This window comes from Saccostrea echinata, unplaced genomic scaffold (genome assembly GCF_033153115.1).
Source record: "Saccostrea echinata isolate AGI-Se365-2 ecotype Australia unplaced genomic scaffold, CSIRO_AGI_Sech_v1 ptg000047l, whole genome shotgun sequence".
Classification (NCBI taxonomy): domain Eukaryota; kingdom Metazoa; phylum Mollusca; class Bivalvia; order Ostreida; family Ostreidae; genus Saccostrea; species Saccostrea echinata.
The window spans coordinates 9,803-153,981 of NW_026889796.1; the positions used below are offsets into that span (position 1 = coordinate 9,803).

A 144,179-nucleotide genomic window follows, 5' to 3' on the forward strand; every position below is an offset into this window, starting at 1 on the left:
TTTGAATGACCTTGACCTTTGACCTTGACCTTTGACCTTGACTTAAAGGTCACAATAAGGATGAAGGATGTGGAAGTAGTTACAATTCGTAGTTTAAAAGAGGCATAAAATAAATAATTAACCTCCCCCCCCCCCCTTCTTAAAAAAAAAAATCACATCAACAACAACGTAGAATATTTCAGTCAAATTCAAACCAGACCTCGGATCGACACCATATTTGGTACAATTGTAGTATAGACCTCAGAGAAACTTTCTGGAGAGTTTTACGGTGAGTCTTATAAGTTTATAGAAGTCATGAAGTTTCACGGCAAAAACTACAAGTTCTGTTGTGTTTGAAATTTAAGTGCAGGTGAACGAAGAAATGATCGAAACCTTTTATCGGCTATTTCTTCAGATGTCGTTAGTAGCATTTAATTCTCCTGATATGATACGACATTTTAATACCAAGCATTCTCTCTTTCTTTTACATTTGGAATTTATTTGATTTTTATTTAGAATTAATCAGTTTCCAGAAATAGCGATTTTCGGTATATTAAAAACCATTCTCGCTTTCATTGTCGTGTTTCCCTTCTAAAAATGCATGTTGGGAATTTAATTTGGGCTACACATATTTAATTAAACCCAAAGAAATGCTTATTTCAATGTTTCATATTTATTTCAGGATATTCAGTCAGAAATGTTAAAATCCGAACCCGATCTTTTAAGCTTACAACGAAGCTATTTACAAAAAATTCAACATGCGCACAATATCGATGAATCGGGCTACAGTCCATTAATACATTTTCCTTAGGGAACAGTGTTAACGTTTTCTCACGCAGCCCGTCCCTTGTTATTTTATATACTGCTTGCAAATTCAGGAACTATTTCCTTTTACGGAACTTCTTTCTTCCCCTACCGATTCTAAAAATACGCCTGCAATTATTCTATATCCTAAACATTTTAACATACTATTGTTATTGGAGTGCGTGGCCTAATGGTTAGCGCACCTGCCTTTCAAACCAAGGGTTTTGAGTTCGATCCCAGCTGGAGGAGTTTTTTTTTTTTTTTTTTTTTTTTTGGCATTTATTGCATTTTTCTTCATTTTTTTCAGCCCAAATGACACGGAAACACTTAAAAAGGTGGAAAGACCTCTAATTGTTCTCTGAACAATTAGTTTACTAGTGTTTTATTAGGTCTTTCCACCTTTCTGTGGAAAGACCTATTGAAATTGTTCTGTTTATTAGGTCTTTCCACCTTTCTGTGGAAAGACCTATTGAAATTGTTCTGTTTATTATTATTATTATTATTTTTCCGCCGAATGATTTTTTGTTTCATAAGTTATCGAAAAGATTTATAGTCCATAAGAATGTACTTCGTAAAAGATTTTTGCAGTTGACCCTGCGTATATGAACTTTGACCCCTCAAGGAGTTATAACCCCTTTCGCAATAAAAGCTTGTTATCGCTACTCCTTCGAAACCTTAAACCGTAGAGATACGAAACCTTCACTAATGTCTTCGACTAATTTAGTAGACTCTTCAATCTTTTCAGTGCGAAAGGTTGCATGAACCCCTTTAATTAGTTATTGCCCCTGAAAGTTTTTGATGGTTACGAATAATTTTTTTTTTTTTAAACGATTAATTGTAGAGACATGGGACCAATGAGATTGGATATCTCAACCTTTGACCTTGAAATTTATATAGAGGTCAAAGGTCAAGGTCATTCAAAATATGAGAAAATTAGCTTTTTTAATATCTCTTTTGTCTTTCAACATATACTGAATATCTTTGCATCTATCATATGTCCTTCTAAAACTATTTCAAAGATTTCATTCTTGTCCCCCGAGCTTGACCCATTCAGAAGTTGTCACCCTTTTTGCAACAAAACCTTGTTATCGCTACTCCTCCGAAACCGTAAACCATAGAGATTCCAAACCTTCATCAGTGTCTTCGACTCATTTAGTACTCTCTTCATTCTATCATTGCAAAAGCATTCTTTGGACCCTTGTATGAGTTACTGCCCCTGAAAGTTTACGCTACTTACATTTAATGAACTTATTATTAAAACGGTGTATCCTAGACACATGGGACCAACTGCTTCGGCATATTTGACCTTTGACCTTGAAATATAGGTCAAGGTCAAAGGTCAAGGTCATTTAAAAACATAAGAAATCCCTTATATATGTGTAAAATATAGCAATTCACCAAATGACCTTGAACTTTGACCTTGACCTTTGACCTTGACATTGGGTCAATTAGAAAAGTTAGGACATGCATCCAGCTCCAGTATCAGGAAAAAATACAGAAAGTAAAGATTTCTTTTTTTCTTTTTCTTTTTTTTTCAAAATGACCTTGACCCTTGACCTTTGACCTTGACTCAAAGGTCACAATAAGGCTTAAGGATGTGGAAGTAGTTACAATTCGTAGTTTAAAAGAGGCATAAAATAAATAATTCACCTCAACCCCCCCCCCCTTCTTAAAAAAAAAAAAAATCACATCAACAACAATGTAGAATATTACTCTAGAATTCAAACCAGACCTCGGATCGACACCAAATTTGGTACAAATGTAGTATAGACCTCAGAGAAACTTTCTGTAGAGTTTTACGGTGAGTCTTATAAGTTTATAGAAGTCATGAAGTTTCACGGCAAAAACTACAAGTTCTGTTCTGTTTGAAATTTAAGTGCAGGTGAACGAAGAAGTGATCTAAACCTTTTATCGGCTATTTCTTCAGATGTCGTTAGTAGCATTCGATTCTCCTGATATGATACGACATTTTAACACCAAGCATTCTCTCTTTCTCTTACATTTGGAATTTATTTGATTTTTATTTAGAATTAATCAGTTTCCAGAAATAGCGATTTTCGGTATATTAAAAACAATTCTCGCTTTCATTGTCGTGTTTCCCTTCTAAAAATGCATGTTGGGAGTTTAATTTGTGATACACATATTTAATTTAACCCAAAGAAATGCTTATTTCAATGTTTCATATTTATTTTAGGATATTCAGTCAGAAATGTTAAAATCCGAACCCGATCTTTTAAGCTTACAAGAAAGCTATTTACAAAAAATTCAACATGCGCACAATATCGATGAATCGGGCTACAGTCCATTAATACATTTTCCTTAGGGAACAGTATTAACGTTTTCTCACGCAGCCCGTCCCTTATTATTTAATATACTGCTTGCAAATTCAGGAACTATTTCCTTTTACGGAACTTCTTTCTTCCCCTACCGATTCTAAAAATACGCCTGCAATTATTCTATATCCTAAACATTTTAACATACTATTGTTATTGGAGTGCGTGGCCTAATGGTTAGCGCACCTGCCTTTCAAACCAAGGGTTTTGAGTTCGATCCCAGCTGGAGGAGTTTTTTTTTTTTTTTTTTTTTTTTTTGGCATTTATTGCATTTTTCTTCATTTTTTTCAGCCCAAATGACACGGAAACACTTAAAAAGGTGGAAAGACCTCTAATTGTTCTCTGAACAATTAGTTTACTAGTGTTTTATTAGGTCTTTCCACCTTTCTGTGGAAAGACCTATTGAAATTGTTCTGTTTATTAGGTCTTTCCACCTTTCTGTGGAAAGACCTATTGAAATTGTTCTGTTTATTATTATTATTATTATTTTTCCGCCGAATGATTTTTTGTTTCATAAGTTATCGAAAAGATTTATAGTCCATAAGAATGTACTTCGTAAAAGATTTTTGCAGTTGACCCTGCGTATATGAACTTTGACCCCTCAAGGAGTTATAACCCCTTTCGCAATAAAAGCTTGTTATCGCTACTCCTTCGAAACCTTAAACCGTAGAGATACGAAACCTTCACTAATGTCTTCGACTAATTTAGTAGACTCTTCAATCTTTTCAGTGCGAAAGGTTGCATGAACCCCTTTAATTAGTTATTGCCCCTGAAAGTTTTTGATGGTTACGAATAATTTTTTTTTTTTTAAACGATTAATTGTAGAGACATGGGACCAATGAGATTGGATATCTCAACCTTTGACCTTGAAATTTATATAGAGGTCAAAGGTCAAGGTCATTCAAAATATGAGAAAATTAGCTTTTTTAATATCTCTTTTGTCTTTCAACATATACTGAATATCTTTGCATCTATCATATGTCCTTCTAAAACTATTTCAAAGATTTCATTCTTGTCCCCCGAGCTTGACCCATTCAGAAGTTGTCACCCTTTTTGCAACAAAACCTTGTTATCGCTACTCCTCCGAAACCGTAAACCATAGAGATTCCAAACCTTCATCAGTGTCTTCGACTCATTTAGTACTCTCTTCATTCTATCATTGCAAAAGCATTCTTTGGACCCTTGTATGAGTTACTGCCCCTGAAAGTTTACGCTACTTACATTTAATGAACTTATTATTAAAACGGTGTATCCTAGACACATGGGACCAACTGCTTCGGCATATTTGACCTTTGACCTTGAAATATAGGTCAAGGTCAAAGGTCAAGGTCATTTAAAAACATAAGAAATCCCTTATATATGTGTAAAATATAGCAATTCACCAAATGACCTTGAACTTTGACCTTGACCTTTGACCTTGACATTGGGTCAATTAGAAAAGTTAGGACATGCATCCAGCTCCAGTATCAGGAAAAAATACAGAAAGTAAAGATTTCTTTTTTTCTTTTTCTTTTTTTTTCAAAATGACCTTGACCCTTGACCTTTGACCTTGACTCAAAGGTCACAATAAGGCTTAAGGATGTGGAAGTAGTTACAATTCGTAGTTTAAAAGAGGCATAAAATAAATAATTCACCTCAACCCCCCCCCCCCTTCTTAAAAAAAAAAAAAATCACATCAACAACAATGTAGAATATTACTCTAGAATTCAAACCAGACCTCGGATCGACACCAAATTTGGTACAAATGTAGTATAGACCTCAGAGAAACTTTCTGTAGAGTTTTACGGTGAGTCTTATAAGTTTATAGAAGTCATGAAGTTTCACGGCAAAAACTACAAGTTCTGTTCTGTTTGAAATTTAAGTGCAGGTGAACGAAGAAGTGATCTAAACCTTTTATCGGCTATTTCTTCAGATGTCGTTAGTAGCATTCGATTCTCCTGATATGATACGACATTTTAACACCAAGCATTCTCTCTTTCTCTTACATTTGGAATTTATTTGATTTTTATTTAGAATTAATCAGTTTCCAGAAATAGCGATTTTCGGTATATTAAAAACAATTCTCGCTTTCATTGTCGTGTTTCCCTTCTAAAAATGCATGTTGGGAGTTTAATTTGTGATACACATATTTAATTTAACCCAAAGAAATGCTTATTTCAATGTTTCATATTTATTTTAGGATATTCAGTCAGAAATGTTAAAATCCGAACCCGATCTTTTAAGCTTACAAGAAAGCTATTTACAAAAAATTCAACATGCGCACAATATCGATGAATCGGGCTACAGTCCATTAATACATTTTCCTTAGGGAACAGTATTAACGTTTTCTCACGCAGCCCGTCCCTTATTATTTAATATACTGCTTGCAAATTCAGGAACTATTTCCTTTTACGGAACTTCTTTCTTCCCCTACCGATTCTAAAAATACGCCTGCAATTATTCTATATCCTAAACATTTTAACATACTATTGTTATTGGAGTGCGTGGCCTAATGGTTAGCGCACCTGCCTTTCAAACCAAGGGTTTTGAGTTCGATCCCAGCTGGAGGAGTTTTTTTTTTTTTTTTTTTTTTTTTGGCATTTATTGCATTTTTCTTCATTTTTTTCAGCCCAAATGACACGGAAACACTTAAAAAGGTGGAAAGACCTCTAATTGTTCTCTGAACAATTAGTTTACTAGTGTTTTATTAGGTCTTTCCACCTTTCTGTGGAAAGACCTATTGAAATTGTTCTGTTTATTAGGTCTTTCCACCTTTCTGTGGAAAGACCTATTGAAATTGTTCTGTTTATTATTATTATTATTATTTTTCCGCCGAATGATTTTTTGTTTCATAAGTTATCGAAAAGATTTATAGTCCATAAGAATGTACTTCGTAAAAGATTTTTGCAGTTGACCCTGCGTATATGAACTTTGACCCCTCAAGGAGTTATAACCCCTTTCGCAATAAAAGCTTGTTATCGCTACTCCTTCGAAACCTTAAACCGTAGAGATACGAAACCTTCACTAATGTCTTCGACTAATTTAGTAGACTCTTCAATCTTTTCAGTGCGAAAGGTTGCATGAACCCCTTTAATTAGTTATTGCCCCTGAAAGTTTTTGATGGTTACGAATAATTTTTTTTTTTTTAAACGATTAATTGTAGAGACATGGGACCAATGAGATTGGATATCTCAACCTTTGACCTTGAAATTTATATAGAGGTCAAAGGTCAAGGTCATTCAAAATATGAGAAAATTAGCTTTTTTAATATCTCTTTTGTCTTTCAACATATACTGAATATCTTTGCATCTATCATATGTCCTTCTAAAACTATTTCAAAGATTTCATTCTTGTCCCCCGAGCTTGACCCATTCAGAAGTTGTCACCCTTTTTGCAACAAAACCTTGTTATCGCTACTCCTCCGAAACCGTAAACCATAGAGATTCCAAACCTTCATCAGTGTCTTCGACTCATTTAGTACTCTCTTCATTCTATCATTGCAAAAGCATTCTTTGGACCCTTGTATGAGTTACTGCCCCTGAAAGTTTACGCTACTTACATTTAATGAACTTATTATTAAAACGGTGTATCCTAGACACATGGGACCAACTGCTTCGGCATATTTGACCTTTGACCTTGAAATATAGGTCAAGGTCAAAGGTCAAGGTCATTTAAAAACATAAGAAATCCCTTATATATGTGTAAAATATAGCAATTCACCAAATGACCTTGAGCTTTGACCTTGACCTTTGACCTTGACATTGGGTCAAATAGAAAAGTTAGGACATGCATCCAGCTCCAGTATCAGGTAAAAATACAGAAAGTAAAGATTTCTTTCTTTTTTTTTTTCTTTTTTTTTTTTGAATGACCTTGACCCTTGACCTTTGACCTTGACTCAAAGGTCACAATAAGGCTTAAGGATGTGGAAGTAGTTACAATTCTTAGTGTAAAAGAGGCATAAAATAAATAATTCACCCCCCCTTCTTTAAAAAAAAAAAAAATCACATCAACAACAATGTAGAATATTACTCTAGAATTCAAACCAGACCTCGGATCGACACCAAATTTGGTACAAATGTAGTATAAACCTCAGAGAAACTTTCTGGAGAGTTTTACGGTGAGTCATATAAGTTTATAGAAGTCTTGAAGTTTCACGGCAAAAACTACAAGTTCTGTTGTGTTTGAAATTTAAGTGCAGGTGAACGAAGAAATGATCTAAACCTTTTATCGGCTATTTCTTCAGATGTCGTTAGTAGCATTTAATTCTCCTGATATGATACGACATTTTAATACCAAGCATTCTCTCTTTCTGTTACATTTGGAATTTATTTGATTTTTATTTAGAATTAATCAGTTTCCAGAAATAGCGATTTTCGGTATATTAAAAACAATTCTCGCTTTCATTGTCGTGTTTCCCTTCTAAAAATGCATGTTGGGAATTAAATTTGGGCTACACATATTTAATTAAACCCAAAGAAATGCTTATTTAAATGTTTCATAGTTATTTCAGGATATTCAGTCAGAAATGTTTAAATCCGAACCCGATCTTTTAAGCTTACAACGAAGCTATTTACAAAAAAATCAGCATGCTCACAACATCGATGAATCAGGCTACAGTCCATTAATACATTTTCATTAGGGAACAGTATTAACGTTTTCTCACGCAGCCCGTCCCTTATTATTTTATATACTGCTTGCAAATTCAGGAACTATTTCCTTTTACGGAACTTCTTTCTTCCCCTACCGATTCTAAAAATACGCTTGCATTTCTTCTATAGTCTTAAACAATTAACTTACGTATGTTATCGGAATGCGTGGCCGAATGGTTAGCGCACCTGCCTTTCAATCCAAGGGTTTTGAGTTCGATCCCAGCTGGAGGAGCATTTTTTTTTTTTTTTTTTTTTTTTTTTTTTTTTCCATTTTTTGCATTTTTCTCCTTTTTTTCAGCCCAAATGACATGGAAACACTTAAAAAGGTGGAAAGGCCTCTAATTGTTCTCTGAACAATTAGTCTCCTAGTTAGGTCTTTCCACCTTTCTGTGGAAAGACCTCTTGAAATGCTTATGTTTATTATTATTATTTTTTTTCTTCCCGGACTTTTGAAACCACAAGACTTATCGAAAAACTTTATAGTTCATGATACTGGACATTAAAAGTTATTTCAAAAAACGACCCCCCGTGTTTGACCCATGACCTCTTACGAAGTTATTGCCCCTTTCGCAAGAATAGCCTGTTATCGCTACTCCTTCGAAACCATAAACCGTAGAGGTACAGAACCTTCACCAATGTTTTCGACTACTTGAGAGGACTTTTCAATCTTTTCATTGCGAAACGATTTGTCGAGCCCTTTGATAAATTACTGCCCCTGAGAGTTTTTGATGTTTACGAATAATGACAAAATTCTCTAAACGATAAGTCGTAAAGATTTGGGACCAACTGCATTAGATTTTGTGACCTCTGACCTTGAATTTTTTGTAAAGGTCAAAGGTCAAGGTCATTCAAAATATGAGAAAATTAGCTTTTTTAATATCTCTTTTGTCTTTCAACATATACTGAATATCTTTGCATCTGTAATATGTCCTTCTAAAACTATTTCAAAGATTTCATTCTTGTCCCCCGAGCTTGACCCATTCAAAAGTTGTCACCCCTTGTGCAACAAAACCTTGTTATCGCTACTCCTCCGAAACCGTAAACCGTAGAGATTCCAAACCTTCATCAGTGTCTTCGACTCATTTAGTACTCTCTTCATTCTATCATTGCGAAAGCATTCTTTGGTCCCTTGTATGAGTTACTGCCCCTGAAAGTTTACGCTGCTTACATTTAATGAACTTTTTTTTAAAACGGTGTATCCTAGAGACATGGGATCAACTGCATGGGCATGTTCGACCTTTGACCTTGAAATATTGGTCAAGGTCAAAGGTCAAGGTCATTTAAAAACATAAGAAATCCTTTATATATGTGTAAAATATAGCAATTCACCAAATGACCTTGACCTTTGACCTTGACCTTTGACCTTGACCTTTGACATTGGGTCAAATAGAAAAGCTAGGACATGCATCCAGCTCCAGTATCTGGTAAAAAGACAGAAAGTAAAGATTTCTTGGGTTTTTTTTTTTTTTTTTGAATGACCTTGACCTTTGACCTTGACCTTTGACCTTGACTTAAAGGTCACAATAAGGATGAAGGATGTGGAAGTAGTTACAATTCGTAGTTTAAAAGAGGCATAAAATAAATAATTAACCTCCCCCCCCCCCCTTCTTAAAAAAAAAAATCACATCAACAACAACGTAGAATATTTCAGTCAAATTCAAACCAGACCTCGGATCGACACCATATTTGGTACAATTGTAGTATAGACCTCAGAGAAACTTTCTGGAGAGTTTTACGGTGAGTCTTATAAGTTTATAGAAGTCATGAAGTTTCACGGCAAAAACTACAAGTTCTGTTGTGTTTGAAATTTAAGTGCAGGTGAACGAAGAAATGATCGAAACCTTTTATCGGCTATTTCTTCAGATGTCGTTAGTAGCATTTAATTCTCCTGATATGATACGACATTTTAATACCAAGCATTCTCTCTTTCTTTTACATTTGGAATTTATTTGATTTTTATTTAGAATTAATCAGTTTCCAGAAATAGCGATTTTCGGTATATTAAAAACCATTCTCGCTTTCATTGTCGTGTTTCCCTTCTAAAAATGCATGTTGGGAATTTAATTTGGGCTACACATATTTAATTAAACCCAAAGAAATGCTTATTTCAATGTTTCATATTTATTTCAGGATATTCAGTCAGAAATGTTAAAATCCGAACCCGATCTTTTAAGCTTACAACGAAGCTATTTACAAAAAATTCAGCATGCTCACGATATCGATGAATCGGGCTTACAGTCCATTAATACATTTTCATTAGGGAACAGTGTTAACGTTTTCTCACGCAGCCCGTCCCTTGTTATTTTATATACTGCTTGCAAGTTCAGGAACTATTTCCTTTTACGGAACTTCTTTCTTCCCCTACCGATTCTAAAAATACGCTTGCATTTCCTTTATAGTCTTAAACAATTAACATACCAATCTTATCGGAATGCGTAGCGCAGTGGTTAGCGCACCTGCCTTTCAAACCAAGGGTGCCAGGTTCGATCCTTGCTGGAGGAGCAATTTTTTTTTTTTTTCATTTTTTTCATTTTTCTTCTTTTTTTCAACCCAAATGACACGGAAACACTTAAAAAGGTGGAAAGGCCTCTAATTGTTCTCTGAACAATTAGTCTCCTAGTTATTATTATTATTATTATTATTATTCTTTTTCTTCCCGGACTTTTGAAACCGCAGGACTTATCAAAAAACTTTATAGTTCATGATACTGGATATTAAAAGTTATTCCGAAAAACGACCCAACGTGTTTGACCTATGACCTCTTACAAAGTTATTGCCCCTTTCGCAAGAATAGCTTGTTATCGCTACTCCTTCGAAACCGTAAATCGTAGAGATACAGAACCTTCACCAATGTCTTTGACTAATTGAGAGGACTTTTCAATCTATTCATTGCGAAATGATTTGTCGACCCCTTCAATGAGTTATTGCCCCTGAAAGTTTATGAAGTTTACAAATAATGAAAAATTTTCAAAACGATAAGTCGTAGAGACATGGAACCAACTGCATTAGATTCTTTGACCTCAGATCTTGAAATTTTTTTCAAGGTCAAAGGTCAAGGTCATTCAAAATTTGAGAAATTAAGCTCTTTTTATATCTCTTTTGTCTTTCATTATATACTAAATCTCTTTGCATCTTTAATATGTCCTCTTAAAACTATTTCAAAGATTTCATACTTATCCCCTAAGATTTACCCTTTTAAAAGTTATTGCCCCTTTCACTGAAAACCTTGTTATCGCTACTCCTCCGAAACCGTAAACCGCAGAGACACGAAACCTTCACTAATGTTCTTAGGGCCTTTAGACACAACTTCAGTCTATTCAGTGCGAAAGGATCCGATGACCCCTTATATGAGTTATCGCCCTTTAACATCTTTGCTCTTACTATTAAACCTTATAACTTTAAAACCAAAAGTCGTAAAAGCATGGGGTCAAGTGCAATGTGACCCTTGACTTATGAACTTAAATAATTGTTCAAGGTCAAAGGTCAAGGTCATTCAATTTTTTTTAATTTCATTTTTTCCATATCTCAAGCCATTTCTGGTTTCTTTTGTATAAAAATAAACAGTAGAGAGTAAAATATAAAGAATATATGAAATTTAAATAAGGTGGAAAGACCTCTAATTGTTCGAGAACAATTAGTCTACTAGTTATTATTATTTTTTTTCTTCCCGGACTTTTGAAACCACAAGACTTATCGAAAAACTTTATAGTTCATGATACTGGACATTAAAAGTTATTTCAAAAAACGACCCCCCGTGTTTGACCCATGACCTCTTACGAAGTTATTGCCCCTTTCGCAAGAATAGCCTGTTATCGCTACTCCTTCGAAACCATAAACCGTAGAGGTACAGAACCTTCACCAATGTTTTCGACTACTCGAGAGGACTTTTCAATCTTTTCATTGCGAAACGATTTGTCGAGCCCTTTAATAAATTACTGCCCCTGAGAGTTTTTGATGTTTACGAATAATGACAAAATTCTCTAAACAATAAGTCGTAAAGACATGGGACCAACTGCATTAGATTTTGTGACCTCTGACCTTGAAATTTTTGTGAAGGTCAAAGGTCAAGGTCATTCAAAATATGAGAAAATTAGCTTTTTTTTTTATATCTCTTTTGTCTTTCAACACATACTGAATATCTTTGCATCTATAATATGTCCTTCTAAAACTATTTCAAAGAATTCATTCTAGTCCCCCGAGCTTGACCCATTCAAAAGTTGTCACCCCTTTTGCAACAAAACCTTGTTATCGCTACTCCTCCGAAACCGTAAACCGTAGAGATTCCAAACCTTCATCAGTGTCTTCGACTCATTTAGTACTCTCTTCATTCTATCATTGCAAAAGCATTCTTTGGACCCTTGTATGAGTTACTGCCCCTGAAAGTTTACGCTACTTACATTTAATGAACTTATTTTTAAAACGGTGTATCCTAGAGACATGGTACCAACTGCTTCGGCATATTTGACCTTTGACCTTGAAATATAGGTCAAGGTCAAAGGTCAAGGTCATTTAAAAACATAAGAAATCCCTTATATATGTGTAAAATATAGCAATTCACCAAATGACCTTGAGCTTTGACCTTGACCTTTGACCTTGACATTGGGTCAAATAGAAAAGTTAGGACATGCATCCAGCTCCAGTATCAGGTAAAAATACAGAAAGTAAAGATTTCTTTCTTTTTTTTTTTCTTTTTTTTTTTTGAATGACCTTGACCCTTGACCTTTGACCTTGACTCAAAGGTCACAATAAGGCTTAAGGATGTGGAAGTAGTTACAATTCTTAGTGTAAAAGAGGCATAAAATAAATAATTCACCCCCCCCTTCTTTAAAAAAAAAAAAAATCACATCAACAACAATGTAGAATATTACTCTAGAATTCAAACCAGACCTCGGATCGACACCAAATTTGGTACAAATGTAGTATAAACCTCAGAGAAACTTTCTGGAGAGTTTTACGGTGAGTCATATAAGTTTATAGAAGTCTTGAAGTTTCACGGCAAAAACTACAAGTTCTGTTGTGTTTGAAATTTAAGTGCAGGTGAACGAAGAAATGATCTAAACCTTTTATCGGCTATTTCTTCAGATGTCGTTAGTAGCATTTAATTCTCCTGATATGATACGACATTTTAATACCAAGCATTCTCTCTTTCTGTTACATTTGGAATTTATTTGATTTTTATTTAGAATTAATCAGTTTCCAGAAATAGCGATTTTCGGTATATTAAAAACAATTCTCGCTTTCATTGTCGTGTTTCCCTTCTAAAAATGCATGTTGGGAATTAAATTTGGGCTACACATATTTAATTAAACCCAAAGAAATGCTTATTTAAATGTTTCATAGTTATTTCAGGATATTCAGTCAGAAATGTTTAAATCCGAACCCGATCTTTTAAGCTTACAACGAAGCTATTTACAAAAAAATCAGCATGCTCACAACATCGATGAATCAGGCTACAGTCCATTAATACATTTTCATTAGGGAACAGTATTAACGTTTTCTCACGCAGCCCGTCCCTTATTATTTTATATACTGCTTGCAAATTCAGGAACTATTTCCTTTTACGGAACTTCTTTCTTCCCCTACCGATTCTAAAAATACGCTTGCATTTCTTCTATAGTCTTAAACAATTAACTTACGTATGTTATCGGAATGCGTGGCCGAATGGTTAGCGCACCTGCCTTTCAATCCAAGGGTTTTGAGTTCGATCCCAGCTGGAGGAGCATTTTTTTTTTTTTTTTTTTTCCATTTTTTGCATTTTTCTCCTTTTTTTCAGCCCAAATGACATGGAAACACTTAAAAAGGTGGAAAGGCCTCTAATTGTTCTCTGAACAATTAGTCTCCTAGTTAGGTCTTTCCACCTTTCTGTGGAAAGACCTCTTGAAATGCTTATGTTTATTATTATTATTTTTTTTCTTCCCGGACTTTTGAAACCACAAGACTTATCGAAAAACTTTATAGTTCATGATACTGGACATTAAAAGTTATTTCAAAAAACGACCCCCCGTGTTTGACCCATGACCTCTTACGAAGTTATTGCCCCTTTCGCAAGAATAGCCTGTTATCGCTACTCCTTCGAAACCATAAACCGTAGAGGTACAGAACCTTCACCAATGTTTTCGACTACTTGAGAGGACTTTTCAATCTTTTCATTGCGAAACGATTTGTCGAGCCCTTTGATAAATTACTGCCCCTGAGAGTTTTTGATGTTTACGAATAATGACAAAATTCTCTAAACGATAAGTCGTAAAGATTTGGGACCAACTGCATTAGATTTTGTGACCTCTGACCTTGAATTTTTTGTAAAGGTCAAAGGTCAAGGTCATTCAAAATATGAGAAAATTAGCTTTTTTAATATCTCTTTTGTCTTTCAACATATACTGAATATCTTTGCATCTGTAATATGTCCTTCTAAAACTATTTCAAAGATTTCATTCTTGTCCCCCGAGCTTGACCCATTCAAAAGTTGTCACCCCTTGTGCAACAAAACCTTGTTATCGCTACTCCTCCGAAACCGTAAACCGTAGAGATTCCAAACCTTCATCAGTGTCTTCGACTCATTTAGTACTCTCTTCATTCTATCATTGCGAAAGCATTCTTTGGTCCCTTGTATGAGTTACTGCCCCTGAAAGTTTACGCTGCTTACATTTAATGAACTTTTTTTTAAAACGGTGTATCCTAGAGACATGGGATCAACTGCATGGGCATGTTCGACCTTTGACCTTGAAATATTGGTCAAGGTCAAAGGTCAAGGTCATTTAAAAACATAAGAAATCCTTTATATATGTGTAAAATATAGCAATTCACCAAATGACCTTGACCTTTGACCTTGACCTTTGACCTTGACCTTTGACATTGGGTCAAATAGAAAAGCTAGGACATGCATCCAGCTCCAGTATCTGGTAAAAAGACAGAAAGTAAAGATTTCTTTCTTTTTTTTTTTCTTTTTTTTTTTTGAATGACCTTGACCCTTGACCTTTGACCTTGACTCAAAGGTCACAATAAGGCTTAAGGATGTGGAAGTAGTTACAATTCTTAGTGTAAAAGAGGCATAAAATAAATAATTCACCCCCCCCTTCTTTAAAAAAAAAAAAAATCACATCAACAACAATGTAGAATATTACTCTAGAATTCAAACCAGACCTCGGATCGACACCAAATTTGGTACAAATGTAGTATAAACCTCAGAGAAACTTTCTGGAGAGTTTTACGGTGAGTCATATAAGTTTATAGAAGTCTTGAAGTTTCACGGCAAAAACTACAAGTTCTGTTGTGTTTGAAATTTAAGTGCAGGTGAACGAAGAAATGATCTAAACCTTTTATCGGCTATTTCTTCAGATGTCGTTAGTAGCATTTAATTCTCCTGATATGATACGACATTTTAATACCAAGCATTCTCTCTTTCTGTTACATTTGGAATTTATTTGATTTTTATTTAGAATTAATCAGTTTCCAGAAATAGCGATTTTCGGTATATTAAAAACTATTCTCGCTTTCATTGTCGTCTTTCCCTTCTAAAACTGAATGTTGGGAATTTAATTTGGGCTACACATATTTAATTAAACCCAAAGAAATGCTTATTTAAATGTTTCATATTTATTTCAGGATATTCAGTCAGAAATGTTAAAATCCGAACCCGATCTTTTAAGCTTACAACGAAGCTATTTACAAAAAATTCAGCATGCTCACAATATCGATGAATCGGGCTACAGTCCATTAATACATTTTCATTAGGGAACAGTGTTAACGTTTTCTCACGCAGCCCGTCCCTTACTATTCCATATACTGCTTGCAAATTCAGGAACTATTTCCTTTTACGGAACTTCTTTCTTCCCCTACCGATTCTAAAAATACGCTTGCATTTCTTCTATAGTCTTAAACAATTAACTTACGTATGTTATCGGAATGCGTGGCCGAATGGTTAGCGCACCTGCCTTTCAATCCAAGGGTTTTGAGTTCGATCCCAGCTGGAGGAGCATTTTTTTTTTTTTTTTTTTTCCATTTTTTGCATTTTTCTCCTTTTTTTCAGCCCAAATGACATGGAAACACTTAAAAAGGTGGAAAGGCCTCTAATTGTTCTCTGAACAATTAGTCTCCTAGTTAGGTCTTTCCACCTTTCTGTGGAAAGACCTCTTGAAATGCTTATGTTTATTATTATTATTTTTTTTCTTCCCGGACTTTTGAAACCACAAGACTTATCGAAAAACTTTATAGTTCATGATACTGGACATTAAAAGTTATTTCAAAAAACGACCCCCCGTGTTTGACCCATGACCTCTTACGAAGTTATTGCCCCTTTCGCAAGAATAGCCTGTTATCGCTACTCCTTCGAAACCATAAACCGTAGAGGTACAGAACCTTCACCAATGTTTTCGACTACTTGAGAGGACTTTTCAATCTTTTCATTGCGAAACGATTTGTCGAGCCCTTTGATAAATTACTGCCCCTGAGAGTTTTTGATGTTTACGAATAATGACAAAATTCTCTAAACGATAAGTCGTAAAGATTTGGGACCAACTGCATTAGATTTTGTGACCTCTGACCTTGAATTTTTTGTAAAGGTCAAAGGTCAAGGTCATTCAAAATATGAGAAAATTAGCTTTTTTAATATCTCTTTTGTCTTTCAACATATACTGAATATCTTTGCATCTGTAATATGTCCTTCTAAAACTATTTCAAAGATTTCATTCTTGTCCCCCGAGCTTGACCCATTCAAAAGTTGTCACCCCTTGTGCAACAAAACCTTGTTATCGCTACTCCTCCGAAACCGTAAACCGTAGAGATTCCAAACCTTCATCAGTGTCTTCGACTCATTTAGTACTCTCTTCATTCTATCATTGCGAAAGCATTCTTTGGTCCCTTGTATGAGTTACTGCCCCTGAAAGTTTACGCTGCTTACATTTAATGAACTTTTTTTTAAAACGGTGTATCCTAGAGACATGGGATCAACTGCATGGGCATGTTCGACCTTTGACCTTGAAATATTGGTCAAGGTCAAAGGTCAAGGTCATTTAAAAACATAAGAAATCCTTTATATATGTGTAAAATATAGCAATTCACCAAATGACCTTGACCTTTGACCTTGACCTTTGACCTTGACCTTTGACATTGGGTCAAATAGAAAAGCTAGGACATGCATCCAGCTCCAGTATCTGGTAAAAAGACAGAAAGTAAAGATTTCTTTCTTTTTTTTTTTCTTTTTTTTTTTTGAATGACCTTGACCCTTGACCTTTGACCTTGACTCAAAGGTCACAATAAGGCTTAAGGATGTGGAAGTAGTTACAATTCTTAGTGTAAAAGAGGCATAAAATAAATAATTCACCCCCCCCTTCTTTAAAAAAAAAAAAAATCACATCAACAACAATGTAGAATATTACTCTAGAATTCAAACCAGACCTCGGATCGACACCAAATTTGGTACAAATGTAGTATAAACCTCAGAGAAACTTTCTGGAGAGTTTTACGGTGAGTCATATAAGTTTATAGAAGTCTTGAAGTTTCACGGCAAAAACTACAAGTTCTGTTGTGTTTGAAATTTAAGTGCAGGTGAACGAAGAAATGATCTAAACCTTTTATCGGCTATTTCTTCAGATGTCGTTAGTAGCATTTAATTCTCCTGATATGATACGACATTTTAATACCAAGCATTCTCTCTTTCTGTTACATTTGGAATTTATTTGATTTTTATTTAGAATTAATCAGTTTCCAGAAATAGCGATTTTCGGTATATTAAAAACTATTCTCGCTTTCATTGTCGTCTTTCCCTTCTAAAACTGAATGTTGGGAATTTAATTTGGGCTACACATATTTAATTAAACCCAAAGAAATGCTTATTTAAATGTTTCATATTTATTTCAGGATATTCAGTCAGAAATGTTAAAATCCGAACCCGATCTTTTAAGCTTACAACGAAGCTATTTACAAAAAATTCAGCATGCTCACAATATCGATGAATCGGGCTACAGTCCATTAATACATTTTCATTAGGGAACAGTGTTAACGTTTTCTCACGCAGCCCGTCCCTTACTATTCCATATACTGCTTGCAAATTCAGGAACTATTTCCTTTTACGGAACTTCTTTCTTCCCCTACCGATTCTAAAAATACGCTTGCATTTCTTCTATAGTCTTAAACAATTAACTTACGTATGTTATCGGAATGCGTGGCCGAATGGTTAGCGCACCTGCCTTTCAATCCAAGGGTTTTGAGTTCGATCCCAGCTGGAGGAGCATTTTTTTTTTTTTTTTTTTTCCATTTTTTGCATTTTTCTCCTTTTTTTCAGCCCAAATGACATGGAAACACTTAAAAAGGTGGAAAGGCCTCTAATTGTTCTCTGAACAATTAGTCTCCTAGTTAGGTCTTTCCACCTTTCTGTGGAAAGACCTCTTGAAATGCTTATGTTTATTATTATTATTTTTTTTCTTCCCGGACTTTTGAAACCACAAGACTTATCGAAAAACTTTATAGTTCATGATACTGGACATTAAAAGTTATTTCAAAAAACGACCCCCCGTGTTTGACCCATGACCTCTTACGAAGTTATTGCCCCTTTCGCAAGAATAGCCTGTTATCGCTACTCCTTCGAAACCATAAACCGTAGAGGTACAGAACCTTCACCAATGTTTTCGACTACTTGAGAGGACTTTTCAATCTTTTCATTGCGAAACGATTTGTCGAGCCCTTTGATAAATTACTGCCCCTGAGAGTTTTTGATGTTTACGAATAATGACAAAATTCTCTAAACGATAAGTCGTAAAGATTTGGGACCAACTGCATTAGATTTTGTGACCTCTGACCTTGAATTTTTTGTAAAGGTCAAAGGTCAAGGTCATTCAAAATATGAGAAAATTAGCTTTTTTAATATCTCTTTTGTCTTTCAACATATACTGAATATCTTTGCATCTGTAATATGTCCTTCTAAAACTATTTCAAAGATTTCATTCTTGTCCCCCGAGCTTGACCCATTCAAAAGTTGTCACCCCTTGTGCAACAAAACCTTGTTATCGCTACTCCTCCGAAACCGTAAACCGTAGAGATTCCAAACCTTCATCAGTGTCTTCGACTCATTTAGTACTCTCTTCATTCTATCATTGCGAAAGCATTCTTTGGTCCCTTGTATGAGTTACTGCCCCTGAAAGTTTACGCTGCTTACATTTAATGAACTTTTTTTTAAAACGGTGTATCCTAGAGACATGGGATCAACTGCATGGGCATGTTCGACCTTTGACCTTGAAATATTGGTCAAGGTCAAAGGTCAAGGTCATTTAAAAACATAAGAAATCCTTTATATATGTGTAAAATATAGCAATTCACCAAATGACCTTGACCTTTGACCTTGACCTTTGACCTTGACCTTTGACATTGGGTCAAATAGAAAAGCTAGGACATGCATCCAGCTCCAGTATCTGGTAAAAAGACAGAAAGTAAAGATTTCTTTCTTTTTTTTTTTCTTTTTTTTTTTTGAATGACCTTGACCCTTGACCTTTGACCTTGACTCAAAGGTCACAATAAGGCTTAAGGATGTGGAAGTAGTTACAATTCTTAGTGTAAAAGAGGCATAAAATAAATAATTCACCCCCCCCTTCTTTAAAAAAAAAAAAAATCACATCAACAACAATGTAGAATATTACTCTAGAATTCAAACCAGACCTCGGATCGACACCAAATTTGGTACAAATGTAGTATAAACCTCAGAGAAACTTTCTGGAGAGTTTTACGGTGAGTCATATAAGTTTATAGAAGTCTTGAAGTTTCACGGCAAAAACTACAAGTTCTGTTGTGTTTGAAATTTAAGTGCAGGTGAACGAAGAAATGATCTAAACCTTTTATCGGCTATTTCTTCAGATGTCGTTAGTAGCATTTAATTCTCCTGATATGATACGACATTTTAATACCAAGCATTCTCTCTTTCTGTTACATTTGGAATTTATTTGATTTTTATTTAGAATTAATCAGTTTCCAGAAATAGCGATTTTCGGTATATTAAAAACTATTCTCGCTTTCATTGTCGTCTTTCCCTTCTAAAACTGAATGTTGGGAATTTAATTTGGGCTACACATATTTAATTAAACCCAAAGAAATGCTTATTTAAATGTTTCATATTTATTTCAGGATATTCAGTCAGAAATGTTAAAATCCGAACCCGATCTTTTAAGCTTACAACGAAGCTATTTACAAAAAATTCAGCATGCTCACAATATCGATGAATCGGGCTACAGTCCATTAATACATTTTCATTAGGGAACAGTGTTAACGTTTTCTCACGCAGCCCGTCCCTTACTATTCCATATACTGCTTGCAAATTCAGGAACTATTTCCTTTTACGGAACTTCTTTCTTCCCCTACCGATTCCAAAAATACGCTTGCATTTCTTCTATAGTCTTAAACAATTAACTTACGTATGTTATCGGAAAGCGTGGCCGAATGGTTAGCGCACCTGCCTTTCAACCCAAGGGTTTTGAGTTCGAGCCCAGCTGGAGGAGCATTTTTTTTTTTTTTTTTTTTTTTTTTTTTTTTTCTGTTGCATTTATTGCATTTTTCTTCATTTTTTTTCAGCCCAAATGACACGGAAACACTTAAAAAGGTGGAAAGACCTCTAATTGTTCTCTGAACAATTAGTTTACTAGTTATTATTCTTCTTCTTCTTTTTCTTCCCGGACTTTTGAAACCGCAAGACTTATCGAAATACTTTATAGTTCATGATACTGGATATCAAAAGTTATTCCGAAAAACGACCCCCCGTGTTTGACCTATGACCTCTTACGAAGTTATTGCCCCTTTCGCAAGAATAGCTTGTTATCGCTACTCCTTTGAAACCATAAACCATAGAGGTACGGAACCTTCACCAATGTCTTCGACTAATTGAGGGGACTCTTCAATCTTTTCATTGCGAAAGTATTCGTCAACCCCTTTTATGAGTTATTGCCCCTGAAAGTTGATGAAACTTAGGAATAATTAAAAATTTTCAAAACGATAAGTCGTAGAGACATGGGACCAACTGCATAAGATTCATTGACCTTTGACCTTAAAATATATGCAAAGGTCAAAGGTCAAGGTCATTCAAAATATGAGAAATTAAGCTCTTTTTATAGCTCTTTTGTCTTTCAACATATCCTAAATATCTTTGCATCATTAATATGTCCTCTTAAAACTATTTCAAAGATTTCATACTTGTCCCCTAAGATTTACCCCTTTAAAAGTTATTGCCCCTTTTACTGAAAACCTTGTTATCGCTACTCCTCCGTAACCGTAAACCGTAGAGGCACAAAACCTTCACTAATGTCTTCAGGGTCTTTAGACACAACTTCAATCTATTCAGTGCGAAAGTATCCGATGACCCCTTATATGAGTTATTGCCCTTTAACGTCTTTGTGCTTATTATTAAACCTCATAACTTTAAAACTAAACATCGTAGAAGCATGGGGTCAAGTGCAATGTGACCCCTGACCTTTGACCTGGAATATTTGTTCAAGGTCAAAGGTCAAGGTCATTTCAATTTTTTTTTAAATTTTCATTTTTTCTATCTTCAAGCCATTTATGGATTCTTTTTGTATAAAAATTAAATTTAGAGAGTAAAATATGAAAAATATATGAAATTCAAAGAAGGTGGAAAGACCTCTAATTGTTCGAGAACAATTAGTCTACTAGTTATTATTATTATTATTATTATTTTTCCGCTACGGCCTTTTGAACCGAAAGACTTATCGAAAAACTTTATAGTTCATGATACTCGACATCAAAAGTTATTTCGAAAAACTACCCAACGAGTATGACCTATGACCCCTTTCGGAGTTCTTGCCCCTTGTACGAAAAACCTTGTTATCGCTACTCCTTCGAAACCGTAAACCGTAGAGGTACGAAACCTTTACCAATGTCTTGGACTACTTGAGAGGACTCTTCAATCTTTTCATTGCGAAAGTATTCGTCGACCCCTTTTATGAGTTATTGCCCCTGAAAGTCTTTGATGTTTACGAATAATTAAAAATTTTCAAAACGATAAGTCGTAGAGACATGGGACCAACTGTATATGATTCATTGACCTTTGACCTTAAAATATAAGCAAAGGTCAAAGGTCAAGGTCATTCCAAAAATGAGAAATTAAGCTCTTTTTACAGCTCTTTTGTCTTTCAACATATACAGTATATCTTTGCATCTTTTATATGTACTTTTAAAACTATTTCAAAGATTTCAATCTTGTCCCCTAAGCTTAACCCTTTTAAAAGTTATTGCCCCTTGTGCGAAAAACCTTGTTATCGCTACTCCTCCGAAACCATAAACCGCAGAGACACGAAACCTTCACTAATGTACTCAGGGACTTTAGACACAACTTCAGTCTATTCAGTGCAAAAGTATCCGGTGACCCCTTATATGAGTTATCGCCCTTTAACGTCTTTGCGCTTATTAGTAAACCTTATAACTTTAAAGCTAAAAGTGGTAGAAGCATGGGGTTAATTGTAATGTGACCCTTGGCCTTTGACCTTGAATATTTGTTCAAGGTCAAAGGTCAAGGTCATTTCAAAATTTTTAATTTTTCATTTTTTCCATCTCTCAAGCCATTTCTGGTTTCTTTTGTATAAAAATAAAGAGTAGAGAGTTAAATATGAAGAATATATGAAATTTAAAGGTGGAAAGACCTCTAATTGTTCGAGAACAATTAGTCTACTAGTCTATCTATTAATTTTTGTTTTAGACCTAATTCTTTTCATTTCATTTTTCCTTTCTTTTTGTAGTTTACAGCACGCTGATGGAATAGATGTAACGGTACCAGGCTAATAAATTTTCTTCTTTGGTTTACTGATCATGTTTGACGTAAATATGGGGGAGGGGGATCTTGACAATAAATTAAGTCGTCTTTTACAGCACCGTGCTAGTACTTGTTCCTGTATACTTTTATCACAAATAAAATATGTTTTTCAAGTGAAGCAATATTTTCTACACCTCAAAGCCAGGATTAAAAATTTTAAACTAAAAATGATGAATGAATCTCCAGAGCGGCCATTTACGTGAAACGTTAAGATCGAAATTTTACAGATCAAATTGTCCACAATACTGAAACCGGATGTAGAACTATTTTGGTAAATAAAATATCGTCATGTAAATATTATACCTCCCATATCGGATATGATATCAGATATTGTGACAAAGACAACTACGTCTAAACATTTTTCTGTTTCAAAGGATTTTTTCTAATCCGTTTTTCTTTGCTCTTTGGATTCTATATAAAGGATGACTGTGTAAATGGTGATCTATACTGTATAACAGTGCCAACATTTTGTAAATTTATTGTGTTGTTTTCAAGTTCCAAAAATTGTGTAGCAGTACTGTAGGAGAATGGATCTCTTAAATCTGATTAAAAAGAAATCATCTCCTCTTAAAAAATTAGAACTAGCTGTCCTGGAGAACAATGTCAAGGAGCTAAAAGAAGTCTTAGAAAGTGGGGTGGACCCAAACACTGAGATACAGTCACAGGGAGGAAACTGCGCCCTGCATATGGCGGCTCACAATGGATACTTTCTCTGTGTGGAGACTTTGTTGAAATACAATGCAGATCCCGAGAAGACTAATCATTTCAACCTAACACCACTTTACATTGCTCTCAGAAGAAATCAGGCCAGATGTGCAGAAATTCTCTTGCGAGTCAACAAATTGATGATGAGCATTGACCCAGTATGGATGCAGATGAACAATGCAGTAAATGTGTGGAACGGCTCTAATGATACAATGATTTCTGTGTTAATAAAGGCCACTCCAGATTTAGAAAGATGTAGAAACAACCTGAAAAGTAATTTATTTTTCTTGTGTAAAAGCAAAAATATGTATGGAAGTCTACGCACCATGGCTATAAGTGGTTACCGGTTCAGCCAGGATGAGAAACAATATTTCTTGAACTCACCTGTTGAAAGTGATAAAAATTTTCATGCCTGGTTGAACAACTTTAACAAACAACCACAGAGACTTATGCATTATTGTCGATTAAAGATTCGCCGTAGTTTTCTTGGAAATTGTAATGTGTATTATGGAGTTGAGAAATTACCTGTGCCAAAACTTCTGAAAGACTACATTGTCATCAAGGATATTAATGAAATTGATCTTTAAAAAATGAATTGAAATTTACTTTTACCTGTACAATCAACTAGTCAGATCTTTGATCATGTCCTAAATGAGAACTCATTATGGAGCACAAAGCAAATCTCAGATATATCAATTTTGTATTCATACAAGTTATTCTAATAATTTATGCAAGGAACATGCAGGCAAAATTGGATTCTGTACACTTTACACTCTAGATTAGTCTAGAAGGTTTACTTTTGCCCAACAAAAATACATGTAGCATTAACATGATTAATACACACACAATTTCAGTACCGGGTATATTAATTCATTTGAAAAATACACGAAGAATTGTAGTACCTACGTAAATTGTCTGTAGTGTACATTTTTAACAATACAGAAAATATGATTTTCAGTAAGTGCTGCCTTGGTGGATATTAAATATATATATATAATTATATGTGTATTAAATGTCTCTGCTTTTTCATATCAAAATCTAAACCTAAGGTTTTGTCTTTCATATTTGAGTCAAGAACATTATCATTTTATAAACAATAAATTAACCTTTATTATTTAGATACATTATGAACTTTTGAAGTTATAACCAATAAACTTATACATGTTATATTTTTAGTTATATACATGTACATGTATGTAGTTGTTAACATTTGGTGTAATTTATCACTGGAGCTGGATGAATAAGTTACATATCATTTTGTCAATAAAGAAAATTAAAAACAAATCTGAGCTTGTTCTTCAATATCTTGTTGGATGGATGCATATCTAAGGAATGTGAAACTTGGCCAACTTGGGCTATAGTGGGACAGCAATAGGGTAGCTAAGATTTATGTTACTTGGAGATACACTTGTATTCTAGTATATGTATGTAAACTTCTGCAAGAAGCTTAAACAAGACTGCAATTTGTAAATCTGTCATCAAACCCAATTTACTGAAGTCCTAGACTTGATCGTAACTTGATGGTTACAACATGGGCTGAATACGTCTACAGTCTCTACACAGAAGAGAAAGGGGACTAAAGTGAGCACTGTACACGCTACACTGTCTGCCATCCTCTCATTTTTTTTAACTGTTGCACATGCTTATAGTGCTACAAAATATAACTGCAAGATTTGTATATACATGTAGCAGGTTTTTCTTGGCAGGTGTAAAATTTGGTTTTGCTTGCTCAAAGATATGCCAATAATTTTCATTATTTTAGTGGAGTATATTTTAGCGGAGACATGGTTTTATGACTTTGCCAAAAAACATTAAAAAAAATGAATATTTTAGTGCACTCCTACTAAAATGCTAAAATAAGCCAAAATTAACACCCCTCTAAAATATCCCGCTAAATTAATAAAATGATAATAGGTCTTCAACTGCTCTAAAATAGAAAAATAAAATTTAAGCATCAATATAATTTTATTGAAAGAATAAAAAACATGAACATCACATATGAGGTAAACTGAGGTCCAACTACATCGCAGATTTTGTTTCCCATCTTTGTTTATGCTCAAACCTGAAAATAAAAAAAGAATTGTACATCGGTGAACAAAGATTACAGAGCTCACCTCAGCAAATGTTATCTTTAAATAAGGCAAAGTCCCACAATAATCAAATTATCTAGTAGCGTGCAAAGCCATTTTTTATCATATTTATCTAAAGGCATCCTCACATTAGTGTATATTAAAGTTTGTTCAAATCATGACCCCTGAGGGTAGGGCAGGTCCACAACAGGGGATCAAACGGCTTTGCTGTTCGTGAGAAGATTTTTTAAGATTTTTCCTACATATTCCTATGTAAAAATTTTCCCCTGCCCCCTGTTGTTGAATCTACAATATGTAATGAAGCTTTGAACACAAGTTTCATCTTTTCTGGCCCAGTGGTTCCTGAGAGAATTCAAAAATGAGAAAAGTTTACAGACAACACACGACAGACAGATGCCGGACACTCTTCGATCAGGAAAGCTCACTTGAACCTTCGGCTCAGGTGAGCAAAAAATGAAGAAATTTTGTCATAATGATAAACATTCTGTCAAATACAATCGTTTTTCTTTTTATATTAAATAAAAAAATTTAATCCCCCCCACCAAAAAAAAAAAATTAATAATGTGATACTTTAAACTGCAGAATATGATATTCTTTGCATGTTTGCATTTACTAGACAGTGTGTTGTTTTATATTGCTGAAACACTTCATTCTTATTTACATGCAATTTTTCTTTGCATTTTAAGCTACTGACATACCCCCATGGTAATTTCTTTTTCTTTTTTTCTTTGTTTGACTCTTTCTTCTCCTGTGTAAAGAAACATACATTACATTATATTTAATGGAAAGTAAAGTAAAACCCTGCTAAACAATCTTCCTATAAAATCAGATGAGGTACATTTTAAATTTGATTAAAATCTGAAATGACAGTTTATACCTCTAATTGCTGACTAAATTTTTTTGCATCAATAGCATCTGCAATCTTTTTTCCAAACTGCAATAAAAGAAAAGTTGAAGACATTTCCATTTTACTACACATATAGCAGGCCTTTCAAAATCTGCTGGAACATGGTACTTTTACTCGGCTGAAATCATGACTAAACCGGCCAAAATATTTGATGGGAGAAAAATTCAATAACATATTCAATTGAAATTGCTTTCACAAGGCATCTCCTATTTTTGTAAAAGATTACCAAATGTTTCTAATCTTTTTGAAAGCCCTGCATATAAAATTAAATGTACAAAATTAAATAAACATGCAATTCTTTTTTTTTCTTTTCACAGAAAAGATGAGAGGAATGAATTGTACATCTTGGCTTGCTAAGATAATCACCTATGCCTTTTTTGAGACATGTAAGTGTAAATTGAAACCTCAAGAAAGTTTTGAAGTTCAGGTGGTTCAATACCTCTCTGGTTGACATATAATCACTAAGTTCCTCAGCTGTTTTAAAGTCGCCTTCTTTAATGGATTCATCAATTTTTTGTTCTAATGAACACTTAGGTCCATATTTTCCAGGATCTGTGCTTTTAAGATGGTCATTAACATTCAGAAATCCTTTAATGCTCTTCCATTCACTGTTCTGCGGTTCATCTTTTTGTTCTCTGTTATAATTAAGATTACAAAATAAACTGTATGGTTTTCAAATATATAAAATATGAAAAAAAATCATTGCATGTCCCTACATAGTTATAGGTATATACTCTTAGAGAATCACTAAAATGTTAACTCGATCCACTTATGAAGACCATTTAGCATGATTGTTTCAACTGACTTCCCCTGCAAGAGGTACATGTACATGTAAATTCATTCCTGCTAGCGCTTCTTCAATTAAATCTTACTAAGTTTGCTTCCCTTTATAAGTGAACTTTATATGTTTGAAACTCTTTTTTTTTTATGTAATTAATGTCAGCAATGCTACACATGCAGATCCATGAATCTGTGGAAGTATAAGGGGAAGGGAGATTGGGGGGGGGGGGGGGGGGGCGGGGTCTTTCCATCACACAATCATTTAGGCAGTTTCACAACTCATACCCACCCTAACAACACCGGGCGCATGCCTGTGTTCATATAAGGGGTGCAAAAATCCTGTATTATATAGCAAATATATAATAAATACCATTCCTGTATAAAAAGGAAAAATAAATGGGATGGAAATATAATGTTAAATATATATCAAAATAGAAGCTAGGGTAAGACTACTAAAAAATAGATGAGTTTTGTCTTTTCATTACTGATCGTTACACTAGCTGGCATGAACTTATTAGCTAATTTTATATTATTTCAGCTGAATTTATGAAGCTTGGTATGGATATTATTGAACATGCTGAAGAGAAAGTAGATAGTGACATTGAACAATGTTCAGTTGTAGTTCAAACTGTTTCACAACACACTTCAGAGATTGAAGGTGACATACTGTATTTTGGTTTACGTACTTTAAGGTAACATGTTGCTATCTATATTCATCCATCACTGTCCCTCATATTTTGATCGTGTACATTTGATCATTTTAAACTTCTTCTGTGAAATGACTGAATTAAAATTTCAATCAGGCCAAAAAAAAAAAAATAATAGTCTTGTTTCCTGCTACCCGACCTACCCTATTTTTTTGCACCTGACCCTAAAGTTTTTTTTTAGTTTTGGAAAAAAAATCAGGAATTTCGTGTTCCAAAACTGAAAAAATGTATATTCAAGTGGTATTTCATGAAATTCTATGTTTTAAATATAGACTTTCTTAAACTACCACTTGAGTTGTGCATCGAAAGACATGAAATTTAATTTTAAAAGATAATATTGACCTGATATGTTTAATTTGGTTTTGTTTTAGTTTATATCCAAAAAATACTGTTGGGAAAAAATAAAATAAAATAAAAAAATAAAATAATTTTCCTACCTACCTACCCTATTTTTTTCAGGCTGGTAGCAGGAAACAAGACTATTATTTTTTTTGGCCTCAATATAGTATCTATGCATGGGCAAAATGGAAGGGGAACAAAAATAGTGAATTGCATGGTCTCTTCCTGTCTTGAGATATTTGCAACTCATATTGAAAATGCATTACACTATTTAAATCTACTTGAAGTTCTAATTTGAAAATTATAAGTGGAACTCAAATTTGGAACACAAATTGGACCTTCAATTTCAAATCAAGCAAATTTCATGAAGTGAGCAATACTGTCTTAAAGGAGCATTAAGTAAGAACACAGCATGAAAATGTGGGAGCCCTATAGGATACACATTGTATGTCTGTCTGTCTGTCCATCAATACTTTTGTTGTGATGCAATAAATCTGTTTTAACATTAACTATACTTTCAAATTTTGTACAGAAGTACCTTACTTTTTGAGAAAAACACATGTTTGGCTGAATGTTTATTCACTGAAACACTTTGCATCATATTTCAAATTTTACACAAAAAGAGTTGACCATAAAAGGAAGATATCTATGCATTCATTTTGTGATCCATTTGTCCATCTAATTTAGACATGTTTTTCATACAATTATACATAACACCAGCAGTTAATGGAGTCAATATATTACTAATGATTATTTAATTTATTTTCAGAAAATCCTGCTATTGTTCATGAAGAAGAAAGTCCTTTGCATGGTGTGTCAGGTAGATATCAAAGTGTATATGTACTACTCAAATTACAGTATAAAGTAACTGTGAATTTGTTAAGATATTTAAAGCAAATTTGCAATACACATAACTTTCCCTGAGGTACAAGTTTTCAGATGAATCAAATTTTAGATATAAATATGAAAAATTATGTCATTTCAATGCTCCAAAATCTGAGATCTTAAACAAGAAGCCTATGGGTCACATCGCTCACCTGAGCACTGTGGCTAGGAAACAAAAAATCAGTTCAGTATTGAAAAGCTTAAATGCATAAGTGATCCCAACCTACCCCAAGAGGGGGGATGATTTGAACAAACTGGAATGTACACTATCTAAGGATGATTACATATTTCTTTGATAACTGTTGCTTTTTTTCCTATAAGTTTGAACTTTCATTGTGGTCCCACCCTACCCCTGGGGGTCATGATTTGAACAATCTGAATCTACACTACCTGAGGATGCTTCCATATAAAAATGACCAATCATGGCTTTGTTGTTCTTCTTGAGAAGAAGATATTTGAAGATTTTTCCTATATATTCCTATGTAAAACTTTGATCGTCCATTGTGGCCCCACCCTTCCCCTGGGGGTTAAACCTGAATCCCTTTCACCCAAGGATACTTTGCGGTAAGTTTGGTTGAAATTGGCCCAGTGGTTCTGGAGAAGAAGATGAAATTGTGAAAAGTTAATGATGATAATGACAGGCAACAGACAAATTTCGATCAAAAAAGCTCACTTGAGCCTTCGGCCCAGGTGAACTAAAAATCTCTATAAACTATGTTATTATATAACTAATAAATAGTGTGATTATAGTCAGAATTATGTGGCCTCCAATATTTACAATGTCTATTATTAAAACATTTTTTTTCAGAACAATCCAGTCAAAATTCAGAGTTTTCTCTGAGTCAGTCATCCCAAGGAACTGTAAGTGACGAATGGAGACCACCCACATACAATCAAGAGAAACTAAACAGGAGTATGGAGATACTGTCGGATGGTAAATTTACACCCCTACGTTTCACCCTGAATGCATCATTAGATGACATACAGCAGCCTACAAAAGACTACTTGACACAGAAAGCTAATGAAGTTGTTCGGTATGCATTTCAGTGCATTGCACCTTGTCAAGAAAATGCTTTAATGCATTTGTTATATCAGAAATATTACAAGTCAGAGGAGAAAAGGATAGAAACTGATGCATTAACAGAAGCCTTAATAAAAGCATATAATCAGGCTGATGGACACCAGAGTCAAGTACAGATACTATCATTATTTGTGAACAACTTCTCGAAAACTGAACTTTGTAAATTAGTGCCTGGTTTAACAAAGTACAAAATAGATTGTGCCAGAAAATATGCATCAACAAATGGTCCTGGTCAAATTATTAATCAGCCAAAAATTAAAAGGGTCAGACTTTCCAAATGTCGAATTCAGCATTTTGTTGAGTTTTTGTGCAGTCCTTCAATTTGTCAAGTGGTCGGATATGGTTCAAAGACACTTCATTTATCATCTGGATTACAAATCAAAATTCCAAAAATGATTAGAATGATGATTGCCTCAAGAATTATCCATGCATATGAAATGTTCTGTGAAGACAATGAGATAATGGCACCTTCAAGGGCAACATTGTTCAAGATTATAAAGGTGTGCTCTGCATCGCAGAAAAAATCTTTGAAAGGACTGGACAGTTATACTGCAGATGGAATGGAAGCAGTGGAGTTGCTACAGAAAATACTGCATAAACTACAAGAAAATGGCCTTTCAAGAGACATAACAAAGAACTTGATAGAAAAGTTATCAGACATGAATCAACATCTTAAATTTGATCTGAAGATGCATGTCACACAATCCAGTACTTGTATTGACCATTGTTCAACATATGCCCTATCAGATGAGAAAAACTCAGATTTCAAGGAAATTTGTGATCATCATCATACTGAGATCTGCATAAAATGTAGTAGTATTGCAACAGTTATTGATGAAATTTCAAGTTGTATATCAGCAGCAAATTTATCGAGTGACTTGCAGAGAGAATTGGAGCATGATTTTGGAACAGTCAAGAAAGAATATACAAGAATGGAAAGCCCATATAACACAAGCTGTAAACCAGGATAGCAGTAAATGCAAGATCATAGAAAACTTGAAGAGTAACCAAGCACTGTTGATTGTGGATTGGGCCATGAAATTCTTGCCGCAAAGTTTCCGTGAATCACAGCAAAACTCAGGTTTGGAAAACAGGGCATAAGCTGGCATGTTACATGTGCAATATTCCTTAAACATCCCAGTGGTAATGCAGACAATCAGGAAAACAAATTCAGCCTGGTATCATTTGTACATGTACTACAAGGAGGAAATCAAGGATGGTTCTCAGTTGCATGTATTCTCAAAGACAGCTTAGAAAAACTGAAATGTCTCAACCCCCATCTCTCAGAGGTGTATTTAAAATCTGACAATGCAGGATGTTACCACAGCATGCCATTGATGTCTTACATTTGGAGGAATTATGACTTTCTACAGCTCAAAATAAGAGAATACAATTTCAGTGAGGTCCAAAGTGGCAAAGACCTGTGCGATTCAAGAACTGGAACATGCAGAATGCACATTTTGAAGTATGCTAATGAAGGTAACAATGTGGAAAGTGCAAATCAACTGAAAACAGCATTGGAAAGTCACGGAGGAGTTAAAAATACATTCATTACATTGATTGATATCAGCACAGACAATCAGCCTGTTTTGTCAGGAACTATCAGAAACATCAAAATCAGTCAGATGAAAAATTTTGTGTTTGAGGAAGAAGGCATCAGAGTGTTTAGAGCCTATGGTATTGGTCAAGGACACTTGATTCCAAGGAGCACACTGGAGAAAATATCTCAGAATCTTGCCTTTGACGAGACCAAAATGAAGGTAAAATTATGATCACTTCAGACTGTGCATCATAATTCCTTTAGACCTTTGAACTTGTGTATTATGGTCTATACAGTATAATTATATATTCAATAATTTTTTTTAAGGTCATAGAAGATTCCACGATTATACCAGTATGTACACAAACAGGACTGTTGAAGCTTCCATTTGCATCTCAACGTTCTGATGAAGAGGACAATGACAATGGAGATCTTACCTGCACTGAACCTGGCTGTATAAGATCATTCAGAAAACCATCAACATTAGAAAAACATTTGGCTGTAGGAAATCATTCTTACCATAAGGTCAATAGTTGTACAGATATAGCCATGGAATTGTGGGCAGAAAAATGTAATGAATCTTTATGTTACAACCAGTCTCACTCCGTGCAGGCTTCCAGTGTAAGTTCTGAGAGTCAAACATCACAGCTGAAAACAGGATGGGCTTTAAAGTCGGACAGAAAATTTGTAAGATTCTCAATGGCTGTAAAACAGTTTGTGAAAATGTTTTTGATGAGGGTGAAATAACTGGTAAAAAAGCAAACCCTGTGTCTGTCTCTTTACAAATTCGTAATGAACGAGATGAAAATGGCAGTCATGTATTCAGTCCAAATGATTGGATTACAGCCCAACAAGTCCGCAGTCTTTTTGCAGAGTTCCAAATAAAACTGCTAAAAGAAAGCTCCGACAGAGAGGAAAGACCAAAATTAGAACTTACAGTCAAATCTGAGGAGGATGAAGATTTGAATGATGTCCTAAAAGATCTGGATGCCATGGAAGCATATGACATGGTGAATTCTGTAACAGATATGTGTCAGTTGTGATTTAAATCTTTATAGTAACTCTGTCACAGTCCATTCCTATTTGTTGCAGTGAGCTTCATAATCTGTGATTACCTATGTTTATTGATACATGTTGCTTAAAACCTAAGACTGTACTTCATTTGCTTTACAGTATATATGTTATTCTAGACTTGGAAGACATTTTTATTTGCACAAATATTTTATGTATCTGTCATGCATGCCCCTTGATTAAGATCAAGGCATAAATTTGTGTAATATTATTTTACTGAAGACAATTATGTACAAGAAGCCTTTAAAGTAATTTCAGATAAAGTTTGAAAGTGTATCATGATTTAGAACTAGCCATGCTGATGAATTCGATAAGACTTAAAATTAACTTATATGTACATTGTAGCATAAGTAGATCATAATTTATTTTTTTTTCTATAAAGGTATTGAAAGTATTTTTTTTTTCAAAATGTTCAGTAATTGTACAAAACTTTTAGTGGAAATATTAAAAAAAAGGGAGACAACTCTTAATATTTTTAAGACAAAGATTTAATTAAAAACTTCAGACTTATACATCATTTACTTTACAGTATATGTTATTCTACACTTAGACATTATTATTTGCTCAAATATCTTATGCAGCTTTAAAAAGTATAAGACATGCTTACCTCTTGATTAATATCAGGGCATAAATTTGTGTAATATTGTTTTAATGAAGACACGTTTGTACAAGAAGCCTTTAAAGTAATTTCAGATAAAGTTTGAAAGAGTCTTAACTTTTTATGCATGATTTAGAACTAGCCATGCTGATGAATTCGATAAGACTTAAAATTAACTAATATATATACATGTACATTGTAGCACAATGTAGCACATAATTTTTTTATCCAGATATGGAAAGCCTTTTTTTTTTTTCAAAATGTTCAGTAATTGTACAAAAATTTAGTGGAATTATTTATTTATTTAGCAGTTGCATGATATATATTCTATGAAAGTATGAAACAAAGGGAGATTACTCTGTTAAAAATTTGTTATTTTTCTGAAAAAATGCTACAATTTCAAAAATTCACTGTGTCAACAATAATCAAAACCCGATTATCCTCTTGTATGAAATGATTATTAAGTTCACAATCTTTACCTTAAACCATAACATTTTAAATTTTAAGTGTCCAAACCCAATTTTAAAATATCTTGAATATCAGCCTTTTTGGAGTATTTTTCGATGACTTCTATATCAAGAGTTATTTCCCTTGTTTTAAAATAAAATACTGATTTTTAAGAAAGAAAAAATATGTTCAAAATTAAATAAATAATACATATTTTCTTTCATTCTAATTTTTGTTGTCTCAATTTTTTAGTAAACACAAGAATATGGTAGTTGAAAATAGCAGTTTTTCAAAAAAATGCAAACACAGCATTATGATGAAATTGGTGCATTATGGGATACCCCCTTGGTGGGCCCCAATGATGAAAATTTTGAGAAAACTTTTCTCTTGTGATGATACGCTATTTTGCAGGAGTCTTTTGTGTAAATTTCATTCAAGTGAGTTACACCTCATGTATGACCCCCTGCCTGGCTTTCTCATAGAACCACTGATAAAACACCTGGAACTTATTGTATTATACATGTATATACCGATTTCATACTTTTCGCATGCAGGGTGCTTTCTCTTTCTTGAGGAACATGGATCATCCTTCACAGCTGGTCCAAACTTCACATCATGTTGACGTAGAATATCTTTGTCTCCCTCATCTGTTATCTCTGTTTGAACTAGTGACAGTAATAAAACCAGCAATAAACAAAAATTTAAACTTACTTACTAAGAACATTTAAATTGTACAGAGCAATCTTAAAGGAAAAGCATTATCAATACAAATAATAATAAGGTCTAATCAATTTGTGTAATTAAAATATTAAATGGATTTCTCATTTGTAATTATGTAAAGCAAACACTTTTCTGCATTAAATTCTTCTGTAGATGTTTTATTCTTTTCTCTGCTGATCTCTTGGTAACTTCATCAGTCTTTTTCTCCAAAGTCTTAAATTTCTGAAAGTACATGTACATGTAACCATCATTCTGTTAAAATTAAAAAAAAAATAGTAATGCTTATTCTTATATTTTAAATCTTTTCAGATGTATTTCAAATGTAATTGTAAAGAAACACCATAAAAGAAATGATACACATTGAGATATTTGAAGGTTTGGGGGTTTAAACTTACATTCCAAAGATCCGATCTGACATTCTTTGGCTTATTTGCTGCATTTGCGGCAGGTTCAGTTTCCTCGTTTTTTGATCCCTTATTCTCTTCGGCATTTATCTCATTTAAGCTTTTTGTTTCTTTGTTCAAACCAGAGGTTATAGGTGGGACACGACTATACATTCTCACTATATTCAATGTTTGTTTACAAATTCTACTTTCAGTTTTACAGGAAGTCTAGGTAGTTTATGTGCTTTGCAACTCTTTTCTCTCTGTATCCATAAAAATATTATTTAGATCTTTACTTAATAAAGCTTAATCCAAAAAGTTTTAATTCAAAGGTTGTCAAATAATTGTTTTAAAATTTAGATAGAGAAAAATGTTTGTTTTTATATATAATAGAAATATCCGGAAATTTATTTGTCGTATTTTAGCATTTGTAAAATTGTCATAATCATTTTAGTGTTTTAGCAACACGTGAAAACACTCTCAACTTCAAATGTGTGTGTGTTTGTTTTAGATAAAATAAAGAAGAAATTATGGTAATTTTTTTCGATCGGTCAGGTGTACTGGGTAAAACAAAGCACACATCTCTGGATGCCTAGATAAGTAAAATGATACCCGGTTGACAAGGTTTATGTAGCCAAGTGCAAGCTGTCTGCCATTCAACTTGCTCAGTTGCTGCAATATTAGCGGAGGACTTTTCAGCTTTCAGTTGAGATCATGGAGCACATATCAGCTATTCGGTGCGATTTCATGACAGGTCCAGTGACCGCTTTGCACATTATTACAGACAACTTTGTTTTGGCAGGTATATATTGTAGGCTTATTCCCTACTCACATCTTCAGGTCCAGCACAATCTCTTGATTAAACTATATAGCTTGAAATAGCTATATAGCTTTAATAAGCTATTCAAAAAAGGAGACGCAATTTGATAAGTAATTTTTACATGCGTTATTTTCAGAAGAGTTCAAGGTTGAATATTATCACTGCACCAAGGTGTGATTTTCTGTGCATGCTGAGAAAATAACACATTTTAGAAAAAAAGTGATAAAATAGCTTCATCAAGCTATTCTGAATAGCTTGATGAAGCTATATAGCTAAATCAAGCTATATAGCTAAATCAGAAGATTGTGCCGGACTTGATCTTTATGAATCATTATATTCTGGTAATTCAAACATTTTAATATTAAAAAGTACTGAAAAATTCAATCTGCATGTTGTTTGGAAATTTTTAGCTTAATTTTTGGGAAAAAAGTCAATTTTCAACTCATACACGGTCCTTTTACCAGACCTGGATGCAGTGATAATTAAGCATTGACAGTGCATTTAAAACTAAAGCTTGTCCTCATAAAATCAGGATACATTATACTCGACGAGACCTTGCTAAGGAAAATTGATTATATGAAGTGTTCTGGTGATACTGGTCCTCTTCACTTGCCCAAAGGCACATGCCTTACCTGGAAATTGACCTGCCCTACTACAAAAAAAATCTGCCCCAAACTTCAGGTAATGGTACTAGTCAGCCCCTGTGTGAAAATGGGAAATACATATACTTGATATGCATGCTCATCATCACCCGATTAGATACCCTCTAGCTATCCATCAAGACCTAAGTCCGTTGAATTTAGAAAGGGTTCAAGGAAATATTCAGAAAGACAGAGCTAGAGTGTAAAAGAAGGAGAAAGGGATTTAAGATTTATACTGTTATTTTATTTTTAATAGGAATAGGAAGCTATCTTCACACCTTCGATATTTCTCTACAGAGAAGTATATCCTGTGACTTGGTGTTGCCATGTCGTTGTATTCATGGAATCAGAGGTAAATAGATTGTACTTACTGGTTGAGAATTCTGAAATGAATGCATTCCACTTGTCTCATTAGAATTTAGGATAGATATGTGGTATTTGATTTACCTATAGTTGTACATGTACTAGATAACTAGCTGCAGAACTGTAGCTCTCTGCTTGAGAAATAAATAAATAGAACAAATAGAAAGATCTTTTTAATTTTAGTTAGTCTAAACTTATAAAAAAAAATATGCCATATATGACTTTACGTATTAAAAGAATAAGTAGTTGGGACTTCCAATTCACTTTGACGTATCCATGGTATTCAAGATATCAGTGTTCGAGATACTGAAATTCAATTTTACTTGTAAATTTACTACCTACATGTTTGTTTTTAAATACATGTACAGTTGTAAATAGACATAGAAGGGCCAGGGCACATTTTATACTTATCATTAAATATAGGATACAATTTGATAAAATGCTGAAAGTTTCATTCATAAAAATTATTCATTTTAATTGAAATTACCATTTTCTAATCTCCATACATAATTCATACTTATAGTAATTAAAAGTTGATTTCTAAACTAAAAATGCTGATCACTTAGACCCCAGGTATTCTGACATTTGAAAATCACTTGATCTGTATTACGTAGATGTTAATTTGGGTTTTACATAGTCAGGATATAATTTTGCCATGCCTTTGAATGAGAATTCATTGGTGTCATAAAGGCTGTTTAGTTTTTTTTTTTTTTTTTTTTTTTTTTGGGGGGGGGGGGGGGGGGGTAGGGGGTAAGGGGGGAGGGAATGGTATGCATTTAGTACATTTGAATTATAATTTAATTTTAATGATTGCTACTTAGCAGGTGTTATTTGTTGAAAAATAAAACTGACCCATGGAAGTGAGGTGTATGCAAATCTATTGAAGATATATCTTCCAGGTAGATATACATGTAACTGGAATGATTTCAAACATGTTAATTAATATATATTGTTTCTACCTTTTCTAGCATTCAAAGGTAAGACAGAGTTGCCTACCCTGGCTGTGTTTGGTGAAAAGAGCATTACCATGATAGACCTTCATCTACCAGCAAAGAAAACACAGAGCAGTGCAGTTGATGATGAAACTGCTAACAATGCTTTCAGTGTGACATCAAAAGCAGGCCTGACAGAATTTGAAGACTGGATTTGGGATGCATTGTCTTTAGACAAAGTTAGTCAACTAAAATTTCGAAATAATCCCATGTATATAACATTTCTGTGTGATTACTGTATGATGAACTTTTGCAACATTTCTATGCTTATATTTTATAAATATGGTTCAAGTGATCATGGACCCCTAGGGACAGAAGACACTGCTTTGTATTGCACTCCTGATTTTTTCATAACCTTGGGATTTTTTTTTTTTAATTTTGAACCTCTTGGTGACAAATTAGGTCTTCATTTTTAGCATGTTTGGTAAAATCATTGAAGATTAATTTTGTGAAATTATGAATTAAAATATTTACCCAGTATCTAGCAGACAGGAAATCTGTGACCTATGATTATTATACCCACAAGGTCAACAACCAGAGCCATGTTGTCTTCCTCTGATTTTTTTCATCAATCCATTTTTCTGTTTAGATTTTTAAACTTGATTAACATAATGAATATTATTAAATGATTTAGATAATAACTTTCAAAATGAAGGGATATGGAGACTTACTCAGTGTTAATGTTTGCTCAAGTAATAGGTCAAATATTCATGCAAGGTCAAGGTCATAAACCTATGTCAAAGGTAAGGGGATGTTTTCATCCTACACCACAGTTTTCACCCTATTTCATGATTATGACTTGTTCTTTATCATGTTTATTAAATAGGAGAACAGTGATAATTTGGCCTTGGCATTAGGACATAACACTGTAATCCGGTGGGACTGGAAACAGAGACTGATAGTGGAGAAGGTCACCTGTGTAGAAAACTGTATATTGTATCCTTATCCATTGCATGTAAACACAGTGCGTGTTCTCTACCTCTTTAGTTTCCATGGATTTTTATTAAATGGTATATAAAATTGTAAATTATTTATAAAAGTTACAGTAAAATTGCTAATAAAGAAGTCATGAGAACATGAAATTTTAGTTACTTGAAACAAAGATTCTCTGTATCTATATAAAAGGGTTAAGATGTGAAAAATAGGGAAAATATGTAACTTTTTTTATCACCATGATTTCTTTATATCCTAATTCTTATGAGTTTAATACTATACATGCATTTACACAATGTGCCTTATCTTATGTATTAAGATATTGTGCTAAGTTCATCAATTCAAATTGGGAGCACCTTATTTTGGCTGCTGGAACTGTTTTCAATGAAATACTGTTGTGGGCCCCAAAAGGTCAGAAGTCAGAGTCTGGACATGTGACAGTCTTAAAAAGTTTAAAAGGACACAAGGTTTGTTCTTAAAATATGCATAAAAGACTTGTATAGCACTTTATGTTTCAGTTTATTAATTTTGGTGTAAAATCTTTAATTTTTTTTCCTTCAGGGTGTTATTTTCTCTGTGGAGTATATCCACCAGAAACAGATGATGTGCTCTGCTTCAGATGATCGCAGCATTCGACTCTGGCAATTCAAATTTGAGAACTCTTCTGCTCCTGGTGAGGTTGAGACTCCCCTGGAATTATGGGAAAACAGCAGTTGTTCTTGTGTAGGGGTGTTGTATGGTCACTCAGCCAGAGTGTGGGATGTCAGACTACTGTCCTCAACTCTGGTCAGTGTTGGAGAGGTAGGGACATTTTTATTTCTCGGAAATTTTTTATCACATTAAGTAATCAAGTTGTTTGTTGATTTTTTTCCATAAATTTGTTTTGTTTTATTGAATATGCAAAACATTCAGATTTGGAAATATAATAAAAATGTTTGCCTTTTCAAGACAAGTGTCAGACTTAAAGTCATATACATTGTATCAGTATAAGACAAGTAACTGGAAATCATATAATCTGAAATAGCATTTTTTCAATACTACTACAGTATAATTAATTATAGGACTCAACTTGCTGTGTTTGGAATTACAAAGGAGATATTCTTCAGAAGTTTAAAGGTCATAAGGTAATGTTCTGTGTATATTGTATTACATATTGTTTTAGAATAGCTTTTCAGTGTTAATACCTTTGATAAATGTGTGTTTTTTGCTGAAAATATTTAGATTAATTGCAGGGTAAAAGTATATGGAGTTTAACTGTGGATGACAAGGAAAGATTTGTGGTATGACTCTGTCTATGATTTAAGTTGTTCATTCTCTCTATCAATCTCAGCTCAAGGAATTCATAAGCTTTTTATTGATATATATATCTATCAGTAGAACAGAGTATGCATTTCATTATGAAGGCATAATTATTTAAAAAAGACATTTAAAAACTTTATAATAAATTTGCTATTCTTGAGAATTTACAGTTAGAGTTTCATTTGATCATTCTTTTGTGTAGGTGACTGGAGGAGGTGATGCAAGTATTCGTCTCTGGTTTTTGTCATCAAGGTCAGAGAGGTCAAATTACAGAACTCACTCTCTCCAGCTTCCACATATGCTATCTGGAGGAAAGGTATATCCTCAAGGGGGATAACTGTGGAAACCTCTCTAACTGAAAAAATATTAAGTTTTAAACACAATGAAGAATTATTTAATTTTTCAATGTCATCTGCAAAGGAAAGATGGGTCACTGCAACCATGCAATTAAGATGTTTTTAAAAACCCTAGTCAAGAACAGGACTTTACATGTAAATACATGTAATCATGAAGCTTTGTCTACTGTCCTATCTACTTGTGCATGTAACATCTATATAGATAAATTTTTTGAAAATCATGTTTGCAGAAATATTATGACTTTGTAGGAGTTGTTGGTTTTTTTTTTTAATCAATTTTAGGAAGATGACTACCCCCGCTCAGTTGGTCTGCTAAATCACAACGAGATTATCGTCATTACTAATGAAGGGTAAGCTGCTGTGCTTTATCACATTGTAAAGTCCAAGTATATACTTGGTGTTTAGTAATTATAAATAAGTTTGCAAAACAAAGGGATGAGTTTACTGAAAAAAATGTTATAAATACATGTAACATGAATCTGTAATGTCTAATATTGAGTGACATATACTCCTTGTAAAATTTTTATAAGCACATACTTTATAAAGTCTCTTGATTTTTTTTTTTTTTTAGCTTTTTTTTTTGTAAATTTCATGATAGGTATTTGTACTTGTATCATGTTGAGGAGGAAAGATGGCAGACACTACAAGATGATTCAGAATTCAGGTCTTACACAGTGATGTCTGTAGCTCCTACCAAACATAAATGTGTTGCACTGGGAAATATCCATGGAACACTCAGGATTTTTACATGTAGGGGTGTGTGCAGTGTCAAATTCATTCTTTGAATTACATGTACAACTACTTTGTTGTAGTCTTTAAAAGCCAAAGTGATCTAGTTGTAAGAAATGTAAACTTTGTTAACATTCTACTGTAGATGCTTCACGTAAGTCAGATTGGAGCTACAAGGACTGGAAGATATGTGATGGTAAAATAATGAGTGTCCATTGGTTGTCTGGTACCCAGCTCCTCACCACAGGTCTAGATGGAGAAATCGTAAATACACAGCATTTACAATTAATCAATATAATTTCACTTAGAAATTTAAGATCTGAAAAAATTTTACCATCTGAAAAGTTCTGGAAATTTCTTATGATTTGATATTAAATATTGAAGCCCTGCAATGTGAAGATTAATTTGTCATAACTAGATATATGTATTTGTGTTTTGAAATATTTCAGAAACTATGGAACTTTGAAGTTGTGTCCATGATTCTGGAGTGTTGTGGTCAGTACACTCTTCCTATGTGTAAACAGAGGTGGGTGTCAGCTGCTACAGTAGGTCACGGATCACTGATCTGCGGGGATAGAGGGGGTACCATCCATTTGTTTCAGCTGGGTAGTGAATGGGTAAGTTACAGTAATTATAAGCCAGAACCCTTGGTCATTACTGTCAGTTTTATAAAAGTAATGCATTACATTACAATTACTTGTAATTGAAATATGGTTTCATTACATATTACATCCCATTATTTTGAGCAAATGCAATGATTACTATGCATTATCATTACACATTACCACTACTCCAGGTCTTAGCCAGAAGATCAAAGTAATGTGCATGAATTGAAAGTGTCTTTTTTTCATCTGTCTATCTATCTAAGTCAGAAATTACATCCCCAGCTCAGACTGCAAATGAAGTTGAAGAAGGTGGTTGGGATAGAATGGGAAGCCAGGGAGTGGTGCCCTGGCATTGGGTCGGGGTTATACTGGAATCACCCAGTCTGTCTGTCTATTTCTGTTTACATAAGGAATTTAGATCTCTTTCCAGCTTATCTCAAATGTCATGGTCAAATTCAGTTAACAATCAAACAATATGTACAAAAATCATTGCTTGCTTTGATTGGATTTGATGCATGGCTGTTATGAAGAATAAATTTGCATTCAATTTTGAATAAATTGTTCTATATTTAATGATTTTAAGTCTATTTCATTATTTGTACAGAAGAGTCCATCCCAAAGTTTCCCAAAAATTCATGGTAAAACCGGAGTGTCAAGCATTTGTTTCTATGGAGATAATGTTTACACAACAGGAAGAGATGGTTGCTATAGAGTTTTCAGCCATGATGTTGGTCACTTGACCTTATTAAACAGCTACCGTGTGTACAAGGGCTTTGAGTGGATTGACAGACTTCAGATAGAGGAAGAAGGAGCTGAATTTTTTGTCTTTGGATTTCAGTCTGTAAGTGATTTTAATTCATGTAATATATTGAACTTTTACTTGTGAATATAATACTAACTTTCTTATAAGATACAGTTAAATAATTTGTCCAAAATTATTTTCTGGGTGTAAGATTGTATCACTTTTTCCATGATGTGCATGCATGTATATTGGAAGTATATTGTAGAGTGACTTTGTGTTATGGAGTGTAAACAGCAATCAGAAGCTCATACAGATTCCTTGTGGTGGAGGTCATAGGTCATGGGACTGCAAAACCAAGGGAGACAACTTCAGATTTGTTTACCAGAAAACAAGGGAAGTGGTTGTATGTGACACCAAACTCCAACAGAATCAAGTGAAGCTCAAGGTTCTCTAAAAATATACACCTCTTCATTTATTTTTGCATATGTGTAATCATGAAAATTATATTCATTACTTGTACATGTAAAACTAGGTTAATTTGTACATGAATATCCTTAATTGTGAAGAATTGTAAGACTAGTTACTGTATATAAAAAGTTTTCCAACATTTGATTTCATTGAAGAATATAATTGTTAAAGTCAGGAAAAGCTTAGATTTTAATTATTTATTATAAAGTGTATACTGCACAAAAGGTTGGGATTTTTGAAATAATAAATTTAGATCTGTTTTTTTTCTACTGCAGAGTGCTCTTCATGGAAGGGAGGTAACTTGTGTTAGATTCTTTGATGTGAGAGAGGGTAAGTTTATATGTAAACTTGTCTACTACATGTAATAATAATGTTTACCCTAAACATAGTCAAAAGATTTGCTGTAAAACTTGTGAAGCTGATCTTCATTGTAAATCAGATTGTAACATTTCAGTAAAGTGACATTTACAATGTAAATTACAATAAATTATGAATGTTCTTTTTAAACAGATGGATGTATTATTGTGACTGGAAGTGAAGATACAAGTGTTCAGATATCAACTTTAAAATGTATCCTTTTAAAAAATTATCGAAAGATTTGAATTTTCCTATACATTTGCTAAAAGACGTGCACTTTTTATGTCTCTGAATTAATGAAGTGAACTGAAAAGTTGTGAGCAGAGGTAATTTATTTTCTGTTGATAATTTGAATATCATTGTTTCTTTTTTCAAACATTACTGAAAATATATGATTCTTAATTTTTTGCAAGATAACAATTATTCAGTGAAAGAAATATCTTGCATAGAATACCTGAATGAACATATATCTAGTGTACGGGCCCTCAGTTTATGCCCCTCCTCCAAACAGTCACATGACCAGAAATCCATGTTAATGTTTTCTGCTGGTGGTAGAGCTCAGTTGTTGGTATGGAGATTGACAGTAGAAAACTCCACCTCCTTAGTAACTGAGAATCTGTGCAGCTTTATGATTGGTCAGATAAAAAGAAAAGGAAGAACCAGGATGTGGAAATTACAGCAGATAAATCTGAATCCAGAAACTAGGTTTATGGACCTGAGTAGTGTTCAACTCACCAGAGTGTGGTCAGAATTTCCAGATCATTTGCATATCTTAGCTTCTGCCTGCTCAGATGCTTTTGTTAGGTAAACTCTTAATTTTGAGAAATGCATTGGTGCTACAGATTAATCATTTATTGAGTGTCTTTAAGCATTCTTCAGTCACAAAATGAAATAAAGTGTGTGCTTAGGAAATGAACATGTACATGTACCTGCTTGAGGTTACTGAAATAACTGAAATACCACAGAAGTAATTTGCTGAATCCCATCATGCCAGACCCCAAGATGCTGTAAAAATCCCAATTCCTGATAATACAGATTCTAGTATACCAGGAAGATAATTTAGTTAACCTTTAAAGAGAAATGTTCTGTATAAATTTCTCTGTGTTAAAATTGATTTTGTAAATTTCTCAGTATAGCACTTTTCTGTATTTTTTCAAGGAATTTCTACTTGATCTTTGCATATTACATGTGCCTTATCACAATCAATGACCATTTTCGGATTAGTATGATGAAACACCAAAGAGAGAGAGAGAGAGAGAGAGAGGAAGTTCCAGTTAAAAACTGGCACTCTCTTCAAATGTTTGACTTGGAATTCTTTTCATATTTTTAGGTTTTACATTTTTAATGAAGAAAAGAGAGAACTTTTTCTTCTCTTAGAATCTGTCTTTCATGAACATTGTGTATTAAAAGTGTGTCCTCTAACAAGAAAGAGCAAAACAGACTCTGAACTCTACATACTGTCTGCTGCAACTGATGGTCAGATAGCATTCTGGAAAATAAATAAAGGAAATATCTCACTCATTGTTAAAAAACAATTGGAACCAAGTCCAGAAAAAGTAAATATGGAAAAGACTTTCTCTTCCATAGAGAATGATACAGGAAACCAGATAAGTGATAATCTCAGGGAGCAATGTGATACTGCAAAGTCTGTGATGTCTACCTCTAAAACATGTAATAGTGAGGATGAACAAAGAGTAAGCAGTGACTTACAGTACTCTCAGTACAGTGATTATAGTTCTGGAAACTCTTATGATGCTGGTCACATACAGGAAGATTCTAAAGGGTCTTTGGAGACAGATTCAGTAGAGAAAGAAGACATGGAAAAAATGAGGCCTGTTTTTGTCCTGCGTCACCATCAGTCAGGTGTGAATGGAATGGACTGGCTCCATTATAAAGGTAACTCACAAAGAGGAATTACAGATATCATATTCTGAACTGAAAAAAAACATATAAAATAATAATCAATTACTGTAAATTCTAAATGTGCATGGAATTTATTATCACATAATTTAGCAAGAAGCACCACTTGGAAAATAAAATTATTCACTCTCATTTTTGCTGAAATACATATAAACTCTCCTGATAGATAAACAGTCAATTCGTGAATTCGTGAAATTAGGTAGTTGTGTAAAATAAGAAATTTACAGTACTCTTTTGAAGTAAAAACAGCCTTTTAGGCATGCAAACCAGTGATTTTTAGATTGAATAAATACCCCATTGTAGGTGAACATAAAGCATTTGTGTGGAATATTTCATTTGTTATTTCTCTGCATACATAACTTGTGCATATACCTGTGTTTTATCAATTACAATCATAACAAAATTCATTTTAAGATAAATGTTGCTAGACTCTCTATATATATGCACAAAGTAGTTTGCAAGCAAGATGATGGATGTGTATGTAATATATTGCTTCACTTTTTTTTTATACAGATGACGACTTCCTGATAGCTACTGGTGGTGATGACAATGCTCTTTTTATTTCATTGGTTCAATTTGATGATGATTTCATCAGAGCCAAGGCCAAAGGGTTTTGTTTGTGTGCTCATGCAACTGAAATAACAGGTATATGATGAAGCCTACCATAACAGCAGATATTACACAAGTGCAGGCTGTGCATAGGCACTAAGACCATACAAATATAAATCAAAAAATTGATTTAAAAATAAACATGTCCAAGATATTTAAACCAATTTTATATCTAACTTGTTCCAGCCTAGGGTTACTCTGTAATTCAATTGAATTTTCATTCAATTTCTTCCCAGAGATATGATTTTCAATATTAAAAATTTTAGGTGTAAAGTTTCTGTCACCCAGTAAGCTGTTGTCAGTGTCCATTGATCAGAGGCTTATACTATGGGATATCAGGATTACAAATGATGATATACAGGTACGTGTATATAGTCCATTCTTTACCCCCCCCCCCCAAAAGCAGGGGCCATTTATCTATGTCTTTCTGTTTGTCTAGCTGTTCCTCTGTGTCTCACTGTAATTCTGTATGTAACACTTTCGTTTCTGGGTGATTCTCAGAGTGCTAATTGCTTAAGCTTTTTCAATAAAACTTAACTTCGTAACTCCACATGATGTAAAGAAGATCTGAATTGATTTTAAGGTGAGAAATTCATGTACTGCGTAGAATGGTTTCCAGATGATAACTTAAGTCCTCTTAAATTTTTATCTTTACTCTCCTTGACCCCTTTTGATATTGGGACCCAAAGGTCAAGGTCACAAAATCATATTTCATAAAATTTCTTTAGTTCTCTGTGAGATTTTCAAACTTATATATTTACTCTCCATAACTTAAAAAAAACCTCCACTGATCAAGGTCAGAAATTCATAATATATCAAATAAAAAAATTTCCTGACAATAATTTTAGTTTTCTTTTAGATTTTGTTATGAAATTTTATATATTAATTCTGCATGACATCAAAAAGATCCCCCAAAAGATTTTGAGGTCAAAAGGTCAAAGTTAAAGGTCATATTTCCATTTGTTTCACATATTTTTTCCCAGATGATAACTTTACTTCTGTTTTAGCTTTTGCAATGAATCTTATTTTTATGACTCTCTCAAACTTATGAAAGACCTCAATCCATTTTGAGGCCAAAAGGTGAAAAGTCAATCATTCTTTTTTTTTTCTCTATCTGCATCTTCATTATTTTAGGTCTTCCACTCACTTATTTTGTTCTTAAGTGCAAGACATAATTCCCTGAATTAACTTTCTTTTTCAAAGAATCGAATTTCTGAAATTTAAATCTTATCCAATATTGCATTGAAATTGTTTTTGTCAAGTTTGTACAATATTTGCATATTTTTTAGGTTTAAAATTCTATTTCATGTTGGTGTCTACATAATATTATTTTTTAATTTTCATTGACTTGTTTAACTTTAACTCCAGGTACAGCAACTTAGTTGTAAGTTTGTGTGTGTGGCTGATATATCAAACATAGATGTCTGGAAAGTTGACAAGTAAGTAAAAACAAATGTTTTGAATTTTAGTTCAGAAATGATTACATATTGTCTAGATCACACATGATGACTCTCCTAAGAATGAGAAGTAGTTAAGATTCCATCAAGGTACAGTTGTTAATTCTTAAACTTAATGCATTTCCATGTAGTGTTGATTCAAGTTTGTTCAAATTGTGGCTTCTGGAGCAAAGATGGGGACCAAAATAGGAGGGGGGGGGGGGCAAAATATAAAAGAAAAAAACCTTTTAAAATATTTCAAAGAGAATCAGGAACAAATGCAGTTATGATTTATATGCAAGCATCTTAGTGAAGTGTATTTTTTTTTTCAAATCATAGCCCCTAGTAGTGGGTGAAAATTTTAAGTTTTGAAAATAGGCAAACACTTTTTAATTAGTTCAGTTAAGTAATATCAATAAGCATTTCCATGTTGTGTCATTTCTGTTCAAATTATAGTTCCTCTGTAAGGATTGGACAATAGTAAGGAGGTAGAGGTGGAATCAAAATATTACTTCAGAACTTATTGGGAAAAAAAACAACTTTTTTTTTTCAAAATCAGCAGGGCCACCAGGCACCAGTAGTAATTGCAATAAGCTTCCTCATGTAATGTAGATTCTTTTTTAATGATGCTATGAGGGACTGGTGCGACCACAATGTAGTAAAAAAGGTTTTCATCGATCAACACATGTAAGTCTCCATAAGAAGTTCAAGGTATAGTTATAAACATGATGTAATGCCTAAGTAATCTGTAAATTCACCAAATTTTAAATGTTGAATTCATGGACTTTGATTTGCTGAATACAATAGAGGGTTTCATTCTCCTACATATTTATCTGTCAGAAAGAGAATGGATTCAAGGTGAGCATTGTGGCCTATGGGTCTCTCATTAAAACTTTTTTAAAAAATTGTTTAATAGTTAATTATTTCTTACAGGAATAGATTTACTGTTGTGGTATCTGGCCAGGGATTAGCGACATTTGATGTACAGTGTGCATAGTATGAGTATGTACCTGTAGTGGGACAGTAAATACTGTAACATTTTCTTTTAAAGGATGACTGAAATGTTTTGTTATATAAATAGTTCATTATATCCAGTTAACTATAATTATCATTTTCTTGTGCTTAGAAAGAAGAAAAAGAGTTCATAGTAAGCATGAATTCAGACTTTATTATTTTACACTGTATGTGAGTTTTTTTAATTGCCTATACATAGAAACTTTGTTAAAATATGATTTTTATCATAAAGAAAAAGCACAAAGTCATGCTGAAAATTATGATTTAATTAAAGGTATACATTATTTTCTTTTCAGCATAAAATGCTGGAAATATTGAAGTATATTAAATAAATTTTACTCTCTATGAAATTTGTTTTTCATATTTCTTTTTCCACATTGGACAAGACTGATTTAAAAGCATAAAATGTGACTTAAAATAGGAACTTAAAAGAAAGACAACCCCCCTCCCCCCCCCCTCCCCATGATAATGTTTACTGTATTACCTAGTTAAAGTACCTCATAAATTTTGCTATATACATAGTAGTAAAAATGCTCCCAGGGTATGATTTTCTGCATAATTAACATGGTCATTCTCCAAGGCACAGATAGTCACCAAGCAACCCCTCCCCCATATACGGTATCAGTCGAAAACAATAAAAACATCTTATTGAGAAATAAGGGTTACATTATCAATATCATATTAGAATACAAAAATAGGGAAAAGGTGTGTCAACCCCAGATTTAAAACAAAAATGGAAAGGGGGAGGGGGGGGGGGGTCCAGCCCCCAAGTGCCTGTATGCTGCAATAGACAGAAGATCAAACAAATCACAGAAATAGTGTGTTGTTACATGCAGCTTTTAATTACTTTCTAACATTAGTTTTTATGGATACAGTATTACAATTACATGTGTATTTTTTTAGTTAATTATTATAATATATTGTAACAGTCGATTGAGTGAAACTGTTAAAAAAAATTCGATCTACAATATTTCACATACGGAAAATATATTGTGTATAGTTCTTTATGATATACGTATTTGGATTCAAGATAGGCACCAAGAGCTTTGACTGACTGACAAAATATGACGTATCACCTTTTGGTTGAAGGCACGCATATTGCATCAATTCCATTCCGTGAAATTTATCGGCCTCTCCGTGCTAACAGGTGCCGAGACGTCACATTCTGTCAAATGTGCAGGGCGCGAGTTTATAAATCCAGTAGAACTGTACTGTATCACTGTTTACAAATATAAAATGTTAGTGTAACTTTAAAAAAAAAGCATTCTTGTCATTATTTTAACCAGATGGAAGACGTAATTGACCACATTAATAAACTAAACACAGTCACAACACAGAGAAAACCAAGAACTCGATCCACCAATCTCCCGATCTCTCGCCAGTCTTGTATAATCCTAGCAGAAGTCTCCTCGGAGATCATCTTGTCGGAGATTGTGCGAATGGACTCCGATAAATCCCTCATCGTATCGTTATTGGACACAGTGTGCATTTCAGGGGCATCATGTGAAAGTTCATGTATCCCCTGGTCTTCTAAAAGACCCCCACCTCCGTTAGAATACCTGATGGACTTTCCATATTTTCCAAGACAAAGTATCCTCCTCAAGCAAGTATCATTCAAGGCAAGCTTTAAATAAAATTTTGTACATTTTTGTACTTTACATATACATGTATGTTTGCAAATTAAAAAAACAAACAAGCATTCTGAGAGTATTGCATTAGCAATACTAGTTCCCTGCCGGCAAGTGTAATCTGGTTCCCGTTAAAAATTGAAAATGCCATAATTCCGTCAAAAATCAATGAAGCGGAACGAAATGCAAACTTGATCTATAACACTTCAAGGTAAAGTCACATAACAAAAATCAGCTCAATATCTGCAAGCGTTTAGAAAAAGAATTGCGGAAAACCCTGAAAAATTGAAAAGGTCCTAATTGCGTCAAAAATCATTGAAGCAGAACGAAATGCAAACTTGATCTGTAACTCATCAAGATACACTCACATACCAAAAATCAGCTCAATATCTGCAAGCGTTTAGAAAAAAAGTGCGGAAAACCAAGTGGGACAAACTGACGGACAGACAGACTCAGAGGAAACCTATAGTCCCCTCCGGTTTCACCGGTAGTGGACTAAAAATTGCAAATTAAAAAGAAAAGAAATCAGTTAAGGAAAGAGTATTTTCTTAAGAAGAACGGTGCACCAACTTTTCTTGCAAAACTTACTCTTTGTAACCAAGCTGGTACGCGTGTCCTTCTTCCACTGTCATCACATAGCGAGACAATGAATATGGACAACAGGAGACTTATTGATGTTAAAATCAAAATGATCAAGTGGAAAATGGCTGAAATAAATAAAAAATTTGATAGTTATGTACATGCATATTTTAAAATTTTAAAGTTCATTAAGGTATAATTTGATCTTTCTTATCCAGAACATAAGCGCTTTAACTTTAGGAATGAATCGGGTTTTAGCTTTTAAAAGGGGCTTGAGCAAAAACCTTCATAGAATTTCATAACTAACCAAGGTTCGGAACTGTAGTGTGATCAAATGTATTTGTCTCAACGAAGACCAAAACGATCAATGACTCAAAAATCATAAGTCCAAGACCTGCAATATAGAAGTTATTTCAAACGTATAACACCTAATATTAGGTAAACACTTTTTAACTTGAATTCGTTTTCATGGTACTACAGACTAATTGGTATACAAGTAAATAGTTTATCACGGTCATAATTTAATATTTAGACAAAGACATTAAGCCCTAAAATAGTAAATTCATGCGGTGAAACATTCATAATATTACAGCCTTGATTCTAGCCTTGATATTGTCCAAAAGTGCATGTAAAGAAAAACAATGCCGCAATCAAAATTGCTTCACTTCTTACCAAATGTAATTTTCTGAGCGGAATGTGAAGGTATAGCAAAGAGAAACGGAACCAGAAAACAGGCAATAATGGAGGGCCAGGTGACGACGTAACGATAAAAGCTAGTCTTCCTCATCGTCGTTATCGTCACCACAAACCTCTGATACTCCTCTGGACAGCAAGAATACTTCCTACTGTTGATGGAGGCCGTTGCTTTTAAAATTTTCCACTGAAAAGTGAGGTAATTTTCTACATTGATTTCCAACTTTTTTGTCGTATTATAGTAATGACCATACAGTCCCAATCTCATTTCAAGCGCATTGTGAGTCCACGGAACAAAAGTTAAAGAGCATGTCTGGGTATCATATGGGAACAGCGCTAAATTCATTGAGCAGTAAGTGGACACTGTTTTGTGGGGCACGTAAATGGCAGTGCCGTCATAGCTGATGTATACGGAAGCTTCAGATGACCAAGATGGCCCCGGCGCCCTGAAAATAAGTAACTGATTGGAATAGCTGATATTTCATATTCAGTGGGAGTATACTGTGAAAAGGGAGTAACCCTAGGTTCTAAATTGTGGTCGGTACCCGATGATTGGGTGCAATCCCCCTCCCCCCCTCCGTTTTTCAAATCTTTAATTCAACTCAGCAGATATATTCTTGAAACTATTATTAATCATGTATTTAGTAACTGTCTATGCTGTGTATATGCATCCATGAATCATATACGAAGAAATAATAAATGTAAGTATTTATCAACCACTTACAAGTTCTCAATTTCTATATCTGGATGCCAAACACTGTTGTATGGAAATCGTATGGATTTAATGCCTCCATATTCTGTAGTGTTCCATGTCAAACGAGGATCTTTCCAGATCTAGAAATGAAATGAACTTCTTACATATATCAGTCTTTGTTTGAAGAAGCTAGGACGGAATTTGCCGGTACATCATGCATTCAAAATTGACGTATTTACTACATGTATATTCTAAGCTTACCTGTTCGAACAAAAATGTGGTGGTAATCGTTTCCTTTGCTGCATCCTAGAGATGTAAAAAAAATACTATGGTTTCACCAATGTAAAGGACAAGCTTGTTTATGAAAAAAAAAATAAAGTTTTTCTTTTCGAAAGGTTTACTCGACTGTTAATTCGTTAAAATCAAACTTGCTTGACTAGATCCCCCCTCCCCACCCCGCCTTTAAATGAGAGGGCATCCTCCGCCAACCCGTGTTTTATAAAGAAACGTACATGTAAATTATAATCCTACCGTCACGGAGGAATCGCTCCTGACAGGTATTTAGTGACTGTTCATGCTATCCAGAATCAACGGGAAATTAGTATACTTATACATGTACTTCGATTTCTAAAAAGCGTATTTTGCGTAAAACAGCTATTTAGCAAATAAGACAAACCGGCGAGAAACAAAACTTAGGGAGCCGACTGGAGTTTTATTGTGTAAAAACTACAAAAGAAAAACTCTTCAGTAACTTGCACAACTTTAGTATAATCGCCTGTGTGGCGCAGTAGTTGGAACACTTGCTCTAGAGTCGCATAGTAAGGAGTTGATCCTTAATCGCTGGTTCGAATCCATTGTGTGACGTGGAGACCAGTCCTTTTCGGATGAGACCATACAATCCGACGTCCCATGTCGCAGTAGGTGCTGACACGAAAAAGACCCTCACTGCTCAAAGGCCGTAAGTGCCAAGAACAGATCTAAATTTGCAACCCTCCAACGGCAAGTGAAAGATATGTCTCCTGGATCAGGGGTTCCGGTGGGGGAGGGAGGAGCTTTAATGATTATTTAGTGAAAATGCATTTAATTTAATGCTTTGAAAATCGTCTACTCTGCCCCTTGGTATTAAGCAAACAAACTAAATGCATAGTAATGATCAGGAAGGGTGCCCCTTCCAAAATTGCGAATTTTATGTATATATATTTACATTTGCTGTGTTTTTCTACTAAGCCAACTGTGAAATTGATTTGAAAGTCATTATAGGATTAAACGTTCTTTTTTCAGAATTTATCGATGTGTAAACTCATGCCTTTGTACGCACAAACTGGATAAAAAGGCGAAGCACATTCATGTAAAGTTTGTGAGTACAAAGACATGAGTTTACACATCGATAAATTCTGAAAAAAAGAACGTTTGATTCTTATAATTCTAATCACGAAGTTTTAAAATTATTTCAGTCTCTTTGAAGCCTCCATACAATCTGGTATTTCTGTACAGCGTAGGAATACTTTATGCCGCGATGTGGAAATGAATCGCAATCGAGATGAACGTCGATAAAGTTCAACTTAAATTGTCAAAACATTTTATAAAATAAGCTTATAAAAACTCTTCGAACATTGTTTAAGTCAACAAATATCGTAAATACAAGTAGACTTCAAAATAATTCGTCCTTGACCATGTTGACAATATATCGACATACGCTCTAAAACGAAAGTAGCAGACCGACAACAACCAAAGACGGGACAGAATATAGGATGTAGAAAAATGAATTTGATGCTAGTAAGGCAACACTTTCTACCATCGGCTCATACATTCACCTCTGTCGTTGGCTCGCGTATATCACAGTGTTAAGCACAAGAAATAGTGCGTTTGTTTTAATTCATTATAAATAATTCCCTGCGCTAATGTTTGTTTTTAAGGTAGATATTTCCTAAATAGATATAGAACTACTAGTATAATTTGAAATAATCCTTGGAATATCATGTTTTCTACTTTATGTCAAAAATTTTGACGCGAGCCCATTGCAGAGGTGTCTGAGAGAGGAACGAACGGCAACTCTGCATAGGAGATTGGTAAGGCAAGAGTCTAAGGTACGTTTCTCTTTCCTATCACAGCGCTACCGAGAACTGAGCTGATTTGTTTTGTAGGCCTATTAGGAACGTCGAGAATATAACTTCAGAGATTTAAAATTCACACTGGTGATCATAAACATAATATTCCCGTCTGTCAGTCCTGTATGTCCTCAGTTTTGTTTTTATTTAATTTCAAGTGTCTGTAATTGTTTAGCTAAAACACAGAATAGAAGTAACGATTTGTTTCATTTTTTTTTTACAATAAAAGCTAGGTCAAGAAAGTATAGTTCTGATTGAGAATTTATCGATGTGTAATCTTTTTCTTGAATTTGCTCTCGTCCAATCAAAACACAGGAAATCAATAAATAAAATTAAGATTGGAATTATTTTCGTGTATACTCACGCGTAGAAATATGCACGGAGAAACTCGCGCTAAAGTGGCGTCACAATGAGATGCAGAGACGTTAATGAAAATGTCACGATATAGGGCAGCGAATAATTCAAACATTGAATGCTATTGAACATGTAAAATGTAAATATAAGGAATGTTTTAAAGCTTAGTTTGAATTATTGGTGTGTAAATCACACAGACTTGCACGTAGGCATATTTTTCATGAAGCGCTAGCGCGCTTCATGAAATACGCCTACGGGACAAGTCTGTGTGATTTACACACCAATAACTCACACAAAACTTAAAAACATTCCATAAATATAGAAACAAAACAGAAATGAATGTTTGGTTTAAACAAGGAAATGTTTGGTTTAAACAAAGAAAGCATGCCCAAAGTCGGATTCTTGCCTGGGATAATAAATTTTTAACCCATAGTATAATAATTACACATGGTATATCTAACTCTCAATTACACCCCTCCGCAAAATCCCAGTCATTTACGCTTTCAGAGAAAACAGAGACAAACTGTTTATTACCATTCTCTTCTACAATAAGTCAACGATTTATCTATACAATCATGTATGCCATGCTTATTTTAATTTTCATTTATCTCTGTAAACAGCGTCAAAACTCTGTTCGTCGATTGGAAAATTCGTCTCATACCACTGCTCGCAGACTGGAAAATTCGCCTCACACTATAAAGTGGTACGTACTTATCTCTAGCGGAATAGGTTCATGGATTTTGATTGGCTAAAAAGAACTATGTTTTTAAAATTACATCGGTAAAATATTTTTTTTCATGGAAAATAAAACATAAAGAAATCTGATTTATTTGCTGGAATATATTTAAACACAGCTGGAATTGTATTTTTAAACCCATTAATATTTAAAGTTTGCTCTCTGTCCGAGATTAGTACATATCACTTCATGTTTTGACGCTGTTTACGGAGATAAGTGCATGTCATACATGGTTGTGTAGATAAATTATCGAAGAATGTAATGGTGATAAACGGTTTACCAGTACATTTTCTGTGTATTACTTTTGAATAATATTGAAATGATTTTTTTGGCCTAAAGTTAAAATTGTCCAACAGACTTTGATTTTAAACATGTCTTTTTAATACCAGAAATAAAATTTTTGTATCAAAGAAAGATTTTCTGATACCAGAGAATATATATATATATATATATATATATATATATATATATATATATATATATATATATATATATATATATATATATATATATATATATATATATATATATATATATATATTCTCTGGTATCAGAATTTTTTTCTGCAAATACATATAAAAGAAAGGAAAAAATGGTGCCTTATATAGTTCAATCTGTATACATGTACTTACTAGTTCATCAACTCTAATTAGGTCGTACATGAGTTGAACATGGATTGGTGTACTGAGATCTGTGGTTGGTCGAACTGCTGTGAGGTAGTTTTTCATGAGATCATTATGTAGTCTTTGTTCATGGGCAAAAATGTCTGAAAAGTAAAATGTTTATAATGTTAATAAACATGTAATAACATATGGTAACAGCATTCATCAAAGTTGAATTAATTAATCCGGAATTGTGTATCCTGATCTAATGTATTAGTGAAACAAGTTAAGATTGAAATCGGTCTGAACCTATGGTAGAAATTATTTATAGCATTTTGGGGAAAAAATAGATGATTATTGTGTTTTTGCAACCTTTGCAACACCGCCCATGGAAATCAAATACCTACAAGCTAATTCAGAGAATTTGTGTCCCCCGCTTAGGGGAAAAAAGAAGAGCATGAGTAGTTCGGCCTCGGGGGCGGGAGGGGGGGTCGGACCCCCCCCCCCCTTGATTTGTAGAATTATTAAATGTATACATGCAAATTGAAGGAAATAAAAAATGCCGGTATGGATATAAAGATTTGATTGCTTATTCTTTAATGTGTGTATAGAGGATTCTTTTTGTATATAGAATATTTATCACAGTATAATAATTTTTTTATGAGTTTGTACAAGCCAGACGTCATAACTTTTTCATTTCACATGCTGCACCCCTACTAATGTTATTGTGATTTAAATTCAAGACACGTGGTGTAGGTTGACCCATTCTAAGGTTATAGGGTAGAACAGGTTTTATAAATAAAATTGGCAGTAACAAGGAAATTGCTGTAATCTGTTTCTTTCAAAAACATGTCCTAAAAAAATGTGTTTCCAGAATTTTCTGAAAGATTTTTAAGATTTTAAACAGAACAATCTACTTTTAAGTAAATGATCATAAAAGGGAAGATTAATTTTAATTACTAAAATTAATCTTCCCTTTTATGATCATTTACGGCGAAAATTGGAACTTTAAAAGTAGATTGTTCTGTTTAAAATCTTAAAAATCTTTCAGAAAATTCTGGAAACACATTTTTTTCAGCGCTTTGATTGAGTCTCAAAATATTCACTCATCAGTCAAACAGGAAAGTTTATATTTTTTTCACTGTTTTGCCTAATGATAAAAATTGACCAAGTATGTTTTAATTAGACAGTACATCAAGCATTACATTGTATTGTAGGACAGTTATATTTTTATTTAAAAGCAAAATTAATTAACTTGCAATTAAAGAACTTCACTCGACAGTCCAATTTTCCTCGGGATGTTTCGCACATATCCATATCAGTCTTTCAAAAAAAAAAAAAATCAACAAAAGTGTTCTTTGATGAGAACTTCGCTATAAGTACTGTTATCAGAATATATTCTGTTTATCCTTCCCGGTGCTTATCTGCATCACTCCCAAAATTTACACTCATCAGTCAAACACGAGATTTCTCTCTTTTTCAATCTTTCATATACCCAAACTAGGCATTGCATAAAATAATAAACAGCAATAAAAAAAAAATTGTCGAAAAATCCTTCGCCATTATTACTGCATTGTTAATTTAGATTCGTATGAAAGAGAACAATCATATAAGAAAATGTGAATGAAAATATTCCATCCAGTCTTTTTTTTTCAAAAAAATAAAAATATATTAGAAAATATGTTAATTGACACCTTATTTTCAATACCATAATGTAAAACAAAAATGGACTTCATTGATTGACATTGCATTGCAGTGCAGTGCAATAAAATGCAGTTAAATTCTTATTATGGTAAACAGTATAAATTCCCTTGCAAACAAAAAAAATCTCTAGTCTAGTCTAGGCTCTCTAGTCTGTTTTTGAAACCTTTTTTTTTCAAAGCATAAAATGGAAAAAAAAGTGTGTATTCAATCAGTTTTTAAATTCAATTAAGAGAAAAAACAATGACTAAGTTAATTTTGATTGTACCATTTGGCAGGCATCACAATGTATCGCATTATATTGCAGCAGAGTGCAGTATGTTGCAATTCCACTGGTATTTATACAAGCACAATTATTTTAGTTGTCAATGTATTAGAAATATTCCCCACCATCCACCCTGCAAAGACAGCTTTTATATACAATTTGTCCTTGTGATCGAATGTTTATTTGGAAATTTGCATAATGTAAGTTTTGTTTCAATGTTCGATAACTCAAATTATGTCCCTTTGAACAACGTAGACAAAACGATCATTGATTTCTGCTTTATATTATGTAAATGTTTAAGCAATGCTAACGAGTAACAGGCTAGTATACTATATACACTTAACAAAACTTCTAAGTGTTCACTCTAATAAATGCATTTATTAAAAAAGTACATGATGGAATATTATGATATTTTCAAATTATTATAACCAATAGGTCTTCTCAACAATTCTCGAAAGAAATTCACTTATCACCGATGAAAACCAATGTCCCGTGACGAAGCTTAAAGCTTACATGAATTCTTAAAAACACATCATTTGCATCAATGTACGACTTGTTTTATACCAAGTGGCCGTATTCCGCCATATTTCTTTCAGATACCTTGTCTTATTGTAACGATATATACCCCAGTGCCCTCGTTACACTTGAGTGAATTTTTGGTTTGGCTATCGAGGTGTGCACATCTCCGATAGTAAAGTATTTGGGAACACATGAATTGATGAAAACATTTTAAAACCATAACAGATAAAGACAGTCATAAAGATATTTATGAATAATTATCGTTTTGAATAATATACTTTTGTAATTGCAAGTTTGGAAGAAAAACCGTAGTTGCGCGTGTTTTTTTTTTTAAAGCATACCAGTATATGCATACTAAACTTGAAAATAATTCACAGTAAAACTCGTACAAACAATTTGCAATAATCTATTGTAAAAACGGAACAAACAACCAACCAGCGTATTCTGGTATTTGCCATGCATGCCCACATGCATTCAAATACAATTGATGCATATCGAGAGAACACGTCGAACGCGTGTAAACTTATTCATACCTGGAAATAGACCACTGTACCCATTCAAAGATGTGCACATGCCGAGTGATTTACACCTTGTATTCCATTTATTGAAATATGCATCACAAAAAAGTAATAAACTCCATAAATACTCAACAGTAAACACGTTGTCACTTCATCGTACAGCCTAGCACTCAAATACACTTAATCCGTGCTGATCAGATTTTGGTCAGGGAAAATATCAAAAGTGAAAAAGGGAATTAGTACAGTGCTACCTTGGTATATTGCCCTCTGTTATAATGCCACCCTCGCTTATTGCCAAGAATTCTCGAAGAACGGATTTCCCCCTTTTGTTAATACACCCGTTATATTGCCACCCCTGCTTATTGCCATCCGCCACTGGTTTTGGGAAACAAAAGGTCAAATTATATAAGGAAAACCCTCGAGAACAACGCCAATTACCTAGAGCGGGTCGGTAATTTGGACAACACACCCGTGCTTTGACAGTGGTTACGGTGGAGCGTAACGGGCTGGACAAGGAATTCAGCTAAATTAAAAATAATTGGTGAATAAAACTCAAAATTAGCAATGTCTTTGACGTGTTTTTCTAAGATAGAAGAATTATTTCATCACAGTAATGGAAATGTCAGGCAAGAGAAAGCGTACAAATTTGGATTACGAGAAAAAAAAATTGATTGATCAACATTCGATCTATTTGATTGTAAATCGCCGATTATTGCTTATCATGGATAATGCACCAAACCATAATAAATGCAAATATTCATTTGTGTCCCCTTAGATTAAGAAGCCATTCTATTGATCAAAAGGAAATCCCACCTCTATTTTTAGACTACTATAATTCCGCACGTGAAAATATAAAGGCATCTGTTACCCCTGAATTTTTCATAAATTGTTGGGCACAGATTGGGTTGATTGATAAATATCAAAACAGAATCGGAAGAGAAGTACACAGGTACCAGCAAACATAAGAATGCATGTTTATTACAACAGGTTGACGTACTCTGACACGTGACTTGCCATTCGTCATGACGCTTTACCAACCGAACTTTTTAACTGATTCAGAAATTCTTGAGACGGTGAAAAAAATATACTTTCGATTCAGATGAGATTAATAATAATTCTCAAAACTTTTTTAATACCGAGAGGCTTAGCGGCTACTGACATCTTTGTTATCAGGTTATTAAATTCTTAGAGCATGGCGAAAGAGCAGGGAATTGACAGATATTCAATATTCTGACATTTTGTTTCTTTTCAGTAAAAATATTGTAAACCAAAAAAATAATGACCTCTTTTTCAAAAAGAAACGAGAGCTTCCCTTATATGTATGTGCACAAGCATGACATTAACAGACTGTAACTGAAATGAATTACGTAAAGTAACTATTTTTTTGCTTTGATTACCCACTGAATTGTAATTTATGCCAGAATTTGTTATATTGCCACCCTCGCTATAATGCCAAAATCTGCCTTGGACAAAAGCTGGCAATATACCGAGGTAGCACTGTATTTGCGCGACTGGGTAAAAAAAAAGAAATCACTTTTAATAAGTTTGATTGCTGATTATCTAAAAACTTAACTGGGTAATTTGGTGTACGAAAATGATTTAGAACACGACATGAAACCATCTAACCAGAACACAAATTAACAAATATACACACACGTGGAGCGGGGGGGGGGGGGGGTATCCCCTTTTCTGAGAGTGTCTTTCAGTTCAGGCACGTAGCATCTAAAAAATAATTGACACTTTACCTGAAAAAAAAACCTTTGACAAGCAAAAAAAAAAAAATAATAATAATAATAATATTAATAATAATAATAATATGAATAAATTAAAATAAAAAAAAAATCTCCAAAATCTCCTTTTGTGGTGGTGATGGGGGATTGGGTTGGGTTGGGCAACTTTTTCGACGATTTGACTATAGTGCAACAAAAAGTGGAGGGGGTCAGCCTTTTAATGTGTATTTCATACTAAACAGGGTGCTCAGAAAAAAGTGGGAGGGGGCACCCCCCAACCACGCGTTCTACAGGCCTGTCTTTTACGGTTGACTTTGTAAGGATTTTTATCATTTTAAGACTAGCTTCCCCCCCCCCCCCCCAGTCTCATCCAACATTATTGTACATTTTACTCAAATATTTTTCTGCAGAAATTAAAATGATAGTATGAATGGAATCTGTCCCGCCTCTGACTACGGATTTTTTTTAATGCTTGTTTTCCTTCTTCACTTCCCCCAATTTTTAAGTGCCTTAACTTTTTCTTTTGCTTGTCGATCATTTTACTGTCCCCCTCTCCCCCTCGCATACACACATTCTGAGAAACGGTGCTACGTGCCTGTTTTATATGCATGTAACGGAAGCCTTTCCTGATTGGAGAATTTCCGCAGGCAGTCTAAAATTTGATACTATTCAATTTCTAAGACTTGTCTTTTGAGAAAATCTTAAAAGATAGTTTAAGGATTACTTGAAACCCTAACCGCAAGATTATGGATAAATTTATTTTCTGCATTTTCAATACAAGTATTCTCTCTCTCTCTCTCTCTCTCTCTCTCTCTCTCCCTCTCTCTCTCTCTCTCTCTCTCTCTCTCTCTCATGTGTAAGCATCCATACATGTAGAGCAATAATGCATATAAAATCCGATGTAGTAAAAATAATGGGAAATGCTATAGTCTTTACAAAGGCAGATCAAGGAATTTTCTGGGGCAGGGTGGATCAAACCTGCTGAAAAAAAAAATGAAAAAAAACTACACCCAAACGAAAGGGGAACTAAACAATTGAGAAAACTATATTTCACGGGAATTGAAACATGTGGACCCTTCTCATGTACTTTCCAGAGGAAACGAAGTCAGTTTTTTTGTTTTTTTATACCTATTAGAAGCTCTCGAGAGAGGGTTCCTACCAGAAATTTTCGGACCAAAAAAAAGAAGAAGATAATCTATATCAAAAATTAAAAAAAAAAAAAAAAAAAAAAAAAATTCCGGGGGGGGGGGGGGCACTCTCAGGGGCACTTGTTTTCCTTTCCTATAAACTTTATTAATTATAAAATAATTAATGAAATAATACACATGCACGCAAATATATTTTGATAATTCAGTCACATTACAAAATTTCTTTAAATATCTAGAACGTGTAAATATGTGTTATTGTTAAAAAAAAAAACATTTGATGTAATGTAATAATTAGTACTGTTGCATCGCCTCGTGATATCTTTTGCAATGCGAGAATTGTTGATTCTCCCCACTTTGCATTTGGGTACACGGTAGAACTATTTCAATTATCAAATATTACTTTCATATATACTAATAGTGTAAGACTTACTACTTCAATGTATATAAAAACATGTACTGTAGATTATGTTATATACACATAATTATGTCTGTGCTTTTAGGTAATTGTATCAATCGTGCTTGTAATTTGTGACGCCTAAAAGGGCCCTGATTTGAAAATAATCTGTCTACAGAAACAAATTGTTCAGTGTGTGTTAATTTAAGATATATTAATTTTATATCTAAAGTAGTTGAAGCCAGTTCATTTTACGTGACGTATTTGGTCAAGAAAAATCCGATCGTTTTCCGACGATTGTTTAAAATATATTGAAAAATGTATTCTATATATTCCATCCCCCCTTTCATTTTCTTTAAAAGATGTAAGATCCGTATCAAGAATGCATGTATGTTTATGTCATAAATTTGATGTAATGAAGCCACATTCATGAACATATTTACTACATGTACCGACAACAATTAGTTCTATTTTCTGAAACGTTTTATTTGCGTGACTATATTGTCTCTAATCAGGCAAATACCAGTGTCATTTCCACCTTCGACATTTTCCCTGACCAAAAATGCTGATCGGCAGGGACCACGTGAGTTCAAGTGCTAATGACAATGTGTTTACCGTTGAGTTACAAATGGAGTTATTTCTTCTGTGATGCATATTTCAATAAAAGGAAAATAGGAAGTAATTCTTTCGACATGTGCACATCCCTGTAGCGATAGCAGTATTTCAGGTAAATGGGTTTAAAGTGTAGCGTTCGACGCGTTCTCTCGGCATGCATGCATGCATGTGTAACTTGAATGCGTAAGTTGCATAGTATGCGCTTATACCGTTTAGCATGCATAAAGCTCAAAGTACAGTGTCATTTGCAAAAAAATGCATGTGGTAGCCTTTTCGTCTTTATTGTTCAAATATATATGTATATCAAACATGCATTTGTCGTTTTGATTTTCATGCATTGCATCTTAATTATTCAAAATTTATATACTCCTTTCCAGTTTTCTATGGAATTCCTAGTTTTGGTAGGATTGTTAGATTTATGGCATGTTCTAAAACTGCTTTATCGGAGATGTATACAGGCCTACATGTTTTCGGTCAGTTCATGGCGTGTTCCAAAACTTTGCTATCGGAGATGTGTACATGTCGACAGCCAGGCTAGAAAATCACTCAAGTGTAACAAAGGCATCAGGGTTTATATAGCCGGTAAAATAAGTGAGCGAATCTGAAAGAAATATGGCGGAAAAGGGAGTACGGGAATGAAATAAGTCGTACAAGGATGAAAATATCACATATTTAAGAGTTCATGTCAGCTTTAATTAAAAACAATAAATCTGTACTTTGCGACATGTGCTTTGTGTAATCAGCTTCTTTTTGTGATCATTATCAATTTTTAACAACTGGTTTAACTAAAAAACACAAAACATGGGCAAAATGACCATTGAGGAAGGAGGGAGAGCTGTTGGAATGTTGATATATGGATCATCCTTATGACACATTTTACTAACTTTTATATTACTGTTTATTCGTCCTTGATATTACTTTTAAAAATTTACAACCAGTATAAAAATCCATTTAAACACATTTTCTATAGGTTATGTCTCATTTTTATCGCCAACTTATCCCAGTTTGAAAGCTTTGGACAAAATTTAACCAGATCGGAAGTCATCTGGATCTTCGTCTTAGGCCAAGGTTTCGCGTCAAAACCAGGTTAAAAGATTGTTACATGGTCCTGAACTACTTTAGAAACATTTAAAGCAGCAACTTCAATGGTAAGAAATTGGCAACAAATTGGTGCTCATGGCAGTCCAATATCATCTCAAACAGTCTGAATCATCCTTAAAGAGGTACACTTACTTGCGTAACGCCCAAGGAGGGTCTAAGTGTTGACAAAAAGGCATCTGTGTGATGCACTGGCCTGCCAAATACCCGGATCTAAATCCCATTGAACACATTTGAGACCTTCAAAAGGAATGTCCAAGCCCCTCCCCCCTCCACACAATTTCAACGGTTTAGAAAGACCCATGCAGTAGGTGTGGCAGCAGATAGGTCAACCTCCTATTCAAGGGTACATGGTATCCATGAGAAAAGGATGTCTTGTAATAAATTGAACGAGTGGTGGTCTTACTCCATAGAGATTATTTTATGTGAATTTTCATTTTGAGGGTACATCATGTCCTTGACACTTTGCTTTAAAGTCTGACGAGATACTTACATTAAATTTACGCAACATCGAACTGAAATATGCATCATCAACCATGAATTAAAGAAATTATTTATTGTATGCATTTGTTCTTTATAACTTAAAAAATGTTAGGTGAACACTTAGAAGTTTGGTTCAGTGTATAAGACGTTAGAGAGACACTCACGAATGACCATGTGTTAAAGTCAGAGTAAATAACGGTTACGGGTAATGTCGCGTGTAAAGGACTTAGTGTGAGCTTATCTCACTAAACAAGTACTCTTAAGCAGTATTGAAAAAGCGTCTTTGATTGTTCTACAAAGTCATCGGCGCTTTGTTTGAGTCTCAAAATATTCACTCATCAGTCAAACAGGAAAGTTTATATTTTTTCACTGTTTTGCCTAATAACAAAAATTGACCAAGTATGTTTTAATTAGACAGTACATCAAGCATTACATTGTATTGTAGGACAGTTATATTTTTATTTAAAAGCAAAATTAATTAGCTTACAATTAGAGAACTTCACTCGACAGTCCAATTTTCCTCGGGATGTTTCGCATATATCCATATCAGTCTTTCAATAAAAATAAACAAAAAAAAAACAGCAAAAGTAACTGTTCTTTGATGAGAACTTGGCTCTCTAAGTACTGTTATCATAATATATTCTGTTTATCCTTCCTGGTGCTTATCTGCATCACTCTCAAAATTTACACTCATCAGTCAAACACGAGATTTCTCTCTTTTTCAATCTTTCATATACCCAAACTAGGCGTTGCATAAAATAATAAACAGCAATGAAAAAAATTGTCGAAAAATCCTTCGACATTATTACTGCATTGTTAATTTAGATTCGTATGAAAGAGAACAATCATATAAGAAAATGTGAATGAAAATATTCCATCCAGTCTTTTTTTTTCAAAACTGTTTTTAAAATAAAAATATATTAGAAAATATGTTAATTTACACCTGATTTTCAATACCATAATGTAGAACAAAATGGACTTCATTTTATTGATTGACATTGCATTGCAGTGCAGTGCAATAATATGCGGTTAAATTCTCATTATGGTAAACAGTATAAATTCTCTTGTAAACAAAAAATGCACTCATCAGTCAAAAAGGAGTGTTCATTTCTTTCGGATCTTTTGCGTATTCTCAAACTAGTCATTCGATAAAAAACCCGGCAACTTGTAACTTTACGAAAGTCTTTCGACTTAATTACTGATTGTTAATTTTGATTCATATCAAAGAAAATAAATATTTAAGAATATGAGAATAAAAGAAATGCTCTCTTGTCTGTTTTTGAAACCTTTTTTTTTTTTCAAAGCATAAAATGAAAAAAGGGATTGTATTCAATCATTTTTTAAATTCAATTAAGAAAAAGTAATTAACTATGTTAATTTTGATTGGACCATTTGGCAGGCATCACAATGTATCGCATTGTATTGCAGAAGAGTGCAGTATGATGCAATTCCACTTGTATTTAAACAAGCACAATTATTTTACTTGTCAATGTATTAAAAATATTCCCCACCATCCACTCTCCAAAAACAGCTTTTATATACAATTTGTCCTTGTGATTGAATGTTTCTTTGGAAATTTGCATAATGTGAGTTTTGTTTCAAAGTTCGATAACTCAAATTATGTCCCTTTGAACAACGTAGACAAAACGATCATTGATTTCTGCTTTATATTATGTAAATGTTTAAACAATGCTAACGAGTAACAGGCTTGTGTACTATATATAAGACGTTAGAGAGACATTCACAAATGACTATTTGTTAAAGTCAAAGTAAATAACGATAGCCTTAGCAGTGTTACTTTTTTCAAAATCGTGCGATGCACTGGTAGAAAAAATGTGACAAACCTTTGTTTACCTTATATGGCTTTTGTTATTAACGCGCACAGAGAATCTTACCACCCACAATTGACCAATCATTGCATGAATAGCAACGTTAACTTGACATATATGTTTACATTTCACTTCGAACACGTGGTTCAACTCAATCTACAACGAAGCGCATTGAAGTGGTAAAATTTTTCGTTTGAGTAGAAAGTTTGAGTGTTTCTTATCGCACGTCAATTGCTACACTGTACAAAAATACATGATAACGATACGCGTACGATGTTTGACTCGCAGTGCCAATACAATTTAAGAAAGTGGTTATCTGTACAACTATTAAAACATGAATTAATTGATATTAAAAATTTCATTTGTAATTATAGTGAAGTGTGAAAAAATGGCCTGTATTTTTCATTCGTGTGTCCATCGAGATCTAGAAGATAATTGATTGCGCAGGCCAAACAATGGACCCTAATTAGAGTAAATTAACGGTTAAGCATTAAAAACTGAAAATCGGTACATAATTTGGATGTTCATTTGATATATAATTTTTTATATTTATCTTAATGAATACAATGATCTTGCTGTGGCGCTAAAATTTTGACTGTGGCGGAACTATGACGCTGTTTTTTTTAACTGTGGCGCTAGGGAATTTAACGGTGGCGGAGTCGCCACGTTAGACGGGCCCATGGAGAACCCTGCTACAGAATGACACGCCTATTTCTTTAGAAATGAGAAAGAAATATTCGTCGTAATGCTTTAGGTAACCCCACTCTCTGCGACTAGTAACATGAATTACACTGAATAGGAGATTTTATAAAGTTAGAAGAGAGAGAGAGAGTTAGAGACCCCGATTTTGTATATAACGCGTATTGCTGCGAACATATACATAATTATGAATTTATCCTGTTTATTGGAGTTACCAAAACACATGTATCGGTAGAACACGTGTTTACTTGGTGTTTATGTATAGACTGTCAATTTGATTGGCTATTATATTTATCGAATACCTGTCTACAGGTATTCGAATGAACCATTTGAGCGTTGTTTTTACTTTCTAAAGAAATAGGCGTGTCATTATATGACAATCAACGTTCTAAACAGGCCGAGGATCTACCTTATATGGATATTGTCATTGCACACAGCGGTGCTTACACAGCTAAAGAAAGCTCAAAACGTCCCATTCAAACAGAGAATTTTACCACTTTAATGCGCTTTATTGTATAATCCATTTTAAATGGATTGCAAAAAAAAAAAAAAAAAAAAAAAAAAAAAAATTAAAAAAAAAAATAATAAAAAAACTGTATATGAAAAAATACAAAGAGTAGAAACTATGAAAGATGCCACGGCCGTTTGTTAGCTAGAAAATGCGTGTGAAAAATGTACTCTGTGCCACGTTCAGAACACTAGCGCTTCAATGTTAAGGAAAACGAGCAGCATCCCTTAGGTATTTAAACAGTTAAATGGACAACAAAGTTTTTTAGGTCACCTGAGTCACTCAGGTGACCTATTGCTATCTGTTTTCGTCCGTCGTCGTGCGTCGTCCGTCGTGCGTTAACTTTTGAACATTTTTAACTTCTTCTCTAGAACCGCTCAACCAATTTCAACCAAATTTGGTATATAGCATCTATAGGTGAAGGGGAACAAAAATTGTGAATATCATGGTCCCTGCACCCCATGGGGCCCGAGGGGTGGGGCTAAAACCACCAAAATTAATGCAATCTTTAAAAATCTTCTTCTTTACTCCTGGACATCAAGCAGTCAAACTGTTGGCATCATTGTAAGAAGCATTGAGCCCTCTACCAAAATTGTGAAATTCATGGCCCCAGGGTCAGGGGTTCTGGCCCCAGGGTGGGGCTATATAGATCATATAGAGAAAGTGCATTATTTCTTTGAAAATCTTCTTCTCTGCTCCTGGGTATTAAATAAAGTTACTAAGTACATAGTTATGATGAGCAAGAGTGCCTCTTCCAAAATTGTGAAATTCATGGCCCCAGGGTCAGGGTTTCTGGTGTTAGGGCGGGGCTCTATAGATTATATAGTGAAAATGCATTAATTCTTTGAAAATCTTCTTCTCTGCTCCTGGGTATTAAATAAAAGAACTAAGTACATAGTTATGATGAGCAAGAGTGCCTCTTCCAAAATTGTGAAATTCATGGCCCCAGGGTCAGGGTTTCTGGTGTTAGGGCGGGGCTCTATAGATTATATAGTGAAAATGCATTAATTCTTTGAAAATCTTCTTCTCTGCTCCTGGGTATTAAATAAAAGAACTAAGTACATAGTTATGATGAGCAAGAGTGCCTCTTCCAAAATTGTGAAATTCATGGCCCCAGGGTCAGGGTTTCTGGTGTTAGGGCGGGGCTCTATAGATTATATAGTGAAAATGCATTAATTCTTTGAAAATCTTCTTCTCGGCTCCTGGGTATCAAATAAAGTTACTAAGTACATAATTATGATGAGCAAGAGTGCCTCTTCCAAAATTGTGAAATTCATGGCCCCAGGGTCAGGGTTTCTGGTGTTAGGGCGGGGCTCTATTGATCATATAGTGAAAATGGATTGATTCTTTGAAAATCTTCTTCTCTGCTCCTGGGTATTAAATAAAGTTACTAAGTACATAGTTATGATGAGCAAGAGTGCCTTTCCAAAATTGTGAAATTCATGGCCCCAGGGTCAGGGGTTCTGGTGTTAGGGCGGGGCTCAATAGATTATATAGTGAAAATGCATTAATTCTTTGAAAATCTTCTTCTATGCTCCTGGGTATTAAATAAAAGAACTAAGTACATAGTTATGATGAGCAAGAGTGCCTCTTCCAAAATTGTGAAATTCATGGCCCCAGGGTCAGGGGTTCTGGTGTTAGGGCGGGGCTCTATAGATTATATAGTGAAAATGCATTAATTCTTTGAAAATCTTCTTCTCTGCTCCTGGGTATTAAATAAAGGAACTAAGTACATAGTTATGATGAGCAAGAGTGCCTCTTCCAAAATTGTGAAATTCATGGCCCCAGGGTCAGGGTTTCTGGTGTTAGGGTGGGGCTCTATAGATTATATAGTGAAAATGCATTAATTCTTTGAAAATCTTCTTCTCTGCTCCTGGGTATTAAATAAAAGAACTAAGTACATAGTTATGATGAGCAAGAGTGCCTCTTCCAAAATTGTGAAATTCATGGCCCCAGGGTCAGGGTTTCTGGTGTTAGGGCGGGGCTCTATAGATTATATAGTGAAAATGCATTAATTCTTTGAAAATCTTCTTCTCTGCTCCTGGGTATTAAATAAAGGAACTAAGTACATAGTTATGATGAGCAAGAGTGCCTCTTCCAAAATTGTGAAATTCATGGCCCCAGGGTCAGGGTTTCTGGTGTTAGGGCGGGGCTCTATTGATTATATAGTGAAAATGGATTGATTCTTTGAAAATCTTCTTCTCTGCTACTGGAGACTATTTAAACAAACTAAGTGCATGGTTATGATGCATAAGGATGCCTTTTCAAAAACTGTGAAATTCATGGCCCCAGGGTCAGGGGTTCTGGTGTTAGGGTGGGGCTCTATTGATTATATAGTGAAAATGCATTGATTCTTTGAAAATCTTCTTCTCTGCTACTGGAGATTATTTAAACAAACTAAGTGCATGATTATGATAGACAAGGATGCCTCTTCCAAAATTTTTAAATATATGGTCTCAGTTTTTGGGGGTTCTTGAGGAAGGGGGGGGGAGCTCTATTGATTATATAGTGAAAAAGCATTAATTCTATTAATTAATCATTAATTAATCCTGTCTGCTCCTTAGTGTTGAGCTGATAAATAAATTGCTTAGCTATGATGAAAATGGGAGCTTTGAACAGAATTTTTAAATCGTGTGGTCCTAGGGTCAGGGGTTCTGGCATAACGAGGGGGGGGGGGGGCTTTTGATAATATAGTGGAAAAGTGTTAATTCTTTGAAGTCCATAGTTATGATGATGAGGGTAACTCTTCCTAATTTGTAAATTTCTTGACCCTTGGTCTTGGGTTCTGGTGTTAGGGTAAGGCTCTGTTGAATCTGTAGTGAAAATACATTGTACCTGTGAAATTCTTCTCTGCTTCTGGGCATATCGGAAGCAAACTGAGTAAAAGTTTAAATGATATGAATAAGTGTATTTCTACCAGATTTTTAAACATCTGGACCATTCGTCTAAGCATTCTGGTCCTGGGCAGGGCTCTATTAATTTGTATTCTACTGAGAGAAGTTATTCCCCTTTTCCATTCACCTTTGATAATTAATCACTGTAAATAATGTATTTGAAAGGTTAATAGAATAAGATAATTATGCAAGAATGCTTATCGTATAATTAAAAAGGTACTGTCTTAGTTTTAATAATCAGGTAGACCTGTAAGTAATAGATAAATAAAAATGAGACAAAAATAACTTATCTTATTAAAAGTTCTTCAAAGACCATAAGAGAGGTCAATGCTAGAGGTCTTAATATGGATTTAAAAATAGTACAGAAGCACTAATAGTTTGTCAATAGTCTGCATGGTGATAGTGTTAAGTGGGGGACAGATTAGAACTTAATTTATGAGTTGATACTGAATACTAGACTTATTATTTTGTTGATCCTGATCTTCCTACTTCTCTTGCTTTAGGGCACATTGCTTCATCTATCAGTGTATTTAACTTGAAATTGTTGTATTATACTCAGGTGACCGTTAAGACCCTTGGGCCTCTTGTTTTTTTCATATTACAATACCCGTGATCATCTGTTTTGGTCAGGGAACCCACCTGACAATTGTATTCACCGATAGTACAACAAAGGAATGCAGACGAAAATCGCCTTAGTTACAGTATGACTTTGAGAAACCTAGAATTCCACGTTTATTAAACGTGTTACAAATGAATTGTTTGTAATTGTGAGCATAAAAATAAAAGAATAAAAATGGACAGCACGGAAAAACATGCAAATGCATGGAAAAAATGTCCTATGTGCCTTTTCGATCGCCTTGGGTTTTTTTTTTTAAAAGCGTAAAATTCCTGTAGTATCCGTAGTAACCCACAATGCAATTCAACTCATTCAGATTAAGCTATATTGGTACCCCATCTGACGCCAAAAAATATAGTCCCATTTCACATGCAAGCATGTTTGTCCAAAAAGAAATTTTAGTATATAAGTGCAGAAAATAATGCAATGAAAACTACTTATTAACGTTTAAATGAATTCAAGAGAGATTGAAATACATTTTTGCATATATTATTCAGTGGTGAAAAATGAAACGCAAGATAACTTTTCTGTTTACCATGTCTCCACGTGCTAGTCACTTCCTAGCCACATTTCCGTGAATAATTTACCTTATCTCGTTGTAGTCTCGCTAGATCTCGCCAGAGCTACTGTGAGAGCTACTGGGAACTCCTCGGATTTTATAATTTGCAGAACACCGAAAAATAAAATGTTCTGAACACATTAGTAGGAGTGCGCTGAATACTATCATTTATGTAGTAAATCCAAAAAAAAAAAAATCCTAAAAAAAAAAATAAAAGGATCGCCCGGGATTTGCACCCGGGGCCTCTCATATACTAAGCGAGAGTCATACCACTAGACCATGGAGGCACTTGATTATACACAAATTAAATGCAAACATTAGGTCACATATAATGTTTATATTCACATTCGATATTGTCAAAATTTTACACAATACATGGTGTCTAATTAAGCCTTTACTAAACAGTTCTAATAGATGTAATTAGAATATAAAGTCCGCCGACAACCTGTATTATACGTAATAACTCTCCAGATATCCCTGTGCTAAAAATAATGCCAAGCAACTTTTAATACTATGAATTAAAAAAAAACGGGGCGGGACACTTTGAGAGGGGTGAGAGAGGCCAAAGGGTGTTATGGTATAAAATTTCATTGCAAAAGCTCAAAAGCTTTTTGAGATATAGCCCGGAAACGAAAGTGTTACACACAGACGGAATTTATGAATTTACGACCTTGAACTTTGACCTTTTGACCTCAAAATCAAATGTGGTCTTCCTTAGGCCACAGGGAGTTGTTATGTAAAATTTCATTGCAAAACCTCAAAGAATTCGCGAGATATCACACGGAAACGAAAGTGTTAAAACAGACAGAATTTGTGAATTTATGCCCTTGACCTTTGACCTTTTGACCTCAAAATTAATAGGGCACTTCTTTAGGCCATAGGGAGTTGCTATGCAAAATTTCATTGCGAAAGCTCAAAGGGTTCTCGAGATATCGCGCGGAAACGAAAGTGTTACAGACAGACAAATACAGCTAGACGGACGGACGGACAGACAGACCCAAATTAATATCCCCCACTTTCAGTGAAAGAGGGGGACAATAAACGGAATACAGATCTTAATGCAGTTTTGTGTATCTAGTTTTTTAGAAAACTTCAGGAAGGGTATATGGCATGTTTCCAGACAAACAGACGGACAAAGAAAAAATTAAAGATTTTTTTGCCCATTTCATGTAGATGTAAGAGAAGGTAATATCCTTCAAAACAGTCTAGTTATATTCTATATACATGTATTCTGTTACAGTGGCGGTTTTAATTTGACACTCTAAATTTTCTTATCATACAGTAACCTTGAAGCCGTGATACATAAGTAAACTACCTTACCAGCTGATTTTATTTCATTCTAATTCTGTTGTAAAATATCAGCGTATTGTATTTGTACACACATAATAAGTCCACAAAAGCTAAAACAATCATGATTAATAAAAAGTTATGAACAAGCATTGACAAATTTGTATTGCACTGCAATATCAGAAGAACAGGTGTTTGTTTCATATAAACATTTCTATGTGCTGCATTATGGCAATGATATTATTTAAAACTGTACATGTATGGTAGAAACGATAAAATTTTACTGTATATTATTAGTAAATGCGGAAGAGCAAATGTAGCTTGTCAGTGTCCATTCGATGTGCGAGATTGACACATCTGCACGTTCCACAGTGATGGGCCAAACCCATCTATCCTCATCTTAGGTCATTAAAATTCAATTAAAGATTAAATCTTACCTGCATTTATAAGGCCAATACATACAACAATAAATGAAATGAAAACTCCTTTTTTCTTGAACATATTGGAATATACTCCTGTCACTGGAATGAAAAAATAAAATTAAATAAATACATACGACTCATGCATATGTATATGTACAGTTTGTATAGGAAAAGATTTCGAGGTCCACTGCAGGATAGAGTGTGGCATTAAAAGCAAAAGTTGAAAGATGTTCATCTTAACTGGCAAGAACGGACATATGGTACATCGTAGATGTAACGCGATGTACCATAATGATGTTTCATCAAATTTTCTTAACTTTTTAGATAACACATTTTTTCTTGACATTAAGTGTGTAAAATACAACCAAAGAGTCCTTATTAAATATGATATAAAATATATTTGATGTTTATGTCAGTTGTTATTAGAAAGTTTGAAATATTTTTTTCAAATTACCTGTTATGTGAAAATTGACCTTAAAACATGTTGAATGGCTTCAAGAATTTAAATCTGAGTCCCTTATTTTCACCCCCCAAAAATTTAATGTCGGCTTTACAGCTTTCGCATAATGCAAACATCGATCGTATTTCAGTTTTATTCAGGCGATCATCATAGGGTAACTGAAGCGAGTGATTTTTTTCTTTTGTTATCCCTTTCTCTTCACTGTACTGTCCTCTTCGACAAACATGTATCTTATTTTGTCAAATAAAACTTCATATATGATTTTTTTTTATACTCATGCTAAAAATGTTTAGTTGACATAATAAAATGTGTCAACACATGTGGTTGCTGATGCATTCATACAAATTGATGAAGTCGTTACTACTAGGCTTTGGTGCATAATCTGTGTTCTACATCAGTTGAGTATGTATTATTGCATTAGTTAATAACTATAAAAAAGTGTGGATGCTTATACAAACTGAATATTGCATTAAGATAGAAGGGCGCTCTGTTGAGAGAAGGGTACCCTATTGATTAATTTTTTTAAATCTTTATTTTTTAATACAATTCAAAGGACAAGGTATCATGGTAACGGCCGAATCTGGCCCCTTATTTGATGCAGAAATCAGAACACAATTAAAATTTTGATAGTTTGTGGTTAGGAACTTAAAATGATGCTTGTTTTAAAACCAGTATTAATTTTGATTTAAAGCTGATACGGAGGCCACAAGAGAGTGCAGAAGTAGGATATTTTCCCGAATTTCCTCAATTCTGGTGGAATTTTGTCAAATTTGAATTACTTTTCACTTCGGGAAACATAGAGCACAAGCTTGCCTATCTGAGATTTTTATACATAAGATACATCTGATACTAGTGTATAAAATACAGGTATATAAATTTGGTAGATAGACAAGGTTGTGCTCTATGTTTTCTGAAACAAAATGTCCTGTAAAATCGATGAAAATTTGCATAAAATTGAGAAAACTCGGAAATTAACATATTTTCTGACCTTCCTGTGACCTCTGTGTATCCCATAACTTAGAACCAATACTCATTTTGTGGCAGGGGTGACAACAGGTTTTTATTGATAAACTGTTGCATCATTCTAAAAGACACCCCAAACCAGGGACCAAAAAGGGGTATTAACCTATCTTGCCCTTTGTAATCTATGTGATAGGGGCAAACGTAAGTCAAAGCATTATTGATAGAGAATTTTTTTTATAAAAGAAACAATGATATGAAAAAATTAATTTAGAGTAATTCCTATTTGAAAATGGTCAGTTTCCCTAAAATTTGTTTTCCCAGTTCAAAGATGCACATAAAACTTTTGGCTCCTTTCTAAATCAATCTTCTGTGTCAATAGACAAGCATGAACATACTTTGATGAAGGTACTTGCAAGTTAAAACAGAAGGTTATGTTCAATACTTAAGCTGACCGTACAGGACACGCAACATATGTCACACATATACATAATTATATGTAAGTCACTTATTTTACTTGTTTATTCTGCTTTATTCATTTGATAGTTTGTAGCTTGGATATTTCCTAGAAATTTTTTTAAAGTGGTAGGGGATTGAAGAAATCTATCCTTTTCACATCAAAATTATTGGATGATAAACTGAAGAGTTGTTGGTCTTGATAGAAATTGATATGAAATATAGAGATAACGAACAGTACTCAAGTTCGTAAGTCCATTGAAACAATATAAATTGGGCGCAGAGCAAACACAGACCTCTAAAAACATCAGAGGTGAGATCAGGTGTTATGGAGGAGTAAGCATCCCCTGTAGACCGGTTACTCCCATCGTGTGCTCCTCGTCATAATCGGGCAAAAGGAAAAATCCGTTGACAATTCAGTGTGAAAATAATGGCCTAACAATTTGTATACAAAATGTCAGTCAGCATTCGACTTAATGATAGATTGTATTTAATGACAAGGTCATTGTATCGACCATAGAATTTGCGAAATGTTGACTGTTGGTATCCTTGTTTCATCAACTTGTTTGTCAATAGCTTGCCTCGTTTGAGAAATTGTGCGTACGTAGAGCATGCTCTTGCATATCGAATAAACTGGTAGACATAAACTCCATATGTAGCTGATAAGGGTATATTGCTACATAAATAAGTGAAGTTGACTATATAGAAAAGTTTAAGTTACCAAGTTTATCATAAAGTTTGTTTTTAGGTTACGATTAACACCTTTTTCTAGTAAAATATCCAAATATGAAACAGATGTATTAGACTGTGATATCTTTTATTTCGAGTTAAAGGAATATATCGAATGAACTTCGGAATGAAATTGATTATTGTTAACTGATTAAACGTCGTCGATATATCTAAATGTTGACTTAAAGGCCACAGCAAGAGACTTCTTCTTTTCTGCTTTATATGAATACAAAAATAGGTCTAATAACGGGGGGTAATTGGTACCCATGGAAATTTCGACAGATTGTTAGAAATCCAATAAATACATACTTTAGATATAATCAATCAGAAACTCAAGCATCTTCTTAATATCAACTTTGAAGTATTTGTGTGTACAATCAGAATGTTTTATCAAAATATTTTTTGCAAATGAACTATGAAAAAGCTGTCTATGATGTCAAAAGACTGGATTTCAAATAATCTTGGGGAATGGTTATATAAAGTGGTGAAATGTAGTACGTTTTGATGTTATTGATTTGGTTAAATTCTGTGATTTAAATTTTCTAAAAGTTCCTTGGAGTTTTCAAGTATTCACACCTGATACATCACTTCTCGAATATATTTTTTTGTACAGAAGTCCTGCAGTTTCTTTTAACTGCTGTCAGTATTTAGTGAGGAGTAAACACAGAGGCGTGATGGAACATTTTCTGGAATCCGCTTTGTATCTTTGTAAAGATTTTTATGTAATTTAGGAATCTAGTATGCTTATGGTAATACAAATTCAATTGATTATTGGGATACTTTAAACTGACAGATGATTTTGAAAAATTTCATCTTTAAAAAGGAAGCTATCAGTATATGTTGGATAACCACTTGGAGAATTAAATCCTAGTTCCTATAAAATACAATTAAAACAATGAGCCTTACAACCAAAGAAATTTTGTTACCTGTTTTGTCAGCTTGGACCAGTACATATTGATCATGTAATCTATCTAAATTAAATTCTTTTTTTTTCACTTCTGAATTATTGAGGTCAGGAGGATAGATGGTTTTCATATTGCCCCTCAATCGCTTAATACGAGATTTCAACATCCATCTGATGCTTTTAATCCATTCTGACAAAGTGTCAAGGTCTTCTTTTTCATGTTTGGTTCATCTCCTGACGTAATCTTCCGCAGAATTCATAATATTTATGAAATTATGACGCCAGTTGAAAGATCGGGTTCGTTCCCTAAATTTTGGCTCTTTATAATAAGCGATTAAAGGTCCTCATTATTAACTAATCTTTACTTCACCAGTAATTATGTGTCCTGCAGGACTATAGTTGTAGGGTGAAGAAAAACAGGAACACGTTGTAGGATTATGTTTCAGATGTTCGATATCTAGCAATATACCTTTTAATTTGTACCGTTTACCACCGTTGTAAACAAAAACTGCCATCTGGTTAACCGCTCAACGACAGTATTTATGATGGGTAGTTTCAACTTAAAATTTAATTCAGCAATAAATAATTTACTAGTGCATATAAGTATCAATAAAAAAATCAATAAGCAAAGCGTAATGGTTGGTAAGGTCACTGGAAAGATATTATTGAACACTTCGTAATCGAAGCTTATACTGCACACTTAATTTAAATATTGAATCATTCTCATATTTAAGCTTTTGAATAAATTCTGCTTCATTGAAGCATAAAACAGGTCGGCTAATAAATGAGCACAGGTAATGTCCACTGGAATTCCAACAGTTTGTTGGAAGACCTACATGTAGTATCCAAAGAATCTCCAAAGACTACAGATATATTGTCGATGAGGAACTCCAGCATCCTTATAATATCAACTTCAGAGTACTTGTGTGTAGAATTAAAGTGATTTTAACAAAGTAATTTTGTTGATGACCAATCACAAGATATAAAAATTTCCGAGTTCCATTTTCATATGAAGAAGCAGTCGTCTTTGATATCAAAATGCCTAGTTTTTAATTTATCGTGAGGAATAGTTGTATAGAGTGTACAAAACCCGTACATTTTGATGTTAATGAATTTTGAAAAAAATGGTAATTTTAAGGTTCTTTGGGTTTTTGCAAGAATCCACGTCTGATTTACACCACTTCTAGAATATGCTGTAGCAAAGTGCGTCTGAGGTTTTTCCTTTACCCCACCTCTGTTGATTTTTCGATGAAATCCTGGCTTACGATTGGTTGAAGTCTGTCACGTGAAGGGGGTGTATTACTTATACCTAGTCGCTTGAAAATCAATACATGGTCGATATGGAGTTATCGTTCTTTGTAACGTTCGAACAACTCGAGTTCACGCGATTTGCCGAGTGTCTGTTGACAATGTTACAGTTAACTAATGTAAGTAACGAAGATGGAACCTTTTTCTCCCTTTACTGAAAGTCTTCAAAACTGTCAGTACGTTATTACAGCACGAAACACTCGCAAAAAAACATTACGTCACGCAACGTGACGTCATAATAGGCATTGTATGAGTGATATATAGTGAGAAAAACAATTTTACAAACCACAGACAATGCATAAATATTTTATCGGTGGGGTAAATTCGTTACATAGTTTTGTAGTGACAGGGTACGGGATGATACCTGGTTAGTAAATTCCATACCTGGCTCGGCTTCGCCTCGCCAGGTATGAAATTTACTAACCAGGTTTTTAAAATTTAAAAACTAATGAGTTGAGTCAGACTTAAAAAAACCTATGCCGGGCAACATCCCTAATCACAAACACTAGCTTTTATTCTGCAGTTGAATATCTAAGTATAAATACTTATTTTGTTTCTTCGAATAGACCATTCAAAAATTTCAAGGGAACCGAGTAAAGTTTAGTGCGAATGTGATGAAGACCTAATTGCTTATTGACGTAAGATAAAGTAGATCAAAAGAGACATGACCATGTATATTTATTATTTTGTATCGATGTCCATAACTACTCCTACATCTAGGTGTATTGTTAAAAAGTCGCATCGCATTGTGGACTTGAAAGATTTGTTGCAACCATAGGGAAATATACATGTATTCCTTATTCAGTATTCTTCTCTTCGTGAAGAGTACTTCAAGTGGGACTATTGGTTGGATGATATATATATACATGCATATATTTTACTAAATTAAAACCCGCATTGAAAGAAAGAGTAGTCAGGCGACTTAAAATGTTTAGAAAAATTTTGATGGCCCCCATTATTTATTTCAAACCTATGCACCGACGTTCTCTTTTTCAGTTTACCCAACGTTTCCCGAATATAGATTAGTCCGCATAGAGTAAATTCAATTCCATAGACACTTTTCCCGTTTTAGTATAAATGTCCAATAAGTTTGCTATTAAAAGAGGTTTTTCTCATCAACATATTACAAGTTTTGCAATTTTTTGTAGAATATTTGGAAATGAAACACATGGCGTCAGAAAAGGAATTGTCAAAAATACATTTTATTTGAAAACTCCGAATGAAGTTTGTTTGACAATGGAGCAAATTAAGAAAACATTTTATTTTCTGAAATGTTGGTATAATGATATCGTTAAAGCAAAGTGTCTCGTGTTAGCATTGTAGTTTTTGAATCGATTGTTTTGTTGCATGTCCAATCTTCTCTGAATAATTTGTTTCTACGAATTTAGCTAAACTGGTGCATTAAGGTTATAGATGACATTTAAACTGTATTCCGTATTTTGCTTTAAAGTCCTCTAAACATAGATGCAATTTGCCTTATTAAAAAGACCATCCTGATATTAGTAACACTCTAGAATGCAAAAATACATTTATTATTTGTTATCAGGACATTTACAGATGGTTTGGGAATCATTAATTAAAAAAAATGATCATTCAGAATGACAACAATGTCCCACCAAATTCTGAAATGTATAGTTTTTTAAATCCTTTAATGCCTTGGTGGCTAATTGCAGCAAAAAATTACAAAAAAACGACCGGAACAACACAGATGCGAGGCCATAAATTATTACACTGATGGATTCGTTGAAGTTTGATAGGTTCCTTATTGGGTATCTTTTCCTGTGATGTATTTTTAGCTCTGGTCTGAGTTTTATTACGGATAAAGTTGTATAAATTGTAATCAATATACTTTGCAATTTTTAATTGTATCTCTTAAGTATACAGCGGGGTGATTTTTTTTTTTCTTTCTTAGACGTGGATAAAATTTCTTCGTTGGATCATAGAAACTAAAAATGAACAACATACAGTGAAAAAGTTATGACCATTTACATTATCCATGCCTCAAGCGCCATTGTGACACATATTATATGTATGCTTTTTTGATAAAAAAAAAAATCAATTTCATACCGCATATTTATCGGACACTAAAATTTCTATCGCTTTTGAGGTAAGCTTGTCCGCAATCAAGTTTTTATTTTTACATAGGCTTTTGATATGTAAGACATGTATTTCAGTCGAAATCGAGCCAACATAAGTTGATTTTGCAAACAAGGTCATTATAAAGACTACAGAATTTGCAAAATACTGACTTTAAGGAGATGGGTGAATGTCCTATAACATCAACTTATTTGTCTGTGGCCTATCTCAGTTTAAAAATTTATCGTACTCAAAATCTGCTTTTGCGTACCGAATCAGTTGTAAGACATAAACACCATATGCAGATGACAGTGGAATTGTACCACATCAATAGGGGAAGTTGACAATAGAAAAGCTGAATCCCTCCCGTTTGTATATAGTTTAGTTGTTAGCAAGTTGGCCATTAAATTCTGTAGTCAGTAAAACATCTGAATATGGAAAAGATGGTGTCTTTCACTTCAAGTTTATTTCGAAATATCAAGTATACAAATGAATTTAAAAAAAACTCTTCTTATATCGAAAAGCCACAGTAAGAGACAATTCGTACAAGAAAACTGAAAACTGCAAGAAGGGTGTATGGTTATATGCAATGGACGAAATAGGCGTGCAGTGAAAATCAAAACTAGATTAACAGGCTATTTTTATGAAAATAAATAAAGAATCTTTGTTTGAAGAATACTTTTAACTTTTTAGAAATGTAAATTTATCACATTTCTAAAAAGTTAAAAGTATTCTTCAAACAAAGATTCTTTATTTATTTTCATAAAAATAGCCTGTTAATCTAGTTTTGATTTTCACTGCACGCCTATTTCGTCCATTGCATATAACCATACACCCTTCTTGCAGTTTTCAGTTTTCTTGTACGAATTGTCTTTCTTACCATGTCATCCGAAATTAAGGTGATGATGCCCTGTGCATTTCATGTCCTTATTAATAATATTCAACAAGTTATATACTGTATGTGTATGTAGTTAGTAGTGTAGTATATTTACTTAGAAAGAGCTGGTATACATATTAGGTATTGTATTCTTTTATTACAATGATACTCTGTCCCATATAAAATCAATAGAGACACCAGCACGTAAATTCTTTGATATAGTTATTTTACGTGCTAAAACCAACATTATGTAGAAAATATGTTTGTTTTTTGCGTGTAGCAGTAGTAATGTTCTTTTCTATTTTCCGGTTCACGGTGACTTGACATTAATTAATTAATTGAAAAATCCATCTGCAATCAAATTGCGGCCACTATCTAGCATGAAATCAATTATCTTAATCCCTTTTTCTTTGGATTCTAATCAAAACAGTCCCGATATTTTCTTTACATGCTGTAAAGCAAATTTGGACATCATGGTAATCATTGATATAAAACACTTTTGCAGACATGTCATCACTTCAGAGAGTTTTTATTTCAGTGTTCATCCTGTTAAAATGAATTACTAACGAGGGCAAGTAAACATCATTAACGGGAACTTGCTGAACTTGATTAGCTACATGTAATAACCTTGGAATCACGGCGTCCATTCGGAGAAATTGAACTAACAGCTTCATACCTCAATATGTCTAGCTCTGGTAGAAATACTGAGTAAAATTTTGATTTTTAAAAGAAATATGACCATAACGAACAATTATCATGCTCAAAGGTGAATTGTAGATGTAGTGGGAATATTCTCTTAATGCAAACAACTCTAACGTGAATTAAGAACTGATGTTTTAAATCCTTATTTTAATTATTAATTAAATATCAAAATCAATACAATTTTATGTAATGTATCTTAAATACAAAAATGTTTTTTCATATGAATTGTATTAATTTGAAAATCGTATTTTCAAGGCTGGAAAATCACAACGAATAAGATACGGTAAGGGTCCATAATGGCCTGTTTGGGGGATTGATTGTCAACGCACTTTGATGTTACTGTACAAACATGTGCGATAATACCAGTGACAAAATGATTTGTGATTATGTGTCATATATCGGTCACAGACGGTCAGCAATATCCCAAATTTCGTTAACTTTCTTTACTCAGTTTACATCAAGTTTATGGCAATTCATGTACATGTATTTGATTGGGGAAAAAAGTGGAAAGCTTCCCTATCCGTCAAATCTACAACCATTATGTACTAGTATCAACTACAATTAGGGATGAAAGCCTGAGATGTTGAATTCAGAAAATGTTTTGCAATCTGACCATTAATTTATTACTTTCAGTTTTAAACAGCAGGAGCGAGGTTTTGTATCGGTATATTCTTAGATTTTAAATTATTGTTAAAATTATTAATATATTATATTCTATTTGAAATTTGAATAACTAGTTTTCATTATATATTTCAACGACAGAGAAAGAGCGAAACCAATTGATGTACTGTAATGCCTACTTCTTTGCACATTTAAATTTTTTTTTTTTTTATAGGATTTTGAGGATTTGGTAAAACAAAATCTTGAAAGGTTGAACTCTATTCTATGAACATTGAAAAAATAAATAGCTTTTTGTCAGGTTTACAAAACATATATTTGAGTGTGTATAAGTGACTCCGCCAATACTTGGTTTGTGAATGAATATATATACATGTATGTATATAAAGAGAAACATTCTGTAATCGGCAGCTCTGACGTATATTGCATTCCAAACTAAGACTTTCCTAGGCACAGTTGACACTGTAAACAGAACATGTACTGGGTGCAGACTGATGAAAGCAAAAAGGTTTCATTGTATCCTAAATGGGATATGATTAATGCAGTCGGAGCAAAAGCATCCATTTATTACAGAATCAACCATGTCCCTCAGAAACCAGTAATTGACACCAGTGCATCCTGTTATCTTTTTTCTAGAATTCCCAGAGCAAAAACACTCAGGAATCAAGTGGATAGTATTGAATTTTGAGTGGATGCTAACTGCTGTAGATGTTCAGTCAGAAAAAGAATGAATGCATTGGGCTCAGAACGACCGGAAAAAACTGCGTTGACAAATCACGCACATTAAGATCTATAGATTACATGATTTGAATCCAATTTGTGTACATTAATGTACTTTGAAGGAAATTACTGCCAAATTTTGCATTATTTGAAAATCAATCTGTTTTGATGGTGTTTTTTTTTGTCTTGGTCATGTTGGTCAAACTGACAAAAAGTATCCAAAAAGAGGGATAAAAATATCTCCAACATCACCCTGATCCCTCTCCATCAGAAACAGAATATAGAAAACACGCTTTGAAGTTCTATTTTAACCTTCAAATGATATGCACTTGGAGGTTTTTGGTATGAGGCGCGTATAATTTAAGAACCATGAAAGGTGTCGCTGGATAAATCGGTATGAAATCGTTATTTCAATATTCCTACTATCTCGTGGGTAAAGGAATCATGCTTTTGAGTACGATAAATATGATAGCGATGCCTTATTACTTTGATAACTAAGAAATTGTTTTTGATATCAGGCCACCGTAAGCATTTCTAACGTACATTAACCTATGCTGAACAAGTACACAGATTTGGCAGGAATATCAAAAAAGATTCTAAAATTTTTTTCTTTAGCGATACAACTGCAAAAACTATAATAAATAATGTGTGGATAACCATTATTTATTTTCCATCAAAATATATCAAATTGTATTCTGGTTCAAACTTCTAATAATTTATTATGACATGATTTATATCCTATTATCCTTTGCTTCTGTCTTGCAATACCTTACATCTATAGTACAATGTACATGTATAACTACTATAATGAAGCTCTTTACTATTTTGAGGAAAACTAATAAACTGGCATGAAAAATCAAAACAAACAAAAGTGTCGAATTATTTATGTGGAGTCTGGTAAAACTAGAACCAAAAGCACTGCAGCATGTGACCCATTTGTCAGAAATCTAACACGCTCAATTAATTACTTACATTACTACAAACTCGGCTTCCAGCGCCTTTAGTGAAAAGAGGAAAGCAATTAACAGAAGCTAACAAAGAAACGATTCGTTCTGACGGCTTGATTTATGGGGCTTCGTTTTGTTATAACGAAGAAATAGCATGTCTTCAGAACGTCAAGACATAATGCATTGCTGGATGTTTTCATAAGGAATGAACGGGATCTTTGCAATGAGAGCGATGCAAATGATGCAAGATTTTTGTTAACTATGAGGTACTAAGGCTTTGTAAGCACTCAGTAGTGAATTGTGTTATATATACCTAAACATGGTGAGATTGTTGTTTTACTATTGTTTAATACCTCCATGGATTGAAGGTCGGGGGGCAAACTGTTTTTGTCCTTTCTGTTCATCTGGTTATCTGAAAAAATTGAGCCGTAAAAATACGTAATTAAACTCTTCAAGTATTCTCTTTCAAGAGAAGGCCCTTTGTTCGTCTGTTTGTTGTGATTATAATATTAATAATAAGAAATTCATACAACATATATGAAAACCTACTCAACTGGGATAGACAGTCGCCCTCGATAGACTTGGAGTTCGGTAAAATAATGGATTGTCTACATCAACAGCAAAAAATAATTGTATATAAACATCTCTCTGTCAGTTTAAGGCTCATATAATCACATAAACGGCAGTCCAGGAACTAGTGATCATATCATAACATTTTAAATAAACAACATCTTGTGTCGAAAAAGATGTATTTCCGTGTCTATTCTGGTAAGGTTATGTAATTTGCAGTATTAAAAATACTTAATATGCAGCAAACTATTCACATATATATTAGTAGTTTGCGTTACAAGTATGAAGTTGTAACTGAAACTTACTGAAATTCTATAGTCTTTTCCACTAGGTAATTATGTTTCAGTTCATTTTCATTGATCTCACGTTATCGCATATCATTATTTAAAAATAAAACCAATAAACAAATTTTTAAATGGCATCCAATGCTATAAGCAGTAAAACGAACTAAAACCACTAACAAGCCGCTGATGAGAACATTAGTACCACCGAACCCAGCTTTCTTTACGTGGATTAACACATTCCAACTGCTGTACTAATGGACTGATTTAATAAATTCATATTTTACGAAACATTAAGGTATCTTTTTGCACACATTTTGAAATGATAGACATATTGGTTCTATAATAACTCGTTTTTCATGCTGTTTAATATCGTTCTAAGTGTTTCTAAATAAAATCGATGTGTAAATTATCATAAGAGGTTGGTTTCAACCATTACCCAGCATAGAGAACGTTAACAATTTGTGTCAAGGATATAGGGTAATTTTAGTAGTTTTTAGAACACACTGCCCCTTTTATAAGTGGTTTTATTTATTTTGTTTTTTTTTCTTAACGTAAGTCAGAATTTGATAAAATCAAACCAGCTTTCAAAGTCTAATCCTTCTGGAAAATTGTTTAAATGTTGCTTGAGTAAGAAAAAAGATTTTTCCCATCTTATTACATAATTCCATCAAATACATCTGTAGCATCGTGTCGGAGAATAAATAGCAAAATTGTTTAATTTTCCAGTTAAAAAATATAAAAGCTCTTAATCTAATTCTAAAGGTTGCTCAGTCGTATTAGAAAGTAACAAGAAACCAAAAGTGAACAATAACCCTTTCATGGACAAAAACCCATTTATCATAGAATTTCAAAAAGCAAGAATATAAAAATTGAATTCTAATTCTATCGGTCTTCAGATTTTTATTTTTGACTCAATTTGACCCAAGACGACTAAGGTTTACATATCATTCACAGCTAAAATCCCCTTATAATAATTACAAAAAATCTCTCTTACTCAAAACGCATACATGTAAATATATATTTCCAAATGTTATTATTAAAAGATGAAATCATGTTTAGCCTTTTGAAGTGAATACTATTAATAGATCTTAATCAAATTCCACAGACCTCAAATTACCTCTTTGACTTAGCGACCTTTCTAAATAACACAAAGTCTAGACGATTGGGTTGATTTTCTGTCCGAAGTGTCTTAAGTTCTGAAGATGTCCATTCTCCATTCATGGCTGCATGGCGTTAGCAAATGAATTGCAACCGACCTTTTACTTTAAAGGCAGAGGAGTGTATTGATTCAAGCTTATAAAAAAAAAAGCGCTACAACCTAATCAGGAATCAAAGATGAGAAAAGTGTTATCATGACAATGATTACTATCTAGCCTTGCATTCACTGAGAATACATCACTTTGTTTTGGCAATGGCGATGTCATGTGGTCAAACGCAGATAAAGACCTCCAAGATTTTTTATATGTATAACATTTTGTTTACTTTTGAATGGGAAATATCTGTTTAACTGATAAATATTTGGGCTTTGTACTTTTCATATGCACAAATATTTTGAAAATGCCCGGACTTTTTTTGCTGATCTTATATTTACAATGTGTTAAAAAGATTGATGGTTGTTCCTTCTTGGCAAAGACAAAGATGTAAACATTTTTATTTTTAAGTTTATTTCATAGAGAATTCTTTATAAGTTACACAGAATTGCTCAGTATCAGATTTACCAGTGTAATCTTAAATTAAAAAGTGGGTAAAATAATAATTTATTCAACATGGTATTACACAATTTATATTCAAGTGCAATAAACATGAGTTATATCGTAATATTTAGATTTCAGATACCAGAAGTCTCAAAATTTGAAGAAAATTTTTTTACTTTTTCATATTTTTACAAGAAGTTTTCAAGCTATATTTGTAGTTTTCTAATGTTCAATAAACTTTATATTAATTATATTTTCTCATTAGACATATAATTGTAAATAAGATGTGCTTTAAAATAATGATACTGCAATATGTATCGGTAACAATCCTCCAATAAAACCTGTCTAAATAGTTGTGTATGGCGGCGTCGCGAGAATTCCATCGGCATCGAAAGCAAGAGGTATTTTATTACTTGCCAAGATAGCCGAGTGGTCTAGCGCGCTGTTCCTGCACTATAGGGGACAGATTCTTTTGGCCGAGAGTTCAACTCCGGGTTGAAGCGGGAATGAGTATCCTTAAAAAGATGATTTTCTCTGTGCATTATATACACTGTATATATAAAGCGTAGATGATGCACGTTTGGACTGATCTAGGACATCGTGAACATAATCTGTTAACATCCTATTTACGATGGCCAAGACTTTTATCGGTAAATGTTCTGACAAATTTAGAATTAGTTTTCAATTTCCGATAAAATGGCTTGGAACACTTTTATTCTAAAATAATTACTAGCAACACATACACACAATTTCACCACCTTTTTTCTTGTTTTTGTAAAATTTATTTGATAAATTTGCAGAAAGCATTGATTATCATGCAGGATAGAACACTAATATTGAAATATAAATGCAGTAATGGATACAAGGAGATGATGGAATATCTAATTTTCTTTTAAAAGGCATGTATTCTAATAACATTAAATAAATTTTATTATGATTGTTTTAATATAACTTTCACATAAGTATATAGCATTTCATATACTGAGCACATTTGAATATTTTGATATCATGTTGCAAGCTTGAAAAGTCAGTTCTTTTATCCTGTAAGAAAAACTTTGCCAGTTGTATTACTAATGTATTGGTATCTTTTTGCAGCAATGTAATGTTTGAAAGAGGAAGCAGTTTGATATCAGAGGATAAATCAATCGATCAAATATGATCAGAAATATCAAAATGAAAAGGACACTGCTATCAAAATAAAAACGTAAGTACAGTCATAATCATGTATATCTATAAACGACCATTTACCAGTATAACACCTATAGTAGATAAATAATTGTTTCTTGCACACTTAACTGCCTATTGTAGGATTAAAGATTCAGAGTCAAAACTTTAGTCTCTTTCCTTCCTCGGGATCATCATGTTTCTTTTAAAGAGTATCATTTCTAGCATACTAGAATATGAATAGTACGCGCCATAAATAATACTTTTGGCAATAATAAATGAAAACCAGAATTAATTCAGAAGGGTTTATAAGTTCAAAAAAAATTTCCTCAATTTTGATAAAATAAAAAAATATATATATCATCTGGTCCCCAAAGAACTTTTGCGCACATGATTCATTGGTTACATCTAAGAAGATTTATCTGTCACTCACTTTCTGAAGTTTGTTTAAACTCAAACCTATACGTATTGAGGGTTTAGTTTTTAATGTAAGGTCCGAAAGGCTCCCCTGACTTTCACTTTCTAATTATAAGCGTCTGGTGAAATGGACAACCACTTTCAATTTTAAATCTCATGGCCCTTTGGCAATATAATCTACGATGATGATCTAAATTGCAAAAATGAGTCAGATCAGTCAAGGCTTATGATACGAACTTACAACGTTTCGTTATACAAATATAACAACTTTTCAGAAACTTTGTCAATATTTATTGAAAGCTTCAAAACAAAGGGAAACACTAATTTGTTAAATATCATTAACGATGTCATGTTTCAAATTTCAGTTAGTTAGATTCTATCTTTGTTACAAACTCTGTATATCCATACATTTATATATTGCAGTTCTTTTTTGAATCCTCTGCCATTTGCCTGTATTGGATGTATTTTGTGTGCCTATGAGCCACAAAGCTCCTTTGGTCAACAATAAACAAATATAAGCTCACAAGACATGAATGACGATCAATTACAGTGTACTACTTCTGTTTCCAAAACACCACGACATTAATTCAGTTCTCTCTCTCGGAGAGGGTATTATCTTATATAAAATGCACTTTTACACAATTTATTAACCACAAGAATGCCCAGATCAACGTAGAAATGTATATGTTTGATATAAGTGCACATATACTGATACACTGAATATCGGTGAATGTTTGTCTGTCTGAGTAACTGATTTGAAATATTGAGTGGGATTGACAGAGGTGTCAGATGTTGTAATTCGTTGATGCTATCAGAAACATACCCATTCTTAAAGTCTGAAACATGCGGGAAAATGATTTATGACGCTCGATGAACAAAAGTTTTAATGGTCAAACCAATTTACAAATCTCATGTTTGATTTATGATGGAATGAATGGGTGCAAGACGCTACATGCTCTAGTTATACATGTATTTGTTCAAAGCCCTTTGCACTTAAATTAAAAATGCATCTTATAATTTGACTATTTTCTGCGGCTGTGTGCTATTGTTTGTAGATATATGATATCGATATTTAATCATTATCATACGAAGTGAATCAATCGAGAAATATTTCAACCCTCTTTTTCCAGATCAGCTCAGATTGAATAGAATTTGAAAGGTTTTATTTTGTAAACAAAGATTAAATGATATATTTTATTTTCAAGATTTTTCATGTGCTTCAAGCAAGGAGTTTCAATGATTTTTGTCCTTTTCTAATTTTCATCTGTTCTGGCTAAAGTTAAAGGAACTGTATTATATAAAAAATGATGAAAATTCAGTTTCAGGAAATGATACGAAGTCGCAGAAATTCATATTGTCTATTTCAAATGAAAAAAAAATGCTTTTCCTCAAATTGCAGACAACTGCAATCCTTGGGCACATTCTTTAGAAAACCAAATTTATAAATTGGATAACCTTTGGCGTCTTTAGATATAAACAATCACCCACGCCAATGTATCTAAGGAGAGCTAGGAATGTCTTCTTTTTTTTACTGCATGCTTTCCAAGATTGTATCAATTGTTGATTGATGAATAGATATAATTACGATAACCGAGTTCTTTAACATACGTGTACATTTTACTCTCTCTCTCTCTCTCTCTCTCTCGATTGACAAAAAATTACTTTAGTTAACTATAGTAAACACTTTGATACTTTGATTTACTGTGAGACTTCAATTGAAACTTTTTTTGAGATTTTGATGCTTAGAATCTTTGAAATTTCAGCCATGTGGTAAAATTTAGAAGTAATATATGAATATACAAGAAATACTTCCATTTAATATCAAAATGTGCATGAATGAATTGTTGAACATTAAATATAACAATCTGAAATCCGTAGTCAAAATACTTTAACTATATTAAACACTTTCATTTATTATCGAAAAAACTTTGATACTATAGTAAACTATAGTTAACTATAGTAAACTATAGTTAACTATAGTAAAGTATAGTTAACTATAGTAATTTTTTGTTAGGGTCTCTCTCTCTCTCTCTCTGAAATTGACAAAATTAGAATCCCTTACACTTTTCAGTAACGATGCAGATTTAAATGATAGCACTGATTGTAAAGCTTTCAGGAAACTAATCCTGCAGAATAGACTGTAGATGGCACATTACTACGTAATATCTGTAATCAAACCTATAGCGACTTTACATTATTTTTTCAAATATAGACATTAACCTTGAGTCATCGTCTAGTAGAGGTTTTAATTATTGATGTTTACAGTGTTAATGCAGCAAAAACCTACTAAAGATGCATCTGCAAATTACATTGTACTTAATGCCTTTCAGACACGAACTTTTAAATCTGCCGTGGATTCTAATTAACTTCAGTTAGAAAATGGTTAAACGACAATGATCAGGAAATTTAAGATACTGTAAACCAACTTTTATTCGCGTGCGAGAAATATCTGCGGATTTTCGACATTCTTATTTTTTGTTACGAAAATTATATTAATTGTGTATTTTTGTAGAACATTTACTCAGTCGCGAAAAATTAATTGTCGCGGACGGATTTCAAACTGGCGAATTTTAATTCACTGACTGAATCTAGATGACAAATGGATGTTTGACACATTTCTTAAGGTATAAATTTTTGCATGACAGATCAGTAAATAGTACGGAAGCCCGTTGAGGCCAGTTCAGAGAAAGAAATATTTTTTATTGCGTTTAAACGCAAAACATTGCGTTTAATTGCAGTAATCATTGCGTTTAAACTCAAAAGATTGCGATTATTCGCAATGTATATTGCGTTTAAACTCAAAACACTTTGCGTTTACACGCAAAAGATTGCGATTAAACGCAATCTCTTGCGTTTAAACGCAATACTTTTGCGATTAAACGGAATACTTTTTGCGTTTAAACGCAATAATATTTTTGCGTTTAATCGCAATAAATCGTTCTTAGGTTGCCTTTGTTTTTACAACCCGACATTTTTTTTCTCCTCTATAAATTCTTATTAGTGATTTATCCTTTAAGAGAGCGTTTGCTCGGAAAATCCTGATTCTATAAAGTTAAACAATATGCAATTTCCTCATAAGTAAAAAGAGAAAGAAATAAAAGATATAAGTATGCGTGGGTCCACTGTACTCTGCAAGGTTTGATACAAATGACTGCCTTTAAACACAAAGATTATTGCCTTTGAACAAAAAGATCATTGCGTTTAAACGCAAAAATTATTCCGTTTAATCGCAAAATTATTCCGTTTAATCGCAAAATTATTCCGTTTAATCGCAAAAGTATTGCGTTTAATCGCAGAAGTATTGCGTTTAATCGCAATATTATTGCGTTTAAACGCAAAAACTATTGCGTTTAATCGCAAAAGTCTTGCGTTTAATCGCAATATTATTGCGTTTAAACGCAAAAACTATTGCGTTTAAACGCAAAACCTATTGCGTTTAAATGCAAAACCTATTGCGTTTAAACGCAAAAACTATTGCGTTTAAACGCAAAACCTATTGCGTTTAATCGCAAAGTTATTGCGTTTAAACGCAAAGTGTTTTGCGCTTAAACGCAATATACATTGCGATTAAACGCAATCTTTTGCGTTTAAACGCAATGATTATTGCGATTAAACGCAATTTTTTGCGTTTAAACGCAATAGTTATTGCGTTTAAACGCAATACTTATTGCGTTTAAACGCAATAAAAAATATTTCTTTCTCTGAACTGGCCTCCACGGGCTTCCGTAAAATAGTTATTTATTATACTGTTTATTAATTGTGTGCATGTGACTTGCAAACAAAAATAATATAAAAACTAGAGGAACTGTGAGGACTCAGCTCACAAAATAATACCCCTAGCTCCTATACGAGTCAATTTTTTTGCTATGAGAAAGTCCAAATATCTGCTCGATCAAAACATAAAGTAGGACGTGCACAATGGAACTTAATGATAAAGATTCTGTTAAAGTTTCTCCAAATTTTATTGAGCGGTATAGGAAAAGTTTCGGATAAGAAATGGGTACCTCTGGTATTATAGAAAGAATGGCAGTGTTTATGTTTTACTATGGAAAACCCGAAATATGTGTCAAATGAAAAACTAAAATAAGAGGTCATAATGGCACTGTGTAATAAAGACTTTGTGAATTCTCATGAATTTTATTCAGTGGTATAGGAGGAGTTGGAGATAAGAGATGGGTACTCCCAATTTAAAAAAAAAAGAATGGAAGTGTCTCTGTTTTGCTATGGGAAACCCGAAATATGTGCCCGATCAAAAAGTATAATAAGAGGTGCACAATGGCATCTTCATGTAATAAAGCTTCTGTGAAAATATCATCAAATTTTATTCAGTAGTATAGGAGGAGTTTTGGATAAGAAATGTGTAGCCCCAATATTAAAGAAAGAATGGCTGTGTCTATGTTTTGCTTGGGAAACCCGAAATATATGTCCGATCAAAAAGTAAAATAAGAGGTTTTAATGGCACTATGTAACAACGATTCCCTGAAAGTCTTATTGAATTTTATTTAGTGATATAGGAGAAATTGCAGATAAGCGATGGGTACGTAACAAACGGACGTACAGACAGACTTTTCAAGTGGGGGCATAAAAAGACCGTTAAATATGCGTGCAAAAAGTACACTTTGACATTTTCTTGTACATTGTATGGAATAATTTTCGGCATTGTAGAATTTTAAAAGTTTGATCTATATGGAAAATATAGGTCACCACGTTTAGATAACTTTATTAATAAGTCCTCATTCTAATATCAAGATATAGTATCTGATGTAGGCGAAGAAACACAAGTTTTTGTCTGCAGACTACAGATATAGTTTTTACAAGAACAGCTGGTTAATTGAAACAACTCTGCACATGCCACAAATTACGTGCACGTTCTCTTACACTATTTCTCTCTGTCAGTTCATAAAATTATCATATAAAACCTCTTTTCATCAAGTGTAATCTGGCTTGCTAAAAACAGCTCAGGGCTTATTTTGTAAACAGACAAAAGCTTCAGGTTAAGATGTTGGGTTTATTCTTTGCTATGAAAATTGTTAAAGAATATAATTTGTTGTTAATAAATCAGTACAAAAAATTGTTACTACTTTCTGTAACTATTAATTACTATCATGAGTAGGTATACCCATTTGATGAAGTAAAATTAATGTAAGATATAATTTGCAACACATACTGGTAGTCAATAATTAAGAATACATTGTGATCAGCAATGCAGATTTTTCGAAGACAATTGATTTTAAAAACAGTTTTTATACCCCCCGCTTGAAAAGCGGGGGTATATAGTGATGGGGGTGTTCGTCCGTCTGTCTATACGTCCATCTGTCTGTCTGTTACGCTTTGGGGGTACGTCTCTTATCCGAAACAACTCTTACACCACTGAATAAAAATTTAATGATACTTTCACAGAATCTTTGTTACATAGTGGCATTGTGCACCTCTTATTTTACTTTTTGATCGGACACATATTTCGGGTTTCCAGTTGCAGAACAAAGACACTGCCATTTTTCAGTAATATTGATGGGTACCCATCTTTTATCCTCAACTCCACCTATACCATTGAATTTATTTAATGATACTTTCACAGAATCTTTGTTGTATAATGCAATTTTGCACCTCCTATTTTACTTTTTGATTGAAAACCAATTCGGGTTTCCAATAGCACAACATAGAACACTGCCATTCTTTCTAAAATATCGAGGGGTAACCATCTCCTGTCCTCAACTCCTCCTATACCACTAAAAAGGATTTAATGATACTTTCACAGAATCTTTGTTACAAAGTGCCATTGTGCACAACCTATTTTACTTTTTTTGATCGGACACTTATTTCGGATTCCCAATTGCAAAACATGGACTGTATCCTTATAAACATAGGGGAGGAGGATTCATTCCTGTAGTTTGTCATATTAGTCGGAATGTGTTACAAAAATGTTCGGTTATTTCTTTGTAAATGTAAATTTAAAAAGTCATTTTAAAAAAGTATTATATAAAGGACACCTTGCTTTACCTCCCAAGCAGAAAAAAAGTTTTAATTGCAGATTTCAGGTAAGTGGTATATCCAAACTTTACAAAATGATAGTAAGTTTTGGAAGTTTAAACAGTATAGAAAAATGATTCTAGTTACAATGTAAGTAAACATTTAAAGTATGTGATTTTTAAACAATTTGAGAAAAAAGTTTGAATGATAAACTAGGTTGAAAGAAACGCAGGGTTGTTTTTATTCATAAATCCTTGTGCAAATATATAGATAATATCTCTTGCAACCAAACAACTTAGTTTTTCTTTTTTGCTTGTAAGATTTTGTTTCAACAGATGGCTAATTTGAAATACATACATCTTTTATACTACATCCAAGTTTTGGGATTTTGTTCTTTCTGTGTGTTTCTTCTAGAGGAAAACTCCTTAGTTTTTTTGTTTTTTACAATTGCAAGTAATATGGTACACGAAAATTAAATAGGATATAAATTTTGTTAATTTTGTAACAAATTGATAAATTTAGTCACTTTATGTTGTTCACTAGGTATTTCTAAACAACGCACTTAACGTTTTCAATATGACCGATTCAATTTCTTGTACTCAATAATCGTGTTTCTGATTAATTGTTTGTTTTCTTTATCTATTATTATCATTATTATTTTGTTTTTGACTTTTTTACACAAATAATTAACAACCATTTCACAAGAAAAAAAAAAAGAAGATGAAACAGTTACATATGAATCTTTTTTCTTTGATGAAGAGACAAGGCCTTAATTTAAAATTTACATTTGTAGTTACAGCTTAGGTTAACCTACTAAAAAGAACATACAGATAGGCTAAATAGATAATTTTATCATGCCTTAAAGTTATTTGTGATCATTTTGCCTATCAATGCGCACAACCCTCTGACACTTAAACAACTTCACGCATATTAAATACGGATGTATTTAACCTGTATGAGCATTTTTTCATACAAAAATATCTTTGATCGACTTTACGTAGGAAGGATGCAAACTTTAATCATCTGAACCAAGCAAAACTAAAAGCTGACTTTGTAAATACTAGTATCTTTAGTATTTTATCTATACTTTACACTCGTTTCTTTATTGTCATGGAAAAATGGACATCCTTACAGTTTGTTTTGAAGAAAAATGGTATATATTTTTCTTTTTAAAAAATCCTAGCTTTAGACATCTGTGTCTTCACCTATGTCATTTGTTTCTAAGTCCAAGGATATTAATTTAATCATCAGTTTGCAGTATTTTGTAGTGTTATCAACATAATATAAGTACGAAAGCCGGATAGGCTCATTTTTGACAAGATAAAAAAATAATTAACTCGTTATAACGAGATAGTTATCTCGTTATAACGAGTTAGTATTTCGTTATAACGAGTTAGTTATCTCGTTATAACGAGTTAGTTATCTCGTTATAACGAGTTAGTATCTCGTTATAACGAGATAATTATCGCGTTATAACGAATTAGTATTTCGTTATAACGAGTTAGTTATCTCGTTATAACGAGATAATTATCTCGTTATAACGAGTTAGTATCTCGTTATAACGAGTTAGTTATTTCTTTATAACGAGTTACTTATGTCGTTATAACGAGATAATTATCTCGTTATAATGAGATAATTATCTCGTTATAACGAGATAATTATCTCGTTATAACGAGTTAGTTATGTCGTTATAACGAGATAATTATCTCGTTATAACGAGTTAGTTATGTCGTTATAACGAGACAATTTTCTTGTTATTTCGAGACTTAATAGCAATATAGGAATAAAAATGGCTGCAGTTTTAAATGCCGTTGAATTTTTAGCAAGTAATTATCAGTCAAATTTAACTTGAACAATTGATAAATGGTTGAAAATTTAATTTGCTCTGGGGTTTACTTATGATTAAATCTTGAACTATCTCGCTGTCAATAATCATAGCAACTCTAAGGCGAACACATTTACACATTTTCGTGAACTCCTCCTCAAATTGATGCATTAGGACGCGATATTGTTCTTAAAATAATATTGCCGAACATACTTGCTTCAAACTTTGACAATTTATTTATGACAACTATTTCTGATGAATGACACTATTTCGATATGTTTTGGACGACTTACTGGTATACACTTTCATAATATATCAATTTCTATACCGTTAAAATTAAATATCAGAGACAATATAAGTGCAACATATCGTTTATGCAACATATAATATATAGATTACAGTGTTATACATATGTTACTTCTGAGATTCAGAAATGTTTTGAAGACGGGGGATGGTGAGACATCAGCAGTTAGATCATAGGCGTAGTAATAGAGGGGCTAATGTCCACACCACCACTTTTGAAAAGGGGGCGGTCAAGAGTATCTTTGTGCCCCTTCCTCCATATTTTTTTACCTGAGTAAATATCTCCCGAAAATAATGGCGAATACTCGTAGTTGGAATATCAAATCTATTTTTTTTTCTTTTTACTTGTCAAATATTTTACTTGGTTTACCCCCCCCCCCCCTTTGAACTTCGTGACTTATGCATATTGTCCACGATAATGAGGAATGGTGAAGCAAAAATGATATTACATCCTTTTAAGTAATAAGACGTTAAATCTGATCTGCTGATATTGACATTTTATCTAATATTCTGTCATGATTCATTGTTTATATTTTTTGCGGGGGGGGGGGGGGGGGGGGTCCAAGTTGTGGAGATTCACGGAGACCTATTTGAGATTCACGTCTATTTGGCGGATTATATGTTTACTACATAGTGTCAGAACGTCAAACCAGAGTTTACAAAACAAAAAAAAGTTTACAGAGTTTACAAAGCCAGTTCACTTTTATAATCTTTTTAGTTAGGATTGATCAACGAATAGGCCTAATGCTACATATGTACATTTATATTATTAATACAACATTGAAGCAATGTCGTTAATTATTTTCCTCATCACAATATTTATTATGTATACTTTACAAGCATATAATTTTTATTTCAAAAAGAGATTGATGATTTTTATTTTTTTTTTGGGGGGGGGGGGTAATAAATAGAGGATATTCAATGTTTTGTAGTTGATATGGAATTTATTTCACGAGTGGGACAGGAATTTTTTTTCATATTTTCTTGAGTGCGAAGCACGAGTGAAAATATCAAAAACCCTGTCTCAACATACAATACACATTTCTTGGCAAAATTTATGCTTGAAATACACCTTAATTAATGCTTATCAAATTGTAAACTTTAGATATTAAACTTTCATTCTATACCCAAAAAGGATCACATGTCAACTGTTTTTACTAATGCTGACCTTCACCTTTTATTGTGGCTTCCGTAGAATAAAGAGCTCCAAAAGTTTTTTTTTAATTCTACCACATTGATAATAACGCAAAAATTACATATTGTAATTTAAGATTCCATGCCAAATTGGTAAATTAAAATGTTTCTTTCTTTTAATAAACAAAATAAATATGTAAATTATTAAGTGATAAGTACAGTATTAGTTCTTGATATTCATCATATTTATTATTGAGGGGAAGGAGGGATTGATGATAAAAACAACGTAAATTTAGTTTTTTGTCAGACATTGAATTTTGATCTTGCCCCTTTAAGACGATAAAATTGAACTGGTATTCCTTGTTAACAGGCAAGGAATTATCAAAACATGATCGTTAAAGCCTAACAAATGGTTTCATATCCACATGATTTATTCGGAATATTCAAAATAATGGGATTATTTCTATGCATTTTTTATTGCGACAAATATTACGCAAACATTATTATAATTTTAACAAATTCAAGAAAGCTTGAACAGGGCAGTTAAATCAGCCAGAGTATATCATTTTTTTCTGATCTCCTTGTACAAGTTGACAAAATTTTGATGTTATATACATTCCATTTGAAGATGACACTAATTCTATTTTGCAATTTTAAGGTATAACACAACAACATGAGGCGGTCACAAGTTTCCGTATATTTGGGTCTTTCCAATAAACAATACTAATCAAAGGCATAACACAAAAAAACTAGTATGCTGTTCCATAGAATCTTTATCACGCACACTTCAAACAAATTTGATCGACTTGCTTCTGTATATTTCCTATAAATAATGGTCTATTCTTTACTTAAATATATCAATTCTAGATCAATTTTTATCTCGTTATAACGAGATAATTATCTCGTTATAACGAGAAAACAAACTCGTTATAACGAGATAATTATCTCGTTATAACGAAATAACTAACTCGTTATAACGAGATAATAACTCGTTATAACGAGATACTAACTCGTTATAACGAGATAACTAACTCGTTATAACGAGATAACTAACTTGTTATAACGAGATACTAACTCGTTATAACGAGATAACTAACTCGTTATAACGAGAAAATTATCTCGTTATAACGAGATAACTAACTCGTTATAACGAGATACTAACTCGTTATAACGAAATACTAACTCGTTATAACGAGATAACTAACTCGTTATAACGAGATAACTAACTCGTTATAACGAGATAACTAACTCGTTATAACGAGATAATTATCTCGTTATAACGAGATAACTAACTCGTTATAACGAGATATTAACTTGTTATAACGAGATACTAACTCGTTATAACGAGATACTAACTCGTTATTACGAGATAATTATCTCGTTATAACGAGTTAAATTTTTTTTTGTCTTGTCAAAAATGAGCCTATCCGGCTTTCGTATATAAGGAACGTTCGCGTAATATTTTTACTGTGAAGAAAATGTTTGATGTTCGGTTAATAAAAGCCATCAAAGAAAATATATTGGATTATTATATTATGTTGCTGTGAGAGATTAATTAACTATATTGCAGGCATATCTGATACACATGTAATACAAACCAGTGTTGCAACATAAAATACATAAAATGATCAAGAGCATTTGCATCTGTAGAAAAACCCAGAATCAGCCTAAAAACGAAACGAAGAACTAGGTCTGAACTGCTGTTTCAAGAGGGACTTTTTTTTAAAAAATAGAAACAGGATACATTTTTTTTTTTTTTTGAAAAACAAAATCCTTATCGTTAAACAGTTTCTCTGTCAATGAATGACTTGGAATAAGTTTTAAGATTTAAAGAACAATAATCTCCTTAAAGTTTGTAATAAAACCCGCTAACAGCTTAATTTTAACCAAGCAATTCCTGCGAGGAAGATTACAAAGAGACAGAAATCACTCGAACTATGCAACATACCAGTGGCTTCTATTCTGTAACAATATACTCTACACTGGCACTAATACGTTAAAGTGGTCATCATTTGAAAACGTGTTGAAAAATAACAATAAAGATAGTATCACTTTGCGAAATTTATTTTATTTTTTTACCCATGATCTGATGTTTGTGAGACCTTCAGAAGTGTTAAGATACTTACATGAATTTCTAAAATAAATGATGCAGCCTGTTCCGGCAAATATGCTAAAATATTCATGTACATGACATATGATCTATATGATTCTGGGATTCCCAGACATGGTAGCATGCACGTTATCATTAGAGTTGTTTTCAAAACTTTGTTAATTGCATATTTATGGGACCAGTGTCTTTAGTTTTAGTTTGACAATTGGTTTTAGGAAAGGTTTTTTTAAATTCTTTTTTCTACTCTTCTGATCGTCTAGACTAATAATGTAGAAAGTGATACAATAATGTAGAATGTGATACAAAAAACTAATGCCATTCGTGTGCAGTATCCATTAAAATGTCAGTATTGGCATACCATTTTATTTTACAATCAATTTGGTGGGGTTTTTTCCCATAGAAATGTTGAGTATACTAATATAATAATAAGAAAAAAGGTTTGGTCAATGGTATGTATATCAATAAGCAATAAAAGATATTTACAATCATTAAATCTGCCAACTTTGTAGGATGTAATAGAATTAGAGTGACTTCTTAATTAATATTTTCCGACATCATCGGTGATCTAATACCTTTTTTTCCCTATATATAAAAGGATTACTAATATTACCAACTTATATAAACTTTTAATAACTGATTTTGATACTAGAATCTGGTCATTAGAAACTTTAATAAAAGCCTTAAAGTTTGGTTTTCCAAAAGATAAATGGAAACACACAACGCGTGAAGTGCAATAAACGAAGATGCAAAAGAAAATGTTTAACTCTCCACAAGAATAATGAGAGAAGGATAGTTTTCATATATTAAACTTAGTAAGCAAAATGTTGTAAAGAGTTAGCCAAGATGCATTCAAATGCAGTAACATAAAAATTCAAAGACAAATGCATGGATAAAACTTTCAGAGATTCGGTGATACGACTGTGTATAAGTATTTATTTACCAAAAGTCAAGATCAATGAAATGACAATGGAATACTCATTAGACTTCCTCAAAACGTGAATTTACCAACGCTGAATATTACTTCCAGTTGAAGAGATAGAAATATTAATTAACATAGAAATTTCTGTGTCTTTCAAAGAACACTGAGATTAAGGTCTTCAAAGGTTAACAGGAAATTTTGTTTACAAAGATTCTTACTGGTTACCAAATTCTCAATGGGATCTAATTGGCTATGTAAACAAAGTTACACTGTATTATGTTTTCACACATCAATTCTCAGACATCGGCAAGACAGAAAATATTTGTGTGCATGTATAGCCGAAATTTGTATGGTTGACTACCGATTCTTAAACGAAACATCAACGGTCAGTACGTTAGCTGTATACACGACTGTGTTCAGCTGTATGTGCCAAGGTTTGATTATGAGGACCTTACTGTACCTTTAAAGATTATGATTAGATATGGAATCAATGAGAAACTATTAGTTTGTCAGAGATATCATTTAGGAAGAACGCCATTTAACAACTAAGTACGTATACATGCATACATAGTCAAAAGATTTACAGTTTCTCAGAGGCTTTAAGGTATTATTTGTCCTTTTCGTTAGTCCTTTGTGTACTTTCTAGGTTTTACCATACTCTTTAGAGAAAAAAGGTAATGTCTGCAAATTACACATTCCTTTAACTAAAATTTCCATTACGTGGTTTTGTTAGCAATTTATTGATTTGACCTTTCTAACTTTGTCTTTCCTTTCATATTGCCTGAAAAAGCTCTATTCCAAAACACTATTATTTATGGCATAGTTAGTGGAATTTACGACGATTTCAGAATGGACTTATGAGACATTTAATGTCTATTTAAGAAAATTGTCCATTTAAATGAAACATAAATATTATAATCTCAAAAAATGATAGATTGTGAACTATCATTATAAAGCTATTCAACTACTTGTAATTGCAGATGGATGAATTTTGGTTTAGGTTTAGTTATTTGTGCTGTTTAAGAACAACATAAGAAAACCTTTATTAGTCTGTCAACATTAATACTTGAAGCTTTTAAACATGAAAACATCATGAAAAAGAAAATGAATAATTGTTTGATTCTTAGACAATTTAAAAAAAATGTTTAAGTGAGTGAGAAGATGTGAATGTGATATGTTTCAAAACGGAGCAAATTTAAGGTCATTTTAAAATTCATTAAGTCAATAATTTAAGGGGTGTAATAAACAGCCATCAGTCTCAGAAATCAAGTAAAGAATATGATTCGTGAACAGTTCAAAAACATAGACATCTGGAACCAACAAAGGTGGAATCAGGTGCATAGGAGGTGTAGCATGTCCTGTCTACCGGTAACATCCGCCGTGAGCCCTCTGTATTGAAGATAATCAGAGAAAACAGAGAAATCTGTAGTCAAAATGGCATAAAACAATTGTTGGGAAACATCACAGTGAAAATACGACGCAACAATAGGTTGTCTTTGCAAACACGGTCATTTAAATGATCAGAAAATTTGCAAAATGCTCTCTTTAAACGAGAGAGTCAAAACTCTGTAATATCAACTTATTTGTCACTAGCCTGTCTCTGTTTCAAAATTGGCCGTACTCACAACATGCTTTTGAATATCGAATCAGTTGAGAGTCATAAACACCATTTGCAGGCGATTGAGGAATATTGCTACATAAATAGGAAAAGTTGACAATGTAAAAGTTGAAGTCATAGTTTAATTGTTAGATGGCCATTGACGTCTATAGTCAGTAAAATGTCTGAGTATGAAGCAAATATGGCAGATTTTTTGGTATCATATTTTGAGTTCGTGGGGATATATCAAGTTGACTTATGAATTAAAATAACGTTAATAATTAACAAAAAGTTGTCGATTTATCGAATTGAATTGAAAGCCACAGCAAGAGCTTTCTTCTTCAAATATAGAGGTTTTTGAATAAATTTTGCTTCATAAGAAAATAAAAATAGCTAATAAAGCAGCACAAGTAGTGCCCATTGACATTCCAACAAATTGTTGGAATACCCGGTCTCCAAAGACTACATGTACTTAAATATCGTCGATAACTCCAGCATCTTTCTAATATCGAGTTCAGATTACTTGTTTATAGAATCAGAATGATCTTTAGCAAAGATATTTTGTAGATGACTAATCACAAGATGTGAAAATTTAAGAGTTCCATTTTTATTGAAGTACAGTGTAGTTGTCTATGATGTCAACAAAACTGTAAAACTGGGTTTGGACAGTTTCCGCTTTAAAAAGCGTAAACTGCTCCAACCTAGTTTATAAGGTATAAACTGGACTAAATTCATTCATTAAAATTTAATTTTCCTTGATTTAGTGTTAAAATCCGACAATTACCCAAATGACTTCATATTGTAAATATTTAAAATTAATGTCAGGTGGATTGATACGTTTTTGACGCAAATCATTAATATTGTGACGAAGTCAATATAGTTTAAAGATATCAAATAATTTTCTATCCAATCAAATGGTGCGCTGTAACCAGAATTGAATTATTACAAGGTATATGATAAATCTAATTTACACTCAAGTTTACGCTTTGCTGAGATTGGCGGAGTATAAATCTATTTCGGTTCTATTTCAAGTTGAAGATACCAATGTTCATAATTCAACGAATTGTTGTTGTTTGTTATGCATAACTTTTTTCATGTTTTGCATGTAATAAAAGCTAGAGCCATAATGAAGTAGTTTAGCAATGTCTTCTAATTTAGAAAATATATGACACTGCATACTTCATTAAGATATTTTTATGTTTTTCACAAAAAAATATCACCGTTTATTATGTGAACTTTGGGGTATTAAACTGGTTATAATGTTTCATTGGCATGCTGCAAGAAAACGTTTGATTTAGTTATATAGCAGACAACTCTTGAGTACATTTCCAATGAAGATAAGCGTCTAAAAACTGATACGATGGAATGTTTTTATATTTGTTTGATTGAAAATGTCCGACTCGTTATGATAAGACATAATTGATCGAAAATATAGGGCTTGATCAGCATTTTACCTGTATTTGAGTTCCTGTGGTAAATCAACGATTTTGCCACTTCATTTACGGTTGCCAAATAATCTCACGCCTAATTGATCATAATTTGACAAGGGTTTTGTAAACTGAAAAGTCTAGTTTTCACAAACAATATCGAATTATACAATTAACTGTCTGAAGATTGAAAAGAGCTCAAAAGCGCGACCTATTAGAAACATTACACCCTGATCTGCGTCAGGACTTTGGTTATTTAATTGGTGAACAACAATTTAAAGATGTTACAGTAATTACGTCGAATCGCCAATACGAGCGACATTATTACCCTCATAATTGTATAAGAAAATAATTTTTCACAATTATGCATGCCACCAGCGGTGCAAAATTATGAAAAAGGTGTTCGTGCCAATTGGAATCAACAAGAAATTATGAAATACGATCGAGGGAATCAAACAGTATTTTATTTATACAACTTTTATTGACAATATCTTGCAATAAACCATTCTTTTGTTGATATTTCTATAAGACCTACTGAGCTGGAACATTAGGGTTAGATTTTTTATCGGGTTTTATTGGTAAAGACATTTGGGAGGATTATGGTGTCATTTGGCGGAATAATATTTATGCACATCTGCAAACCCAGATCCTTTCGATTATTTTTACATATGCTCTTATTCTTCAGGAATACAGACCTAAATCTGCATTCCGTTGGCACTTCCTGAAAGAAAAGAAAACACCTTGATGTTTTTTCATTTTATACTTTTTTGCTAGCAGGAAAGTGCTCATTTATCTTTACAATGAATATTTTCAGACAGGAATTCAATAACTTCGCTGTAGATTGATCGCTGCAATTGACGCCATGTGCAATAAATTATTGTCATAACAATGTTTTAAACTTAAAATTTACTTTACGATTTGCATTCAAGTTCATTGGTAAGTTGATTTATGTACATTCCATTCGTTGACACATTATCCTAAAAAGTTTGGAATGGCAAAAAAGTCAAATAAATCACTTTCAAAACTTACAAAATTCTTTTCTCTTGTAATGTCCATCACTGAAGATCTTTATAATGCATTTGTATAGCGAACTTTACCGGTTTTCGAATAAAAAGATGTTGGTATCATATCTACATGTAATTGCATCAATCTGAAAATTATGCATATTATTTTCTTCCACATACAAGTACCAGACAATTTAACTTAATTTCCTATTATGAAAGTAGATTGTATCCTCATGAGATTTGGTACATTTTTACAAAGTTGTATTGTGAAAAATACAAAAGCCTAAGATCAAGAAATATAACGATTTTAAAATAAATCTTTATTCATGAACAGACTTGATACTTTTTATGTAGACATACTCTTTACGTGTATGACAACGTTATCCTGTCCATTACTATATTTGAGCTTATTTTGCAAATATGTGGTATAGTTTCTGCTGTAACAGAAATATTTTATTACTTTTAAACATAATTTTATCTACTCAAAACAGAAGGGAAAAATCCATTTGTTTTTGTATAGGCCCTGTCTTATTTTTCTTCTTAGTTCACTGGAATTAAAGTAAAATTAAACGCAAAGTATAGTTAATAGCTTATATGACTTTAAAATGATCACAAAATGTAAATGGAATTCATTGTGAAAATAAGTATCTGAAGATTCATGAATGAAAATTGTAAATTCTTCTTGTCACGCTCATTCGAAGAACCTTGTGACAAAGCATGTATATGTCAATGCAACGGAATAGTTGCTCCAGTTTACTTTGTAGATAAAATATACTGAAAGGAAAAAAGAAACGTATATTTTAAATTGATCTACTACAACTGCGTCTAATCATGGTTGAAATAGGTTTTGAATTTATCTGGGCTTTAATTTAAATAAAGTATAGAAATGGTTATGCAATAGAAAATCAGTCAACCATGACTCAGTGTTCGACGTGAGTACGAGTAGTTTGCCTTTAAACTTCAGGTTGAAAGACACAAAGCTAGAATTTTGGACAAGTTCAACCGTTTTTGCAATCCCCAATTATTTTTTTTTTTTTTGAAAAGGTCCTGTGAGAATTTTAACAATCTTTGACCCTAAAAGATGCAACGCCTTACTAAAATTCTAAAAGGTCTTAATACTGCCTTGCCAATGAAAAGGCACAATCAGAATGAAATTGCTGAGCAATTTAACATGTCCCAATCCACTGTCTCGCAACTAGAACGAAGGCTTAAGTTGACAGGAAACGTTAAAGAAGTGGACGTCTTCGGGACTTTCGGTCAGAGAAATCCGTTTAATCTACCGACGGAAAGATTTCGAACTGCAAGTGAAACTGCTAGTAACATTTCTAGACACCACCGTACAAGAATTAAGGAGAAAACTGTACACAAAAGTATCTTAGAGGCAGGCCTCAAAATCATACAAGCCATCCCTTGAGAACCACATGCTCCCATGGAAAGAACGCATGTACCTAGGGTATGAAGTTCCATTGTGGCCAACAACTTACTGACTCAGATTAGTCACCATTTAGCACCGATATGGTCTCCAGTGAAGCAATTATGGGACGAAATGGATTGACGAATTTGACCTCTGAATCCGATACCACCGATGAGATGAGGCAAGCTCTTATGGGGGATTGAAATCTCATCCCTATTCTAAGAATCAACTCTCTGATCAATTCCATGTTCAATATGATACAAGCTGCTGCAAATGCGGGATGACGACATACGCCATATTGAATATCGAAATTTTGAATTTTAAAATTCATACCTTTACTCCCTACAGTTAATAATTACCGTGCCAAAATGTCCTTTGATTCGATATTATGCCTTGATTTATGACAACTATGAATAAAATATCACATAAAATTGTTTTTGGCTATCATTCTAGCACAGGGTAATAAATGCTAACCTTATATATTTAGTTAGGCGTTTCTTTTTCCATTCCGTATGCTTCACCTCAAAAATGATACGAATTTAATAAAAAAAAAAAATGAATTGAAAGTTATATTTCTACTGAAACAAATGATACATTTTTAAATGAATTCTAAGACTTTGAAAAAAGCAAAAATAAATGAAGAAATGAGGTAATTTTTTAATACTTTGCTAACAATTCTTTGCTACCATTTATTCTATGACGGAGAAAATAAAAGACTATATCAATTTAGCAAGTCTCTTTCAGTTCCTTTCTTTTCAAGTGAGTAGGTACCTGAATAAAGAAATGGGCACCTTCACGAGACACTGAGAAGTAAATGGGTTAAAAAAACGACAGGCGTCTCGGAAGACATGCACTTATTTAGCTTTCTCAACAAGGATCAAACTTAAGGTCAGTTTCTTCATACAGAGTCAATAACCTGCATTTTGTCTATGGATTTATAGAGATAATCACAAACAACATTGTTTGCATGTATATGTGTATCTTTTAAATCCTAATGTGCTATGTAAGCGTTTACAGTGTCCATTGACTTTCTCTCAGCAAATACTCATCTGTATCTGAATCTCGTAATCGAAATCTTGTCTTTTCCCTAACATTCCTAATTCATTTAGCAAGTAAGATTCGCAATTTATCCTCTTTTTTCTTTTTAAATTCCATTTACTTGAAGAATAAGCACGGTGATCATGGAAACAGTTTTTTCAGGATTATTTTTTAATACACAACAGTCAATGAAATTAATTAGAAACATTTTCTTTTTCACAATTTTTAGTTTCTTATAAAAAAAAAAAACATCTTTATTAGCATGATGAATATTTATTTGCATTGTTGTTTCGATATTTGGCTCCAAATGCTGCCATCCCTTCAAAAAAAAAATATCAGTAAATATTATTAGAAAATATACCAAAATTATTCCACTGCACTGGAAACATTTTGTCTTAAAATAAAAGCAATCAACTTAAGTAACTTTCAGTGAATAATTGTACAAGATGGAACCTCCCAAAATAACCTTGTTTTTGGTGGCGGTTCGTCTGATATATTTTACATGACAACGATTTTCCTTCTTATTAAATGGACCTCGTCGAATGTGTTACAATCAATTTGGCTTGCAACTGTTTTTGTCATAACTGTCCATTACCGAGTCCCTGTGGACGTCGATCAATTATAACACAAGATCATACAACATTTTCAAGGGCATTTAACCATCGTGATTTTGCGAAACCAAATCTTATGAACTCGTACATTCAAACATCTCTTTTTCTAATGGTTTAAGTGACATTTGAAAGGTAATAAAACAACAAACAAACGAATAAAGGAAGAATGCCCTTTTTATTATTACACATATGTACTTGTACATTGACAAATTAAACATTTTGAGGATGACTGAATCCTTATGAAACAAGAGTTTGAGAGATTTGAAATGTAGCATGTGTTCTTTCAATCTCGATTACTCCAATTTGTTTGATTCTGAAATGATATACTATGCGGTGTATTTATAGTGCCAATTTACCAAAAGTGGAACGTGCATTTGAAAACAAATCCCTGGAGGGGCACTTGCTCTTTCAATTGATTAATAATTGATATTGAAGCTCTTGTATAAAAATACCCTCTTCATCATTACCATCTTTTCTGTATGGTATACTACATGTATTCTGTATGGTATACATGATACTTAATCTATCCATTCAGTACTAAACGATTAACCTTTTTGCCAAATATAAGAAAATGAACAAAACCCTAGAATAAAAATAACAGATTAACAAACTAACTAGTCTTCGAATTAAACTATCATTGGGTTTATCATATAAATGCATGGAAATGGTGCATTTTATTTTAACACTTATCACAGTTATGCAACTGGAAGGTTTCATGTCTTTCAGCACGGAATTTCTCCCTTATTGAAGTGGTCATAGAAAGATATTTTTGGTTCCTCGATGTTTCTGTGGGATTAACTTGGATAATGTTGTGTGATTGTAAATCCATTTATTTCATTCCGGTTTATTGCAATTTTGGAACTGCTAAAGCAATGAACAAAGACTGGACCTATTATTTCCATCAGGTATTTTGTTACAATTCTTAACCAGAGTAAATCTTTAATTAATGTTTCAGTAACATGTTGTAAATAGTACATTGAATGATTTTGATACTGAGACTGGCAAAGTCATAACAGAACTGTTGCAGATCTAAGAGGTCTTCCCATAATAAAACAGTTAACCATAATTTGTTTATTTTGTCACATAAGTAGAAGTTTATCAGGGATAGGCAAAGGCACTTCTAAACGATACCACTTTTAAGGAGTCTTTAATGGTTTCCAAAGTTTATATACATGTATGAATTCCGCCGAGGATTATGTCTGACGATGGGAGGGATCTGAAAGAGAAGACGTGGACACTTTGTTGGAATGGATAAAATGCTTTAGAAATACATTAAAGAATCGAGTTGGAAAGTTAAAAGACCAAATGCGAACCTTCTAATCCTTCATTTTTTTTTCACTATATCGGAAGTGATAAAGAATTAGAAAGACTACATGAACAATATGTTATGGTTCCAGATGACAAGGCTTGTAACAATATCGTCTTCGTTTGTACATAGAAGGCCCATTAATACAACATTATTTCATAATGTAAATCTTATACGGTACCAATTTTGATGGACCAGATGCGCATTTCGACAAATTATGTCTCTTCGGTGACCCTCATGCCGAAACAGAAATCCCAAATATTTAAATAAATAAAAACTTGAAAGAGTTCAAAAGGGGGTGCAAAAGACTGGAGCCAAATACGTCGAAGGGTCAGAGCTATGCATAAGGGAGATAATCCTTAATTTTGAAATAAATTTCTAAATATTACCACAGCAATTAAATATAAATCCGTATTTTCAAGCTAGTACCGAAGTACTTAGCTACGAATTTGGTTTTAATTTTACACCTGGAAATTCAACTTATAATCACAGTTCACTAAGAATGACATTTTTCAGGATTACATTTTCAGTCTTTAATATCAACGAAAGTGAGTTCGATCAATCCTGCCTATACTGGATTTCCAAACTCCATAAAAATCCTTACAAAGATACATTGCAGGGTCCAGCGCATGGTTCAGCAAGACCCTTTTCTTTACTAATCGCTAAAATATTACCTGCTGTAAAGGGGCAACTTCAGACATACCGTGCTACAGCATATTCAAGAAGTAGCGTAAATCAAATGTGGATTTTCTAAAAAGAACTTTTAAAATCAATTTTTTTCAACAGTTAGTACCATCAAAGCATATTAATTTTCTACACTTTATATAACCATTTCTTACGATAAATTAAAGACTACATTTTTTGTTATCATAAACAACTGCTTCTTCGATAAATGGAACTCTAAAATTTTCATATCTTGAGATTGGTCAACTTCAATATATTTTTTTAAAAAATCATTGACTACATACAAGTACTCTGAGGCTTGGATGTTTGGGCTCCTAATTGATAACTTCAATGATCTATATAAAATTTAAAAAAAAAAAAAAACAAAACAAAACGCTATAACCAGAAAGTAGCAGTCCTTTAATATATCATAAATGAAAATGAACACACATTCTGTATATACTTAATTAGTATGTTTCACACATTTCCTGATTTATTTAAGAAATTGAATTTCGTATGATAAAGATTGATATTACAATGTTTTTATAGAATGTTTTGTTGCATGTCTATTGTTTTATTTTGTGAGAAAAAGGAGCCAATATTTTTTTTAAAAAAGAGGTCATGATGTTTTGCCACTTATCAACTTAGTTCAAAATCTTGAAAATGTGAAAAGAATTATATATTCAAAGTGTAGATAAAGTTTCAAGAATACAAATCCAATGTTATCTTGATTTTGCAAGCATAATTATACGTGGAGGCATCAATCTTGGTTTCATTTATTTATTTTTTGTTCGAGAATCTCAGTGACGACAAACTTGTCCTTTAAATACTAAAGGGAACTTTTTGAGGTTTAATCACCTCAATTCATTTCCTGTATATTGCATTTTTTTTATTTTCCCATTGGTTTTAAAATTTACAGTTTCCCCATTAATTTCTGACACGATATAAATAAAATTAAATAAACAGTTCAGCAAGAAAAACATTATTCTAGGTTAGGATCTTGCTAAACCTTTCTATTTCGGTACAGATAAGCAAATCCCTTAGGATCGAGGGTATTTAAAGTGCAGACTGTTTATTAACATGCACCGATGTAAAGAGATGAAAAACAGGTGCTAACACACTGCTCGAAAACACTTTGCGATGGATGACATGGTTTTCAATTGGTTTTCCATATATTCATTTCCCAACAGCTAAACGAGAAAGCAGTTCTTGTAAATATTGATATAAAGCATGACATTTTATTCAGCGTTTATCATGGGCTGTGGATATAGAATGTTTCTGCCAGTATGAAGTGTGCACAGTTGGAAATTATCTTATTTACAGAAAATTAATATTCGTACCTGCTTAATTGGTTCACATTATATGAATGTTTCAAATATGCAATCTATCTAACAAATAAGTGTTTTAGTTCAGAAGTAGAATTTAAATCCGTTTGCCAACTCCTTTCGTTTTTGATGAGTTCATCGGAATTTAAATAGTGGGGAAAAAAACAATCCAACCAAATCTACAACTAAACTGAAGAAGATAGATGTATATGTAAAAAGAATAGCATCGAATGCCATTTTTTTTTTATAATCAGCAATGAAAACTTATTGTTCCTAACCATACACCACAGTTCTCATAAATTGTTGTAAACTGGTATATATGTTTATGTATAATGCAAAGAATCTGTAGAGTTATCATACCATTATTATGTAATCATGCTTTGAGACGTATTTATGCGTTATACGTGTTATATGTTATTATAACACTTGAGTCATATATGCAGATGAATCATGAATTTAAAACCTTATATATTTGACTATGCAGTCTTAGTCAAATGATGAACTTTTTTCCTGCTTCATACCTCTCAAAGGTATTCAGTAAATTTAAAACTCCATCTTAATTACACATATCCATCTTTTTCTCTCAATTGAACCAAAAACAAAGTTCAAAATATTATATTCAAGCGCAAATATATATTATTCTTAAATGAATGATTTGTAGATATATGTAGCATAAATTGGTTGTCTAAATATAAATATAGAAAGATATTGACAAAATATATATTTCCAGGTTAAGTACTCGACTTTTCTCTATCTATGGATAAAGCTGAGCTTTATACAAATAAAAAAAAAACGTATGCATTCGTAGATTCCCAATTACATTAATTATTAATCAATTTGTCACTTTTTTCCCATTACAATACCGATTTATCAAGATTGCCTGACAGAATTTTCTGTATAATCCGAGAATGTAATTTCTATTAAAGCAAAACTACAAGTGCAGCAATTCAATTATGGAGTACGGTTCGTTACCTCTAACTAATAAATTTACTGAGAACATTTTGACAGATGAAAACAGTTGTTAATCTAATACAATGCTGACGATAAAGGAGTCCCTTGCTGGGTGACTTTTTTCTGAAAGACCTGAAAATGAAAATTAACTGGAAGCATTTCCGAAGCGCTAAATATATTGGTGAACAATTTCAAGAAAATCTCATCGATATTGCCTAACTGTACAAAGGAAAAGGTTCCTTTCGGAAAAACTTTAACCATTCAGTAAGTGCAGTGCGTCGTAAATTAGATAAAAAGATCAATTTTCATGACTTAACAGTTTGTTTAACGAAAAATAATGTTTTAACCTTCCTTCTAGAAGAGGTTGTGAGTACCACTGAAGTCATATAAAAATACAATTCCATACAAAACATTAATTTCAGCTGGGAATTTCTTTTCGTTAAAGAGTGCAGTATTTCCGTGGTCGTTTTCCTCATTGTGTTGACCGTGGTGTGCATAGCTCTTGAAAAAGCTCTATAAATCAAAAGCAAGAAGAACTGATTTTTGTGCACTGGTGTTCCTATTAACTATGATAAGAAAAAAAACGAAATGAAAAGAAAAGAAACATAAAGTTTTCATTTCATTTCCTCTTTATTATTTTCATAGTTTAAATGTACTACCGTGTATTTGCCTTGTTCTAAGTACATATTTTTGTTCAAGCATATCTCACAAAAGCTTCATCACTGCTATAGCCCTTTAAAAAATACAATACTATAAAAAAGATGGTAATATGAATTAGGATTAATTGCTTTAGATGTACATTTGCCATATACCTATATGTACAATTAAACAAAATAAAGAGGAAAGTCTTCAAAATCACTTTTCAATTTTAGATATCTTTAACATTCCTTTCAATGATAGTGAATTTACCGTACTCGAAACAAAACGTTAAAAAATTCTTACAATTTTAGATGCATTGCAGGGTCCAATAGATGTTCTATCAAGCTACCATGCCCCTCAAATGCTAGGAAGGAGATTTTGCTTCAGAATTTTCAGTAAAAGCTGGAGATAAAATGTAGATTCTCAAAAATTCTAAAGAACATGCAGGATATTTAAATTCACATTTTTTCCCTAAAAATCAAAAGATCAAATCATATGAGAAGTACTGTGAGGTTGATATTAAAATGATGCTGGAGTTTAAAAATATTAATATGGTCCTTGGAGACTAGGTCTTCCAACAATCTATTGGAAGTCCGATGAGCACAAATTGTGCTCCTTTATTAACTGACCTTTTTTATCTTCCTATGAAGCAGGTTTTATTAAAAAAAAATTCCTGAGAAGAGCTGTTGCCTTCAGCTCGACATATTGATATATCGACGATGTTTTATCAATTTACAAATTGTTGCTTTCATTCAGATGTCGACTCAGTATTTCTCAGTGAACTCAAAAGAAAAGACACCACAGAGTCTGCCACATCTCTCTCTCTCTCTCTCTCTCTCTCTCTCTCTCTCTCTCTCTCTCTCTATATATATATATATATATATATATATATATATATATACATATATTATGGTTTACTGACTATAGAAGATAATGGCAAAATTATAAGTAAACTGTACGACAGATGACTTAACTTTTTCATTATCAACTTTCCTTATCCCACTATCACCTGCATATGTGTTTATAACTCCGAACTTTTTGATATGTACGAGCTCTCAGTACGATCAATTTTAAACTAGGGTTGGCTACTGATAAATAAGTTGATATCTCAGGGATTTCTACAACCTCGTTATAAGACTGCATTTCGAAATTTCCATGGTCGTATATAATAATGGGCTTGTCTACAAATACATTCTATGATTGGCTTGTGTGTTGCCTGACATGTTTCATTACAACTGTAAGGCAATTGTTTTTTTTTTTTTTTTAGTAAACTTGATTTCTTCGTCTACATGATCGATACATAGGTGTGACTTGTCGACTTGGGATGCTTCCTCCTAGGCAACTGTTCCCGTTTCTGGAATATGGTTGTTTTATGCCCTGTTTACAAATTCGTTTTGTTTGTAAGAGTTCTGGGATCGATCAATGGTCGTTATCTTCACCCTTTAAATTTTCAATTTAAAACAGTTTATATAGCAATTCATCATGTTAAATTAAAGGCCAAGTTTTTTACATCATAGACAACTGATTCTTCATTAGAAATGGAACTTAGAAAATTTCATATCTTGTGAATACAAAATTATTTTGTTTATTATTCATTGTACGCAAGGACTTGTTCTGAGTACGAGGATTTTTTAAAACAAGTCAGACTACTGACAAATAAGTTGAATATTACATGGCTTTCAATCTAATTAAAGTCAGTATTTCGTAAATTCTATCGTCGTTATTATGACCTTTTTTGCACACAAAACCTTTCGTTTTAACTGACATGTTTCGTGCCAATTCTTATGTCATTGTCTTATTACTTTTTTCACTACTTCGATTACCTGGTCAATATCGATTGTGCATGGCGGATGTGTCCGGTTCTCAGTGAATGCCTATCCTCATAAGCTCCCAATCCCACTTCTGATGTTTTTGCCCTGTTAACGATCCGTATTATTTAATTACAGGATTTACGATTTTGATAACTATATATTTGTTACCTTCACCTTTTCACTTGTACATTCTCTCTAAGATAAAGTTTTCTTTTCCTTCATTCAGTCGCACTCAAACTCGATTCTAAGGATGTCCAGTGGTATTGAGTGCCTAGGAATTTTGATAAAAAAATCAACTTCAAATAATCTAAAAAATCTTCCATAGTGCCTATCGGCTGCTTTAGTCAAATTTCTTATGTGCTTTGGTTTAAAAATCGCAATAAATAAGCTAGGTCAATACGTCTGTTAATCTTTACAAAGTAACTTTTATTTTACCTGGGGAAAATATATTACTTAGTGAATGAAAAAAAATCATATTTAATAAAGCACGCATCTTATGCAGATGAATAAATATGTGGAAAGTTTTTTTTTTTTTTTTTTTTTTTTTTTTTTTTTTTTTTTTTTAAATAATAGCTCTTATTGATGCTTTAATGACATTTCAAGATCAATAAATCGAATATGCGTATATCTTTCAAATAATTTTTAAAAGAATGTAATTACACACAAAAAAGACTTAAGTTCTTGAAAACGGAGAGTCCTGAATTGCTTTTTATTGATTTTTGAGAACCATTTAAGTTTCTATTTTAGAAAGAATTGCGATTTGAGATCTAGAGAAATTTTAATATTTTTCTTCCATGGACCTATTTTCTAACGAGTGCTATCACTGAAATAATTCGGAATACAATAGGTTCTTAATTCTTTGTGTATGTTCTATTTCAAATTTTTCTTTCATCAACGTCAGTCATCTAATTTTTTATTCACAAGTATAATATTTTTGCCGTCTATATATATGAGCCTATCATCAAACATGTGATGTGATGATCGGAATGATATTTCAAAGGTTGTCTACGTGATAGATCATAGAAATTTAATTTTTTGGGGATGGTGGACCTTTTTGAGCTTTGTTGTGCGTGATGGCTTAAATGTAGCCATTTCAGATTCCTGGATAGAAACATTAGATACATAGCGGACGCTGTTATAAAGCATACGTGAGAAGTAACATGTAGAAAACGTTAACTTTGTTTGCTTATTTGTTGTTTAACGTCCCTCTAGAAAATTTTGCACTCATATGGAAACGCAAGCACTTGTCGGTGTAGGGCTGAAAAATTATACCTATGCTCGGCACTCAGAGCCATTGAGCAGTGAGGGATCTCTTTCTGCGATACGGGAACTTGGTTTATATACAGTCTCATCCGAAAGACCGATCTCGACCTCCCGCAGTGGATTCGAACCCGCGACGTAAGGATTAGTCCCTTACTCCGCAACTCTAGAGCAGACGCTCTAACCACTACACCACGTATATATTGTATTAATGTATTGAAAAAATGGACGCTTCGATAGCAATTCTTCTGCAGTAAAATATAAAATGCAAATATTTGAGAGCCTTTTACTTCAAAGAAGAGTGAAGTTGTTTTATTTTTATTCTGTAAGAGAAGGAACGAAAGTACTTTGTATTATAGACAAACTTAAATTATGATGAATATTTCTTAATCAATAAATAACGATAGTTTATTATGTTTATCATTTTAATGCTGTTGTATAATGTGACATATAAGTAATGTTACATATAAGTAGTATGTCATGACATGAAAAAGTGTTGTTTTTCTATTCGTCATAAGAAAAATTGATTAGGGTTCAGCAGTGAAGGGTTTTTTTCTTTTTCTACAATGGATAGAGTGCCATCATACTATAACATATGTGATATCATATAAATACACTCTACTTTCAACACATATGGGTAGCCTTTCATCGAATCAATGAATGGACAATGTAATTATACCATAACATATGACACCGAATCATCACGCAATGAATAGTTATTGACATTAAATGGTAAAGCTGCATCATGTAATATGAATTTACAAATTGCAACATAAAATGAAGGATAATGAATTCACAACATAAAATGACTGTTACATAATATAATGATAAAGTATTACCAGTGGTTCTTGAGAAGAAGATTTTAAAGATTTTCCTATATATTTCAATGTAGAATTTGGATTCCCTATTGTGGCCCCGCCCTACCCCCGGGGATCATGATTTGAACAATTTAAAATCTACACTACCCAAGGATGCTTCCACATAAGTTTCAGTTTTTCTGGCCTAGTGGTTCTTGAGAAGAAGATTTTTTAATGTCTTTTCTTGATTATCTCCTTGACCCTTCATTTTAATAATTTAAAATCCCCTTTACCTAAGGACGCTTTGATTAAAATTGGCCCAGTGATTCTTGAGAAGAAGTTGAAAATGTGAAAAGTTTACAGACGGACGGACGACGGACAATGGGTAATCAGAAAAGCTCACTTGTGCTTTCAGCTCAGGTGAGCTAAAAAGGGTTCAAAATTAAGAATAAACGTAAATTTTGAAATTATGAATACATACAAAGACTACCGAGATAGCAATGAAAATATTAATCTTGCTCTTGAGAGTATTTTTGTGGTTTGAAATAGGTAAAAAGGAATTGAATTTAGTTTTGTGAGTGTTATTGGTGTGTAAGTTGCAAAGAGTTAGATGCTAAATGTAGGCATATTTTTACATGAAGTGCTCTAGCGCGCTTCATAAAATATGCCTACGTGACAAGTCTATGTGATTTACACACCAATATCACTCACAAAACTAAAAAAATACATAAATTAAAATTTTTCTACTCCTTTTTTCCTTTAAAAGAATATGGGACAGATTTGATAATTTTTTTTTACTATAACTTGTATGAAGAACTTTTTTTTGCTTGAGAGACTACATTATCCGAGATGCTGGAATTATTCTCAAAACTTGAAAAAGAACGCAATGAGATTGCAGTTGCAGATCAAGAGAAATAAAAATAAATTTCCTCTCAAGAATAAATTTCTACAGGTGGTTGTTGCTGAAATCAGTTTGTTAGAAAAAAGTAATATTTAAAGAAAAAGATAATCTAAAATCATGTTTACCCCTGTCTTTAAGTTTACGTTCCATTCATTCTCCATACATTAGTGTAAAAATGTTTAAGTCATATGTATGCTAAGCACAGGTTCTAAGATCGTCGTGCATTTAAATGGAATTTAGCGATAAATGAGTATTGAAGAATCTTGGGGAAAATGTATCATTTTTATAAAACTTCAATGTTTCATGGACATTGCTTGACCTTAAATTCACCTGTTACCTGAGGTACCCTAGACATAGATTCATTGATAAGCCTTATCACTGAACAAACATTTAAATGTTTCTATTTTATCACATGTCCACTGGTAATTATATGTTTTGTAATAAATGATCTTGGTAAATGAAAACCAAACAGTGTAAATATACAACACTGTAGATGTTCTTGTTTGTCTCGGTTTTTAAAAAGTTGTATCGTTTCCAGGACCTCTGAATCTCGAACATTATTTTGTAGGTTATGTTCAGTTCCAATATTAATCAATGTTCTTAACATTTTTGCACCTGTAAACCGATATTGAATGTCTACCACAATTCCAAAAACATCTAACAAACCAAATATTCGTGGAATTCTCTTGTAGTCTTTTAACCTTTTCCTTTATCTTTTTCTCAATAAAATTTATTTTTTGTAGACGATAAACGAGTTGTTATCTTCTGTTTAATCACAACAAATATGATAAAACAATTTCAAAAGATATATTCGGGAGTTATCGGTGTGATAAATACTCTCATCTAGGTGCAAGCGCCATTGTTTCATATCACAAGTGTCTGATAATTTTGTTAAGTAAATGGATTACACTTTAAAATTTATTATGTTTTCTGTAAATAGTATCCAGTAATTTTTCTCTACACCGGTAACTGGTCTTCCTGGTTTTCATTAAGCTAAGGCATTACATGCAAACTCGACCATTAGTCTGAGCTACAAAGTTCAATTACAACAGAGTGATATCACTTATGCCATATATTCTTTAATAATAGGAATCCATTAACAAAATTTTGTAAAAATACCTTTGATCATTTTTGTTGTCTTAAAATTAAATTTATAGATATATGTAATTTTGTAACATATAAAAATAAACACAAAGCAAGGTTACGTCCATCGCAGACGTCTCTCTGACGTTACTTATCTGAACTTATTTTCAGTTCATTCATATCCCTAATCTCCCTCGTAGATCAGGGAATTTTAATCTCCATGTTCTTTAATAATTTTCATTGCAAACTTGATGTAAAGCGTCTCGCTTTGGGTTTATGATTAATATTATTTAATCTGTCAAAATTATTTTCATATTCATTATGCCGTGCGTATCTTTTTTCATGTAGCGTCGGATTCAAACGTTAGTGACGCCAAAGGTCTTCTGCAAACTTTTTTCGTCCTCGCTTCTGTCGAAATGGGAGAAAGGTTGATACACTGTACCTGAATAAAAACTACGACGTAATATCAGGCATTTTTACTGGAAAGAGAGGGTATGATAAACTTGAAATATAAAAAGTGACATCAAATACCTTTTTAAAGGAATTCAACAGATGAACGGAGACGAGGACAAAGAACATGGCAGAATGGTCAATCTTCAACGTCGCTTACAATTAAATCCGACGCTTCGCAAAGCGGAATGAATATATGGAAATGTAAATTGATTTGGAATTTTTATTTTTGATTTTTTATTTTGGAATTTTTTATTTTATTTTTTAAAAAAACTCACAGTGACACACTTTAAATGGAGCAAGTTCTGAGTGAAAATTATCAAAAAGGCATGGAAATCTAAAAAATAGATGAACTGAAAATGAGTTCCATAATATAACATCATATAGACGTCGGTAGCGTTAAGTGCGACGATAGACGTAACCTAACTATTTATTATATTGATACATGTACATGTACAGTCTATATTTTAAAATGTTTTGAATTTATCCAAAATCTAAAATATAACTAATGAATATGTTGATTTTCTATCATTAAGCCATTTTTAACTAAGCTTACGTCTGTAGTTCCCGGGGAGAGAGAGAGAGAGAGAGAGAGAGAGAGAAGATAGACAGACAGACAGCAGATTAGATAGATAGATAGATAGATAGATAGATAGCTAGATAATCAGTAGTCTATAATTTGTTGTTAGAGTATCATCAAGACCTTAATTGGGCGTCAGAGTATCGATTAGAAAAGATACTTTTGTTCTCCTTCGAGAATTCGTCAAACGTCAGTTTTCACGTCCTGTCGTCTTTATGATTAATGACATGGAAGCTCTTATGAAAGCTTTCTCAAGTCAATTCAGAATCAAATCTGACACCAACCTTCCGAAACAAGTGTTTTGCCAAATGAGCCACTGAACTAGTTTAGTCGTATTATTGGTTTTTATTTAGACCTGGCAACAACATCAATTTATATACAAGGACTTTGTTTATTACGAGTAACCTTTTTCGCAAAATGTGATGTTCTGCATCTATTATTAAAAAGAAATGACAAATTGTTGTTTCTATTATTACTTAGCATTTGGGTTTAACTCTCTCTCTCTCTCTCTCTCTCTCTCTCTCTCTCTCTCTCTCTCTCTCTATATATATATATATATACACACTTGTACTTGTCAAGGAAAATGCAATTATTTGAAAAAGAGATAAAGTTACCAATTATGCATGTGGCATGATAGGTATATGCCCAAATTTTAAGAGATCTGTCAAAGTTGTGCGAACATCTATATTAAAAGAGTCTCAACAGAAACTTTCAAAGATATCGTTTATGGATTAAAGTACATAGTAGATTTGATACTATTTCTTATAAGGTTTTTACTGACTGTCTATAGAAATATATCAGGTTGTTCAAGTCCAAAGAAAGACTTGAACAACCCGACATATTTCTGTAGACAGTCAATAACAAACCTGATTGTCGAGATCCAAACCTAAAGAAATTAATTACAAACAAACAACCTTCACGTCTTTGCAAAGGCATCTTGTTGTTTATGGATTAAATCACTGAAAAGGGGCAATACTCTTAATTTCCTCGCAGCATTGCCAAATCGGTAAGGATGTGAATTTATGTTCCCATGCTGCTGCCCATATTTTGCATTTGCCCTCTAAAGAAATATTTACAGCAGACATGAGACTTCCCTTATCCAATGACAGAGCGTCATTCTAGTCCTAGGCAATACAAAATTTACTGTGTAAATGGTGCACTGCTAGACAGAAATGTAAAGATAACGAATAGCAACCATACTCAAAAGTATTATCAAACAATACAAATAGTGAATAAAGCATACACGGACCTCTGAAAACAGAGGTGGGATCAGGTACCATTGAGGAGTGAGAATCCACTGTCGACCGGGCACAACCGTGTGCTCTTTGTCATGATCGGGTAAATGGGAAAATCTGTACACAACTCAGTGTGAAGATAATGTCCTAACAATTCGCATGAAAGACGTCAGTCAACTTTAGGCTTAACGATAGAATGTATTTGCAAACAGGGTCATTATATCAACAATAGAATTTGCAAATTCAAGACTTTTAACGAAATTTTTTATATCCTTGTTTCATCAACTTATTTCTCAGTAGTCCGTCTCGTTTTAGATCATAAGCAGAACATGCTCTTGCGTACCAAATCAACTGGGAGACATAAACCTCATATGCTGGTGAAAATGGTATATTTCTACATAAATAAGGGACTTGTAAGTAGATCAAATAAACCGGTTTTGGTTATAAGAAATATGTTAATTTGAGTGTTTTTAGCTAATTATAACAAAAAATCATGACAATTTCCAAATGTGTATGAAAATTTACATCTACCTTTACCTTAAGATAATTTTTCTACCTAGTACTAGGCAATAGCTCGATAGTTTTACAACAAACACATTAATCTGTACTTTGCAATTTGTGATTTCCGAAATGTTCACGCATTATATTATTCAAATCCTCTGGACTTATTTAAACATTATACATTTTAAAACGTGGCCTGTAACGTAGACATGTGTATTTGGTGTGTGTTTTTCTCTCTTAGGCTGTCCACACCATCTTGATGTTGTTAAAATCTTAGATAAAACTGAAAAAAAAACGTGTATATCATAAATTCTTTCATATGTCATAGAAGCCATGGTCTCTGAATTCAATCATGCAAGTGACTCAGAGATCGATTTTTAGGAGTTATTGCGAGTACTTGTATAATTTTGTACGATTAATATGACAAAAATCCCACCTCAAGACCGCATTCTCAGCAATTCAAGATTGGTTGTAATGTAATTAACTGTTGGACGCCTAGCTAAGTTATCAGTTTTAGAAGAGATGATGGGGGATCTTAAAATAGCTGAAGGAGTCCACCGCACACAGAACAGAAGTTCCAATGAAAATAAACGATCTAAAGCTTTGTATACGAATACGTCAAAATGATTTGAAACGGAACTCGAGTCAAAATAAAATTCAGCAAAAGTCTTTCTTTTCTTCAAGTTGCGAGTTAGCTGTTCTGATATAGGACAGAAAAGAGAACATTGTTTTATGTTATACTATTTAATTTAAAAGAACATACATGGGGCGTTAATTGATCATGTAGGTCTGATAAGCTAAATCACGCTCTGATCGGTAAAATATTTTTCTGCTCACATCACTTGTCATATTTCGACACGACAAATGGTAAAAAGGCAAAAAGACATGCTATAAAATGAAATGAAATATATGGAGATAATGAACAGTATTCAAGCTCAAAGGTAAGAAGGCAAAATGACATGCTGTACAATGAAAAGGTAAGAGGGCAAAATGACATGCAGTACAATGAAAAGTTAAGAGGGCAAAATGACATGTAAAATGAAAATGTAAAAAGGCAAAAAGACATGCTGTAAAATGAAAGGGTAAAAAGGCAAAATGACATGCTGTAAATTGAAAAGGAAAAAAGGCAAAATGACATGCCGTAAAATGAAAAGGCAAAAAGACATGCTGTAAAATGAAAAGGTAAAAAGGCAAAAAGGAGACATGTAAAATAAAACAGGCAGCTTTTTCGAGAGAATCATCTTGGGTCTGTTATGTCTGTACACTACACACCGGTCACGGTAGCCTACTTATAGGGCGCTCGCTTCGTGATCGGGAGGCCCGGGTTCGATTCTCATTCGCCGCGCCGCGTCAAACGTAAGACGTAAATATAGGTAATGACTGTTCCTTCGCCAAGCGCCCGGTACTAGAAGTGAATGTTACGGGTCTTTCGGATGAGATCTTAAAAACCGAGGTCCCGTGTCACGTTAAGCGTTGGCACAATAAAGAATCCTCACTGCTCAATGGCCCTGAGTGCTGTGTATGATTCTAAATTTGAAGCCCTTCACCGGCATACGGTGACGTCTCTATATGAGTGAAAAGTTCTCGAATAGGACGTTAAACAACATATGTAATCAATCAATCTGTACATTACAAATAGTTTGAAATGCGATATGTTTACAATAACTTTCGACTATAACTTAAGGTAACTACCCGGTGGAAATCAGACAAACATTTTCAGACTGAAGTTTTCCTTTGTAGCATTTAATAATGAATATTACATAAAATTACTCTTTATAATTAGTGCAATCTTGCACGAACGAGAAACACGAGTTGATTTAACACAGATAATCAAACATTATTTGATGGCTGTGTTATTTTTATTTTGTCATTTAATTACAGGAGAGTAGTAGACTTTTATGCTATGCCAAAATGCATTTAATATGCATTTCACAGACTGGCATCCTTGGCTTGGTAAGAATTCCGTAATTACCTAACAATATTGATCAACACACAACCTGCACCCTGGTGAACTGGAGTACATGTAACCCATACTTAAATTGTTATCCTTGCAAACTTTTCTGTTTTGAAAATTTTCAGAAAATTTGAAAATAATAGAAATTATCTAGTAAAAGTCGTAAAACAGACCTGTTTTACTTTATAATATCTACAGAATGAAATTTGATGGTGCAGAAATTTTGCAAAGTAGCCAAACGGAAGTCGACAGAAAGAGAGACGACAGTAGATGGTCAAAGGTGTTTTCCTATCATTCTGTATGCTTCCCAAGATGAGTAAAATAACTTTACAAACTACATTCATGCTACACACTTACATATAAAAGTAATCTTTGTATTGCATCATGAATGAAACATTTCTGCTTTTATAATTGCAGTTTGTTCTGACGAAGGAGACAGAACAGTTGCTGTACAATTGGTACAATATAACCTAAACCTGATATAAAGAGAATGAGACGCTCTGTCTGAAGTTCAGAGGAAAAATAATGGAAAGGATTAATCCGAATGTGCATTTCAACATATTGATATGAGATTTCAAAGACAATGTTCACCTTAAGTAGGAGATGTGATCAATTGTGAGTCGTAACAACGAACCAAAAAGGAAATGCTTCGAGACAATGAAAATTAATACAGAACATTTTTTAATTATCTTTGCAAGTGCCCTCATCTTGTATCATTGGGACTCTGTGAGATTCTTGCATACAGTAATAATCGCTTGCTTTAATAAAGAATTAATCAATTGCTTGTAGCTCATGAATCAATGGATCGCTGGTGTGCAGTACTTTCTTGATATTTATTACTGACTTCTTATTAATTTCTTAAGTTATTAGCTTTCCTTAATTGGTAGTATCGTGGATCTTTTATTCCTAGGATTTATAAACATCAAACGGAAATGAGGTTTCTTCCGTATATTTTTTTTCATTTCCTTGTAATAATCTACCTGTTTTCATTGTAAAGATTTTAAAATAAGCATTTTCTTTTCGGAATTCCTCAAGGTTTCTTTTCCTTTTTATTCATAAAATACATTGAAGTAATATGTGCTCATCTTCAAAATTTTACAAGCTTTCTTTGGGAATTCGCTGAATACCGTAGTATCATTTCATTATCTTGGGGACCAGTTACAGACCCCCGGGAACGTAATTGTGTGGGCGAGCGTCTTGTTACAGATCAAAGTCATCACCCACACTTCAATATTCATTAAAGGTGTAAATGTAGTTCCCACGAAGCAATATAAAAACAAGATGTGTCTGTGAAATACTAATGCCCCCCCCCCCCCCCGGCAACTTATAGTGAAGGTTAAACTTTCTCAAATGCAAATCAAATATTTTGGTACCCAAAGTAAGGTCTTGTCTCAAGGAATATACCTGTGAAATATGAGAGTCCTAGCAGCAACCATTGAATAGACATGGAAAAGGTTAACGTTTTTCAAAAGTAGGTCAAACTCCTAGGTCAAGGTCAATGGGTCAAAGTTGTTGGTATCCAAAGAAAGGTCTTGTCACAAGGATTACACAAGCATGAAAGCCCTAGAACCAATTGTTCAAAGGTTATTGTCAGTGTAAACGTTTTTCAAAAGTAGCTCAAACTCCTAGGTCAGGGTCAAAGGGTCACAGTTGTTGTTATCCAAAGGAAGGTCTTGTTACAAAAATTCACATGTGAAGTATGAAAACCCTAGCTCCAACCGTTCAAATGTTATGGCCAAGGTTAACGTTTTTCAAAAGTAGGTCAAACTCCAAGGCCAAGGTCAAAGTTGTAGGTATCCAAAGGAAGGCTTTGTCACAAGAATTACACACGTGAAGTATGAAGCCCTAGCTCCAAATGTTCAAAAGTTATGACCAAGGTTAGAGTTTTTCAAAAGTAGGTCAATCTCCTAGGATAAAGTCAAAGTTGCTGGTATCCAAAGAAAGGCCTTGTCGCAAGGATTACACGTATGAAGTATGAAAGCCCTAGAACTAATTGTTCAAAAGCTATGGCCGAGGTTAACGTTTTTCAAAAGTAGGTCAAATTCCTAGGTCAAGGTCAAAGTTGTTGGTATTCAAAGGAGGTCTTGTCACAAAAAATACACATGTGAAGTATCAAAGCCCTAGCTTTAACTGTTCAAAAGTTATGGCCAAAGTTAAAGTTGGTTTAAGTTTTGCAAAACTGGGTCAAACTCCAAGATCAAGGTCAAAAGGTGAAATATGAACCTTTGTCCTTGACCTTTGAGTTTGATCTACTTTTAGAAAACTTTAACTTGGCCATAACTTTTGAACAATTGGTGCTAGGGCTTTCAACACCTTCCTTTAGAGCAAAGTTCCATAGTAAAACAAAGTACCAAAGTATTAACTATAGTTATAGTAATTTTTTGTTAAAATATGCCAATGACATAACCTGCATTTCTTTGTATCCCTGTTCCTTCTTCAATGCATATGGATAAATCTATACTTATAGATTAATAAATTTTGCAAATAAACTCCGAAACGGATGCACCAGAGTTTTTACTTACTCCTCTAAGAATACACTAGATACAATATGATGTCCGTAAACTATATTTAGATTTCACTCCCATTGTAAGTATCGTACATTAAATCAAAAGTCTACTTTTATTTTCTATAAACAGCCATGAAATAGCAAAAACGTGAGTACGGTGGGGTTTCCGGTTGGCGGATCTAAGTTTCTCGCAATTTTTCAATGAAACTGACAACAATCAATCGTTTATTCATTTCATAAAACGTCATCACTGAATTATTCAATCAACACTTGATTTAAATGACATAAAAGAAATAAGTTTTGATAACCTATTAAAAAGGGAAATGTGCAAATAATTTTTGTCATTCACTGATCTTAATATTGACGGAAGCTTCTAGAACATCATATAGGATCGAGCCCGATGTTAAAAATAAAAACGAGACGATTATAGCTGCAGGAACATAAAAAAAAGCTTTTGTGTGAATGGTCATTGAAATAATGGTAAATCATTGATAACACTTTAAGTTGTGAATATATTTATATATCGAAAGACTATTACATATGTGTAGTAGGTTTTCCTAATAAATTTATCGGTATAATGTGTATATTTTCCTTACTGAGAGCATCGTGGCAACGAACCCGAAGTACAATTTCTACTTCGTAATAAAATTGCTTACATTAAAAGAGAAAATTAATGAATAAAATATTGCTCATATACAATTAAAGCTGTAAAATTTTGTGCTTTAATCAATACATTTCAGTTTTTTTCTGAATACAGTCTTTTGTATCAAATACTCATAGGGCGTTAATAGCTATTTTTTTTCACTGGTACTTGCGTCTTGGTTTATATATATGTATGTACCTTATTGATATGTAAAAAAGGTAACGTACATTTTTTACATATCAATAAGGTACATACGTATTTTAAACCAAGGCCCATGCACCTGTGAATTTTCACCCCCCCCCCCCCCGAAAAAAACAATCAATTCATCAGTAAAATGTGCATATTCGCTGCTTTTATCCTTGACGGAAATAAAATAATAGCATCTGAAGTACAATATCATTAACATAGTATAACAGATTTCACAATAAATATCAATTAATGAAATTGTTATTTTTTTCAAGTTTTTACAAAAGGGGGTGGGGTGGGGGTTGCAGACGCACATGCGGGATTTTGAACAAAGTATTTCTTCCTGATGTAAGCCTGTAGGTTGTCAGTATAAACTACAATATATTTTCTGTTGGTAGTGGTATAAATTTAATTACCCGCGCTTGTGCGGGATTTCATCTAGTTGGACTTAAAAAAAACAAGTAGAGACATTGTTTTCAGTATGAAACAGAAAATTATATTTTCTCGAATAGCTTCACTCTACTTTCTGAAATTGTCCATTGTCTGACACCAGATTCTAATTAGGTCATAATAGAAGCACTGACATGCTTTGGTAAAAATGTCTACAAGATAATGACAACCAATAACAACCTTTCCTTGAAGTGTCCGGAAAATGAAATCGTCCCTTGTCATCATATAACATACTAAACATTCTAGATTTCATTACCAGCAGGGTTTTACGACCAATTCCTTTCCAGGCTTAACCGATGTGTCCCATTTTTTTCATTGGCATTACGGTATGGATAAGTAACTTAAGAAACGCAGTGACCGAGTAATCTAGAAATCGCCAAAACCATATAACTTTTTCTTTGGTTGGTGAATATAAACAAGAAGATTAATTCTCCATGATCTGGAAGTCATTTGCGTGTTTCTTATCTTTCCAAATTAACAGCCTTATTGTTAAGACTTGGCTTAGCTTCCTGGCTTAGTAGATTATTAGTCTGTTATTTTTATTTGATATCGAAAAGGAAGACTAAAAATATACTGAAGCTTATTAAATCACTACATGTATAAGTTGTTACAGAATAGAAACGTTCTTCAATTTATTTTTCCTAAAGATCCCGCTGCACTTAAACATCGGTCACAAATGCTCTGAATAATCTTGCATTTCCTAGCAGCAGTGACTTGGACAACCAATACACAACCATTGCTATATGATTAAAAAAAATTTTAAATCTTTAATTAGTTTACACATGGTGAAAAGTAAACAACAACCGTGCAGCAGCTGGGTATCCCAAGGTCACAAAACAGCCAGGGTCGCCCCAGAAGGATAGTCGGACGACGTGTACGAGCAATAAATCTATTTCACAGAAAATAAATCGTCTGGGCATTGCTGGGATTCGTATTTTGTTTTTATCTGTTCTTGCTTTGAAATGATCAATAGAATTTGAGGAGTTTTATGGAAAGATATCGCGCGTGCCCATGGGCTTATCGAGTCTCTATTCATTTCACATCCATATACGACTTTCGTCTATCTTATGTTAACACATGAAAAAAGAAACGCTTTATTGTCATCTTGCCATCAAATTCAAAGCATTGTGCAATTAAAATTAAAAAAAAAATAAATAAAAAATTTGAAAGGAACGTTTCTATGTAGTTGAATGAGAGATACTAGGAGCAGTATCTTGTTGTAAATTTTGAATTTACTAGGTGGAAGTAAATGCAAAACAGACATCAAACTTGTTAATTCATTAACGTTTATAACCTGATCAATTCATATCAAATAAAGCAAATATTTTCATTAGGTATTATGGTTATTAAATTGATAACTAGTTATCAAGTTGTAGATTTTACATTTACCTCCACCTAGTAAATTCAAAATTAATTTACAACATGATAGTAGATTGACATATCTACTTTCAATAATAAGCGATCTATCAGTCTGTTTTGAAGACACTACTAAAGTGTTCTATTTACGTCTCTTCCAGTGTCAGTGAATAGGAATCGAATAGTAAGTACTACAAGCACACGTAGAGGGTTCCTATAAATTTTCAGAAAAAAGAACAGAACTTATCTTCCATCTGGATTGGAAAGCATTAGGTTATCTATATTTTGTCCAGAAAACGTGACTCCGAACGAGGAATGTCAAATAAAATCGTCGTGACAGCTGTTAATCATTTATACATCCGACAGGCTACTGGAGCAGGTCACCCTGAGTCTCAAAATACAAAATTATAGTTACTGAATCTAAACACATTTTATTTTATTAACTCATGTCCATTTGAGTAACTGAGAAATAAATAAACAATTGTAGGATCCTTTTTTCAAATCCCTTCTCTCTGAGTCATCTAATTGTGTCGTATTTAGAATGATGCACGCGCTGTGTGTATTCTTGGCTAATTAGCGGCAATAATTAGTTACTTCATCATGGTAAATGTGCATTTTAATAAGTAAAGAACTTTTTTCATTTATTTATAAACTTTTGCAATGTTAGTGTAGTTTTCCATCGCGTAACACTGATACAGCCATATAGAAAATTAATCAATCCTGTGCTAACTTAAAAATTAAAATAGATTATGATATGCATTTTTTCAAACATTTTTCAAAGAAAGTCAAAGTAGTCGTGAATGGAAATAGATATCAAACAAATTGTAATTATACATATTCATCCATCGTGTCATATTAAAAATTTATACATGTTCTTTATCAGTGCCAAAAAAAATCTTCTGTAAGTGTCATATTTCAAGGTCTGGGTATCAGTGATATTTTGTTAATTATTACTGCTGATAATATCACGTTGCCAGTAGAAGCAAAAACTTTTTTTTAAATTATTAGATATTAGTAGTGGGTGGTAAATTCACCAGTCTCAGTGTGAAGATCTTTTGAGCTAGCAGTTCCTGGGGAATTTAAAAACTTGTTTAATGTGTCAAGCACTGCTGCTGGAGAAGATTGCTAGACTAAAATTTATGTAAATTATGTTAGTTTTCACTATATCGGTATGAAACTTCCTTAATTGAATTATGAAAAGATAATATCGTCTTAAACAAACAGCTTATTTTTCGCCCCCACCTTTACATCTGTTCTGCTTGCTTGAAAGATTGAGAGAAAGTGATGATGATAATAAACACGTTTCAACAAAGTGCATAGGACATCCATTTGTTTAACACTTTATCTTAACAATTTTCTGACTCCTTGACTAACTTTTTCGTCATTCTTTACCTAAAGGAACCATTTTTCTTTTGGATCCCATTTAAAAAAGAAATGGTATCATTATAAAGAATGAATGAAAGTTCAATTGAAGTACTAGTATATAATTGATGGTTATCTAACCGTTCATTGACTGCCAACTGGCCACTGGTTGAATTTAGCCATTCAATGAGGAATAGTACTCTACATATATATCTAATTAACATGTAAAATGCTGTAAACTCACCTTTATTTGTTAACTCGAGGTTTGTTCACTGATCTCTATCAAAATCGTAAACTGTTAAATCTCAATTAACCGTTTTTTGACAATTCTCTAGCAATGCCGCTAACTGACTGTCAGCTGTTAAATCAAGCTGTCAATTGACGGTTTGTTGACTATTCTCTACCAAAGCCCTCAACTGATTGTCAACTATTTAATTGAGCTTTCAAATGATGGTTAGTTGAACACTCTCTATCAAAGTCGTCCTTTGACTTACCACTGCTAAATCAAGCTGAAGCCGTTACACATGTAACTGTTTACATGAGTTGTCAAATGATGGTTATGTAATGGGAGAGGAGAAAAATGCAGCGGACCCGACCGGGATTCGAACCCGGGCCCCCTGAATCTCCAGTCAGGTGCTCTACCAACTGAGCTGTCTGGCCACCGGCGATCGAACCCGTCTGACCGCCACTTTCCTCCCTCCTTAAAGGTTTCCGGCCCCCGAAGACACCAACCCAGGCTCTTCCCTGGCAGGTCTTTCACCTGTCACTTCCAGGGCATGGCACGGCACCAAATGTAACGTGAGAGGAGAAAAATGCAGCGGACCCGACCGGGATTCGAACCCGGGCCCCCTGAATCTACAGTCAGGTGCTCTACCTACTGAGCTATCTGGCCATCGGCGATCGAATTCGTCTATACATATATATATTGTCAACATTACGTACCATATTCTTACTCGTATTTGATTTGGCGGTGAGGAATCAGCATTTCCGGTTGAACACCGTAACAAAAGCCGGCCATTGCTCTTCGAGCAATGAGCCCGGCTAAAAATGAAACAAATCGTTACCTCTGTTCTTTGTTTTAGCTAAACAATTACAGAAACTTGAAATTAAATAAAAACAAAACTGAAGACGTACAGGACTGACATACGGGAATATAATGTTTATGTCACTGTCAGATCATGAGTGTGAATTTTAAATCTTTGAAGTCATATTCTCGACGTTCCTAATAGGCCTACAAAACAAATCAGCTCAGTTCTCGGTAGCGCTGTGATAGGAAAGAGAAACGTACCTTAGACTCTTGCCTTACTAGCATCAAATTCATTTTTCTACATCTTATATTCTGTCCCGTCTTTGAACAAACCAGAGCAAATCAAGGTTGTCGTCGGTCTGCTACTTTCGTTTTAGAGCGTCTGTCGTTATAATGTCAACAAGGTCGAGGACGAATTATTTTGAAGTCTACTTGTATTTACGTTATTTGTTGACTAAAACAATATTCTAAGAGTTTTTATAAGCTTATTTTATTAAATGTTTTGACAATTAAAGTTGAACTTTATCGACGTTCATCTCGATTGCGATTCATTTCCACATCGCGGCATAAAGTATTCCTACACTGTACAGAAATAACAGATTGCATGGAGGCTTCAAAGAGAAATAATTTTAAAACTTCTTAATTGGAATTATAAGAATTAAACGTTCTTTTTTCAGAATTTATCGATGTGTAAACACATGCCTTTGTACTCACAAACTTTACATAAAAGTGTTTTGCACTTTTATTCAGTTTGTGAGTACAAAGGCACGAGTTTACACATCGATAAATTCTGAAAAAGAACGTTTAATCCTATAATAAATGTGTGGGTATACGTTTTATTTGACCATAGCCTTACCACCTATAAAATAAGCTGATAAACTACAAATTATTTTACATATACATATTACATAATTGAATATATCCACTCCTCAAGAAAACAATTTTCTTTTCTCATAAGAGTGTATCGCCAAACCCCTCAACTCCGTCACTACCCTAACTCCGTCACTTTCGGGAAACTCCGCGCTGTTTGCAAACGAATGCGATTGTGACGTCATTTTTTACATGCTGAAAATCTACAATCAAATACCGAAATATTATAACTATTTTAAATCTTCAAAACTAATTTCTATGTTACCAAGTTTAAGATGAAGGGAGTAAAAACTAAACTAGAAAAAAATTTCTAATTAATACGTTGACATATTGTAGAGGGCCCTGGTGACGGAGTTAGGGTTCACTGGACGTAATGTACACGGATGGGATACGCGTTCTATTTATAGTAGTTTTGTATAAGCCCAATGACTGAATTTTTTATAATAGTTCTGAAAACAATGTTTAAGTTCATTTCCTAAGTGTAGCAAACAAGAAACAAATCAAAAAATAATTCAGAGAGTAAACTGACGTTTTTTCTGCTTATGGTGACGGAGTTTGGGTAGTAGGGGATACTTTGAGTATGCACAATGAATTGATAAGTAGCACTTATCTTTTCTATTAAGCTACAAGACTGTTCAGAATGCTTCCTTTCATTATAGATTCATTGATAATGCTTACTTTGGCTTAGACTGCCATTCATGTTCATTGCATATATTATATGGTACCTTTTTATTGGAATTAAAGTCATATGAAAGGAAATGACATACATTTATACTGTCCAGTAACGCCTAGGTATTCTGCTACGGTCAACTCAATGATAAAGACAAAATTTGGACAGTGCTCAATAGTGGTCGACTTTTCATTAATATATTCACAAGGCGTACGCGTCAATGAACAGTGAACACACTGCTTTATGCAAAGCAGATGGTTGCTTATCACAATTGCAATCAATTGCGATTGCTCAACATTTTTCTTCAGTCGAAGATTAGTTGATCTCTATGGTTGACGGTCAAGGTTCATAAACCCTCTGCTCACTAATACAAAATGTTGCTTTAACTTTTATGATTTTCCCAAAAGAAATGTATTTTATAAGTTAATTAAACAATTATAAAATAGCTTGCGAGGCAAAATTAAACAAAAAAGACATTTCAACTTGACAAATCTATAAAGAAATAATAGTCTTTAATGTCATTAAGAGTTATCTCTCTTATCAGAGTATCAATGAACCTTAAGTAACCGTTCACTAGATTTTTATGCGGGTACCGTCAATGTTTAAATTTCTCTTTCTTTATGAAAAAGCCATAAAATGGATACATGAAAAAAAGACAAACATGATTTTATCAACCAGTATTTGACGCAAGAATGCAAGACAAAAAGATCCCGAACTCGATTTATTTTCTGTTAATTTGCTTTTAAATATTTTTTATGGGTCTTTATGCATTACTGAAGATGCATATTATAAGAAGGAAAGTATGCAAAAACACAATAAACACTAGGTTCCAAACACCTGCTGTGTTAATTGTTACAAGCCACCATACATCATTCTATACAGGTTTTATTAATTATACCTTTCTAATTATTCATTTCTTCAACAAAGGCACATTGTATCTTCTCTGTAAAAAAGACGTTGGCAATTTTGATGGTAAGAGAATTGAACTAAATGTCATTATAATATTCATTTGAATGAATTATTCACATTGGTTCCTTGTTCATTTACGGTTCCCTAAATAACATTCTACCAAATGCATGGCTGTCAACAGATATTTTTAGTAACCGTTAAATTTATAATTCCAGAAGAAATGGGTGATAAAGTGAAAATTTTGAATGTCCTGTGTACACTAAAGCAATTGTTGTCTTCCTTTAAAGTAATGTATAGAAAAGAATTTATGAAATTCAAATTTAATGGTTCACTTTTATGTTTTATTTAGTGGTGAATTATGAATAAAATCTTGAGCACACTACTTACCTAGAATTCGCAGGAAAAGTACAAAACAGATCATTGATGTAAGGATAAAAAAAAAATACATCAAATTTCATTTGATTGAAAGGAAATGAGAACGTTTTGGTTTCAAAATAGAAGGAAACATTTCTCTTTTCAAAGGATTTTTTTTTAATTAATAAAATATGATCCTTATTATGCTTCGTTTGACATGTACATTTTTTTCAGAATTATAGTGCCTCTTTGTTATCTATAAGATTTGTTTTCTGTATGCTTAAAATTTTCGAATCAAAACAATAATAAAAAGTTGTTTGTAGATGAATCAAACCCCACAAACCTCGACATCATGGAAAAAAATTGGTTAGCAGTGGGCTTCTTGGTGTAGTATTGTTTGTATTAAAACAGTTTTACAAGTTAACTGTGGCATAGCAGGTGTTTAATCAGATTCTTAAAATGTAGAAGCGTAAAAACTTGCAAAACAGATTCTACGGCAGTACATGTAATTGCTTTATTTCTTGTAAATTTTTGCTATTTATTTGGGCTTTTTGTTTTGATAATAAAGATGCACATAACATGCATTACGTGGACTCATTAACATGTAACATTAAGAACCATCCGTGCATCTAGATGTTGTAAGTACATCTGGCATTTTGTGTCGTCGTTTGATATAAGAGCGTGCCAAATATATCATCATTCCAGCTGATTATAACAAGCTTATATCATCAAATGCTTGAACCGAACTATGGACTTGTGAAACGTCTAATTAAGTGATTCAATCCCCCGATGCAGGTGTTGCTTTTGCTCAGCCATGTTTCTTTTCGTATTCTGTAATTAACCATTGTTCTAGGAATTTGTACACGCCTTTTTATTTTCTTTTTACGTTGTTACGTACTATTAACTTAACTATACTTCATATATATGACACCTGGTTATAATCTCTATCTAAACAAGTTATTATGGATTTTTACAGAACATGATCGAGCCTTGAAATATTTCGTTGCTGTCATCATGTAAACCATTAATACAGATCTTTAGATAATAAAAATTGTTTAGAAAATAAACTAAGAATCTTTTTATGTTTTTATTTTCTTTTTGGGAATCTGAAATACGCTGCCTTATAATTTATGCCCATTTAATTGTTAAAGGAAATTCTTACATAAATGAAATGTTGAAAATTCTGCTTTGTTCACAAAGCATTGGTTAACTGGTATATAATAGATAAAAATGCAATGTTTCATTGATAATTTATTATAAATGTTTAATGAGTATACAACAACTGATGCCATGTCCACATTTAATCAGAATAAATTAATTCATATGTCGTACAATGACGTATTTTTTGTACTATCATGTAGCGCAAGGTTCATCTTCCAGCAATTTTTACGTTTCAAGTCATGTGATCAACAAAGATGCGATCATTTCGGTCGACATCGCTCCATAGACTATTCTCTCTTCATAACTACCAAATAAGTAGGGTTTCTGCAAACCAAGTTCTTAAGTACGTAATCTAGTTATTTTTTATGTTTATTTCCTTAAGACCATTGATCGTTTATCTACTGAACTGAAAATGAATAGTAGTTTATTAGTCATTGCCATTCAAGCTCTAACGTTTGATGACCATGTCAAGATGTTCTCTGGTAAATCAGTAGACGATTTGACCAACAATTGACCTACATAGAATGGAAATGGAAATAAAATTTGCCATACGAGTTTAAAATGCGTCAACTTCTATCTTGTCCAATCTGTCTTAAAGAATTTAAAATACGAATCTCTAGATTTAGTTTTAGGTAGGACGTCATCTTATCGCTAATATTGACTTTTGACCGAATCAATTAAGGCCATCTGGTGGTCATGGCCAAAGTTAAGAATGGGGTCGCAGGTTGTGAGACAATATGACCTACTTATGAAGCACGAATAAAGATTGTGAAATTGAATTTTGACCTGAAAATGAACATGGATCAGATCCAATCTGTCGATGAAAAATGATTTTTGTGATGGAAATTTCCTTGTATTGCACTTATTCCTCTTGAAGGGGGCCCAGATAAAATGCTGCATCTTAATGTTAAATTTACCCAAATTTTTCAAGTAAGCTTTTAAAGTCTGCCTGTGGGTATGTTCATTTTTCACAATGGTTTATAATTATGTAAATCTGATGTTAGTCAGGTTTATGTTATGTTTATGACAATTTTGAGAGACATTACAAACAAGCATACCCCCTCCCCATTTTTTCTCTGTTATTGGGCATAAAAATGGAATAAATTGTCAAAAATCGTCTGTATTTTATATTATTCCAAATAATTTTATATTTTTTATTTTCCAGTAAGGTACACATGAACGAATAAAAATCAACATTTTCAATGATTTATAATTATAAGATTTTTAGCTTCAATTTGACATCATTTTACTTTCATTTTTAAATAATTTTGTAAATACCTTCATTCAGGTTGGCGAAAGGTTAAAAGGGAAACAGAAACATGTTTTACCTGCCTCTATTTCATTTAAATTGTGTCCTCATACTCAAATATATGTTCCATCACCAATCAGCCCCTTATGTTAGTCAAAATAATACAATACATGCATGTTTAAAGCATAACGATGTGAAACTTTTAAAACAAATTCAGTCGTCCTGTGTAACTAAAATTGGAATGTAATGATACTTAACTGAAAAATTGCTTCATCAGACTTTTTAATAGTATTCTAAGAACATTGGCTCTCCCCCATAAAACTACTTTTCCAGATGATTTACAATTTAATCTTCAACAAAAAACTCATTTTACGAGAGCAAGAGATAAAAGCTTTAAGAATAAAATTCGTTTGTGTCGTCACCCAGTATTGATACTTAATTCTGGAGAGAATCTGCATCCAGCTATGTGCGGGCGAAAGAAACTTTTAATTGCTTACATGTTATTTTAGGTCCAGAAAATACGTAGTAATTACATCGTTTCTTTGAGCTGGGGTGAATTATTCTTGAGCGCAAATGATGAACTTGTAGGACAAAGATGTAAAAGCATGTTAGGGTAATATTAAGTTAGAATTCTGTCTGTTTCCAGTGAAGAATTAAATCTATCGAACATCCTAAGAGACTCCACCAATAAACTACCCCAAAGACCTCGTTCTTTGGGCCAGTAGAGTTTATTCAACAGTTGATAATTGTTCGATCGTTGGCGAAGTTTTCTATTAAGAATTAAGAAAATGGTTGTCAATTCGAAAGGATGGCTCATTAAAGCAGTAGCCTACGTAGCTGTGTGGGAAAATCACAAGATGTAAATTGACAAGTTTATCAATTAAATAAATACTGGTGAGGAATTGACTAATTATTAATTCAACATAGACGCTTTATATACTTGATGATATCAAAAGGTTGGTTCTTACTTGTCTAGCAAACAGATTCTAGGCTGACAAGTAATGTCTTTGACCCATATATCAGAAATTGCTCAGCGTCTTATTTTTCCACTTACAAAACGTTTATTTATAAGATATGACATTTGTCTGCTATATCCCTTAACTCATATCAGATATTTCAATTTATAATACTAGACTTTGACCCGTGCGTGCACGGGTTGACATTGTTATGAATGCATCCATGTGCATATCGGACATTTACAAAATAGATACATCGACACATTCATATTGTAAGGTATTTTTTAAATAAACAATGAATGTGAATATAATTCTGTTTTGTTTTGTTTTGTTTTTTTTTTTGGTGTTTGTTTTGTTTTGTTTTTTTTTAATTGTTGCGTAACGGCGTAGCGCAGAATGGGTTTGACCAACAGTTAGCTATAAATCAAGTCTTGAGTTGGAATCACGCCGGAGCTTACAAAAATTTCACCCTTCCAAACAAATTTAATAAAAGAAATTGTGGATGTTCATTGAAAATATGACAACAGCAAAGAGTTGAGCACACTGCTGATACATATCCAGCAAAGTAATGAAATGAAGAAATGTGCTAAGCTGGTATTTTTACACAATCAGTTATTAAAGTAAAGGTGTAAAAGTTTTTGTAACAATTTTAACACTGCAGGTCTCAACTTGTTCAAAATATGACCTCAACAATAAAAGAGTTAAGCACGGCTAATACATATACTTTATATATACACAGGTAATAGACAGGTATATAATCTGTAAAAGACTGTCTGTTTTGATAAAAATTAATGTAATATCCTTGAATTAGTACATAGAAAAAGTAATAAAAATAGAAGCTTAATTGAGAAAAAATAAAAACAAATTGGTAATCTTCAAGTACCAATGATGTTTAAAATATATAAAACAAAAGACAGTATTCTTCCGATTTATCGGTATTAAAGGCCAAAAATTCGAGTCTATAATTTTTATATAGTAGTTATTATTGTAATTTTTAGCGGAAAAAGAATGCCTACTTCACTAAGATGTGATTCTAACTGGAGTTGTAACACCCCCCTCCCTTTCAGTTCCCCTCAAAAAAGCATAAAAGAAAGGAGGGATAAAATAAATCGGGTAGTTACATTAATGTTGCTCCTACGATCATGAGCTTTTTGCCTCCGTTGAGATGGCCAGAGATATAAATAACATATAATAAATGTGTCTCCGAGATGGCGAATAATTACCCACGTGGCCACAATATCACATTTGTATGGATATAAACTCAGAAACAAACATAGGCGTCAGAAGCAAATTGAAAGTGGGGTGGCTATTTGAAAGTTGGGGGGGGGGGGCTAAACCAACGAAAAAAGGTAAGCCCCAATTTTCAATGCCTATATTATGTCTATCTTTGCAAAAAGGGGGGGGGGCTAAGCCCCCCTTGCCCCCCCCCCCCCGGTTCCGACCCCTATGACAAATACGTGTAAATCTTCATTGGAAATTTGCTAATATTCTGTTCATATATATTACTGATTTCTTATTAGAGAAATTATACAATAACAAATATATATCTACTTAGTATTTACTTTTGTCTTCTCTAATTTGAACACACTCTCCACCAACGGCTCATACATTCGTGTATGAGAGAGAAACGAACGACAACTCTGCAAGGGAGATTGATTTGAACATCGTGATTTAGCGTGAATGTAATGCGCACGCGCAAGATTGTAAAATCCAAAAAATCCAGATGATTTCCGGAATTTTTTGAGGAATTTTCGTTGATTATTAATTAGCGAAGCTTAATTGAGAAAAAAATAAAAACAAATTGGTAATCTTCAAGTACCAATGATGTTTAAAATATATCAAACAAAAGACAGTACTCTTCCAATTTATCGGTATTAAAGGCCAAAAATTCGAGTCTATTATTTTAATATAGTAGTATAGATAAAGTGCCACATGTAAATTTATTTTTGAAATCTATATCAAAGTATACTTTTGACAATATTTCACTCTCGAGTTTCAAACCTCTGTATTTAATTTCTTTATCAAATATGATATCGATCATCGGGTGATTAGAAATCAGATATCAGTCACGTAATAAAAAATTCAAGCATGTATATTTTTTTATTTAGAAAGTCGGACATAGAATTCGGTTTCAAATACTTGAACGATATTTCACTTTATCAGTTCCATGCAAAACATTTTTGTCAATGGCAGAATATTCGGAATATTTGAAAACCACCCTTGTTAATATCAAGAACTGTAAGCTACATTACAAAGAATAATGTTCATTATGTCAAGGAAGGGCATCGTTGCCATCCCTTTTGAAATTGATGTGATTGTAAGTTTCATTTCTTGCAATTTACGAATCGCAAGTTTCTTTTTGTATGGAATTGATTGTTTGTCGAAGCGTATCGAACAGACGTCACTGAAATATTCCTCTTTCATTGATAGAAGACCTATTTTACATTATAAACTCATTTAATTGATAAAACGTGCGAAAGGGTGGTAAAATGTCACGGCTGAAAATGGACCCTTTCTTTTTGTGTATAAAATGTATGTCGGGTTGACGAATCAAAATAAAAGTCTCTTGTTACAGCTGTTCGGATTCAGCATTACATAAGATATGTTTGTCTATCTTTATAACGATGTGTTGCCAATCATCAAATTATATATTAACGATTTCCTTTAAATTAAATATAGAAAACTGCATTGAAAGAAACAACTGGTGAATCAGTGATTACAGACGCTTGCCCTTCGTAGATCTTCTCGTAAGAGGTAATGTATGAATACGTATGATCTGTGGTCCAGATTCAAGTAGGGAGCTGAAATAGAGAAACAAATGATGAATGGTGTGGAAAATAGAGATACCGTCAAAATATCAATATTTTCCTAGCCAATGTCAAGGTATTCACTTTAGACACAAATTCCGGACAGATCTCTGATTTCAAGAGAAGAGTAATTATAAATACCATCTTTCACCAACATAATGTTGGTAAATTCGCAGTTTTGATTAGGTTCAATATTTTCTCAATAAGATCTTTGTTTAATGATCTTGTATTTCAAACAAAAAGAGTTCAAAAAGATTTATTAAAATATCGAGCACCCACTGGAGAAATTTAGAATTTCATTTTTTTCCAGAAAAGTTTTTTTCCCAAATATATATAAACCTTCTTGAATTAAATCATTTGATAAAGCTTAAAAATGATAGATGAACGGGTGTCTTAATTATCTGGTGTTACATTTGAAGTCTGCGTCGGAGAAGTAAACATATTTGGGTTTTTCAACGATAAAAGTTATATATATATATATATATATATATATATATATATATATATATATATATATATATATATATATATATATATATATATATATATATAGGAGTCGAAACCAGGGGAACTAGGGGGCTTAGCCCCCCTCCCCATTTTCTTCTAATTTTCTAATTCTATCTTAGTAACCGATGCCAGCTCATCGGTGAAGCGAAAGATAATTGTGTCAATGGCTAATGCATAACCACATTTTTTGTTTGGACCAATTTTTAGCCCTGATTTGGTCTATTGCTGTAATTACCTGCATATAAATTTCAATCATAATTTAATGTAGTTCATGCAACCAAGGCTCATCACGAAGTGGAGAATGTCGTAATCATAGCATCACGATTCATTTCATATTGCAATGAAAAGACAGAGTCACATGTAAATACTTATTAACAGGAACCGATGCAAGCGCGGATCCAGGAATTGAAGTTAAGGGCGCAAAAAAGTAGGCAGGGGGTCTGGGGACCGCCTTGAGGCCCCCAGTGGGTCCAGGGCGAAGCCCTGGCAGGGGCCAGGGAACAAAGCCCCCGGAAGCTCCTGGATTCTAGAGATTTTGTGGGGTAAAAATGAGGTCTACCGTGTAGACATTTTTACATTTTCTCGACGAAACTATGATTGATGCTTTGACAATTTTAGGGGGCGCGCCGGGTGCATCCTCCCCCTTAAATCTGCCACTGCGATGCTCATCAAAATGTTGATTCCCTGCCTTAACATCCTCACAGTGTCAGGGATTTTGAGTCCTCTTGTGGTACAACGGCGACGAGTGTACTCAGGGCCCCTGACGTTATGACGATGCACCTTAAAGGCCTTTTAAAACTTCCTAATGTATTGGTAGAGCAAATGATAGGGTCGCTTTTTCCAATTTATTCTAGAAGAATGTAGCATTTAGTGCGTTTTTTTTAAAATTTTCAATAGTTTTATTGGTAATCAATTTATTTTAAATGAAAGGTTTTTTTATTTAAACATATACAGCTCTGCTTTTCCTACTGAGATCTTAATGTATGTAAAACAAACATGAATATTAATGAAAGTACATGCAAAACATTATAACAACTTATTCAAGCAGGGTCCGTATAAACAATATCAGTTGGGGGGGGGGGGGGTGCACAACCAAACAATTTCAGTTTGGGTTTGCGCTACCAAGCAAAAATTCATTGACAGGCTCAGAAAAAAGTCATCGGACGTAATTATTGAAGGGGCACATCCATAAAGTAGCTTTGTTTTCTGTAGTATACTGCTTGCATGTATCGGCAAAATCCCCCCCCCCCCCCCCCGCTTTCTACGACCATTTCCATGTATCGGAATTTCGTGTATATTTCACATTATCCCGACCAATTGTCGGAATGCACTGACCTAATTTTACATATTTAGTCATTGTACAAGGCTGTCGAGATTGGACTACTTTACTATCATTAAACTTTGAGTATATAATTATTTTTAACACCAATGAAAACACGCTTATAATGTACAACGATTTTTTCAAGCATTAGGTAAATAATGATTAAGGGACTTCAAGGTATTTGAGATTAAATTACCAAAAATTTCTTCAAAACCCTGACTCCCGCAGAGGTAAAATTCAACCCGTCTCCACACTGATCGGTTGAAGTGTCAGGTTGATACTCATTGTGAAAGTTGGCAGATTTAATGTTCGAGTGCCACTGATATGAATACTTATAATAATAATAACATAACTATTGTCAGCGCATTCTCTGATAAAAATCCTCACTCCAAACAAATTCAGAGCATTTCAAAACATTTTCATTTCGAAAGATAATCGGAAAGTATAATCTTGGTTTGTGCTGAGCATTCTTCATTCATGCTATATGAAATTGTTTTGATAGTTTTGACAGTGTGAAAGCTACACTAAATCGCTTTCAAGCATTTGGTATATATGTATCCCTTTAATTATGTTTGTTTAAGGTTAGCCTGTAATGCACTGTTAATGTCGGTTGTTAATGGCTTAATGTGGTCTCTTTTAAAAATCAGATCGGCGCGAAAGACAGTAATTTGTGTCGTTTACTGATTTTTATTTGAAAATTAAAATAAGTACACGACTATACGTGTACTTATTTTAATTTTCAAATAAAAATTAGTAAACGACATTTGTACCAAATCAAATTTTGTCGTAATTAAGGAGAAAGGGCAGACAATCAGAGACTGTTTTTAAGAAAATATACAAATCTATATAAAGACAAATGAGATTTTTAAAATGCTTGGTGAATATTAAAAAAGTGTCCACGTTGATTAAATAATGATAAAAGAGACGTTGTATAATTTCATTGTAGTTATAAAGCATTGAGATTTTAAGACAATGTTGTTTACTAATGAAAAAATGTAAATTCTAATCTTTATCAAAAAATCTAATTGGAGGTTTTAAATTGTTTTCTTCAAAGGGAAATATAGAATTTTCGTCATGCTGTGCGTCAATATCGTGACGTCACTGCATATCGGCACAGATTCTTTCAGGTTTGCAGACGACATGGTGTTTCGTGATTTTTTTTAAATGCTTCACGCAGACCACGAGTGTTAGAATTTAAAAAAGAAAATGGATAACATTTGAGAGAAGCTAGACGTACATATACTAGATATACTTGTCTATGATATTTCGTCACCCACTTTTAAGAGTGCACCATTTCCCAGCGTGAATGACACTCACAGAAATGATATCGTAAACGGGGGAACCATTAGAATAACCAATTTCACGTAACCAGGTGTGGATTCAGCTACTTTATGCAATAATGATTAGCATCCACTCAAAATATTTATTTTCATACTCAGTCGTGTTAAAATTATAAGCAAAGTCATAGAATATATTAACATTCTCGTTAACAGTTTGCAACCAGCTGAATTTGATGCAATAAAAATACCGATGCTATCTGGTTGTATGTTTTATTTTTCGCTACAAAGTGTGAATAATTTCATATTTATTTAAAAGGAGCTGTAATGGTGTATCTGTTTGTTTCTTATCGATAACATTATTATATCACAATGGATATTGGAAATGCTTCTCCTGTGATGTTGTTCGTGAGGGTAGGAGATGTTGCTAAATGATATCAATATATACTGACAAGCAGGTTAAAACATCACCATGCAAATTGCGCATATGAAAACTGAACAAAAGTTTTGATCAAGCAAATACATGTCTATATATATATATATATATATATATATATATATATATATATATATATATATATATATATATATATATATATATATTTTAAGTGTGTTTCGAAATCTGCAATTACTTCCCTACTTACTAATCCTAAATTTCACGATTAGAGCAAAGATACATATCTTCATAGACATAAAGTGCCGATACTTTCGGGTCATTTTAATCATTAGGGGTGTGATTCTTATCAGCAAGGTCGACTCGATTGAAAAATAAAATGAAATTGGAACAAGATAACTGGGTAATTAAAGTATTAAGCTAATTCTTGTTTTACATACAATGTAGCTAGTTGTTGATTAGTGTGATGTATTGACACTCTTCACAAATGTCATTACATTTTGTACGAGTATTCAAAATAAAGTGAACGTTCACTTAAAGATGCTGGGTGGTCAACAGTTTATCCAACAGATTCACCTAAACTTCTTCTAGCCAGAAACTACTAGTATTATTAGTAAAGAAAACAAAACATATCCCAGAGTTTTTCTTTCATACAATGTCTTGTATTCTTAGCTCTTTTTTCATGAGGTCAAATTGTCTTTATATTGTCATGACCGCTCAGCCCTCCTAATATTTTTTTTTTGGATGTTAAATTACTTTCAAATGATGATTCTCATCGGATAAAAGCTGCATGTATACGTGTATCAAGTACACTGCAGATGATTCTATCGTTTGCACAGTGTCTTAGCCGCGTCTATATGGGTCAAATAAGTAATAATAAAAATATTTGAAATGTTATCTTTTCAGCCTAAAAAAGAGAACTTTAGAAGATAAAGTATATTTAAAGAGGAACCCTTGAGGTGAAATCTTTGACATTCAATGTCAGAGATTATCATATCCACCTCGCCGATTCCAGTTTGTTAGATGTTTCCAGTAAAATAATGGTTTTGTTACATGATACATTGAATAATGGGTTCTTTTAGTGCAACAAGCAAGCAGTTACATAGATAACACTAATAATTCTCATCATCTGGGAGAGAAATAAAGGAAAATGATAAGATAGAATAATACATAGGCAATTTTTTTTTCTTTGACTTTGGTCACGGTTCAAATTTTAATTCGTTATAGAGTCAATCCTTTGTTTCAAATTCAATTGTTACTAAGAATTCCCATTAGTGAGCTCTATTTCGATCAATTTGCAATCAGAAATAATAACGCAAAGTTTATGCTATAAAAGATTGTAAAATATGCACGGCTTGAAAGTCTGACGATTTATTCGTCAATTTGGAACAGAATATTCCATCCGATAGTCTCTGAATGTTTATATTGGCAGTAAAACCCATTGAAGTCAGCATATTTAGCCTGATTTTTTGAATTTTTAAATGTTAGTTTTCCTGGCTCTTATTATTTTAATGGCGAGAATAAATTCATGAAAATTATTTGTTTTAATGGTTCTCTAAAAGTATTTTCCCAAACAAAATTTAATTATTTTGATGGAGAATCTCACATTATTGAGCATATTTCACAAGTCTTTTGCATGTGTTTAGCCAGTTTTATAAGTCGCCTGACCGGGTTTCGAGTTTATATCATTTTATTTTTTCAGGCCATAGAATTTTGTTCC

At 33.2% G+C, this 144,179-nt stretch overlaps 4 protein-coding genes and 1 non-coding gene across 6 annotated transcripts; 2 read left to right on the top strand and 3 right to left on the bottom strand.

Moving 5' to 3' along the window:
- The first annotated feature begins 22,853 nt into the window (after positions 1 to 22,853).
- On the top strand, positions 22,854 to 24,322 carry LOC133202399 (ankyrin repeat and SOCS box protein 8-like). The gene has a single exon (XM_061338216.1). The coding sequence runs from the start codon at positions 23,072 to 23,074 to the stop codon at positions 23,834 to 23,836; it is 765 nt and encodes a 254-aa protein (XP_061194200.1). The 5' UTR covers positions 22,854 to 23,071; the 3' UTR covers positions 23,837 to 24,322.
- Positions 24,323 to 25,195: 873 nt separating this feature from the next.
- Positions 25,196 to 34,971, bottom strand: LOC133202445 (protein FAM204A-like). Its single transcript, XM_061338270.1, has 7 exons — positions 34,810 to 34,971; positions 34,543 to 34,636; positions 34,236 to 34,359; positions 26,686 to 26,881; positions 26,217 to 26,273; positions 26,038 to 26,087; positions 25,196 to 25,311 (listed from the first exon to the last, which is right to left on the bottom strand). The coding sequence occupies exons 1-7, from the start codon at positions 34,969 to 34,971 to the stop codon at positions 25,269 to 25,271; spliced, it is 726 nt and encodes a 241-aa protein (XP_061194254.1). The 3' UTR covers positions 25,196 to 25,268.
- A 391-nt stretch (positions 34,972 to 35,362) lies between these two features.
- LOC133202624 (tRNA (34-2'-O)-methyltransferase regulator WDR6-like) lies at positions 35,363 to 48,265 on the top strand. 2 transcript variants are annotated; one of them, XM_061338472.1, is made up of 23 exons: positions 35,363 to 35,599; positions 36,515 to 36,610; positions 37,590 to 37,792; positions 38,440 to 38,549; positions 38,866 to 39,013; positions 39,108 to 39,347; positions 39,608 to 39,670; positions 39,779 to 39,826; positions 40,048 to 40,161; positions 40,484 to 40,551; positions 40,800 to 40,957; positions 41,076 to 41,194; positions 41,380 to 41,547; positions 42,140 to 42,376; positions 42,543 to 42,722; positions 43,021 to 43,075; positions 43,256 to 43,315; positions 43,516 to 43,906; positions 44,433 to 44,998; positions 45,536 to 45,667; positions 45,898 to 45,992; positions 47,000 to 47,070; positions 48,001 to 48,265. In XM_061338472.1, exons 1-23 carry the CDS (start codon positions 35,512 to 35,514, stop codon positions 48,062 to 48,064), a joined length of 3,474 nt encoding a protein of 1,157 aa, XP_061194456.1. In that variant the 5' UTR covers positions 35,363 to 35,511; the 3' UTR covers positions 48,065 to 48,265. The 2 variants fall into 2 exon arrangements, with proteins under 2 accessions (XP_061194456.1, XP_061194457.1); XM_061338473.1 differs by having other exon boundaries at positions 40,800 to 40,951.
- A 305-nt stretch (positions 48,266 to 48,570) lies between these two features.
- Positions 48,571 to 72,867, bottom strand: LOC133202462 (neuronal acetylcholine receptor subunit alpha-10-like). Its single transcript, XM_061338290.1, has 8 exons — positions 72,776 to 72,867; positions 55,506 to 55,639; positions 51,937 to 51,981; positions 51,706 to 51,815; positions 50,961 to 51,427; positions 50,596 to 50,682; positions 50,298 to 50,416; positions 48,571 to 49,705 (listed from the first exon to the last, which is right to left on the bottom strand). The coding sequence occupies exons 1-8, from the start codon at positions 72,837 to 72,839 to the stop codon at positions 49,355 to 49,357; spliced, it is 1,377 nt and encodes a 458-aa protein (XP_061194274.1). The 5' UTR covers positions 72,840 to 72,867; the 3' UTR covers positions 48,571 to 49,354.
- Positions 72,868 to 129,776: 56,909 nt separating this feature from the next.
- Positions 129,777 to 129,849, bottom strand: Trnay-gua (transfer RNA tyrosine (anticodon GUA)). The gene has a single exon. It is a non-coding gene; the product is annotated as a tRNA-Tyr (tRNA).
- Positions 129,850 to 144,179: the final 14,330 nt, after the last annotated feature.

Coding starts and splice junctions, on each gene's coding strand:
- LOC133202624 (XM_061338472.1), top strand. CDS start 35,512: ATGGAGCACATATCAGCTATTCGGTGCGATTTCATGACAGGTCCAGTG. Junction 39,671..39,778: donor AGAAGTTTAAAGGTCATAAG/GTAATGTTCTGT, acceptor GATTAATTGCAG/GGTAAAAGTATATGGAGTTT. Junction 44,999..45,535: donor GGACTGGCTCCATTATAAAG/GTAACTCACAAA, acceptor TTTTTTATACAG/ATGACGACTTCCTGATAGCT.
- LOC133202445 (XM_061338270.1), bottom strand. CDS start 34,971: ATGTATAGTCGTGTCCCACCTATAACCTCTGGTTTGAACAAAGAAACA. Junction 34,360..34,542: donor GAAGAATTTAATGCAGAAAA/GTGTTTGCTTTA, acceptor TACTGTCACTAG/TTCAAACAGAGATAACAGAT. Junction 26,274..26,685: donor ATTATATGTCAACCAGAGAG/GTATTGAACCAC, acceptor CTTTTATTGCAG/TTTGGAAAAAAGATTGCAGA.
- LOC133202399 (XM_061338216.1), top strand. CDS start 23,072: ATGGATCTCTTAAATCTGATTAAAAAGAAATCATCTCCTCTTAAAAAA.
- LOC133202462 (XM_061338290.1), bottom strand. CDS start 72,839: ATGTTCAAGAAAAAAGGAGTTTTCATTTCATTTATTGTTGTATGTATT. Junction 51,816..51,936: donor CCACATTTTTGTTCGAACAG/GTAAGCTTAGAA, acceptor TTTCATTTCTAG/ATCTGGAAAGATCCTCGTTT. Junction 50,417..50,595: donor CACTACAGTTCCGAACCTTG/GTTAGTTATGAA, acceptor TATTTATTTCAG/CCATTTTCCACTTGATCATT.